This window comes from Pipistrellus kuhlii, unplaced genomic scaffold (assembly GCF_014108245.1).
Source record: "Pipistrellus kuhlii isolate mPipKuh1 unplaced genomic scaffold, mPipKuh1.p scaffold_m20_p_32, whole genome shotgun sequence".
NCBI classification, from domain to species: Eukaryota; Metazoa; Chordata; class Mammalia; order Chiroptera; family Vespertilionidae; genus Pipistrellus; species Pipistrellus kuhlii.
This window is the reverse complement of record NW_023425532.1, coordinates 3,409,158-3,553,336: the sequence shown is the minus strand read 5'-3', so window position 1 is coordinate 3,553,336 and position 144,179 is coordinate 3,409,158. Positions and strand designations below refer to the sequence as shown.

The following is a 144,179-nucleotide window of genomic DNA, read 5'->3' as shown; positions in this document are numbered from 1 at the left end:
TTCTTTCATTCACTCACACAACAAACACTTGTTGAGTGCCTGCAATGGACTGCTTTTCCAAAATCCTAAAGCAATATGATTCTGGAAAACAAATATGAGAATGTGTAATGTAAATTGATTAGTTCTGTCTCCTTTCCTATCTCCATACCATCCATATTTCACAATTCAGGGTTCTTTCTGAGATATTGTTCTTGCCTTTTCCTAGTTTTGTGCCCCAGTATCTCTTCAGGAATGTTTTATCTTTTATTTTTCCTCTCTGATTACCTGCTCTTTCTCCTTTACCATGCAGCTCATGACCTTCATGCTTTATGGCCTTACAACTGCAGGTCCCCTTTGGTTCTCACTCTAAAGAAATAACCAGCTTCATGCTGAATCTTATATTTTTAACTTTGCATTCGTTTTTCTTAAGAAGGGCACCCACATTCCATAAGCTTCAGGCCCTTTGAAACCTGGCTCTGTCCATGGTTGCTGCTATTAATTTGGTGTTCTCCATTTCTTGCAAAGGAGTAAAGGGCATTTCTTGCGCAGAGTCCCTGTTCCAGAAGCCAAGTCTCAGTGCATCACTGACAATGGAAAAGGCACTGGGCTTCCTCTCATTTTAGCTCTATCCGTCAGATTGGAGTGATTTTTTAATGCAAAACTGACTAGAAACATTGCCTTATGGCTGTTGTGTCTCCCCAGAGAGTTCACAGCTGCAAGTCTGGCTCTTGATAAACTTTGCACACAGACTGGTGTTTCATAAGCAGATGGGAGAGGCATTCCTTCCCAGGGGTTCCTGAGAGTCAGACACATCATCTTTGTGTGTGCTTAGCAGGATTTCACGAGTGCTTTAATAGTCCCTAAGTCAGTTGTAAATGCTTTTGGATATTTTGTGTAACTTTTGTCAAGATTTGTACATTTTTTTTAATCCATACCTGAGGATATTTTTTTCCATTGAATTATTATTATTTTTTTTAGAGAGTGTGGAGAGGAGGGAGGAGGGAGGGATGGAGGGAGGAAGGGGGAGAGAGAGAGAGAGAGAGAGAGAGAGAGAGAGAGAGAGAGAGAGAGAGAGAGAAACATTGATAAGAGAGAAACACATCAATTGGTTGCCTCCACATGTGCCCCAACGGGACCCAGGGGTTGAGTCTGCAACCAAGGTACGTGCCCTTGAACCCTCAACCTTTGGCCTTCAAGCCGATGCTCTAACCACTGAAAAACTGGTGAGGACAGGAGATATGTATATATATATATATATATATATATATATATATATATATATATATATTATTGATTTTTTACAGAGAGGAAGGGAGAGGGATAGAAAGCTAGAAACATCAATGAGAGAGAAACATCGACCAGCTGCCTCCTGCACACCCCCTACTGTGGATGTGCCCGCAACCAAGATACATGCCCTTGACCGGAATTGAACCTGGGACCTTTCAGTCCACAGACTGACGCTCTATCCACTGATGTTTGAGTATATTTTTTATTGTCCTCAGAGTATTCGGCCCAAGAATCCAAATATGTAGTTATGTAAGAATTCTGTTGACCAGAGACCATTTCACTGAATAATAGAACATTAACTTAAAAAAATTAATATGATGCATATTATACACATTTCAGAGTGGTAACAAATGTCAAAGTTAAAGAAACATGTTACCTTTAAGAATAAACAGACAGAACTAGGAAAGTGAGCAGAGCATAAGCCACGAGCTACATTAAAACTTTGTGACAATACTCTTAGTTTGTGCTCTAGGCATTGTTCATCTGAAAACCTGCTCAGGGGACTTCATTACTGTAAATATGTGAACAACGTTTCACAATATGAATTCAGCTTTTGAAAAGTTTGTTCTGAGGTATAGTTTTTTGTTTTTAATTTTATTTTTTTAAAGGCAGAGGGTAGAAAAATGCTGTTAAACAGGTGTCTTCACTGTAGGACTTACCAGGGCCTTTAATATGCCAGTGCACACCACACATTTCTCAGAGAAACAGCATGAGATATTCCAACCTCCATGAATATTGATACTTTCCCTTGAGCATCTTGAGGACTAGCGTTCCGTAAAACATTTGGAATCTACTGCTTTAAACCCCAGTGCATCTTAGTGTGCAGATTCTAAGGAGAGCAGTGTGGAGCGCCCTTGGTGTATTTTAAGTTTCAATGAAAAACTAGAGCAAATAATGAATTAAACGGTAATTGCATTCCCTAACTTGGGTGAGATCTATTTATGTAAAGTGAAGATGAATGCTGAACAATAATTAAATAGATTAGGGCTGTCTAGACAGTCTGTCCAATTCAGTACAAATTGAAGTTAATTGTTAGTTTTTATCTATTTATCATTTGAGACAACACTGTCTTTGAGCTTATTAAAGGGATTAGAAGATTTGGTGTTTTCAAAAGCAGTGATTATTTCTGAAAGGAAGTAGAAAATATAGATTGATCTAGATGTGTGTATGTATGTGTGAATGTATGTATGCGTGGGTAGATAGATAGGAAAGGTTGTATGTACCAAATAAATGTGTGTGCACACGATATTCTCTTGTATTTTGCTAAAAAATTCAATACTAGTCCAAAGACCAGAAAATGTACTAGTAGCATTTAGACTCTGCTGACTTCTAACATTTATAATGTGCCAGGTGGCAATGTATGCTAAGAAGAAAAATATAACAGGGATGGTGTGACCGATGATTATATCACTTATCTATATTAATAGTAGGGTCACTGGACATTTTTTTTCCGTGAGGAATAGGCTGCTTTTCAAGGTTTGTTCTGGTGAGGAGGTGGAGGCACTAGATCATCTGTTGTGGAAGGAAATCCAGAAATTTAACTGGAAAGGGTGGCATGACTGAAATGGGCCAATTTCTTTTTCTTTTATTTTTTTTCCTGAAAGAGAGCATTGTGAACATGCTTAAAGATGCAAGGTAAAGGAAAAACCTGGGTGAGGTAAAGAAGGCAGGCGTGTCAAATAGGTTTCACAGTGACAAGACAATTGAGATTTATATCTCAGGAAGCAAAGAACCTTTTCCTTGAAAGTTTAATTACAGATGTAAGCCAGCAGGCAGACATCCCCTGAGGGGTCCCAGACTGCAAGAGGGCGCAGCTGGGCTGAGGGACCCGCGCCTCCCAGTGCATGAATGTCATGCACTGGGCCTCTAGTTGGATTATAACCCAAAGTATAAAACATTCATGAGTCCATACTAATATAAATAAATAAATAAATAAATAAATAAATATCTCTTGAGCAGAGAATTCTAAATAATTCATGTCCATATTTCACCCTCAAGGAAGTAGGACATAACTCCAAATTCTTTTTTTATTTAATTTTTCAATTACAGTTTTTATTCAATATTAATTTGTATTAGTTTCACGTATACAGCATAGTGGTTAGAAAATCAAAGTGATTCCTTCTCACCCCAATATTTCCAGTACCCACCTTGCACTAAAATCCTCTTAAGTGTGATTTGATTATCATCAAAAACCAAAAAATATATACTTTAAAAATTATAGTATACTTTTTTAACCAACCTTATGATAGATAATAAAAGTATGATAGATAATATATATGACAGATTTTTAAAATTGGTGGTCCAATTAATCACGGTGGTCAGAATTTATTAGAAAGCAAAATCAATTAGAAAGCAAAATCAATGTATTATGCCCTGCATTAGTTTTATGTGTAGACCTGGTTAAATTTTGTATGTTTCATCTTTATATGTTAATATGTTCTTTGATTTTGTTTTTCTTCTTTTCCCCTTTTAGGATTATCTGCTGCTAAACTGTTAGCTGAACATGAAGTTAATGTTTTGGTTTTAGAAGCTCGGGGCAGAGTTGGAGGTAGAACGTACACTATACGAGTAAGTGGCTTCAATACTTTATGTATAACTAGAGACCCGATGCGTGCAAGAATGGGTCTTCCTTCTGGCTGCCTGCACTGAGTGCCTGTGTATGCAAATTAACCACCATCTTTGCTGGGTTAATTTGCATACTCCTAATTGGCTGGAGGGCATCATGAAGGTATGGTCAGTTAGCATGTTTCTCTTTTATTAGTGTAGACATCTCACACAAACTAGAAGTGGGGTCATTGAACACACAGAACTAAAAGAGATCTCAGTAGTTCACAAAATGAAGCCATTTGTCCTCCTATTCCTAAAGTACTCCATCAAATAAGTGTCCCTTCTCTACTTTTTTAAAAATATATTTTATTGATTTTTTACAGAGAGGAAGGGAGAGAGAGAGAGAGCTAGAAACATTGATGAGAGAGAGTCATCGATCAGCTGCCTCTTGCATGGCCCCCACTGGGTATGTGCCCGCCACCAAGGTACATGCCCTTGACTGGAATCGAACCTGGGACCCTTTAGTCCTCAGGCTGATGCTCTATCCCAGGGGTCTGCAGCCTTTAAGACATAAAGAGCCACTTGGACCCGTTTCCGAAGGAAAAAAAACCTGGGAGCCGCAAAACCATTGCTACATTTAAAACAAATATAACACTGCACATATTGTTTCTTACCTTAATGCTATATACCGGATCGTGCAGTTAGCTGTCAATCTGAAGAAAAAAAGGACTTTTTCACTTAACAATGTAAAATATATATTTGCAAATTAACAGCTAATTAGAATATTTAATTTACCTGGTCAGTGGGATTTTTGCTCCTGAACCTCAGTGCACAGTGTCAGCACATCAGGGCTGTAAGACGTTACCTTCATTTTCACACGGGCTCGCACGTTGTCGGAGCCGTGGTAAAGCTTCAAAAGAGCTGCATGCGGCTCTTGAGCCATAGGTTGCCGACACCTGCTCTATCCACTGAGCCAAACCGGTTTCGGCGAAGTGTCCCTTCTTTTCAACAAGCACTCAGTAATAGCCTCTGACGTTCAGGAGCTTACATTTTAATGAAGAACACAAGGACAAATAACTTTAGTACAAATAACTTTATTTCCATACTAAAGATTTAAACAGTTTGTAGTGTCTTAGGGGCGGGTTATGGTTTGACTGGACTCAAAGCAAACACACATGCCCATGTGTGTGCACACACACACACTTAGTATAGGTTCCTTATTTATTTATCCAAGGATTCACAACTTAAAAGAAATGTAGCTACAGTAAGGACAAACGAATACAACATATTTTTGCGCAACTTTTTCCATGGTCCTTGTTCCCTTAGAGGTGTGCTGCTGCCAGAGACACTTTTTGCTCAGGTGGGGTCAGCTAGACTTGAGAAGAAACCCAGTTTTCATTGCATCACTGCTTTTTATATGGGCACACTGTGTTTTATTGCACATTGATTTATGGTCCTTTGTAGACATTGCATATCTTACAAGTTGAAGGTAGAACTCTCTACCAGGAAAAGGATTATGACTTGCTGAAGGCTCAGATGATGGTTAGCATTTTTTTAGCAATATTTTTTTTTTAAAACTTAAGGTGTAGCCAAAATCGGTTTGGCTCAGTGGATAGAGCTTCAGACTGCAGACTGGAAGGTCCCAGGTTCGATTCTGGTCAAGGGCATGTACCTTGGTTGTGGGCACATCCCCAGCAGGGGGTGCGCAAGAGTCAGCTGATCGATGATTCTCATCGATGTTTCTAACTCTTTATCCTTCTCTCTTCCTCTCTGTAAAAAAATCAATGAAATATATTTTTTAAAAAATTAAGGTGTTTACATTGTTTTTTAGACATAATGCTGTTATACACTAAGTAGACCGCAGTATAGTATAAACATAACTTTTATATGCACTGAGATATCAAAAAAAAATGATGTGACTCCTTTTATTGGATATTTGTTTTATTTCTGTGGTCTGGAGCCAAATGCACAATCTCTCCAAGGTATGTTTGTACTCGGGCTTATAGCACCATTCTGGAAAAGTGAACACTAACTACTGTTTGGTACTAATTCAGTGAAATGGTTGCAGGTGTTTGACTCGGTGGTAGCTGATGGAAGTACACAGAGGGGGGACATAGGGTGGGAAGGAAATAGGGCCAAACATGGAAGTGTGGGGAGCATTCAGGCTTAAGCGGGGTCAGAGGCAGAGGTTAGAGGAAAGCAGTAGAGGCAGAGGAAGAGGACCAGACTAGAGCAGTGCCATGCAAATCAGTAGAGGAAAGAGGAATGGATGATAGAGTCCAATACCATGAGCATTTGATGTACAATGAAGACTGAAAAGACCCTCGTGTTTGTCAGTTAGAAAAGCATTTATGAGACTCTTTGTTAGAGCACACAGAGTGTTAAAGGCTGGGGCTTGGCTGTCAGGACAAAACTGAACTGGTGAAATGACTGGAAGGAGAGAAGAAGCATCCTTCTAATTAGAATATGTATCTGACTTATAAAAGGATATATACACAGTGATAATAAGAATGGCTTAAGCAATACAAACCTTCAGTTAATTTACATAAGAAGTCTGGTGGTAGGTAGTCCAGGCTAGGGCAGGGATTCAGCTTTGTCATCAAGACTATGCTCTTTCAGTCTTTCAACTCAGCCATTCTTTATATGTCGGCTTCTTGCCTCGTGGTAACCAGATGGGTGCTGCCTCTCTAAGCATCACATTCTCTTTTAAGGCAGAAAAGAGCATGAAGAGGTGGCCCACGTCTTACCTGCAACTAAGTTTTTTCTTTACTGGAAGACCCCAGCAGACATTTGCCTGAGTCCCATCAGCCAGAGTTGGGGCACATAGCTATCCTTGGCTGCTAGGGTGTCTGGGAAAGTAACTTTTTCAAGATGTATACTAAAAGCAGCATGGGAAAAGGAATATGTATGGGTATGGAATAGCCAACAAAGAACATCTAAACCCGGATATTATACCAGCTGTTTGCCACACCATGCTATGCTCCCCTCAGTCATTCACTTCCTACATATTTGGGTGTACAGGGCTGTATGATGGGCCCATTTCCATTTTGCTCAGCTCCAAGAGTGCTCTATAGCCTTGCTACTCAAAGTGTCCTGTAGACCAGCAGTTTCAGAAGCACCTGAGAGCTTGATAGAAATGCAGAACCTCAGGCCCTGCCCCAGACCTGCTAAAGCTGAATCTGCATTTTGCCAAGAAATACTACAGAAGTGCTGCTCTATGATACTTGTCTGCTTGTTTGCTTTAAGTTACTATAAATCCAGATTAATTGTATCTGGAGAATTTCTGAGTACTTCCTCAGGTGTAGCCCGCTGGGAGGCTATTGGTCTCGGAGTTAGGAGCCTGGGGTTCTGGCCCCTGTACTGGCTTGATACACTGATTTACCCCTGGTAAGTCCTATTAGCGCCTTCTACCCAAGTTTTCTCATTTGAGCACTGAGATATAATTTATATGGAGTTCCCTTCCAACTCAAATTCTAATTGAAGGCAAGTGTTTGTAGTTCAAAAGAAGATTTGCATATTCTGCCTGTACGACCTTATTAGATATGATTCTAGTGTCATTTTCTGGAAACTTCCTTCATTTTAGAGCTAGTTATTAAGTTGTCCCTTAGCCCAACTTTTCTTATCTCTCAAACCTTTTGGTTATTAAATAGGAGCATCAGTCATGCTGGAGATTTTCAGTTAAGAACAAATTTATTTGCATGAAGGAAATGAGAATTCTAACTTGTTATTGCCCAGGCTGCTTTTTCATGCTGCATAATTTATATATGTCAATACTGTACAGGAACTATTGTGTATTGATCATGATATTATAGCTCCCTTTAGGTTTATGGGAAAGTAACTCTGAAATGCTTGGAAACTAATATTTAACATTTATAATATTTCAAATGAATAAGAGAAAAAAAGGGTTTTAGGAAATAGGGACGGAAATGGCATGCAATAAGATACTGATTTGAATATTATTATAATTGTCTCTAATAGTATAATCAATTAGGATTACTTGGTGAGGAGGTGTCATAAAAATTACTCTGGATCTTTAAGTACTGAAATGTCAAATTTTATATTGTCACTTGGCAGCTGGGTTAAGATAGATTTTCTATTATATTTGTTCAGAGCTTCCCAATTTTTTTTCTGGTGTGACACCTGTATAATTTTTCAGAATAAAGTTAATGAAGTGAAATGCCTATAGGGCTACCACAAGCATAGTACATTTGTTTTCTAATAGGGTTACATGTCCGTGTCCGCTTCAAAGACTGAGTAATGAGATTGAAGTCAAAACCCTAAAGACTGAAGTACAACATGGCAGAATGTGGTATTATAATATTAGTATCTACAGACTGAATCTGGGGCAACTCCTTTAGAATGTTTCAACTTTATAAAGAAACATTCTGTTCCTGTTCCATATTTTCTTTTACTGCTTCATGTTTCAAAGTTCTCTTGCAGTGTTTGTGGAAGCCTAGAAATTTATGGGAGCACTAATGCCAGTTTCCTTCTTCATAGCTTAAAAAAGATGTGGAGACTAGAGAGAGTTTGGAGGAAAGCACAAATAGTAAACGGGACAGAAGGGTTATATGAGGGACATAATGAAAGGTCAAAGGAACACTTTATTTCTAGTATTATGGCAGAATGCAAACCCCGGTTACCTCTTCCCATTGAAGTAAGTAAAATGCTGAATAAAATATGCATGCTGCTCTGTCAGGAAAGTTATTAATTTGCAGATCTCCTAGACCTTGAACAGATATCTCAAATTTAACATATCTAAATTAAATTTTGATCTTCTTCATCAACATCTCTATTCCAGCAGCCTTCCTCATATCAGAGGATGACAACTTTTAAAAAAATGTGGAGTCATGCTCAACATTCATTCCATCAGAAAATTCTTTTAGCTCTGCCTTCAGAATAGATCCAGAATATATCCAGAATCCATCTCTAGGGCAAATTACTGCAATAGCCTTCTAACTGATTTCCCTGTTTTCACAATGTCGTCTTATAACCAAGTCTTATTGCAGCATTTAGAATGAGCCTTCCTAATCTAAATCAGACCTTGGTACTTTTCTGGTGCAAACCTTTCAATGGCTCTCCTACTCAGAGTAAAGCCAGTGCTAAGTGAAATAAGCCAGTCAGAAAAAGACAAACGCCATATGATTTTGCTTACATTTGGAAGCTAATGAACAAAATAAACTAACAAACAAAAAGAGCTATAGACTTATAGATAGAGAACAGACTATAACTGTCAGAGGGACAAAGTTGCAGGGGGAGGAAGTTGCAGGGTTAGGTGAAATATGTGAAGTGATTAAGCAAAATAAAATAAAATAAAATTATAAATGCCCTATAGACGAGATTTTAAGCATACATTTCTAAATAATAGAGTAAGCAAACAAAAAAGGCTGAGCACAATTAAATCTTATTCTAATGGATATATATAGAATATGCATAAAGCTTATAGACTGTATGTTGTTTACAAGTGGGAAAATCTTTGAAAATTTACCATGTGATATGTCATAAAGTGAGCCTCAAGGATTGTTATAATATAAACCACATTCTTTGACCATAATACAGTTATGACAGAAACATAACTAAAAACCACTCTTTCTATGGAAATTAAAATACAGACTTTTAGAAACATGGATTTAGGGAGAAAGTGTAATGGAAATTTGAAAATACTTAGAACTGCACAATAAGGGAAATAATAGAATAAATTTGTGGATATAACTAAAACGATACTTAGAGGAAAATTTATAGCCTAAATAGAAATGGGAAAAAAGATCAGTATAAATAAGCTAAGCATGCAAGTAGTTAGAAAATTAAATCAATAAGAAAATAAACACCTATTAAAGATGATCAGTGAAACAAAGGTTGATTCTTTGGAGAGATTTATGGAAAATAGATAACTGTCATAATATTTTTAAAGAAAAAAAGAGACATCCAATAAATGAAAAGATGTCATGAACTTTAAATCAATAGTTTTGAGGCATACACAAAATGCATATACCACAAGAAAAATATAATTTATCAAAATTAACACTGAGTTAAGGAGATATAGAAAGTATGAGTAGTGCTTTTGCTTCAAAATAAATTGAATTTTTAGTTTATTTTCCCACAATGAAAACACTAAGCCCAGATAGCTCTATAGGTGTGTCCTACCTAATGTTCAAAGAGATCATTTAATTAATTTTGTATATTAATTATGATTGTGAAAGTATGATTCATGAGATTAGCTATACTCTAATGTACAAAATAAACAAGGGCTGTAGAAGAAAGGAGAATCATGGGATGATCTCAATCTCATTTGTGAACATAAACAAAAAGCTTGAAAAAAAGGTAGCAAAGTATTTTCTGCAATAAGATAATATGAGGTTGGGTTACTCTAGGAAATCAAGGTTGAATAATACTTGACAATATTATGGAAATAAGAGATTAGGTAAATTGTCCCAACCCTTTTACATCCAGAAGGAAAATACTGACCTACTTATCCCCCTACCAGTGTGGTGGGGAGGGAGGAGTTTGCTGAGCAAGTGGGAAGTTGAGTAGTACTTTCAAAAGTCTTAAAAAGCTAGGGCAACTGAAGGTCAAGTCCAGAGTTCAGAAAAGTATGTGTGTGAGTTTAGGGAGGTATTGGTAAATTCCTTGGGCTTTGAGCTGGACTGTGTCCTAGGACTAAGGGCAAATTGCAAAAGGATTAGTCCATGTGTGCATTTCAGCCCAGTTTCAAACCATTCATGCACAGAAAATGCACTGCAGTTCTTTGGTATTGTTAACGAACCTCAGAGTTGGGCAGAAGCAGACATGAGTCGTTTCTAGGAAAGATATCATCCTCCTAGGATTAAAATTATTTCCATGTTTTTCAAATTCAATGAGTGGCATGCAATAAAATACAATTAGGCAAACCAGGAGAAGAGGCAACAGAAATAAGAACTGATATAAACAACAAAGTAGTAAGACACATATGGACTCATGACAAACACATGAAGGACTTATAACTCGCCAATATTTAATTTACTGATTAAATCATTGGGGAATGTGTTAAATAAAGAAGCTGGGAAAAAGTAGAACTGGATTTAAGAGGAGTAAAGTAAAATTCAGTTTAAGAAAGAATGCTTTGTTAGGCATATGAATCTCTAATACCTTTTTGTACTCTTTTTCCTATGATTCATTCTTCCCTGCAAGTGTTTTAATTTTATTTTTTTCATAGAAATGTAGGTTTATTTATTAATTAAATAAATCTTTATTGTTCAGATTGTTACAGGTGTTCCTCTCCCCCCCATACCTCCCCTCTACCTGATTCCCCACCCCACCCCATGCCTTTACCTGCCCCCACGCCACTGTCTTCATCCATAAGTGTAAGATTTTTGTCCAATCTCTTCCCACACCCCTCACACTCCCTTCCCCCCGAGAATTGTCAGTCCACTCCCTTTCTATGTCCCTGATTCTATTATATTCATCAGTCCATTCTGTTCGTCAATTTTTTATTCACTTGATTTTTAGATGCCTGCAAGTGTTTAAAATCAGCTGAAGAAACCAGTGGTGTAGGCTGATTTAAGATTTCATCTTTGGAAATCAGAGAATTAGGCCTAATAAACCCTTGGGTGACTCCTCCAGTAACACTTTACAGAGGTTCTAGATTGGCAGGATGCACTGCAGTGTTCTTTGTTCTTTATGTATGTCCTTGTTGAATTGGCCTCACCAATAACTATGCAAATGGCATTGATTGGTGATAAATATCATACAGGATTTATGAGTGGAGAGAAAGGATTACTATTTTTGAGTTGCAATTTATTAGATGTAAGGCACATTTCAGTTATAAAAAATAAATGCTTTATTGCTATAAGACAAACTTTTTTTTTCAAGTTTTAACTAAAGTTTTCTGAACACTTTTTTCTCTTTGCAGAACAAACATGTTGGTTATGTGGATGTTGGTGGGGCTTATGTGGGACCCACCCAGAACAGGATCCTAAGGTTATCTAAGGAGCTGGGCTTAAGAACCTACAAAGTGAACGTAAGCGAATGTGTTGTTCAGCATGTCAAGGTAAGCCTGACATTTTACTCAAGGGCCCAGTGGGGGAGTATGTGTTTGGGAAAATGTGTGGTTGGGTTTTTGACTTTTTTCCTCAAAGCAATCATAAAGATAGGTTCTCGGCTTTCAAGTAGCATTCTACCTTTCTTTTCTTTTTTCTTTACTTTAAAAAAGTGTCTGTGAACTCCTGGAGGTACTTACTGTAAGAGGTCCTGTCTCAGCCTGGCTCTCTTCCATATCACCCAATGTGGTCCTTGAAGTCTTTACCCCTATCCCAGTCCCACCAGAGTAGGGTGGGAGGCTCTCAGTTTCCTTTCCTCCCTCTCTGGAGTATGGGGTGCCTATGATAGACACACACACACACACACACACACACACACACACACACACACACGGCCCCTGGAAGCCCTTGAGGCTTCTATGATGCAATTCTAAGGCCCCAAGTTGTACAATAGTTTGAGGGCCACTTTTAAAACAATATGTTTTTAATAGTTTTTTAGAAAGGGGAAGGGAGATATATATAGAGAGAAACATTGATGAGAGAGAAATGTCATTCGGCTGCCTCCTGCATGCCCCTACCTATTGGGAGGTTTGAGATTGCAACCCTGGCATGTGTCCTAACTGGGAATTGAACCAGTGACCTCTTGGTGTATGGGATGATACTCAATCCATTGAGCCACACTGGCCTGGCAGAGGCCACTTTTTAAGACTCTGACTAGGTTATTCATTCTTCTTTTTAAAAACATACTTTTTATTGATTTCAGAGAGGAAGGGAAAGGGAGAGACATAAAAACATCAATGACAAGAGAGAATCATGATTGGCTGCCTCCTGCACGATCTGGGTGTCTTTTAGGCTGCAACCTAGGCATATGCCCTTGACCAGAATTGAACCTATGATCCTTTGGTGTGCAGGCCAACGCTCTATCCCCTGCGCCAAACCAGCTAGGCTAGGGCTTCATTTTTCTTATCTAGCATTTCTTTGCACACCTTGGTGATTTTCTCTGTACCTAGCCTTGACGCTGGCAAAGTCTAGCTTGGTTGTACAGTCTCCTACTGTAAGCAAATGATTGTTTAAATTCTAAATGCTGATATCCACTCAAGAAGCAGCAGCTGTTGCCAGTGTTAGTGTCTTTGTGAAGCCAAACAGAGCAGCTGGAGTCTGGAACTGTGTCTTAAGAAGGCAGGTTTCCAATCTGACATTGCAGCTCACATCCCGGAACTAGCATTGCTTACTCATTCTAAAATCAGGATTCCCCGAAACTGGTTTGGCTCAATGGTAGAGCGTTGGTCTGCGAACTGAAAGGTCCCAGGTTCGATTCTGGTCAGGGGCATGTACTTTGGTTGCGGGCACATCCCCGGTAGGGGGTGTGCAAGGGGCAGCTGGTCGATGTTTCTCTCTCGTCGACATTTCTAGCTCTCTATCCCTCTCTCCTCCTCTCTGTAAAAAATCAATAAAATATATTAAAATAAATAAATAAATAAACAAACAAATAAATAAATAAATAAAATCAGGATTCCTATGCCATTATCCACATCACTTCTCAATATACCCAGCTACCCCCCACTAAACTCCAGGCAATTAGGTGAGTCTGGTGTCTCCCAGGCCTTTTGGAGCTAGGAGTTAAGGATGCTCGTGATGTATGCACACCAATGTCCAATCAGGTAGGTCGGGAATCTTGGGAAACTGATAGCCACATGGTTTGGGATGTTTGGGAGAGTCTTGGCAGTGACATAAGAGAAAAAAACAAACCAGTAGCTTTTAGAAAGACTGTGGGTTCAGAGGTCAACAAAGGAATGAAAAAAAGTACAAAAAATGTTTAGGAATACTGGCCTCAATAGGCCACAGTCAAGAAGGAAAAAATCCTGTTGCTTTCCCACTTCCTCTTTTCTGCAGGGCCTGGCTTTTCTCTGGACTGGTAAGTAATAACAATGGTAAGAGCCGAAACCGGTTTGGCTCAATGGATAGAGCGTTGGCTTGGGGACTGAAGGGTCCCGGGTTCGATTCCGGTCAAGGGCATGTACCTTGGTTGCGGGCATATCCCCAGTAGGGGGTGTGCAAGAGCCAGCTGATCGATGACTCTCTCTCAACGATGTTTCTAACTCTATCTCTCTCCCTTCCTCTCTGTACAAAATCAATAAAATATATTTTAAAAAAATAACAATGGTAAGAATAAGAGCAGCTAACATATTGAGTACTTTTATGTGTATTAGTACATTTAATATAGGGAGAGAGACCAAATCTTTTGCACTTAACTACTAGTTAAGTAGTCATGTAAATTTACTCTCCAGTCCAATTGGGAAGCAAATGAAGCTAATGGTTATCCTAGAACACATGTGTCAAACACAAGGCCCGCGGGCCAAATCCGTCCCGCCAGGCCTTGCAATGTGGCCCTCACCGTGCTGTCATCACTGCACTCCGCTGCGTTTCCATCACAGTGACAGTTTATGACTGTTCAGTAAACCATTCGGCCCGCGATTTAGGCTGTATTTTAGATTTTGGCCCCTTCTCTGATTGAGTTCGACACCCCTATCCTAGAACCTGAGCAGATTCATGCTCATAATCTCTTCCTCCCTAACTTTCAGGTGCTGAGAATTTTTTTTTTTCTTCTGGGAGCCTCACAATGAACACTTAAGTGTTTTTAATACATCAACTCATTAAACACTTGCATCCACCCTGTGGGGCAGGCATGGTTATCTCATTTTTACACAGGAGAAAACAGAGGCTCAGACAGGTAAAGTGACTTGACAGGCCATATAATTAGTAGCAGTCTGCCTACTGCCTGACTGCATGCTCTTTGTGATTCCAATACACAGAGAGGCCAGATTATTATGATCTTTGAATGCATAATAATATGGCCACTCAGTGTGTGTGTGTGTGTGTGTGTGTGTGTGTGTGTGGCTCAGTGCATGAATTTGTGCATGGGTGGGGTCCAGCCAGCCTTGCCAGGGGGATGGGGCATGGGTGGTTGCCAGCCTGCCTGCTGGTCGAACTCCTGGTTGAGGGGACAATTTGCATATTAGCCTTTTATAGGATATACACTGAGTGGCCATATTATTATGTGTTCAGAGAACATAATTATCTGGCCACTCAGTGTATATGGCTTAGGAAATGAGACTGAGGGTCCTTAATAAAGTGTACTGGCCCTCCAATAGTTTTTGGCTGAACACAAGTCCATTTGAAGGTATCTCACTATCTAGCTTTCTGAAGCAGTCTACTCTGGACCAGATATCCTTCTAGGCTGGAACCACAGTGGTGTGCACATGAGCTAAGTTGCTGCTCACATGGAGCTGGCCATCTAAAAGTCAACAAAAACATATCCCCAGGTGAGGGTTAAAAAATTATATCTAGCATTTCTGTCTTTGTCCTTCATGGATCTTATGTGAAGAGAGTCCATATTCTAATTTTGGTTTAGTAGAATCTTATCCTATATAATAAAAGCCTAATATGCTAAGTGTCTGGTCATCCAGTATGCTAAGTGGCCATTCAACCAATCAAAACATAACATGCTAATGATATGCTAAGGCCACTCAACCACTTGCTATGATGTGCACTGACCACCAGGGAGCAGATGCTCTGACTGGTAGGTTAGCTTGCTGCTGGGGTCTAACTGATAGGACTGAGCAAGAGGGGTCAGACATACCCTAGGGCCCACTTGCGGTCCCTCCCTGGCTGGCCAAGCTCCCGTGTCTCTCCCTGGCCCTGATCATGCACTGGTGGGGTCCCTCAGCCTGGCCTGCACCCTCTTGCAATTCAGGACCCCTCGGGGGATGTTGGAGAGCCAATTTCGGCCTGATCCCTCAGGCCAGGCCAAGGAACTCCCAGTGGTGCACGAATTTGTGCACCAGGCTTCTAGTTATTATATAATAGGTTCTTGACTGGTATTTACAGTGAACAGGTTTTATGAATATTGTGAATTGGATATGGCTTTATTTGGGAGATTAGCTCTGATTTGTGAAATTATTATAAATTAATCATGTATGTTTAACCTAAAATGTGGATTTGAAGTAGCATCAGCTAGATAGGTTTAAAATGTCCTCTATAATGATTCTTTTTCTTTGGATGTTGTAAGGGAAGCAGATGGACTTGAATACCACTTGGATTGGTTCATTCATTAAGTATTAGTAAATAAAATGCACATTATTGTGATTGTTTCACGAGTGAGTTTCATTGGGTTGTGGAAGCTTTTTATTAAATTTTGCACTGCCAGGTCTTGGGGAGAAAGGAGGAAATGCTTGATGTTTTGCCCATCAGCTCCTTCAGATCATTATAATGCAGGCAGGGGGGGAGAGCAAGAACACTACCAGAGAAGGAGCAACACAGTTTTTTCAGGAGCCGCTTTGAAGGATAAATTAGCATTTTCATTTATTCTGACTTTCTCCTTTTCACATCCTCTCAAAGTAAAATTAGAGACTATAAATATATACTACACAGACTTTTTAAGAGAATGGTGTGATAAAGATTCATTTGAAACAACGTACGCTTTCCTAATAGTAACAGCTCAGCAAGCATTTTTTTCCTTGCACTTATTCTCTTTCCATATCTATTTACTCCAGGTTTCTATGCCAACGACTGTAATCAAAGCCTTTTCAGAATGTGGAATGCTAAGTAATTTCTTGTAGTTATTGCTAAAGGGTGAACTTTGGTTTAGCCAGTGGGCTGTGTTGAAAGCAGAAGATGTATTTTTTGTTTGTTTTAATGTCTGCCACATATGTGTTGGATCCCTTGCTTACAATAGTGTTTCTTTTGGAGTAGGGACATTTAGTTATTTATCTATTTACTTATTATTCTTTTAATCCTCACCTGAGAACAGATAGAAAGAGAGAGGGAGAGGGAGAGGGAGAGAGAACACACCAATTGGTTGCCTCCCATACACACCCTCACCAGGATCAAACCTGCAACCTAGGTATGAGCCCTGACCATGAATCAAAGCCACAACCTTTTCGTGTATGGGACAACACTCTACCCAACTGAGCCACAAGGCCAGGACTAGGGACATTTATATTAGAGGTGCTTTTAACACCTTTCCATATCAGTTCACAGAAGGTGTTTGTTTTGTCTTTAAAGAAAGTTATACTTTTACTTTCAATCCCTTTCAGTAGGAAAGTAATTTAAAGGTGTTTAGGTACTTGAAGAGATGCTACTTATCATGTCTTTGTCTCCTTTTTATTCATCCCCCAAATTCATCTCTTCTGAGTTATCTCATTTGAGCTTCCCAAGTAATAAGCATTACCTCCCCGCCCCCCCCCCCCCCCCCCCCGATATTAAAGATGAAAAAACAGAGGCTCAGGGAATTTAGAAGCCAAAATGAGGCTTTCCAGCACTCAAGCTCAGGGTTCTGTGGGCTAAACCACTTTTTCCCTTATTCAATGGAAAGAAAGTCAACTTGTTTATTAAAGAGTTCTCTAATAAACTGTTTTAAGACACAACAAAAAGGACCTGCCATTTTGGCAGTAGGGGCTCCTGAGGCATGAGCTGTGCCTGCGGGACTTATGTGTTCCATTCGCCTGGGAGGCTTTCTCTCTTTTCTTGCGAAGTCCGTGAGTCCCACATCTGGAGCCCCTACAGGGAGCAGCTACACTTAGCAGGCTGAAGACTACAGATGGCTTTTATTATTGTGCTAACTATTAAGTCCAGAGGTCTAGCACCTGGTTTGGAATTATTGGTTATACTTTGTGATAAATGATTTATATAAATTCATTAGTGAAATTATATTCAAGGTAATAGTGCTTTATTGTATGCCAATATATTTTGCCTTATTTTTAAAAAGGAAAGAGAAAGAGGATTTAAAGTAATTTTTATAAATTAGGGTTAAAGATGGAAAAAAGACAATAGGTAAGGCTAGGCAAATAATAATGGGCCTGTGCTCATGATATGAAATTTAGTTTTGATTGTAGAAATGAGGTAATGCCAGAAGGATTATTTGTTTTCTCTCTAAATTACAGTTATAAGTATGTTTTTAAAAGCAGAGAGACTAAAAAATTATTTTTAAAAACATATTCTATTGATTTTTTACAGAGAGGAAGGGAGAGGGATAGTAAGTTAGAAATATCGATGAGAGAGGAACATCGATCAGCTGCCTCCTGCACACCCCCAACTGGGGATGTGCCTGCAACCAAGGTACATGCCCTTGACCGGAATTGAACTCGGGACCCTTGAGTCCACAAGCCGACGCTCTATCTACTGAGCCAAACCAGTTTCGGCTAAAAATGTTTACATATTTTCATCATGTATTCACTATAAAGGTATATTGATGTAGCTGGTAAAAAAATAGTTTTTTTTAATAACTTCCTTTGTTTTTCACATCCATTTTTAGAAGATTTCATCTACTTCTCGTAGTCATAGGAAAGCTTAGTGACAGAAATTACTTTTAAAGCCTTGTTTAGAAAGCTAGGTCAGCATTAGCCATTTTCTCTCAAAGGCTTCTTTTATTCCCCTATAAACTTTTAGGGATGAGCCTCTGCTTTAGTTTCCAAGAGAATAAAGTTTCTATTCAGTTGAAGTGACAGCCCAATATGTAGCAAACTCAGCTTAATTATTAAATATTTTCCTTCATTAATGTTTAAACAATTGTGGCACATAATACACATGAAAGTTACCATCTGAACCATGTTTAGGTGTATATTTCGGTGATGTTAAGTACATCCACACTGTTATACTACCATAATCCACAGAACTCTTTCATCTTCCATTCATTTTTAATAGGGAGTTAATTACTACAGAAACTGAACAGTACTTTAGAAATCCCCCTCCTGCCTTTTTGTAAATCAGACAAAGGATTTCTCTCACTAGGCTGTGGACCTTTGCAATGAACTCCTCAACTGGGGCTTCAACATTTTGGCTAATGGCAAAAAGAACCTTATAAACAGAATGAAACATTACATAAGCAGATTCCTCAAGAGAAATGACTCTAGTTTCCATGATAACCCAACTTCTGGAGGTTTTGACCTCTCAGGTTGGCATGTAGTTGCCAGATCGAATTTAACATCTCCTCCTTCCTCCCCACTTCTTGCTTTCTACTTCCTCCCTACTCTGAAGTCACTACCCCTATTGGAGTATGCACCCACTACCCCAACCAAAAGGCTTAATCATTGGTCCAGAATTTTCAAACTTTTGCAGAATAGCCTTCTAACTGTTAAAACCTTAAAATAACTTATTATGTCCCATGAATTCCATACCATGCTGGGCACTTCCAGAAGAAGGGAAGTTCCCTTGTCCTATGGGCTCGCTCTGATACAACCAGAACATCTTTTTTATCATTGTCCTGTCCTGCCACTTAACAGGATTGACTCTGCTATATAGCCTTCTCTCTCAGCTGTGGACTCCAAGGTTTTCACTACTGTGTCAAACTCAATGAACAAATAACTTGAAAATCTAGTGGACCTCAGAGTTTCAGTAAGTGACAGTTATCCTTACTTTAGAGACGGGAGAAAGTTGTTAGAGTACAAGTATTTGATTTAAGGTCCTACAGAAATATATGCGAGAAAGACAGACAGATAGATAATTTAGTTGATAACTAATCTTAGCAAACAGAAAAAACTGGAGAGACAAATAATGATAATAATGTTGATACCTTATATTTGAACAGTCAGTACTTTTTCAAAGCATTTCATTTTTTTTCTTTTTTTTCTATATTGATTAAGGTATTATATATGTGTCCTTGTCCCCCCATTGCCCCTATCCACCACCACTCATGTCCTCACTCTCCTGGTGTCTGTGTTCATTGGTTAGGCTCATATGCATGCATTCAGGTCCTTTGGTTGATCTCTCCCCTTACCCCACCCTCTCCTGCCTTCCCTCTGAGGTTTGAGCACCTGATCGATGCTTCTCTTTCTCTAGATCTGTTTTTGTTCATCAGTTTATGTTGTTCATTATATTCCACAAATGAGTGAGATCATGTGGTATTTATATCTTTCTCTGACTGGCTTATTTCGCTTAGTTAGCATAATGCTCTCCAGTTCTATCCATGCTGTTGCAAATGATGATTTCCTTCCTTCTTTTTTTACCACAGAGTACTATTCCATTGTGTAGAAGTACCACAGTTTTTTAATTCACTGATCTGTTGATGGGCACTTAGGCTGTTTCCAAATCTTAGCTATGGTAAATTGTGCTGCTACGAACCTAGGGGTGCATATATACTTTCTGATTGGTGTTTCTAGTTTCTTGGGATATATTCCTAGAAATGGGATCACTGGGTCAAATGGGAGTTCCATTTTTAGATTTTTGAGGAAACTTCATACTGTTCTCCACAGTGGCTGCACAGTCTGCATTCCCACTAGCAGTGCACAATGGAGTCAAGATAGTCTCTTCAATAAATGGTGTTGAGAAAATTGGACAGATACATGCAAAAAAAATGAAACTAGACCACCATCTTACATCATACACAAAAATAAACTCAAAATGGATAAAGAACTTAAATATATGATGGGAAACCATAAAAAAAATTAGAGAAATCCACAGGCAGCAAAATCTCAGACATATGCAAAAGCAATATCTTCACTGATACAGCTCCTAGGGCAATGGAAACTAAAGAGAAAATAAACAAATGTAACTACATCAAATAAAAAGCATCTGTATAGCAAAAGAAACCATCAACAAAACAACAAGAAAGCCCACTGCATGGGAGAACATACACTTAGTGGTCAGATTATTATGATTGAAAGTATAATAATCTGGCCACTCAGTGTGTGTGTGTGTGTGTGTGTGTGTGTGTGTGTGTGTGTGTATTAGAGGAGGCCCGGTGCATGAATTTGTGCATGGGTGGGGTCTGGCCAAGAGGAGGGGATATGGGCGGTTGGCTGGCCTGCCTGCTGGTCGAACTCCTGGTGGAAGGGACAATTTGCATATTAGCCTTTTATTATATAGTATATACACTGAGTGGCAAGATTATTATGCATTCAGAGATCATAATAATCTAACCACTCAGTGTATTTTCTAATGTTATCATCGATACCGGTTTAATCTATAACATCTATAAGGTACTCATACAACTTAACAAAAGGAAGATAAAAAACCCAATAAAAAAATGGGCAATGGATCTAAATAGATACTTTTTGAAAGAGGACATAAGGAAGGCCAGAGACATATGAAAACATACTGAAAGTCACTAATCATCCAAGAGATGCAAATCAAAACAACAGTGTTGTGCCCTCTTACACCTGTCAGAATAGCTGTCATCAACAAATCAACAAATGACAAGTGCTGGCGAGGATGCGGAGAAAAAGGAACCCTTGTGCACTGCTGGTTGGACTGCAGACTGGTGCAGTCATTTTGTTTTTTTTTTGCTTTGTGTTTGAGTTTAATGCAACCAGAAGAAAATAATTCTAGATGGGATCACAGAAAATGTTAGTGTAAATTATACTTAAATGTAATGAACACTTTGATCCTGAAAGCTGTGGAACTGAATCCTTTTCCTTTAAAAGACCACCTTTGTTAGATTTTTCAAACAGAACAATTACTGTACTCCTAGTACATTTCATCTCATTCCCGTAGCTCTCATGTAATTTGTCAGGCTCAAATTATACACAGTAAACGTCAGGCTGAGATTTAATTTTGTGTGTTTGCCAAAGTACCCCATGGCCTAGTTTCCACTCCGTATTCATCAGGCTTCAGAGACGATGGGAAAACATCACTATTGGCTCACACTTGCTGACCAGCAGCGGCTGATAAAAATAGCACAGATTTGGGCGAAGTTGCTAATCTACATAATTGGGCAACCACCAAAGAACTCATGAGTATCTGTGACTTTTCCCAATATATAGATTTAAAAATAAATATTTTTCTGATGGTATAAATGTTGGAAAGACTGTGCTAGGAATCTTATGGCTCCTGGTCCACCCTCCTGGTCCACCCTCCCTCCCACTGAAAATCCTCATCTTGTCTTCGCCATCGTGATCACAGGAGCCATGTCTGAGGTAACTCCATCCAGTAGAGGGTCAGGGCTGCATCTGCCCAGTCACCAGGATGCACAAGGCGAAGGCACTCAGTTAACACCCCTTGACCATCTTAACCTGCTCTGACGTACTTACTCTGTCCTGCCCAGTTCTAGTTGCAGGGGGCAGGAGTCCAAGCCAGAGACTCAGCACAGAGCACTTTCAGTTTGAGGCAAATGTACACATTATTTCATTGCATGCCTCTTATTCAACTCCTTGTTGTGGGATGATGTGCTCTTGTCCAGGAGAGATGTACATGAGAATTCATTTCCATTTATAGCATTTAGAAAATGAGTCTTCTGGTTATAGCAGCTCCTCTTTCTAGCCTGTGTTTTCCCATGTTCTCCCAGGCTGCAGCCAGTGCCAGCCAGAATAGGAAGAAAGAATGCTTAAGGGAATATTTTTCTTAGGAACATTAATCCCAAAAGTTGTTTGCCAAAGAAGGGTTTTGTTGGTCACATAAATTTTGGAAGTGCTCCATATTCTATCTTTGAGGGCCAAGATGTTCATTAGCAAATTAGGAGTTCTATGAGGATTGGCAGTTAAAATTTTTGTTTAAGCTAGTTAACTATAAGCCAGGATTTCCAAATTTCTGACCATGGAACCCGTTTTCATATACTCTCCATAAAGATCAGAGTCAGAAATGCTAACATAGGAAATGTTTTCAGAGTTTAGGCTCCCTAGGGAACTGGGTCTTCCATCTTTTACTTTTTCCCTTCAGCATCTTGTATATAGTGAATTCTACTAAATTTTGGTAATATTGAGTATGGCTGTTGTAGAAAAGGTATGTGTGTGGTACTGATATAAAAATCAGTGTTAAATTGGCATTCATTAGAAGGTCTTTTGTGAGTTGGGAAAAGAGAAAGTCATTTGTGTAGAAAAAAATAGGATTGGACTGTACAACTCAGTGCCCACTGTGTTAGCTGATAGCTGTGCGAGACTTGAGAAGAGGGGCTGAGAATAACATCCAGGAACGTGCACACATCCAGGAATGTGCTCCCAGCCCTTGAAGTATGCAAAAGGTTGTAGGTAACAATTTGGTAGAACTTATAAATGCGAGAGCTAAACGTGGTATGAGATGGACTATAAAAGCAAGGACTCCATACTCCGTTTTATTTCTTCATTTAAGGTGCATTTATTGGAACCTTGCTATTTACAAGACACTGTAGGAGATAAACATGTGTGAGGCATAGTCCTTCTCGGGCACATTGAGACTAGTCAGGAAAGTAAGACATGTACATAAATCAGTTTAATACATGTATAAAATGGCGAGGCGCCATAGGCACCTTGTGCGATGAGATGAGATAAGCAGTAATGGGTGTGAACTACAAAATGAATGCTGCTTCACTTTTGTTCTCTAAATCTCAGATAAGCATCTATCTTGTGACCTGCCCTAACCATAAATATATAGGAAATAAAATTCTGGGAAATCCATTGCAGCCTGAACAAGTTGACACAGTATAGATAGAGCCATCACACCATCGCTTTCCACTCTCACTTTTTTTCTTTTTTTTCTATTTTTTTATTTATTAAATTATTATCTGTGTACATATTTTAACATTGCCCCCCCTCCCATACATACCCTCCCTCCCCAGAGTCTCACTTTCTCAGTGGGCCCACACCAAAGTGTCATGGCAACAAGGATGGGCTCAGCAACCTGATGTTCCACTCGTCAAGCCCAATTTAGCATTGGCCATCACCAGTCATTAGGGAAATGCAAGTCAAAACGAAGATACTGCTTTGCACCCACCAGGATGACTCTAATAGAAAAGATAGACCGTAACCAGTGTTATAAGGATTAGGAGAAATCAGAACCCTCACACACTGCTGGTGGTAATGGAAAATGGTGCGGCTGCTTTGGAAAATAGTATGGCAGTTCTTCAAATGTAGTGGGGGAGAATGGAGAGCGACTGTTAATGAGTAAGGACTTCTGCCTATGACAAATGCTGTAAAATCAAATGTGATGGTCACACAACTCTGAATATACCCCAAACCATTGCATTGTGCAGTTTAAATGGATGACCTATATAGTGTGTGAGTGATATCTTAAAGCTGTTAAAATGCTCTGTCAATTATTTTTACCTACCTAACAGCTTCCAGAGGAACTCATATTATTTACATTGCAATTGCTTTGTTTGTAATTTCTCTATATAATTAGATAAAGGGTTTTGGGAAAGATGGCATAACTTTTTACTTGAAACCTTTCATTCTTGATGATGTATCATCATTTATACCTGAGCATAATGGTTATCTTTTGCCAAAGATGGGACTGCACAACTCAAGTGCCCACTGTGTTAGCTGATAGCTGTGCAAGTCTTGAGAAGAAGGGCTGAGAATAAGATGAAATGCCAGGCCATGAACAAACTTCCAGGGACACGCTCCCAGCCCTTGAAGTATGTATGAGGTTGTAGATAACAGTTTGGTAGTACTCATAAACATAGAGGGAGCAGAGGCATGAAAATGCAAACCGTAACAGTTGTGCAAATATAACAACAACAAACCCAGATGGTGGGTGAGTTTCTGTGGAAACAGCTGGGCAGAGGAAAAGGAACAGGCTGGGGACTGGGCCCTGGGGGAGTCAGCGGATGGGAGTCAGTCAGGGTATGGCAAAGAATGGGAACTAGGTAAAGACTGGGGAGAACATCCCAATGGGATAGATTTCTTCCTTGTCTATTATGCTGGCTTTTTCAAGTGGAGTAGAACTATGTATGTTTGAAGAGAGCTTGGCTACCTGCATTAATTATTAATACAGCACAGTACTGTCATCCTATTTAATGCATCTCTTTAGATTATTTCTTTATTTAAAGCATTATTGTGAACTATAGAAGAGAAGCCACTAAAAGATTTCCCTTATAGTGTTGTCACAAGACAATGGGCCTAGAAGGGAGCCAAGTAACTCAAATGGGTTGGACACACATGTTCCTAAACCAATCCAGAATATATCTGTTTATTTTCAAAATGATTAAAGAAAAATAGTTGGCAGCTTTCCTCAGTGGCCTATGATACTCTCTAATAACACTCACTTCCTTTTGTTTAAAATATAAAAATAAAGAGAGACGAAACTCTAACATGCCAATCAGTAAATGTTACCTTCTTACTATAAACTTGGCTTATCTTATATGAACAACAATCAAAAATAACGTGGGAGCCATAAACTGCCGTCATCTGGCAGCAGTCTCCTGTTCTTAGGAACATTGGTGGATTGAGGTTGTGGTTCTCAAAGGGACTTAGTATTTTGGGCAAAATTTCCAGGACACTGTGTTCTACTGGACATCAACAACCTCTGTCCAATCAAAGATATCCTTTAAAGATTAGAGGCCACTCTGGAAGGGTCTGAACGTTTCCGTGTTCAGTACAGGCACAAAATGAACTTGACCTTTGTTCAAGACTTTTTTCTTTTATTTTTAAAGAGCGCTAGACATATGGGAGTATTCCTGAAGTTCTGCCTCACTCTTTTAGGTTGTAAAGGCATTTCTGCTGATAAGATTTAGGATTTAAGATTCTGTGGTTTAGGATTGAGAAACTACTGATACCTTTGTGAGAAAACTACGCATTACATTTAAGAGGCTGAGAAAATCTGATTAGCAGGCAGTTCTCAGCGAACAGACATCTCAGGGCCCTCCCACTGCACTACTTTGGAGATTCAAACATGCAAAAAGTAGTCTCAAGAGTTATCTTGTGTAGAAGTAGGCCATAGAGGAACTAAGTCTTCCAGGGGCTTCTGAGAAAGTCAGAGGTGATATGTATGTGATAGTTTCTACATATATGCATTTGTTTAGTAGATTTTGGTTTTCTGTGGAATAAGAGCAGAGAAGCTAGGAAATGATGAGTGAAATTAATAAAATCCCTTTATCAACTTGGTGCCTCTGTCAGCAGGATAAAAATTAATGTAACAGTGGGTCTTTATTAACTTTTTAGAATATTCCATGGCACCCATTCCTACCCGTGTTTCCCCGAAAATAAGACATCCTCCGAAAATAAGACCTAGCGTGTGGAAAGATAAGACATCCCCTGAAAATAAGACCTAGCGCAACTTTGGGAGAAAAAATTAATATAAGACACTGTCTTATTTTGAGGGAAACAGGGTAACAAAGATTGCCAGGCTAGGCTCTTCTCTCTCACGGAACTCTTCATTTCTGCCATTTCTGTTCAACAAGGCTAAGCTCATGGGGGCTTTAGGAGCTTGCATGAAACCATACTGTGTTTGGCGCTGCCCTGAGAAGAACTTCCATTAGGAATGTGGGGCATGTTTTGTTGAATTATATTTATAATACTTTTCTTTTTAAAAATATATTTTATTGACTTTTTACAGAGAGGAAGGGAGAGGGATAGAGAGTTAGAAACATCGATGAGAGAGAAACATCGATTAGCTGCCTCCTGCACACCCTTACTGGGAATGTGCCTGCGATCAACGTACATGCCCTTGACCAGAATCGAACCTGGGACCCTTCAGTCCACAGGCCGATGCTCTATCCACTGAGTCAAACCAGTTATGGCTGTAATACTTTTCTTAATGTTCTCAGACGATCGAGCATATTTAATTTTTTTTAAAAAATGTTACAAAGCAAAGATAAGTTTTTGTGAGGCTATTAACTTGAGTATAAATTCATCTTATAGAGGAAAATGTAAAATTTTCCAATTTTAATTAAGGGAAGAATTATAACAAGAACCAGCTGTTGTGAGGACTGCTGGTGAGCTTACCTAATCTCATTCTCCTCCCTCTCCATAGCTATTTCTGTGTTCTGGGTAAAATGTCTCTGCCCGTTTCTCTCAGAATATAGTCCGGCATTTTCCAAAGATGACCTTGTTTCCTCAACACCATCATATGCCCCAGAGCTTTTTAGTCTCTGTTTTTACTCTTTAGAATTATAAAAAATATGAGGGGAAGGTTTATAAGTGTCACATTTCAAAGTTCTCACTGGGGAAGTTTAAGATGTCTCTAGAACAAGCCTATCTCAACATTTCATCAACCATATGGGAAGCCGGAAAACAATGTTTATTAGCAAATGCTTTGGGAACAGAGAATTTCCTTTCTACTAGTTTCTAGCTAATGTCCCAGGGATTTCATTTCCTCATATATAAAATTGGGATATTCATAGTGCTTGCCTCTTCAGGATTGGGGTAAGCATTACATAAGATAATGCATATGAAGAGCTTAGGCCACTGCCAGGCATGGAGAAAGATCTTAATAAATGTTAGTAATGATGATAAAGAATTTGGAGGCTTGAAAAGTATTACAGCAGAACAACATGGTATTTTCAGATAAGAAATCAGATCATGTAATCTGCCAAGGTTATTTGAATTTGTTACTGTGGAGGAGAAAATCATTTCTTTTTCGCTTACTGGCTGCATATATTTTTACTCAGTTGGAGTGTGTGTGCACACATGAATGCAGATGCTGTTATGTTTTATGTCCCTGCCTTGATGGTCAAGAGTTTTGTGTTAGCCCTTTCTAAAGCATCCAACACAGCTATTAATGTTGTAAAGCGCATACAATAGGCCTTCTACAAATATCTAATGTTTTTATTTGATAAAAATCAATATCTCATGCAAAATTAGTAGATATTGCTACCTTACAAAGATTTACAAGATGTTTATTTTTAAAGAAAAAAAAAAGAATTGAATTAAGAAATAAGGCCTTAAAAACTACCTAGACCTGTTATTTTTGAGGATCCTGTTACTTTGAAAATGGCTCTTAGGTTCGCTGGTTTTGAGTTTTTAACCTGTTAACCGAGCGGGACCTATAAATAAGTCAAACGTAAACACTATCGGGAACAGGTAGGACATATGAATACGTCCTTGAAATATATGTTGCGCCCTAAGAGGGACGGTATATATTTTTTGTAATCTTTATAATTGTTTGTAAAATTTATAATTTTTTAATTCGATGTTTCCATTTTTTTGTTGGTATTCTTTTCTATTTGTTTGTAATTTTGTATTTTTCTTTGTGCTTTATATATAAATAAATGAAAAAATATATATTTCATTTATTTTAATTAAGAATAAATAAAAAATAATATAAAATTATGTCCGCTGGGCGTGACGTACTGACACGTCCTAGTGAAAGAGTATGCGCCCATTGTACGTTGCTTAATTAAAAAGGGAACTCCCCGGTTTATAGGTTAAAATGCTGACCTCACTCAACGCATTATCCTTTTGTTTTTATGTTACAGGGGAAATCTTACCCATTTCGCGGTGCCTTCCCTCCAGTCTGGAACCCCATTGCATATCTGGATTACAACAATCTGTGGCGGACAATGGATAACATGGGAAAGGAGGTAAACAGTGTGCTCAGCTAGCACATGACCTGTTTCTAAAACAACAATAGCAGCTCTTTAATATCCTTCCACAGCACAGGGAACATTGCTCTGGATTATGTCACAAATCACACCCATAGCTCTGCAAAGTTGGTTGTATTTCCACTTTATAAACGAGGGAAATTAGTTCCAACGGGTTATGTAATTTCCCAAGACCACACAGCAAGGTAGCCAGTATTCAAACCTACATCCATCTAATACTAATGCCTGTGTGCTTTCCGCTCTGTGCCACTGAGAACCTAGTGATTTATGTTCACCAGGTATCCTACTTAGAGTTGTCTTACCCCTATGTGATGCCACTTCAGTAGTAAAGGAGAGAAATATTTGCGTCCCTAAAGCTTTTTGTCTTAGTCTCAGGCTTTGTAACATCACTCTCTCAAGCTTAAATTGGGGACTTAAAAATTGGGGACTTAAATTGGGGACTTAACTTCAGATAATAATTATCATCAAAATTTATTAATTTTATATATGTATTACATATTAACACAAGTATGTATATGCTGCTATTATTGTTGTTGTTATTATTGCAACAGCATTAGGGCATAGAGTCCAAAGGGGTATCCATCCCAAACTTACCAGTTTTCAGAGGTTTTTTTCTTAGGACATCTTGGCAGAGCAGTGGGCAGTAACCATCACACCTGCATATGAGCCCTTCTTTCTCTGTAGATTCCAGCTGATGCACCATGGGATGCCCCGCATGCCGAAGAATGGGACAGAATTACGATGAAAGAACTCTTTGATAAAATCTGCTGGACAGAGTAATTTTGATTATTTAAAATTTACTTTTATATTCCATCCTGATTCTTTCTATCTCATCTTGAACTGCAGCATTTTTCTTTAAAAGTCACTGGGAAAGAGTTAAGAGGAAACCTAATGATTCTCCAGTCAGTGGCAACATTGAGGGCACTTAGAGATTTCAGAGCAGGTTTGAACATAAAATGAACCTAAAACATAAGTAGGTGAATGAAGTAGAACTTTTTTAAATAAAAAGGTTCTGTGATTTGCAATAAAACAAGTACTAATGTTTTCAGATTATATAGCAGTCCGCTACAGAAGCAATTTGGAAAGATATTAAAGTAATTCCATGTAGATATAAAAATGTGAAACTAGAAGGACACTAGTATATTTAACAAAAATATAAACTATATACTCTTTTCAATGAAAATCTGCGTTATTACCCGAGTTACAGATTATTCAGTCATCATGTGGGGCTGCTATGTGATGGCACTGTACCAAGCATTGAGGAAGGGTGGTGAATTTGTCAAACAAGGCCCCAACCTTTTAGCAGGAGACTGGCAGTATGGGAAAAGTTACATAGTGCTAGGAGAGTGTAAGAATGAACTTGAAATGTCAGAGAATAAAGGTGGTATTCTGTTTAAAGATTGGAGTGACTGTGTAGGGAGACAGGAAGGATATATTATGTATAAGGATGGTACCTTCCAGCTATAAACCACATTTTATGGGGGTATTCAAGATGGAGGGATTCTGTGGGGGATGGTATCTTCCAGGAATGAGCTGCAGTGCATGAGGGAGGCACGAAGAATGGTGTAGAGGGGTGATATCTTCCAAGTATTAGTCAGTAGATTAAGGGGAGACATAAAAGATGGATGGTACTTGTTGATGGTATCTTCCAGGAATAAACCATAGTAGTTGGGGTATGATGGGGGAAACATGGATGGTTTAAGGGGATGGTATTTATATACTGTGTATGGGTCCAGACCTGAAAGGATGCATGGTATATTCCAGGAATGAGCCACCGTGAGTGGTGGGAATTATGAAGGGTAGATGACTTGGAGAAGTTATTTTCCAGGTGCAGAGAATAGCAAACAGTTTTTCTAATGGCTGTGCAACCCTTTGGTGCATAGGACAATGCCCACACTGACCAGGGCACATGCCTGGGTTTTGAGAAGCAGCCGATTGATGGTCCACTCTCTCATCAAAGTTCCTCTCTCCCTCTTCCATCCCCTCACTCTCTCTCTAAAAAAATTCATTGGCTATAATTTAGAGAGGCATAAAGAGGGAATATAAGAGAACCATTAAGGGATAACCATGAGCAGCCACCATTGTAACCCAGTTGATAGTCATTGGTGGCCTAGACCAAGGTGGGGGCTGTGGAGGTGGAGAGTAGAGGATGGTTATTCAAATATGTGAGAACAGGTATCTTTAATTATCCTTGAGAAGCATATTGATCCTTTAGACTCCACTGGGGTTAGCATATTTAGAGTGACCCATAATTCCTAAAAATAAGGGGAAAGTTTATTTTTCCAAAGAGTTAAAATATGCATTCATTCATATATGGAATTCATGAGTGTTTTTTAATAGTCGTAGAAATGTCTTGTAACCATACTAAGTTGTGTTTTAAAACCATGATATCCTGTGAAGTATATCTGTATTAACCTCTGATATCTGCTCTTGTTCTGTGACCAGGACAGCTAGGCGGTTTGCTTCTCTCTTTGTGAACATCAATGTGACCTCTGAGCCTCACGAGGTGTCTGCCCTGTGGTTCCTGTGGTATGTGAAGCAGTGTGGTGGCACTACCCGGATTTTCTCGGTTACCAATGGGGGCCAGGTATGGAGCGTCCTTTTGCAAATATACCTTCATTTGAGAGTTTTGCCCTCATCCAGATCAATCTATAATAATAAGAGCATCTTATGCTAATTAGACTGGATGTCCTTCCAGATGGCCTTCCAGACGAAGCTGGGGCTGCGAGGGAAGCTCGGGTCCTAGTTGCTGGAGGGAAGCCAGTGCCGGCAGCCGGAGCAAGGAAGGCCTACTCTTGCACGAATTTTGTGCATCTGGCCTATAGTATCTTAAAAATTGCTTCTACATTTTGAATACAAACAATGAGCAGCTTGAAATGATCCCAAAAATATTTTCTGAAAACAAAATTTCTTACTTCTTTTTCTTATTTCTGAAAATAAATTTACAGCTTAAGAATTTTTATTTTGAATTAATTACGTCTTGGGAATTAACTTCTTCCCTTTTGGAGGTAGGTAAAATTAGGCTAGCTATGTAAGGGGGAGCTAAATTACTATAATAACTAACTTCCAAAAATTTATAGGACAGCTGTTCTCCCCCTCTCCCATCCACGGTTTTTCTCTTACTGATTTCAGTTAGCTGCAGTTAATTACAGACTGAAAATATTATATGAAAAATTCCAGAAATAACCAACTAATACATTTAAATTGTGCAGTGTTTTAAGAAGCAAGGTGCAATGTCACATCCTCCTATTGTATCTTGCCTGGGACTTGAACTGTCCCTTTGTCTAGTGCAAAGTACTGATGCTGGCAATTCATATATGCCAAAGAGAAGTCACAAAGTGTGTGTGTGTGTGTGTGTGTGTGTGTGTGTGTGTGTGTATGAAAAACAGTGTGTGTATATATATATATATATATATATATATATATATATATATATATATATATGCTTTGGTTCTAAGGTTTCAGGCATCTTTGTGTCTTAGAACATATCGCATCAGACAAGGAGGGGATTACTGTACTTGTAAAATTATTGTACTTAAAGTAATTTCTGCTCCAGACATAAAGCTTTTCTTTTTTTCCCCATGGTGAGTATAGCAGATTGCAGTGAGGCAGAGCACTTAGAGAGCTGCTCAAGGGAATTTCTTAACAATCTCTGGAGGAACAGACAGGTGCTTAGCTTTCACCTTGCTGGCCCTGCATTGAAACTTCCACACATTTTTTCAAGAAGTTACTCAATGTCTGAAATTCAGATGCTTAGAACGTCATTGGGTGATGAGCAGATATTTATTTACAAGGGCATTCTGAGCCTGTTCTCTTGGAGAACACTTTAATTTTCCTGTACAACCCTTGGCTAGCGCTTTGAGAAACCAAAGGGAGTTAGAAACTGAATCCCCATTTCAATGAACCTAGAAAAAATACTATTTTTTAAATAAAAGAAACCATATCCCTTGGGAGGAAGCACAGCCCCTTCCAAGGTTTCCCCCATGCACTGCACCCCTGGGCATTGGAAGCCCTCAGACTTGCTGATATTTGCATTCAGTCAAGGGAACATGGTGTAAGGGGACATTTCTTTTGATTCTGTGACTTTATAAACTAGGACCTGCTTTTCATTGCCAGAAACTGCAGAGCATGATAATAGAGGTCTCTTGATAGACTTTGCCTCTGACCTAATGAATTCTTCCAATGTTTAAGTGTACAGAGGATGAAGGTTTGGCTTCTGGCTTACTAGAAGTTTTCTCATCAGTGGCAAACAGGATATTTCTTCCTTGGGCTTTTATAACGTTTCCTGCCTGCCTGCTCCCGCAGGAACGGAAGTTTGTAGGTGGCTCTGGTCAAGTGAGCGAACTGATAATGGAGCGTCTCGGGGACAGAGTGAAGCTATGTCAGCCTGTCACCTGTGTTGACCAGTCAGGTGACAACATCATCGTACATACGTTGAATGGTGAAGTTTATCAGGTAATGCAGTCTAGTCAAAAGGAGCATATATTAAATAGGCCTTATGTCTTCCGTAACTTCTAATCAAATATAATCCCAGCAGTGGCACAATTAAAGCTGGCATGTTTCCTACTCAGACTCTTTCAAATGACCAGCCTTGGTTGACCTGTCTTGTTGTTTTTTCTCTTATAGCGACCTCATTTTGTATGCTGTTTCTGCTCAGTATCATTCAAAATGATACATATGTTTCACGCTCTCTGCAAATATTCTGACTTACATTTGAGGTGGTATTTTGTGTTTGTGTCTTTTAGTGCAAATATGTAATCAGTGCCATCCCGCCCACTCTGACGACCAAGATTCACTTTATTCCAGAGCTGCCAACTGAGAGAAACCAGTTAGTGCAACGCCTTCCAATGGGAGCTATCATTAAGTGTATGATGTATTATAAGGAAGCCTTTTGGAGGAAGAAGGGTAGGCTGCATTCATTCATGTTTAAATTGTACTAACTGAAGAAACTATTTTTTTTAAGTAGCGTTATACTAAACACTGAATAGGAAAAAAAAAACAAAAAAAACCTAAGTGGTTTCAAACTGATAGAAAAAGGAGCAGAAATTCCAGTTTGTTCATTTCCTCATAACACAAAATGCCCCCAAGAATACTTGCTGGCAGTGAAAGAGAAGGAAGAGATCCCTCTAGTTGCATGGCCACCATTACCCTGGCTCCTGGCATATGGCCTCCCACTTATTCTTCATGAGCAGAGTGAGACAAAGGGCCATCATGGAAAAAGCACTGCTCTGAAATCTCACTTTCCTGGGTTTCCCTTGCTTGCTACCCTGTTTCCCCGAAAATAAGACAGTGTCTTATAATAATTTTTTCCCCCAAAGTTGCGCTAGGTCTTATTTTCGTAGGATGTCTTATTCTCGGAGAAACACGGTAGCCGTGTGGCCTATGGTGTGACACTTCACCTCTCTTAGCATCAGTCTCTTTGTGTAAAATGGTAACAATGAGACCTACTGTCAGATTATTGTGAAGATTAAATGAGGCAGGTTCTGGGCAGATATGGTAGCTATTGTTAATAAGCCTTCTGCTCACACTCAGAGGATTCCTTCCTGCCACTTCTTCCATGAGTACATTGGGGTGATTCACTCTAACACACCCCTATCTTTCCCCTATGTATTCCAGGATTCCAAGATCATCTTACAATTTTAGTCATGCATTTATGTAAAGGCCATCAAGATACATCATTTTCTATGTGTCTGGTGAACATACATCTTGTATAATCAAGTGTGTGTATTTGACAGGAAATAGATTATAGGGTTAGGGCAAAGACCAATAGTTTAAGCTTTGCCTTTCCCTTAGCAAAATAGTTTATATGTATACATTTCCCCTTGAATCTCTGATTTGTTGATTCTCAATAGCCTATTGATTTTCTTCTGGTTAAGGCTACTGTGGTTGTATGATCATTGAAGATGAGGAGGCTCCAATTTCAATAACCCTGGATGACACCAAGCCTGATGGATCATACCCTGCTATCATGGGGTAAGTTTGTGCTGGGTGTTCTGCATTTTCCAAATGGTGTTGGTGTATTGTGGACCCTGGCAGAGCATATTGTTTTCGAATTGAGCTCAAGCAATGATAATATAACCCTGCAGAAAAACATAATGTTTCCATGTATTAAAACATTTTAGTAATATTTTGACTTAGCACAAGAACACTGGGAAGCTTTAGCCAAATTGACACCATTTGAATTTGTGCCCATATATTTTTCCTCCATAAAACTTATATATTGGTGGCAGTGAAAGACACAACAAAATAGTTGGTATGGTAAACAGCCCTGCCTAGAGATAGAATGTCCACAACCATTCTGGAATGAGAAGTTTTTATAGTGTAAAATCTTCTGAAGTTACGGTTTCTGGGATTTCTCCATTGCAAGCATTGCTACATGGAAACTGTTAATGTGTTCATTGTTTCCCTGGGATATAAAATGGGTGTCTAATTAGGAAGTGCAGTTTGAAGCAGAGCCAGGCCTCAAGTAGATGGCAATTTTCCTAGTAGGTCACTCCATGGCTGTCCTTCACCAAGGATGGTACAGCAAGTTCAGTGTCTGGAAGAGGAGAGCTCTTCTCTTCTCCTCCCAACCCATACACAACTGCTCTGCCTTTGAGGACTAGGGCTCCAGAGAGGGAAGGGGGTTGCCATAGACTGCTAAGGAGTGCCCCCGTCTCCCAATTGTCATGCCTTTTAGCCCTCTTCAAAGCTCTACAAAGAAGAAGGCTGTTTATCCTACCACATGACAACAAAAGAAAACAGCTCATCTAGCAGTCAGGTGACTTTTAGGGACCAGTGATTTTCCCCTTACCACTGGGAGAGTTGAGCTCATGCATGTGGCATCTTTGAAGGAAAATTACAAAAACGAAAGGAGCCAGACCCATGATCCAAGGGACTTAGAGAACAGGCCGGGCTACCAGGCTGCCAACAACACATTCTGTGGTTCTCTGGCTGTAAAACAGAAGCAGCAGCATCAGCCTCTCTCCAACGGCAGGTGCTCACAACGAAATAACCACACTAACAACACGTCTTCAGATTATCTGTGCAGTTTGGCATCAGCTTCTCGATGACAAAGGAAAGCAGGAGGCAGACATAGAGATTTTGGGAGACTCAATCAAGATGAGTCCACTTGGGGGTGGAAGAACAGCGGTCCTCTTCTTGCCCCGGGAGTTAGACATGGGAGCATCTGCCTGGCTGGGCTTTCTTCAGCTTCATTAACAAGGACCTGATAGCAGAAGCCACAGGTCCCAGATGGTAATGGGGTTATTTAGGCAGTTCCTAAAACGTTTTATCTGGACTACTGCCTCCACCCTGTTCTTGCCTTGAAACTAGATTGCCTCCACCCTGCTCTTTGCTCTGGGCAAGGAAAGCCTTGAAGATAGGAGTACTCATTGCCCAGTATTGTGTTTGTGATTATTAGCGCCTTTTGGAAACTAGAAAGGAACTTGTACTTTAGAACTGTGTAATGTTCCCAACCCAAAGCCAATGTGTTTGATTTCCTCAATAAAGCACCAAAGAAATGTAAAGGATAGTGGTCCATATAGAAGTAAATCAAAGAGGTTATTTCATTCTCAATCTGAGGTTCAACAGAAATAACCACCAACTGCCCTTTAAAAAAGAAACTATATGATCTAAACAGTTTTTTTCCCCCAGCTAAATGACTTAATCTTTCATCAGATATTGGTGGTTTCACTGAAATAATTACATAAGTCTAAAATGATAGATTCTTGCATAGGCTTAACATTTAAAATCATTACTAGCAAGACAGAACATAAAGTGTTAAGTCAGGCAAAATTATGATTATATCCCATAAAGAAAAATAGTTCAAATTTCTTAAACAGACTACAACTTCATCTAAAATACTGTTCTTTGGATTAACACCAATATGTTTTGTATCTTTGCTTCTCAGAATGATCTCAAATAATGGCTCTAAATGATTTGCCAATCAAATTGAGAAACAATTTATTAGGAGGTGAGGGAGAGGACAAAATACTGATTTTTAGCCCTTGCATTTTCATTCCTGATCTATTTGTCTTTTTGGCTAGAACAAAATACAATTTTTAAACCCTTTAAAATGGAGATATAATATCAATGTTCCTTAACTCATTTGCATTTAAAAAAAATTATTTTCTAATAAGAGTATAACTAAGGATTTCTTGTCACAATTCAGTTCTTTAAAATATACATGCTATTAGTAGGATCAGTATAATAAATAGAATCTGTTTGATTAAAGGGAATCCAACAGATTCTAACTGAATTTTACTGTTACTAGATTTGGAGAATGTGCTCGGTGAGTTTCCAGGAAGCTCGCTCAGATAGGAGATCTGGGTGCTGGAGGCTTGCTGGGAAGTGCTCCAGGCTTTCCGCCTGTGGGGAAGGGAAGGAATCTGGATCAGGTGGAGGGAGAGGTTGGTTTCCAATGTTGATCCGGTGGAGGCCTAAGCTATCCCACAGTGAGCTCTGGAGCTGGAGGACCCTTCAGAGTGTCCTGCAGTGAGACAAGGGCTGGGCCTTGGTACCCACTGCACTCCCAAGCTGGTCTTTCTGGGGAGAGGCAGGTAGTTTCCTGATGCAGAATGGAGTCAGCTGTGAGCTGCAGGCAATGGGTGCTTGGTGCTGAAGAGGAATCTGGGTGACCTACCCTGGCATCCAGTACAAAGACTTATTTATATTTACTTTTTCCAGCTTTTATAAAGTATTTAACAGAAGGTAGTAGTCATTGCCAGGATAATAATTTAATGCAACATTAACTTTTCTGTCATTTGATTTCCTACTGTATGCCAAAAACAGTAAAACTTTCAGGGTAAATATTGAATAGGATGCCACCTGTCATTTAGAAGCCCACAGCTTAGCTGGGGTTTTGGATTCAGAGGCAGACTGGCGACAGCATGGCATTTGTTTTAGTAGAGATAAATATTAGGAAGATGTGGGTGGTTTTGTTAATTCTGAGTATATGGAAGCAAGAACACTTCAAAAACAAGAGACATCTCTTAAGATAAACCATTGTCACCTAATCGTTCAAATGTAACCTCTCTTTCCAGCTTCATTCTTGCTCGGAAAGCTATCCACCTCGCTAACCTTCAGAAAGACCAAAGGTAAGATTTTACTTATCAAATATAGGTTAGCTTTATATTGTGTGTTTTTGCACTGACAATATAATATCATTATGAAAAACAAATCACTATTATTCTCAAAATCCTAATAAATCAACCTTTTGTATTTTGCTACAGCCCTTCAACACAGTCCTTACCCATAAGCTTATATTAATTTAGTTTGCATATTTTTCTTGACTTTTATAGTGGTTGAGAAGTCGGTGTTTTCCTGTAAGGTGGATGGAGAAAAATCATAAAGACGTTAGCTGTGAAGAAAGTTTTAGAGGCTCAGTCCCAATCACCTTGCAAGACCATTATCCCTTTACTACAGTTCTCTGACATGCACTTTTTCTGAAAAGCAAAATCCATACATATGTGTTTCTACCTGTTTCAACTCAATAGAGAAAGAATTGTGGGTCCAGTGATCGGGAATGATTTGGCGAAGGCACATCTAGCTTATCACAAAGTCAGGAAGGGCATCTAATGCATACTTTCATTATGTCATACTAAGCTTGACATTTTCTTTTGGATTTCCTGCTTCCCCTCTTTACTAATAGTAAAATAAATATCAGCCTGAGTGTAGACATTGGTTATGATTCCAAATGGTATCTGAACTTCTCAAAAGTTTTTATACGACAAAACCTTTAGAAGCCTGAATATGTCATTGACTGGAGCAACAGTTCAAGAACCCACTGTATCAAAATCTTCTATAGAATGTTTGATGTTGTGTGTATGCCCGCATACACACATGAATGTTACACAGCAATAAAAATGAATGAAATCTTGCCATTTGTGACAACATGGATGGACCTAAAGGCTATTATGCTAAGTAGAATAAGTCACACAGAGAAAGACAAATACTGTGTGGTTTCTCTTACATGTGAAATCTGAAACAAACAAAACCAAACTCATAGAAAAAGAGGCCAAAAGGGATGGTTGCCAGAGGGAAGGGTTGCAGTGGGATGAGCAAAAAGGGGAAGGGGAATATAGTCATTAATGCTGTGATAAGTTTACATGATGACTAGAATTAGTGAGGTGATCTCACTACATTGTATACCTGAAACTAATAGAACCAATATAAGATTGTGTAACAACTATACTTAAATTTTTAAAAATGTTTGGAAAAAATATTTTTCTGAGGATGACAGATTATGATTCGGTAGGTTAGAAGTGGGGCCTGAGTATTTTTTAACAAGTTTTTCAAGTGATTGTGATGAGCAGCCAGGTTTAGAAACCAGTGGGTAAATTCAACTACGAAGTGATTTACAAGTGACCTCTTTTGGCCATCATTAAAATATGTCCTCTCATTTTTAGAGCCCAACTAAACAGTCAGTGTATTGCTCCAGTGTGTTAACTTTTCCAAAATTTTTTAATTTTAATGGGAGCAAGGAATGGGGAAGAGAATTTCCTGATATATTTGTATGAACTTATTCTTGACTCAACTAATAATATTAAATATAGTAAATAATGACATATTTCTATTATAACTGATTTATCACTCATGCATGAAAAATTAGCTGCAATGTAGGTTGATTAGATTTTAGGTTTCACTCCGTTTTAATAAATATTTTTAAAAATATTTTTATTGATTTCAGAGGGGAAGGAAGAGAGAGATCAATGATGAGAGAGAATCATTGATCGGTTGCCTCCTGCATGCCTCCCCACTGAGGATGGGGTCTGCAATCCAAGTATGTTTTCCTTGACCAGAATCAAACCCGTGACCCTTCTGTCTGCAGGGTGATGCTCTACCCACTGAGCAAAACAAGCTAGAGCTGTTTTAATAAAGATTTTATTATATGTCCCCAAAATAAGTTAAACCTCATTAAGTTTTTCAGAATGATGATCAATACTTTTGCTTTCTAATCGACTCAGAATGTTGGCATTATTCCTTGTAACTTCATGTGAAGTATGTAAGTATCAGTCATCTATATCTACATCATAGAGGGTACCATTCTAGGCTGAGGATGGACTTTCTTTTAATAAATGTTTTATTGAGTACTTACTACAGGTGGGACACTCAAGAGTGTTGAACCTCAGCCCTGTCATTAATTAGCTGAGTGATGTGGAACAATTCTCTTCAGTGCACTGAGCCCCAACCTTCTCATCTCTAAAATGAGGGGCTTGGATTAGACAGAGAGAGACAGAGCATAGTAGGTTTTTTAAAAAATACATTTAAAAAAATATATTTTATTGACTTTTCACAGAGAGGAAGAGAGAGGGATAGAGAGTTATAAACATCGATGAGAGAGAACCATTGATCAGCTGCCTCTTGCACACCCCCTACTGGGGATGTGCCCACAACCAAGGCACATGCCCTTGACCGGAATCGAACCCGGGACCTTTCAGTCCACAGGCCGACGCTCTATCCATTGAGCCAAACTGGTCCCGGCCAAAAAACATTTTTATTGATTTCAGAGAGGATGGGAGAAGGAGAGAGAGATAGAACATCAATGATGAGAGAGAATCACTAATCGGCTGCCTCCTGCACACCCCCTACTGGGGATCAAGCCTACAACTCGGGCATATGCCCTGACTGTGATCTCTTGATTCATGGGTAGAAGCTAACCACTGAACCACACCAGGCAAGATGACAGTAGTTTTGAGAGTACTTCCAGTTCTGCCTTTCCTTTACGACTAGTACAAACAGCTCCTTGAAGGGAAAACAAACTCTTCCTGTCTGTACTGGAACTTAAATAGCCACCTAATGTTGTGTGACATCACCTCAGGACCAGCATTTGTCTCTTCCTTAAAAAATTCCATGGTAAAATGTTGGCAAGAGCCCTGGAACTGACAGTGTTTATACTATACTCATAAGCTATTACTTCCTTAACATTTTGGTTCATTTTTTATAGAAAGAAAATAATCTGTGAGTTGTACTCCAAAGTGCTGGGAAGCGAGGAAGCTTTACAGGTAAGAACACCCTAATACCTAGCAGGTTGTTCTCAATTTGCTCCAAATGAATACACAAAGCAGATTCATGTTTTCTGCCAGTCTTATGAAGAGAGTATAAAGGGATATGCTTACTGGGGGAGTAACTTCAGCAATTACAGGTCATTAAAAGCCGCTGTCAGGTGCAAGCAGTTTCTGATGTAGTAATTCCTTGGACTATTTAAAGGTTCACTGAATAATTGGCAACCAGTTGTAGTCAGAGCCTGGAGCTGCAGGTATTATCTCCAGGGTAGATAAGATCAGTTCCCAGAACTGAGGGCTGTCCTTTCCTGTCATTGTCAACTGACTGCTGTGAAATAAAATCCCAGATACTTTATTATTTGGTGGTGAAGGCAAGTAGTTTATGCTTGACAATGTAACTGAATGTAGACTCTGCCCAGGTCAAAGTCATGCTAATTTGTTTTCCCATTTGTAGACTTGATTCACAGCTCACTTAGGAATTTCAGTGCTTTCAATCCACCACTGAAAGCAATCGTGAGCATGAAATTCTTTCTGAAGATCCTACCAGGTAGCTTAGGCCTCTTTTAGGAGATTATCTCTGATCTGTTCAAATAATTAATTTGCAGAATGTGTTAGGAAAATCATAAGAGGTCCGCTTATGTCCCTTGAGAAACATCTTCATCTTTAATTCTCCCCTTTTTATCAGAATTTCTGTCATTCACTTTTCTAGCTTAGAGAAGTGGTTCTGAAAAAGTAAATCTTAGACACTGCTTATTAATTCTTAGACTTCCTTCATCCACTTTTTTTCCCCCAGCAGTAATATGCTGGTGGTTGGGGAAGCTTCCATCTATTCTGTTTAGAGAATCCAGAGCTTTGAGGAGACTTTTCCAAGGCCTGGTTACCGATGGGGTTTCCTGTAGACTTAGGTCTACTAGTAGACTTTACAATCTGCCTGGAGATGTTCAGTGCCCAGATATTGGAATGCTTCACGTCTCCCCTAGTCAGGAGGTTGTGAAAGTCACAGTATACATGGTACCTCACAAAAGACCATTGCTTGGTTTTGCTATGTTTCCCTTATTGTGCTAGAAAAACAGGTCCACCTTTTTAAAAACTGTGAACTTTTTGTTAAAGTAAAATACACAAGAGCCTTCATTGTTGACTGGTAGAATTTCAGCTTTCTCTTTTCTTTGGAATTTTCTTCCCATTGAACTCCAGCCAGTGCATTATGAAGAAAAGAATTGGTGCGAAGAACAGTATTCTGGAGGCTGCTACACCGCCTACTTTCCTCCTGGCATTATGACTAAATATGGAAGGTATTACCCAGACACTATATCGATTAATATAAGACATACCCTAAACTTACAATATGAGCAAAATTCAACAGGAATTTTAGAAATAGTAGTCAGCATTTTTATTTCTAATCTCATAAGTAGTCAGTTTGTATATCTCTAGATGTCCATAGAAAAACAAGTATATGGGTACATAGAACAATAGCTGTCAGCACAGAGGTCAATAGCAGATACTGGTGAGGATTTCAGATATCAGCAGTACGTGTGAGAATTCTGCAAGTTGCAGTGTCTTCCAAGAGGCCTTCTTGAGCTCAATTAGACATTTAATCACACACGACCACTAGGCTCCTGGGCACCAGTCTACATAGAAGGGCATGGGTTAAACATGTCTTGCCAGGAGACATATTCATCTTCAGGGGGAGGCATCCCCATTGCATACAGCTAAGGCGTGAGGAGGTGATAGCCACCCAAGGTGGAGGATTCCTTCTTGGCTTAGAAGCCCCATAGGAGCCATTGTCTTTTGCAACAACCTCATTGGCATGGTGTTTGGGGTCCCTGCAAGGGGCACCACACTCAGTGAAGCTCAACATGATAGCCTCCTGCTAGGTATTTACAATTCATGCTAGTCTTCCCTGCCCAGATGCAATTTATTATTGTGGGGCAGAATTGCCTGATAACATACATGGCATTATACCTTCATCAGGTTTTTAAAGGATAAGAGCTAGAAAGTTAACTGAAGGTCACATTTGTCATGAGGAAGAAGAATTTATTAACCCTTTCCTTACATGAGATTATTTTTTATTATTAATTGAATGAAATACTCGTCGTTAGTGATAGCAGGATTGGGTAACTGGAGTAGTTCTGAAGTCTATAAGATGGGACTAGGATCAGCAATAGATGAAGCAAAAAGAGTCCTAAGTTGGGAAAAGGTATGGCAGTAGGTTGAGGTAGAGGCCTTTGGGTTAGAACTGTGCAGCTTGGGAGATTTTATGAAAGTGGCTGCAGGCATGGTAGGAGTCAAAGCCAGCAATGTCCGAGAGGACAGCTGCCCATTCAACCCAGCCCTTCTGTGGTTCTCTTTGGCAAGAACTCTCTGTTAAAGAAGGTCCTTTACCCTGCCCTCAGCCAGTCTACAGATAAATTCATAGACACCAACTGTACAGAGTATTTTTAAAGGAGACATATATAATCCTTCAGGATTTTTTAAATGTGTTTTTATTGATTTCAGAGAGGAAGGGAGAGGAAGAGAGAATCATTGATCAGCTGCCTCCTGGACACCCCACACTGGGGATCAAGCCTGCAACCCAGGCCTGTGCCCTGACCAGGAATCGAACCCCTGACCCACGCTGGCTGGGCTCCCCTCAAGTCTTCTTTGCCAGAAATCATTTAATCTTCCTGTCTTCCTACTTGCCAGTATAGTTATTCCTGACAACCTGGGAGTGCCTGCATGGCTGGGGTGTGCCATCAGATGTGATCCTTGCAGAATCCACTTTGGAAAGACAGTGTAGAGAACAGAATGGACTTCAGATATAAAACATACAGCAAATAAATCTGACTGGATTTAATGGATGTGCTTATATTCCAATTCTAGATGGCTAGGAAAAGGTCAACATCACCCGTAGTGATTGATGATCTGACAGCCTGATTCTCTCTGGCTTGAAAGTTTGGACCCTTGGGTGCAGGCCCTGGGAATAAGGAAGAGCCTTTCACCTTTGGCTGAGTTACGTGGGCCTTTTTGAAACAATTTGAGTTACCCTGTCTTCTCTGGGATAAAGGAAGGCAGCAATTGGCTCATTAATCCTCAGTGCCTTCTCAGGTAACTGTGTGATCTCTCTGTTCCCTTGAAGGATAATTCGAGAACCAGTAGACAGGGTTCATTTTGCTGGAACGGAGACTGCCACACATTGGAGTGGATACATGGAAGGAGCTGTGGAAGCCGGAGAGCGAGCAGCTAGATCGGTAAGGGATGAAGCCAACTCAACCTCCCTCCTGAGTCTAGCAGTGTTTTTGGTACCTGGCCTTTCTAGATCTTGACGTTGATAAATCTGTATGTCTACTTCTCTGCCCCTTACTCCACCCAGGGGGCTCATTGGTGGCCAGCAGGGCCTCGAATCTGTTAAAATTACAAAACCTCATTTCACAATACTATTGCCACTTTCTTTCAGATCTTGAATGCTCTGGGAAAAGAGACAAAGCAAGACATCGAGGAGCCTGAGTCAGAGGTAAGTTTGTCAGCTTCATCACCATAGACCAGTAACTACGTGAAAAATGCATATTTTCATCTTCTAGCCTCTGGTGTAATTGTAGGTGCCACTCTCCAAAGCGTATTCGTGCACTAGTTTTACAGATATGTTCTGCCCCTCTTTGTTAGTGCAGAAGTCTTCAGCTAATGATCTCTGTTTTTCCATCTAGGAGGTCCCAGCTAAGGAAATCACACACACTTTCTGGGAAAGAAACCTCCCCTCCGTGCCAGGCCTGCTCAAGATCATTGGGTTCTCCACATCAGTGTCCGCCGTGTGTTTTCTGGTGTGCAAGTACAGGCTGCTAGAACGATGCTGAAGCACTCTGTGCTTACTCTTTTCCAGTACCATCAGAAGGAAAACGTTGACAAATTAATGGCTGTGTCTCATTAGACTATTGTTAAGTGCACTGGATGTAACACCTTAGTTTAGTCTGTGTTAAAGTAAAAACAACTTACAGAATCCCACCTAATAACCGGTAAAGAGCATGCTCCATCTTATTTGTCTGTGTAGACTCATATTGTTTGGTAGAGAAAATTCTTGTGATCAGTTTCTTAATTTCAAGTTCAAGTGCTCATCAGAAATGATTTCTGTGACCTGTTTTTCTCCCCTTTAACATAAAATGCCTGGTGATTACAGAAATGAAACCTTTCACTTTATGTAGAGGTTGAATAGGTGAATGCCCAGGGTTAGCTTGTCTATTTTCCCGTTTTTCTTCTTAAAGAGGAGAGTGTTTACCAAGGCATAATGACTAAACTGACTTTCTGTGGCTTCTGTGCAGCTCTCCGGGTGAGCAGAGTGAACTAGTGACAGGGTTGTCCCCATGAGGCCTCGCTGGCTAGCTCTCCATGAAGCATCTTTTCTTCCTGGAAGATGGCTAGACATCACTTCACTCTTTATTGACAACATTTTCTGCCAATTTCAAGAAAGCAGTATTTTCCTTTTGTAACTTTTATTTCAGGTAGACCCTGGCTGTCTGAAAGCCCCTAGTGGCATATATATATATTTTTTCCTATGACCATAATAGCATTACAGAGCTCTTAACTTAAATATGTCTTTAACATAGTTAGCTTAGAGTAAACGTTAGCATGATAATTTCTCTCAAATAATGGAAATAGACATTAAAATTTTCTTATTATTTGTTGAGACTATCAGATACAGAAAGGAAATTAGGGCTCTGTATTATAAATTCACTTGCCTTAGTTATTAAGTTTTCTAAAAGAAATGGAATTGAGTGATTTCACATATGAACACTAAGTTCTCTTAAGGAGTAATGTGGGCCAAGAACAGTGCCTACCTCTTGTCTTTTGCATTTTAAAAACTGTCAGAATTTGAAAGCTGCTTCCAAAGGTTTCAGCCACAAAACACATATTTTCTTAGTATCAATACCTGGGGAAAATATCAACACACATGTGATCAAATAAAGCAGTTGAGAAGGTTCAGTGGACTCAGGTACACAAGTGGTGGGGATACAGTAACACCTTCTCCTGCATCATCAATGAATGATAGCTGAAACTTACTCTTTTATGTGCCAAAAAATTTAAATACAAGTATTGAAGATAATACTTCCACACATTATTAAACAGGCTAGATTCAAAATATTATTTTTTCTCAGGTCAGTTATATGCCTCAGTTGTCTTATGCTTTTATCATAGAGCAGATACCATTGTGTTTGCCCCTTCACTAAGTATCACATTTGTTTTATAGCTGTTGAGTCGACTGCTTCTTCTGTCTTCTGTATTCAGCATTTTTTTCCCCATATCTTTATCTTCTAACACTCCTTAACCTAATCTATTTTTTATTGAATGGGAATTAAAGACTGCCATAGAAAACCAACCCAAGTTTATTGCATAATTAACCTTATCATAAGTCCAAAATTAAGTAATGGCCCTGGTGTGAGGACTTAAGGTATTTGTTTTGCCTATCCTAAGAGCAAAGAGCAGGGTTTTTATGCTGCTCTTTGCCTTTCATTTGAAAAGTGTCTTAGCTAATTTAGGAGTGTTGGCAATGTCTTGCATATGTTCTATTACATAAGGAGGTGCCACATATACCAAACCGCTTGGCGAGGTCACATCCCTGACCTATTTCAGTTGTTTGTTCAGTTAATGGTTAACTCAGTCGTGAACCTTATGGGGGAAAATTAACTGGCAAATTTCACAGTAATTAGGTTGATAGGATATGCAAGTCTTGAATGTTAAAAAACTCCTGAGTATGCAATTACCCTCTTCTCAGAATTTTTAGAAAAGTCCTAAGCTACAGATAATCAAAATGGATGTCAGTCCAAATGTGCATAAACTTGAAATCAGAGCCAAGAGCTCCCACCTTATAAGAGATTGTTCAACACCAGATACCATAGGTCTTTTCAATCCAGAGAAACTAGTTAGTTCATGCAGTTGATAGTGGGTTGCCCTGTTAAGGCGTCTTGTTTCACAGTTCTGAAAACTGAGTTGGCCTTACTCCATTGTAAGATTAAGAACTTCATTTTAAAAGTTATCCTTTTTTTTGTCATAACTGTTAAGTATTTATACTACACTGAAGAGAAATATTATAAGGTCACAAACTACATTTTGTTTGTGAACTTGATGCCTAATGTTCTGTCTGAAATGTGCCCCATTGCTACTTGTGGGACTCTGCATATGTGTGTTTTTGTTTGCAAATGAAATATGCTTCTGTGTGTATGGTACTGTTTCATTTCTTAATAAAGTGCACTGTCACCTGACTCAGACCTGGCTTCCCCATTTAGTGGCTAGTCCCAAGATGAAATGGCTTCTTACGGCAGGAGGTTCCAATGAGGGTAATGGGGGTCCATGGATGATGGGTTTAACAAGCCACTTTGTTTTGACTTCACCTTCTCATAGTTGGTTTTCTCTCATGTTTTACCAAGGTTTCCTGGGGGCTGATTACATTTCAGAGTATTGTCTGCCTGGGCTTTCATCAGTCAGTGTAGATTCTGGTAGAAGCTTTCTCAGCTAATTAACTTAGAACAAATCACTTCAGTTCTCTGCCTAACTTTCCCGTCTGGACTACATGCAAATCACTCGGCCTTTCTGGATCTTGGTTCACTCCTTTGCCTTAGGCTAGGTACCCTGGAAATAGACTCTGAGATGCAGTCAGGGCAAAAAGTTTATGAGGACAGCTCCCAAGTACAGGGATGAGGAAGGCGGAATTAGACCGGAGTTGACCTTCAAAACAGTTGCAACTGAGGCCTCAGCAGATCCTGAGGAGGAGCTGGGAAGGCCCTTCAGAATTACCCCCCACTGAGGCCAGGGGGTCCGGCCTCCACATCCCTTCATTAGCCATCCTCTGGGGGGAGTGCTACTTGGGGTGCGGAACTGCAGCTGTGAACTGACATCAGCTTGTATTCCCAGAACCGGGGGACCCAGGGCGGGCACCCACAGATCCACTTCACTTGCTGTGAAAATGTATGGTGCGCTTGGTCATGTAAAGGATGCTGTGGACTTGAGCTTTGGGTTTTATAGATAGAATGGAGCTATCGCTGTGAAACTGCCCCTGTTAGATAAGGTGATTGCTTTTCTTTTTTAAAAAATTTAAATTCTTTATTGTAGAAAGTATTACATATGTCTCCTTTCCCCTCCCCCACTGACCTCTCCCCTGCTGTTCCCACCCCCCAGCACAGACCCTCACCCCCGCCCTCCTAGTGTCTGTGTCCATTGGTTATGCTTATATGCAAGCATACAAGCCCGTTAGTTGATCTCTTCTCCAACCCCCCCCCCACACACACACACACATAATCCCCTGACTTCCCTCTGAAGTTTGATGCTTCCCTGTCTCTGGATCTGTTTTTGTTCATCAGTTTATGTTGTTCATTATATTCTGCAAATGAGTGAGGTCATGTGATATTTATCTTTCCCTGACTGGCTTATTTTGCTTAGCATAATGCTCTCCAGGTCCATCCACGCTGTTGAAAATAGAGTTCTTTCTTTTTTTACACTAAGGTAATTGTTTTTAAAAGGTTGTATTTCTTGGGCTCTGGGCAGAGAAAGGAGGGAGTGGTGGTGCGGGGCTACTGGGGTCTCTTCACCAGACACCCCTCCTCCCTCCAGCCTTATCCCAGCCCTGAGTGCACACCAGAAGGGGGAGGGGATGTCGTGGGCTGGGACACACCCGGGACAACACAAACTGGAGGAAGGGAGAAATGTCACCAAGGACCCAGGGCCCTTTTCTTTCAGTTCCCCAGCAGGGCAGGCCCCGCTGGACACTCCCTCCTTAGCGCCCGCTCAGTCCCCTGGCAGTCCCAGTGCTGACAGCCTAGCCCTTGCCCTGGACCCTTGCATGTTCCCTCTCCAGGTAGCTGCTTCAGCCTCCACTTTGGGGAAGGTTGCACCTGACTCCTACTTCCCTGGGGCGCCCTCCCCAGCTCTATGGCCGAGTTCAAGTTTGTGCTCCTCCTGGGATCTATTGAGACGACAAACTTTTGAGAGGATAAAAATCAAGAGGAGCCGGTCCAGAGCAGAAAATCCTTCCTCACCTCCAGGTCTGCCCCAGCCCATGGGGGTGGAGTTGCCATTGCTTTCACAGGTTGAGGATCTGCAGGGAGGTGAAGTCAGAGATGCCAGGGACAGCCCTGACTAGCTGGACCCACTGCCATCCACATCTGCTCAGCAAATTAGGGAAGGCTCACTCCAGGCCTTGGTGGAGCAGATGCAGACGGTTGCCCAGAGCTGCGTCCCTCCTTTGCTCCTCCCTGGCCTGGCTGGGAAGGAGGAACCCAGTTCACTTCCAAGGACGTGGAATGTCAGCAGAGCCACAGCTGCAGTTGCCTCCTGGAGGCTGACACTGGAAGCAGCTTCTGCCCACCCGTTCTCCTTGATGGCTTGGCCTCTTTGTTCAGTTTGCTGTTGTGGTTTCTCCCTCATTTGGGGGAGCCCTGGGATGGGGGCCTAAACCGGCAGTCAGACATCCCTCTCACAATCCTGGACCACTGGCTCCTAATCGCTCACCTGCCTGCCTCCCTGGTCACCCCTAACTGCCCCCTGTTGCTGACTAGGTCACCCCCAACTGCTCCCCCTGCTGGCCTGGTCACCTTCAACTGCCCCCCTCTGCCAGCCTGGTCACCCTTCATACCCCCTCACCCCACCCCCGCCAGGCCTGGTTGCCCCTTACAGCCTGCTTATTTAGTCGTTTGGTCGTCTGACCCTCACCTCCTAATCCTTCCCCAATTGCCCCACAAACCTTCAAGCTGCTGATGGCAAGGACTGGCAGCTTCCAGCCCTGCTCAGAAGCAAATTCAAATTCTCTTCTGGGCAAGGAGGAAGGGCAGATGCTCCTTCCCAGGCCTCCCTTGCTCACTGACCCATTTTGAGGGCATTTTCGGGTCAAAGCAGACTAGATTGCTTCAATTGGTGTATAATTTGCATTCTTCATCACACCCAAAACCCAGCCTTCTCACATCAAGGAGTAAGTGGTCTTCACCCCAACCTGCACCTCTTCCCTGGCCCTCAAACCAGTGATGATAAAGGTTTGGAGAGACAGAGGACTAGAAGGGGAACAAGCAATTTGCTCCACAGAGAAATCAGTAGCTTCAGCTGTTCATGCCACCGATGTGTATTTAGCATGTACTATGTGCAAAGCATGGCCTCTGCCTCAGTGTGAGGCTTCCGTGACTGTGGATAAATATATAAGTAAATAAATGGATGGCAAATAAATAAATAAATAAATAAATAAATAAATAAATAAATGGTGATGTTTCTGCACTATTCTTTCTGTGAAAGAAAGAAAAAATCTGATTTGGAAGGAACTCTGGAAATGTTTCAAATTCTGTCTCAATAAAGGAGCCCCCTCTACAATATATCAGTAGAAAGATCAAAGTGGGTGGTGGGGGAGAATATGCATTTCTAAGCACACATCTTCAGGAGTTAGCGAAAAATGAGCAGCAGGCATGATGATTAAGAAGTAGTGGGGACTATGGTTGACCTGGAGAGTATCTGTCCCTGAGAAAATCATTTACATTCCAGTTCCTTTCAAAGATTGCTGACCAATCAAGATATATTTGAAGGTTTTGCTCACATGTCCAAATGGTTCTCAAGTCTCATAAATAAATGCAAGGCTTGTTTTTACATTATGTGAATGATAAAGTCTTTTTGGATGTCTTCGATTTCCTGAGGAACAAGCGGCAAGGCCAGCAATCATTTTGTAAAGCTTCCTGGAGCAGGTAAGAAAGGCCTGATAAAGTGTGGGGTGCGGCCACAGTGTTCCGACAGGTTCAAGCCTCGGACTGACGAGAGGGCACAGTCCCCTCATGGTCATGTGCAAGTCCCAGCATGGAGGGCAGAGCCCTCCCAGCACCATGACAGCCAACAGCTGTGGTTGTCAGCTTGAGCCTGTGGTCCGAACACGTGGCCCCACATGCCTGAGTGATATAGGCTGCAAGTAAACACAGCTTGATCAGGTACATGAGTTGAGTGGGATGGAAACCCGCCAGAATGTTGTAAACATCTTAACCAAGCCCTTCCTTTGCCTCGTGGCATCGGCTATCAAATAAAGATGGGCTTGTAGTCTGTGGCGCTGTCTCTCCATCACAGAAGCAGCGTCTCACCAAGACCCAGCTTTCCTTCTCTTGTCAGTCTTTTATAAGCCTTCACTGCCCCCTCTCAGGGTCACTGACCCTGGCTGAGCTGGCTGGTACATAAGCCGCCCTGGGCTGAGTATGCCATGGCTGTGCCAGCTCCCCACAGTAAAGGATACAAAGAGAAATAGGGGAGAGATAGGAATAAAGCCCTCTTAGATCAGAAATCTCCCACAAGAAGTAACCTGGCGCCCAGACCATCCCAAGGCAATGCTTATCTCCTACAATGTCAATGTCAGAATTGATGAGCAGTGCCAAAGTTAATTGGAAAAACTGCACCCTTACTATGAGGTGGAAATCACAACTCTTTTGTCAGTGTTTAATCTCTGTTGCCTATAATGTAATTCCAATAAGCAGGACATCAACAGGGAATGAATATATTTTTTAAAACTAGACTGACCACTACTCTGAGGTGGTGGTAAAATGCAAAGCGTGTGCCTTAGTGTAGAGTCACTGGAGGAACTGGAAGGAAACAAATGAAGGTACTGGGCAATAGTAACAACCCCCCTTTCCTTTGTCAGCGCCCAGGGCTTGGTTTCCTTCCTTGTCCAAAGCCATGCTCTTCAGAATTCCAATGCAGGTCTCAATACCAGCTGATGTCAACTAGTTGTCTTACCTGGATTCAGGTTTGGAAGGGCAGTTTAAAAATTGGCTCCAGGGAACTTGGGATTCCTTTAAGGTGTATAGCAGGTCACTCAAGCAAGACTCCACTCCATGCATGCATGACTCATACAAGACATTTATTTACACTCCTTTATAGCCACACCTCAGTGGGAACCATGTTTGCCTATTTAATGGGCCTCAAATATTTTCTAAGAACCACAGAGATCCATAGGGAAAACTGGCACAGGGTGGTGGTGTGGGTATATCCTTGGGTGGTGGGATGGGAGCAAGAAAAAGAGAAGGAAAATGGGTGGGGAGGAGGGTTGTTTAGATGTCCGCAGAGCAACACGATGAGACATTGGATGGGTTGCTAGCACCAAAATAAATAGGACACACCTAAACTTGCCCTATAATTGATGGGAAAATTAAGTAATTCGGGTTGTAGCAAACAACAAGCATTAGCTGTTATTCATTGACCTCTTAGAATAGAAGCAGAAAGAAGGCACTTTTGAATTTTTGTGAGCAGTTATTGCCCTGAATTTTTACAATCATTCAACAAATATTGAGCACTTACTATGTGCTGGCAGGTACCACTGAACTTCAGCAGTGAAAAGACAGAATTTACCTCACAGAGCACATAATCTACTGTAGATACCAAGCAAGAAATTTGGTTAGGCTCTGGCCAGTGCTATCATAAATATAAAATACTACGAATGCAGGGGAAGTTTCTAGAAGGACATGAGATTTAAGAGGTGGTCTAGGATCTGTCCTCAGACCTCTGTAACTCACTGTGTAGCAAGTTGGTAAGGACACTGCATAGGGCAGAGGTAGGAAATAAAAAGTGAGATGGTGTCTTGGTCCATGTGGGCTGCTATTAACAAAATGCCATAAACGCCAGCAGGTTTGGTGTCTAGTGAGGGTCTACTTTCTGGTTCATTGGCTTCTAGCTCAGTGGTCAGCAAACTCATTAGTCAACAGAGCCAAATACCAACAGTACAACGATTGAAATTTCTTTGGAGAGCCATATTTTTTTAAACGTAAACTTCTTCTAATGCCACTTCTTCAAAATGGTCTCACCCAGGCCGTGGTATTCTGTGGAAGAGCCACACTTAAGGGGCCAAAGAGCAGCGTGTGGCTAGAGAGCCACTGTTTGCTGAGCAAGGTGATCTTCACAGGATGGAAGGGGCGGGGATCTCTGTGGGGTCTGTTTTATAAGGGCACTGATCCCATTCACAAAGGCTCCACCCTCGTCCCCTAATCACCCCCCAAAGGCCCCACCTCTTATACCATCAACTTTGGGGTTAGAATTTCAACAAATTTGTGGCGGGGGCCACAGACATTTAGATCAGATCAGGTGGCATGGCTGAATGATAAAGCAAATCACAAGCATCATCAGTGTGTTCTGAATGTTAAATGCCATGTGCTCCATTGCCTTTGTTAGCCCCTCTGGTCTTCTATTGTTCCTGATTAGCCCTTCTCTGCAATCTGAGATTTCTCAACTGAGACTGTCTCCCAGCCTCTTGTGCCAAGGAGCCGCCTAAATTTGTTGTAGAAGAGCGCCATCTTGTGGTCAAACATTGTTGTTTCCTTATTGACGGAAATCCTAAAGCATTCGAGTCCCTTATGAGGAAAGGAAACTAAAAGGTATCACCTCCACCCAGAATTTCCTCAAAACACATTTGCCTGTCCTTCTCACTTTCCAGGTGCAACATAAATAAAAACATTAATGTCTCATCTCCACAGCCTTTCCTCTGCCCTAATCTCCCGAGAAGATTTTTGTTGTTCTTGGAACTGCTTGGTTCCTCAGCTTCTGTTGCATCCAGCTGGGTAATGGGGGAGGGGGAAAGTTTGTGGGAACAGAGAGGGGTGGAATTGCTTTGTAGGGCAAGGAACTTATCTGGGCAAAGCAAAAAAAAAAAGGTGAGGAGAAGAGAATTTTTCAGAATATCAACTTGGAGTTATGGAGTGCAGCTGGAGGGAAGAAGGGAGTTTTTCAAAAGCTGCCTTGACAGCCTAGGCCAGTGGTCTGCAAACTCATTAGTCCACAGAGCCAAATATCCACAGGACAACAAATGAAATTTCTTTGGAGAGCCAAATTTTTTAAACTTAAACTTCTTCTAACGCCACTTCTTCAACATAGACCCGCCCAGGCCGTGGTATTTTGTGGAAGAGCCACATTCAAGAGGCCAAAGAGCAAACTGTGGCTCCCAAGCCGCGGTTTGCGGACCACTGGCCTGGGCCCCTAGGGAGACAGAGTTAGGAGGATTTTAGGGAAGTTTGGCTAGGAAGCATGTGGTGCAATAAAGGTGTACACTACCCTCTAGGCTTTCGCCGTCAAAGATGTGTTTGTTTTAGACACTATATTGTAGTGGGACCACCCGAGATGTTCCCCAAACAGCCTGTTATACTGGGCTAAATAAATTTCAAAAATATATAGCTAATAGCTCCTGGCATCTCCAGTGCTGTCTAAGAGTCCTGTAAGATTATTGAAGGGATCTCAGTGGAACGAAGCAGAAAAGATCTTTGCAACTCTGCTCTGGGAAACCGTGTTCCCCAAACCAGATAGACACTACATAGAGCTGGTCGTGAATCTGATTCGTTTTCAGAAAAGGAGCAAAGGAGGTCTGCTTGCCCTGTATGTGTCTTCAGCCAGCTAGCGTTTTATCAGCATCAACCAGTGAACGGGAGATGCAAATGCAGGGCCCTTAACATGGGCACAATGAAGCTGCCAGCATTTGATGGGCCTTGTGTTTAGACTGTACAGAGCTGGCACGTGCATCCTACAGGCAAGTTTCCTGGCAGGTGGAAACCACCCAGGCCAAAGGGAGTGAGGGCAGCTCAACTTCTTCCACAAGCAGCCCAACCATTTGCTATGGAAGCCATTTTAATGTATGGGCTCCGTTAGTTTCCTATTGTTCCTTGTAACACATGATCACAAACGTAGGGGCTTAACACAACACAAACTTGGATATTTTATTTCCGGAGGTCTGAAATGAGTCTTACAGCACTAACAATCAAGGTGGCAACAAACCCAGTTCCTTCTGGATGCTCCAGGGGAGAATCCATTTCTTGCCTCTTCCAGCTTCTAGAAGTTCTGGCATTCATTGGATTGTAGTTATATCACTCCAATCTCTTGATACCACTTTGACCCTTTTGCCTCACTCTGATGATGACACTTGTGATTATGTTAGACCATTTGGATAATACGGGATAATCTCCCTATTTTATATTCCTTAACTTAATCATCCTGCAAAGTCTTGTTTGTCATGTAAAGTAATATGTTCATAGGTTCGGGGGTTAGGGTATGAATGCCTTTGTCAGGACCATTATTCAGCTTATCACACAGGCCTTGATGTTCTTGAAACCCAAGAATTAAATGCCAGTATCGGCCTGTCCAAAACCTTATGGCTCTCCCCTGCTCCCACCAATAAATCCCATCTTCTCTACCACCACACGCCTTGATAGAGACTTTTAAAGTTTTGTCTTCTAGATACAAAAAGATTGAAATCTGATCCCCAGAAGCAAATGTATCTGCCTTGCATAATCAAAAAAAGGAGACTCTAAATTTGCAACTAGAGAACAGAAATTTCTATTCTCTAATCCAAATCCCTTGACACTCTGTACATGAATGTCGTGTTCTTATATGAACCTTCTTAGCCCCCCCTTTAGGAGTCAGAGCCTCAAAGTAAAGTATTCTATCAGATACTGCTTAATCATTGACCTCCCAAAAGATTATCAGAAAACATGATCCAGGAAAGCTAAGTTTGATAGACTTGCTACAATAAAGGGAACCTCACATTGGCAAAGTCTTAACAGTGTCTCAAACATTAGGAGAAATTAGCACAGGATTTATAGGTTTATCGATGAAAGTACTACATATGTGTCCTTATCCCCACATTGCCCCCCCACACCCCCACTTATGCCCTCACCCTCCTGTGTCTGTGTCCATTGGTTAGGTTTATGTGCATGCATATAAGTCCTTTGGATGATCTCTACCCTTTACCCCACCCTACCTTCCCTCTGTGGTTTGATGGTTTGATCGATGCTTCTCTGTCCCTGGATCTGTTTTTGTCCATTAGTTTATGTTGTTCATTATATTCCATAAATGAGTGAGATCATGTGATATTTATCTTTCTCTGACTGGCTTATTTCACTTAGCATAATGCTCTCCAATACTACACTGCGGTAAAAAAGGAGATCTTACCGTTTGCAACAGCGTGGATGGAGCTGGGTTGGGTGTGTTTTTTTTGTTTTTTGTTTGTTTTTTAAAGCTGCCTCATTTATTTGTTTTTTCTATATTTTATTGGTTTATTTTATTTATTTATTTTTTTTTACAGAGAGGAAGGGAGAGGGATAGTTAGAAACATCAATGAGAGAGAAACATCTATCAGCTGCCTCCTGCACGCTCCCTACTGGAGATCTGTCTGTAACTAAGGTATATGTCCTTGACCAGAATTGAACCTGGGACCCTTTAGTCCACAGGCCGACATTCTAGCCACTGAGCCAAACCAACCAGGGCTGGTTGGGTGGTTTTTAAGGTCAGTTTTGCAGGGCAGAAAACTGGTTGAGATTGGCAAAATCTATGACATAATAAATAGCTCAGGGTCTTGAAGTGAATCTTGAGCAAGCAGTTAGTCTTGATAAATAATGAAGTTTTGTCAGTTCAAAGTTTTATATTCCAGGAGCAAGTATTTCCTGGTATCATGTAGCCAAGTTATTTTGACTGGTTCCCATATTGTTCAGCTCAGGGATAGGAAAATATGATGGTTTCCGTTCTTAGGTTTAGCACAGAACTAAAAATACTTATTATTGCTACATCCACATTGACACATCAGTCCTAAGAATTTTCTTTAGAAACAGATGATTCTTTGTTGTCATACTCCTTTCTAAAAGAGCATACATGTTAAGAGCTTGGGTTTCTGAAGTCAGTTAGACCTGGGTTCAAATCTTGGTATTAAACATAAGATTTCTCGACTGTTAAGTGGAGCTCTGCAGTTGTGCTCAGCATTCAAGTAGGAAAATGCAGGCAAAGCTGTTAGTAACAATAAGCTGTTAGTAACAATAAAAAAGATTCAAGATCAGTTTATGGTCTACTATGACTCCTACTTCTAAAATACACCTTGAATTTCTTTTATCCTCTACTAATACTGTATATATTTGTTTAAATAATATTTCATGTCTTCCTAAATGATAAGTACCACCACAAATGGGTTATATGCATGTGGAATTTGGAGGCCATCAGCTCTCTGGATAAAGGTACAGGGTCTTTGGTGGCTACTCACTTCCAGGCATGGAGTAACCCTATCCATTTACCCTTTATGCCATACAAATGAAATCATGTCTTTTATTCTGTGTTATATGATGTGGAGATTTTGGGGAATCATTGCTTTAAGCCAGTATTTTTAGGGCACATGGAAATATTAGCAAACAAGGATCAAGGGTCATTATTAATATTCCAATCTTACTATAAAACATCACTTGTAGGAGACAAATTAAAATCCACTGTCATTTCCCTGAACAACAATTTCATACAGTGTCCAGTATCATAATGGTAATGACATAGCTTCAAAGGTATCCAACCACAAATTCTGGTTTGCTACTCTTTAATTATTTTACTTCCATTGTAACATGTCCTCAAAAGAAGGAATTTAAATGAGCCAATTAGTAACCAGAGGTCAATCTGGAAGAAGCAATTGACAGGACCAGTCCTCAGATCTCACCAGGGCTCCTTGGATTTAAATTGGAATGCAAGAGAGAAGCATTTATTCATTATTTATTTCACTCGATCATTTATGACATGCCTAGTCTCAAGGGGAAGCTGGAGATCAGGGTGAAATACAAAATTAACAAATTAATATTAACAATCACAGAAAGGAATAAATCCAGTCTCACTCTGGCACACTTGAAGGGCTAGGACTGACACTGGTCACACCCAGGAACGACACCCCTGGCTTCTCAAAGTTGGGCTAACTTTCTCCTCCATCTCCCGTACTCCTCCCACTCAGCCACACATATAAATCTGTCCACAGTAGCAATTTCAGGTTAGGTAAAGAGAAGACAGTATTGGGAAAACATGAAGGTTGTTTAGCATTAGATGGGTGATTTCAAGCACTTGGCAGATAACATCCTTCAATGTTTAGGAAAACTGGATCTGTGTGGTCAGTCCCTCTGAAAGTAGGAGCCTATGCTTGGCCCAATTCTGTCTCCTAAGGCATAGGCAGCACAATGTAGTGGGGTAGCCAGGGTAAGCAAAGGGTAACTAAAGCCTAGGTGGTCAGGGAGTGTTCAGGGGGAAAGTTGGGTTAGCCATGCAAGAGTCCAGCCATCCTCCTTCTGGGTTTTTAGGGTGTTTCAGAATATGGCGAAGGATGACAGCAGGTCATCTGGATCCAGGGCACTTTCAAGCTTAGGCAAGAAGGACCCCCAGACAAGGAACATAAACTGGGCCTTTTCTGGAATTCCCAGGAGACTGCTGATGGCTACAGGGCACTGAGCCTTAGTCCTATCCCCCTCAAGCAGACCCATCTTTGTGAGAGGATGAGGTCTGAGATGCAGTCCATGACTATTAGTCTGCACTGGGCCCCTTAACTAACCTGTTCTCACTATATCTCCCTATGCGGTAGGGATATAGTTGGAACCCAAGTGCTGTCAATCTCTTACACTTTGCCCCCACAGCAACTAAATATGATTTTTCACACACCTGCCAAGGTCTACACCCCTGAATACACTGAACTCGTCTCCATAAAACCTTGACTGAATCACCTGCAAACCTAACCTGAGATACTGATGGTTTGGTTCGCTCACCTATCTGGTTTACCCTACCAAGCCATGTATACTGTATGATTGGCACTGTGAGCCTAGATGGATTGTGGTGGGGGAACAGCCTCACTGGAACCAGCTGACTCTCCATTTCTTGGCTTCCTGAAGAAGGAAAATCTGTGGCTGAATGGCTAATGACAAAATGTATGAAGTCTCCAGGCTGGCAAAAGGAGAGTATGCCCAAGGCCAAGGAAATAGTACTGACTGCAGGTACAAATCCCAAAGGAAGGTTAGCAGGCCACAGTCCACCTTGGGCTTAAAAATGAGCTATATTTAGCCAATATTTACCCTTGACCTGTAGACTGGGGGCCTGAGCATTTGGTAACAATGGAGGTAGAGCAGAAGAGAAGAGCAGGTAGAGAACAACAAAGGACCAGAGAAGAGATATGGGTCATGGGGATGAAGGGTTTATGGCTCATGCCAGTACTAACTCCTCTGAAACAGCTGATGGTCTTCTTCCCACTGCTCCCACAGCTGCAGAATTTCCCCCTTGGTTTTCTATAACCTAGGTAAGATTCTTGTATTGAAAAGCTTTTGACAGCAGGTTAGGAAAAAGAAATTATATTACAATAAAATGGCCTAGAGGTAAGATAGATATGCCAAACTAAAGAGCAAAAATTCAGTACTACTCAGCATTTTGCCTTCCAGGGAAATGGATTTTCAAGGAGAATAAACTGAATCAGAATGCTTCTGGAAGAAATGATTCATGCTTGATCTGTAAAGAAAGCTGAAAGAAGAAGTCAAAGAGGTCATAAGTAGAGGCTAGAGTCTAAAATGTCATGGTATATGACTTGTCAGCGGCTCATTGTGTAGTCTCAGCAGAAGTGACAAGAACAATTACATCAGAAAATAGCAGCCAAGTGTAAGTTCAGGGTCTAATTAGATCAATCATTTCTAATACAGGAGCTTAGCTTCTAGAATTCACAGAATAAAATGTCAGTAAGATCACTCTCCAGGAGAATTTTCAACTCAGACGAGTCTTCTTCAGTACCTAAAATCAAACTTACAGGAAATAAACCACAACAAATCCACAACCACATTACACAAAGTTATCTACACAGTCCCCTAGACTTCAGAGCATTCTAGAATATTCTACTGTGTGTGTGTGTGTGTGTGTACCACAACTTTCATACATTAATCCCTTGATGAAAACTTACATTGTTCCCAGGTCTTGGCCATTATAAATAACTAGAGGCCCAGTGCATGAAATTCATGCACGAGTATTGTCCCTAGGTCTGGTCAGCAATCAGGGCTGATCTTGGCCTTCTGACTGCTGGCTGGGGCCTTCCTTCCTCGGCTGCCACTGCCAGCTGGGCCTTCCTTTGTTCCACGCCTCCCCTGGTGGTCAGCGCACATCCTAGTGAGCAATAGAACTACTAGTCTCCCAGTTGAACTCCCGAGGGGACACTGCATATTAGCCTTTTATATATAGATGCTTGTTGAAACCAATCATTGTCTCACTAGCAGAAAGGTGTGGATAAGGAACCCAGAAAGCTGGTTAACCTTGGAAGCTCTGAAAGATCAGAGCTAATCACTCACTGTTTAGTAGAGACACTGGTTGCTGAAGCGGCCTCCACCTGTTAGTCTTATGTAAATTTTTGCTGATTGGCTATTATTGGAATTGCCTGTCTAAAGGCTATGGGAGTATCCCATAATCTTAATAAAAGGGATAGCAAGGCCAGAGCAGGGATATAGTCCTCCCCCTAGAGGTGGGCTCCCGCCTGGTCCCCAATATCATCAAATTAATACTTTTCTAGTCACTTTCATTTGTGTGCAGCCTCCTTCAGAACCCTGAACCTGAACCCTGAACCATGTGGGACGTGAAAGGGGTTCCCACAGATGCTGCCTTGAACATGAGGGTGCAGATATCTTTTCAACATGGTGCTTTTGTTTCTTTTGGATATATTTTCAGGAGTAGAATTGCTTAATCATATGGTGGTTCTATTTTTTGAGGAACTTCCATACTGTTTTTCATAGTGGTTGCACCAATTACGTTTCCCCCAACAATGCACAAAGGTTCCCTTTTCTCCATATCCTCTTTAGCACTCATTCTCTCCCATCTTTTGGATACTACCTTTGAAAGAAAAGAGCCACATGCTAACCTGACAAGCTCAGGGAAGGCCTGCGTGGCAGTCTTGCAAACCCAGAGACCTAAGATAACCACAAAAGATGGTTTGAAAATTAAATATCTAACAGGTTATAGTAGTCATGTCCCAGATATTTTCCCAGACAAAGATCAACTTTGATCTTTTTACTGAGCCCATTTGCCTTTTTGCCTCTAAGATAACATATCTATGAGATGTCTGGGTAACTTGTAACTTCCCCTTTTCCGGAGCCCCTGGGGCACAACCAAATGTGGTGAGCACCAGGACAGGTGCCTCAAATTCCTTCGTTATCATGTTAATTGTTCCTGAACTCACGTGAGTACAAGTCATTTCCCTTTTTATCCATTCCCGGGAGTTTCCCACCGCTTTGCTTTCTCCCGCCTCCTTACTCCATCACCAATGAATTTCATGTAACCCACCTATGTCCCTCCTTTGATTTCAGTGTATAAATAGAGAAATGTAACCCGCCATTCTTCGGAGCATTATCTCAATCCGTTGAGGTTCTGCTTCCCGGCATATGTCGACAGTACGGCTCAAATAAACTCACAAAAAAATTCTTTATAGGTTTCAATGGTTTTTTCATTAACATACCCATTCTCACAGTGCCAATCATACAGTATACATGGCTTGGTAGGGTAAACCAGATAGGTGAGCGAACCAAACCATCAGTTTCCCAGGTTAGGTTGGCAGGTGATTCAATCAAGTTCTATGGAGAATAGTTCAGTGTATTCAGGGGTGTAGACCTTGGCAGGTGTGTGAAAAATCATATTTAGTTGCTGTGGGGGCAAAGGGTAAGAGATTGACAGCACTTGGGTTCCAACTATATCCCTACCACATAGGGAGATATAGTGAGAACAGGTTAGTTAAGGGGCCCAGTGCAGACTAATAGTCATGGACTGCATCTCAGACCTCATCCTCTCACAAAGATGGGTTTGTTTGAGGGAGATAGGACTAAGGCTCAGTGCCCTGTAGCCATTAGCATTCTCCTGGGAATTCCAGAAGAGGCCAAGTCTCTGCTCCTTGTGTGGGGCCTTCTTGCCTAAGCTTGAAGGTTTGATACCTCATTGTGGTTTTCATTTAACGAATGTGTTAAAAGTTAGTAATGTGACTACTTTAGGAAATTACTGTATTATGGAGGGTAGCATGTTCAAGAAGACATCCTTAGGTCAAGTTCATTACATTTAAAAATATTTTTATTGATTTCAGAGAGAGAGAGAGAGAGAGATTGACTGCCTCTAGAATGCCCCTTATTGGGTCACAACCTGGGCATGTGCTCTGATGGGAAATGAAACCATGTCCTCCTGATTCATAGGGCAGTACTCAACCACTGAGTCAGGGCAAGTTAATTATATTTTTAGACAGATTCAAAACACAAAGAAAGTCTTAGTGGGTTCTTTAATTTCCTCATTTTTGTCTCTACAGTTCTTGTAAGTTCATGAATGTAAATGTCACTGTAAAATCAGAAATTCTATACTATGATTGATTAATTCTAGGACATTTCTTAAATTCCATTTATGTTAAGATTACTAAGCTTCATTTTCTAAGGGATAGTGCAAGAATGGTCACTTATGGATTTAAAATACATCCTGATAAAAGCTGACTTTGGGAATCAAGAGATAGGAGTCCTTTGAAATAATATCACTTGAAGAGTAGTTCAAATAGAATCTAATGGACTGTGAAACTATAGTTTTAAATTAATGAGTGTACCTAGTGAAAAGCTTTGCACTGGTAAGCAATATGAAAGGTCAAATGAAATATTCTAATTACCTTAATAGTTAAATCATCTTGCTTATTAATATATCATTTATTTTAACAGTTATTTTTTGGGGGGGTGAAAGCAAGGAACTCTGTTGTTTAGTATTCATGTCATATCATTATAAATCATTAACCAAGTGCTCACACACACACCACCCATGATGGATCTCACCATCAAAATATATCTCATCATTTGGGCTTCAAGACATTTTTGGCTAAATACATTAAAGCCACAATTATATGCTGAATATTATATTATAATTTAATCTGTCAAAATGTCAAAAAAAAGTCATTACTCAAGAAGAAAAAACAACTGACATCTGGTGAATCAACTTTATTGCATAACAATCATAGGAGTAGTACAGTAGTAGTTGTATATAACAAGTTGGTACAAAGTAAACCCATTCAAGAAGGTGTCATCAGCAACCATTGCAGGGAGTAGAGGAGGGTTATTGGGGAATACATCCAAGGGGGTGGGAAAAACAATGGACCTGTGTTCTAGTCTCTAAAACACATGTGTCAAACACAAGGCCCGCGGGCCAAATCCGTCCCGCCAGGCCTTGCAATGTGGCCCGCACCGCGCTGTCATCACTGCACTCCGCTGCGTTTCCATCACAATGACAGTTTATGACTGTTCAGTAAACCATTTGGCCCGCGATTTAGGCTGGATTTTAGATTTTGGCCCCTTCTCTGATTGAGTTCGACACCCCTACTCTAAACCATCAGGGTCTTATTTCAGACCTTGAATAATTATATTCCTCCCTCAGCTTTAGTTGGCTCAACTCTAAAATAGAAAGTGAGGATAGATGTTCTACCACCTATAACAATTCAGGATTCTAAGGATAAATGCAGAGAACTTAAAAGATGAGAATGTTACAGTTTAAGAAGAAGGAGAAGCACAAAGTCATAGAGGTAGGGAAAAGCTAATTTTTTTTTTGTGAGTGGGCAAGGTGTGTTGTGGGATAGCAAGGACCTTAAACAAGACTGGTTAACAACAACAACAAAAAAAGACTGGTTAACTACTGTGACGTTTCTGGGGGCAATAAATTTGTAAAAGGGCAAGACAGAGTGCTAAGCCTAGTAGGGGACAATAAGCAGGGACCAAATAGAGAAAGACATACTGTTTCCTACGGTCAGTAGTCTGACTTCTCTTGCTCCCCGTCTCACACTAGAGTCTGTATGTCTTCATGGATCTTCATTGCAACCCCATCCCCAAACACACACACCAAATAAAGTAAGAAGAAGGCATGGTTACAGATGCCTTCTCTTTAGACGCGCACAAGTAGCCCCCTTTTGTGGATCAGGAAGCAAACAGCAGTTGCTGAAAAGATGGTAGTCAACCCAATCAGCCTCAGCAGGCCTGGCACGGAGGGCAGATGTCTCTCCAAGAAGGTCGTGTTAATGGGCTGTGCAGGAACATCCTGGGTTCGAAGAACATTTGGTGTCAGTACAGGGCTTGTGCACTTCCCTCCAGGAAGTCTGCATTTCCTCCAGTTCTCTGAACATATCTTTACTCTTACCAACCTTTAGACTGTTAAACATAACATCCCCTCTGGTCATAACACTGTCTCCATCGCCACTTGGCCCTTTCCTTAACTATTCAGATTGATCTTCCAAGTCTCAGATTATACCTCACTTCCTCAAGGAGCCCTTACTGTGCCCCCAGGCTAAAATGGTCCTTCTTTTAACATCCTCAGCACGTCATCTTCCTCACAATTGTGTTTTCTGGTTATCACCTGTCCTCTCAACCACTTGTGGCGCTCATGAAAACACTGCTGATCCTTTCCACCACAGCTGGTGCAGAGTTGGTGCACAATAGATATTTGTTGAATTGAATAAATCTATGGTCCACTTGGCCCTCAATCCCATATGTGACAGGCGCTAAGAGAATAACTTGGACTGGTAGGGCTATTCTTTTTTACTTCATACTTAATAGAGGAATACCTATGACATTTCTGATTCTTGTCCTCTACAATGCATTTCATTCTATCTTGTATGTGCCCTTCCTTCCAATTAGGAAGGCTTCCTGGGGTTTTATTATGAAAATAATAATGTATATAAGAAAAAAACTCATTTTTAAAACTAAATCTGCTCCATTTCATTCATCCCTTTGCCCCTGGACAAGGGGATGCTGTTATATCTTCCTTTCATTTTCTACTTCCTGTTGAGAATCACCAGATTAGAGATTTATTCAACAGGCATATGTTTAGTTCTTAATGTCTAGAACTCTCAGACCAAAAGAATTTTTTCCAAATAATCTGTAATGAATGTGACAGCTACAAATTTATAAAAGTTCTAAACCTAGCCTATGCCATTAAACATTCATGCGTTGAAACACTTAGGGAAAGGTATGTGAATACATACAAGTGTATTCTTTTTGAAAATAATTTTATTTTTTAAATATTTATTTTTACTGATTTCAGAGAGGAAGGAAGAGGGAGAGAGAGTTAGAAACATCAATGATGAGAATCATTGATCGGCTGCCTCCTGCATGCCCCCTACTGGGGACCGAGCCCACCACCCTGACATGTGCTCTTGACTGGAATCAAACCTGGGACCCTTCAGTCCACAGGCTGACGCTCTATCCACTGAGCCAAACAGGCTAGGGCTAAAAAAATTGTTTTAAAGGACAAAGATTTGAATTAATGAAATAAAATATAACCTACCACAGACTCTGGTTCAGACTGCCAGATTTCATCCTCTGGAATCTTCCTCATGGCATGCAGGATCTGAAAAGAAATAGTATCCTGGCGAATAACAAAAGTAACACCATCTTTCTCCAAACCTGCTCTTTAAATAAAGAACTGAGTCTTGAGATATTTATAAAAAATACCAGAGTAACTGCTAATATAGTCCACTGAACCTTTAAAAGGTCCCAAAAAGTCTTTCATTGATGGCATAAGAGGTTCTAATCAATAGGCTCATCATAAATTGTATTTGTGAACATGACTTAATAGACATGAGATCACAGGAATTGTTAGGAAATATAAAAATGAATTCTGAGTCCTAGTAGAAACACGTTTGGTGCTATAATATTAGTCCTAGGTTATTTCTCAAAGAGAGCCATAGTGATCTTTTGCTCAATGGATTCCTTTTATCTTGGCTGACATGATAGATATTTCCATTGTTATTTTTGGGTTAAAGTGTTCACTTCAACTGAGACTGCTGTTCAAATTGTGTTTTATATGTCTACTGGAAAGTTGGCCTCCAAGATCTCAGACATCAGGCCCACGAGTTACCTCCTTCCTCAAAGCCCGTGATTCCAGGCCCTACCTCTCGGGCTGCTCTCTCTCCAGCCTCCACTGCCCCTTCCATGTAACCACTCCAGTGTGTAGCAGTCTCTGTGCCTGCAAAATAAATCCTGCCCACCGGCTGGCGGAGCACCCTTGAAAAAAAAGCAAAGAGGTAAAAGTGGTCAGTATCAGAGAACCAAAAAACCTTCTCACAATGACCAAAGCTGGTTGGTATCCTTAGATTCTAAGTATCAGTAAGTATTACATTGTGAATTTTGGCAAAATGCTCACAGGTTCCTCCAGCTCTTGCATGATTCTTGTCCAAGTTCACTCCTGTACCAAGAGCTTACAAGTAAAGGGACTAATATCAATGGAGCATGCATTTGCTTCACCTACATGAAGTCATGAGTAGCTCCTTCTATGGCTCACTAACTCTTTATAAGCTGACATATGCCCCAGTTCTTTACCTGGCTATTTCACCAATGAACTTGGTAAATCACCACTTTGGCTTCCCCATCTCTTTAAGGACGCACTACAATGATTTCCAAGACCTTTTCCATCAGTAATGTAACAAATCCGTGAGTCCAAAACTACCATTCATGAGCACTTACCTCTACCAGTACTTTGGATGCTCTTCTAAATGCATTAGTCCTTATCACAATCCTATGAGGTTGGTCCTATTTTTACCCCCATTTTGCAGATGAGAATGTAGAGGTACAGAGACTGTGGTGGACATTGTGATGCACTACCCAGACCCCCTATCAAGAATGAAAGGCTTATTTTTAGCTGCTGGAAGTATTGCCAGAAGATAACTTTTTGACAGTAGTCCTCTTTGGAGATTGCCTCAGCTGAAGAAAATTGTCTTGCTCAGGGTCATACCTCCTTCCAGCAGCAGTTGCATCCAATGACTGATTATCATGGGGCTATAAAGACTCTTGGAACAACTCTTAAGGGACATCCCTAGCTCCAGAGCTCCCTGTGGGAACAGCTGAGGCCTACATTGGAACTATCACAGCCCAAGGTCTCCCTCTGCCCACTCCTGTTTCCTTCCTCTCTCACAGGTGTTGATACCAAATGCTGTCCCTAGCATATATCCTATATGATCTTTGTGTCAGAGTCTGCTTCCTAACCAGCAACAAAGACAAAGTAATTGGGAGAAGTGGTAACTGACTCTAGAGCACACAGTCTTAACCACTTGTTTATATTCCCTCCCTTACTGAATTATTTAATCATTTCAATCAACTCTATGACATAGTGACTATTATCATTATCCCATTTTACACATGAATTAACTGAATATTGGAGAAATGTGTAGTGACTTGTCAAGAGCCACACTGTTAGCAAATAGCAGAGCTACAATTTTAACCAAGCCTGTCATATATTAAGGTCTTTGTTGTTTAAAAAAATATATTTTTAAATTGATTTTAGAGAGGAAGGGAGAGGGCGAGAGAGATAGAAACATCAATGATGAGAGAGAATCATGGATTGGCTGCCTCCTGCATGGCCCACACTGAGGGGATCAAGCCCACAACACAGGCATGTACCCTGACCGGGAATTGAACTGTGACCTCTTGGTTCATAGGTCAATGATCAACCACTAAGCCATCCTGGCTGGACAAGGTCTCTGTTTTTATCCCCTGTGTTTTACTTAGTATGTCCAAAGCTAACACACATATACTCATACATTATAACACACTGTATACTACCAGGCCTTTTATCAGAAAACTAAACTGTCTGGCTTCATATAATACATTCAGGAATGCACTATCACCCAGAGCCCAGCTATGCAGAACCCCTCCTCCAGACATTCCATGGACTTGTAGGATTTTAAGCATTTGCTCTTACAGTTCCTTCTGCCTAGAGTACATTTCCCAAAAGCCTTTCTCTGCCTTCTACAATCCTCAAATGAGATGGGTATTATGAAGCCTTTTTTTTTATTTTTATTTCTCTACGTAAGGCTAGACTATCACTTCCTAGGCACCCAAGGTATTTGTATACCCCTCTACTAGAGTACTTACCATAGTAATTAGTGTCATTACCATAGCATTAGAGCAATGTTTGATGTTCTTTTAGATCTCCATCCCCACCCCAGCCCACAACACCATCAGCTCCTTCAGAGCAGAAAGGGCTTTTCTTGGTATCAAAGTTTTTAGCACAAGGCTTGGAAAATGGTTAGCACTTAGCCACTAAGTGCTGAATTGAGCTATTGCTATTGACATATTCTACACTCACCATATAAAAAAATTAACTTGTTGAGCCAGTAACTAATCAGGCATTCTCATAGATGGTATTTGTTATCTTCAGAAAGATGATGAAAGTGCTAACCAAAATCATTATATACCTTCTCACAGGTATAGATTTTAATATTTCTTTGGCTGGTTTTCATGAATAGATCGATTAGCCATTTACATTTAATCACACCCTCTTTTAATTATACACTTTCAACAGCTTTTTACTCACTAATCTACATTTCCCATTTTGTTTAGCTTGAGCTTGGCATTAAACTACTGCTTGGTTTAATATTACTCTCATATCCAAAATAATTACTGCTATATCATTAATTCACACCTTGTTGTTATCATCAAAAATAATTAACTAAACACCAATGAATCATGCTTGGATACAAAGCACTGTGAATGCTAAAAATCATTGAATTATACATTTTGTTTGGTTAAATTGTATTGCATATGAATTATATTGCAATAAAGATGCTTAAAAAATACAACTGATTATCAATATACTGATTATTGTCTATTATATGCTATTTATATTTTTTCATATACCCAATAAGAAAAATGATGTTCAAAGAGGTTAGGTGACCTATCCAGGATGAAAAAGTCGGTTATTGGTAGAATTAGGAGTTGGAGCCCAAGTCCCTTCACTTTCAGTCTTGGTCTCATTTTGCTTTTATAATGTACTCATGTTGGCACGTATACAGTTCCATTTGAGGAAATTTTACTGAGCTGTAAACTCAGTATAAAGGTACTTCTTCTTACAATATAAGTGAACCTTCTGATTATCTAAGTTCCCATTATGATGCTACACACTTCTTTGGTTATATTGATTGAGATTGTTTCTTCAAAGGACTTAGAGTGAAAGGCACCCCATGATGCAGAATTATGTCTTCTTTCATGAGCTTCACAATATACAAACAAGAGTATGGATTTTTAACATTCCTAAGAAACAGAAGAGCTACATGAACCTTTTTAGAATGTGGATTAAAATAAGCGCACTTTTACTCTACCTTCCATATTGAGTCATGATCCCCGGGGGGAAGTAGGTTGTGTAGCAGCCTCCTGAGTACTGATCCTCACACCAGTTCTTCTCTTCATAGTGCACCGGCTGCATGGCAGAGTGACAAACACTCAAAGAAAACTCAAGGGAATCCACTCCAGAATAAACCAAACACATTCTAACAAGCTTCATATAGAAGAACCATCATATGTCTGAAGTAGAGCCTTATTATCCTGATGTGTTTTTAGAAATATGTCTTTGGGCAGGTAAATATCCTTGATAATAAAATAAGAAATTTTGACTTCAGAAAGTTTTCTCAGTTGGTTCATTCATGTCTCAGGTACTGCTCACAAGCTGCAACTGTTTAGTTCCATTTAAAAATTGGTCTTAACTATTAATAAGTTTTAGTGCCTAATGGTTTCAAGACAACTTTTAAAAAGGATTTTTGCTTCTGGAATGGTTGGAGTAGAAAAAACAGAAAAACATGTCTTTCAAGGAAAAAAGATGATTGCATTCATGTTTTGAGCTTTGTTGAAAGAAACTAGACAGACAAATTAATGTTTTCATGGAATATAGGCAATCTGTTCATGATACTTGTAAACAACTATTGGTCTAAAATATCTTTTTACCATGAACAGGCAAAACATTAGATGACATTTTTCAAAGCTCGAGCTCTTTATTAAAATAAGTAAGCATTCACATTGTTAAACATGATTTTGAAAAGATAAAATCAACATGGCGTTTTAAGAGGAAAAATGTTCCTTTATAAATAAATTTTGGTAAAATGTTTTATTAAAAAAATTGCAGTCTGGTCAACAATGTTGTAATAACTATGCATGGTGCCAGTTGTGTGTCAAGTGGAGTACTTTGTGAAGTATATGGTTGTCTGGCCACTGTGCTATGTATCTGAACCAAATAAAAACTAATATTGAATGTAGACTATAATAGAAAAAAATTAAAAAAGGTAAAATGGAAAATTCCAGAAATAAAATAAATTGCAGTCACTTAGAGAACTTTGGGTAATCATTTGTAATGCATCCTATTTATAAAGCACTAGGCCCTGACTGAGGGGTATAAGTTGCTCCAGACCTATAGTTTTATTGAGCTTTGTTGAAAGAAGCTAGACAGACAGATTAATGTTTTCATGGGATATAAGCAATTCTGTTGGTGGTACTTGTAAACAACTATTGGTGTAAAAAATGTCTGATGGCCAGCCCTCTGCCCTCTCTTCATCTGAGGGTGACAAGCACCACATCAGCACCCTTCTCTGTCTGTTTCCTGCCAATCAGAAGGAAGGGTGGACTTCATCTTTCACCTTTCCTTGCTCCCAGGACTTGCTTCCTTCTACACAATAGACAACAAAGCAAATGCCCTCCTCTATGCCAAGAGCAAACAAGGATGGGACCAGCTCATTTTTATCAGCAGCAACTAATCATTCACATTCTTTTCCAGATTAAAAATGATCAACTTTTTTGGGGGAATTTGAGAATAATTGCTTTCCTCTCCAACTGATATTCAACAAACAACTACATCACAGGTTGGTGAAATAATTTCAATTAAAATTGTGTCAGCCTAAGAGTGTCTCAGAATGTAATTTCAAAAAAGTTGGGATATTTACCAGGGTAAAATCTCTTGAACAATATTTTTAAACAGAAGAAAACCCAACACAGTAATTTTAACACATGCAAATATCTATATATATTTGGTTTTGTTACTTTACTCATACTACCTTTGTGCCTAGAGTTGATGCTTATATTTAAACTTGCCAGATTGTATAGGAAAGCAGAAAATGAAACAAAACAGATTCCCCACTACTATGTTTCTATCTAAAACCATCAATTAATTATTCTTGTTCATTTGCTGAGAAAGAACTCCAAAAATACTTAAGAGTACATGTTTTACATACCTAAAGTACAGGGGGGGGGGGAACTTGCTTTACAAGAATGAACAAAAATGACAAACTCAAAGGCTACAACAACTGGGCTAGGAGAAAGCAAGTCACTGCAAAGTTGAATAAAATAAGTGTTAGAATAATAAGAACAAGCCATGCAGCTGCTCAACCAGGTCATGGAGTACATTGAAGAAATTTGTACTTAAGAGGCTTAACAAGTTAAACATTCCTCACACTTTTTAACTGCTCATTTGTACATTGGTTTCTATTGCCTTCAAATGCTTCATGGATAACTGGATTTAATAATCACTTTCAAAAAGTTATTTAATCCATGTCAAAACATGGAGAAGCCATCAGTCTGGTAAATGTAATGAGAAGACGGATCCATTCTTTAAATAGTGATGTGGGAAGTGGTTATGGCTACTGATTATGAGTACATGGGACCCTCTGACTGTCAACAAACACCCTTCCACAATGCGTCCCTACCCCACCATATTCCTCCTTTGACCACCTTCAGAGTACTACTAGTTTAACTTCAAGATCAGTTTTCTTAGGCTACTTCCAAAGATATCTAGGAAAGCCAACTGAATGGGCTTGTCTGTCTTTCCCTGCCCCCCTAATGTTCCAGTAGTGCTGCAAGCTTCCTGAGCTACCACCAACACAGCCAGGGCCCATATTATTTGGGACAATTTATGTGTTGATCAGCCCTGTGTAGACCCCTTTGAGAATGCATTAGGGAAATCAAGAGTTCTAGGGCCCTACTGATGAGCCTATCCCTGCTAGCCCTTTGAGGGCAAAGCAAGATACCTCTCTCTCTTATGGAAAGGGTTAAGAAGCAGCCTTACCTTCAAAGCTTCTTGGGATCCCAGAACTTTTGCATAGAGCTCACAAAGTTTGTTCAACCTATGAGAGGAGGAGTGGGGATAAAAGTGAAAATGAAGGAAGTGAAACAAAATATGAAAGCAGCACCTATCCCCTCATTCAAAAAGATGCTGTGAGCCATTGCTTCCATTTGACATTTCGTTTTAATTTTTCAAAACAAGGTACTTTGTTCTATTTCAAATGTTTTAAACCAATGAGGTCAGAAAATAAAGTGAGGCACTGGCTGAATCGCTGGGGGCATACAATAATTTGTTCATTCATTTAAAAAAATGTTGTGTTCCTCTTAAGTGCTAAGCACTGGAGATTCTGGGAGGATGCAGATATGATCCTTGCTCACCCCTTTCCTACTCCACTGCAAAACAATAGGCATAGCGGAAAGAGAAGGGAGCAAGAAAAGCTTTACATTCTGCTTCTGTCTCTTATGAACTTGAGCAGGTTACTTAAGGTCTCAGAATTTAAGTTTTATCAACAAACCCACACGATCTTTTCATTAATAATGTAAAACAATGTGATTCCATCAGCAGCATCACCCAGGAACTTGTTAGAAATGCATTCTACCCAAGTAAATTTTTAGCTCCTGGGCTATATTCATTTTGTATTCTCAGGTGATATGTGTATTATGTATTCTCCATAACTTCTTTCATGGTTTTTTATGTACAACAAACTCAATAAATATTAATTTAAATACTTGATTCTTAAGTTATAAGTACTGTGCCCTTATACAAGACCCTTATAATTAACACAACAGATATGTAACATTGGAAACACGTATTTTTAGGCAGTATTTAAGTTAAAAAGTTAAGTAAAATTGAAAGGCAGTCGAGTAGACAGAAAATAAGGAGGGATGCAAAAGGGAGGGAAGGGGGAGGAAGGAAGAGAGAGGCAAAGGAAGGAAAGAAGGAAGGAAGGAAGGAAGAAAGGAAGGAAGGAAGGAAAGAAGGAAGGAAGGAAAAGAGGAAAAAAATAAGTGCTTTTTTCCCCTTACCTTTCTTCTTTGCTAAGACGTGCCAGTTTTAGGGTTTTGTGGGAAAGGATAAATCTAAAACATACAAACAAGCAAAAAAAAAAAGGGGGGGGGGGGAAATTAATTGCTGCTTTCATTTTGGCCTCATTTCTATAGCTACATATGTGCCTCGTGTACAAGTTAAAAGTAAATCCAAAGAAACAAATTATACAGTAGTTATTTAATGTTTTACTATTTACAGGCTACATTCCAGGCACTGATGTGCACTTTCCAGTTTTGGGGATTCAAGATGCTAAAAATAGATGAGTAGCTATAATTTCTGCCTATGGTAATACTATGACTGACCTACTTCTCTCTACATAGCTGGTAGCTAACAGGAATGTCCAACTAAGTCATGTCTAAGCCTTTCCAATGTCATCCACCCCATTGTCCTTTGGTTCTATGTACACAGTGGTGTCTCTCTAGTAGCCACCCTTCTACTAGTAGAATCTGCCTCCATTTGTAGCTGTTGATCACTTTCCAAGTCACAACTCTTTGATCTCCCTCCTCTGACTCTACACTCTCTGAAATAAACTCATACATATTCTAGGGCTCATATTAATTTTGACTGAGGACTGGGATGGTCTTGGCTCTTCTCTAGTGGGACTTGGAAAACCTCATCATTCCACATAAATAACATTGATGTTCACGTAAGTCTCCATAAAAAGCCCTCTTGATAGAAACCCTAAATCGGGTCTTCATATCATGCTTTCACAAAAGATAGCTTATGGAGATATATCAAATCACAGCATTAAATATGAAACAGAAAATTAATATAGCAAATTTTTAAATGTCACTGGTGTTATAATTTCTTTCTAAATATTCATTGGAAAACATTATTTATAAAAGAATTTTTCTGTTGCTGGATTGGTAGAATAGTGCTATTGGGTAACAATTTATTTTTAAAAGTTTGGGACACATTATTAATAGTATGTGAATACACTGTCAACATCATACACTGTCAAGCATTCATACCACCATAACTGTGCCTTACCCCATTATGGCAGCATAGTTGCCATCAGGTTTGGTATCATCCAATGTGTAGGCAACTGGAGCTTCCTCTCCTTCAATAATCATGGTCCCACAATAATCTTGGAAGGACAGCAAAATGGAAGAAGACATTCGTCACTCTCTCAGGATACCCATAGCAGTTACAATGAGCACACAGAGCTCCAAACCATTTCAAACATGATCTCCAGAACACTTGAGAAACCATTTCAGCTCATTCTGCACAAAGGGCTTGTCTCATTCCCCCTCCTGAACAAAATATAGGCAATTTCAACAAAGACTATGAAATGGTGACAACATCAAAGCAGAATCTAACATGTTATAACAATAACCTACTACAGGGCACCCTACCTCCTGGTCCATCATGTACTTGCAAATTGAGTTTCTTTGAACAAAGTTATAGTGAAAGACTCTGGAACAAATGTACAGAAAATCCAATAAGAGGGTTTCAAAACGAGAAAGAACTCTGAGGGTGTGCACTGCCTTGACCTGCATATGAGCAGACAAACCTGTACAGCCTTTTAGCCTGCACTTAATTCTCTTTCTCTCTCTCACTTCCCACACCCTTCCCACTGTGCATTCCTGAGAATCAATGTCCTAGTCAGCCACTGGGATGAGGAGTATTTGTATTCCACTCAGGTGTGCTGAGGCAGAAGAAACACTGAGAAAACCGGAAAAGTTTAATGAGGTTCTTTATCAGGAGTAACAATGACAAAAGCAATAACAAGCTACAATCAAACAAACAGGAATGAACTCTTAGGGGAAAAAATAGCTGACCTGAATCACAAGAAGCATTTTAACAGCATGCTCTTCAGGGTGGGTCACTAGGGAATTAGGAGGCTACAGTGTGGCTAGAAAAGGATATATACAGGAAGAACCACCTTAAGGTAAAACTGAAAATTTCTCCTTTGCCTCTAGCATGATCGCTACCTTTTTCTGCAGTTTAGTTCCTCATTTCAGTTCATCCTTCTCTTTTCCCTGAGGGCCTTCTCTCAGAAGAGAAATAGATGTAATAAGAGTAAATGTGATAAGACTCTAGCATTGTATTATCCAATACAGTAGCTACTAACTGCATGTGGCCTGTTACATTTTAATTTAAAGCAATTAAAATTAAATTAAATTTAAAAATGTGCCCAACCAGCATGGCTTGCAGGGGTCCTCAAACTTTAAAGTGGGGGCCAGATCACGGTCCCTCAGAGAGCTGGAGGGCCGGACTATATGAACTACTAATTCCTACTGTAACACCTCGGCTGCGCTCACTGCCCAAAAAACCTGGCGGGCCGGATCAGACTCCTCTGCGGGCCGCATGTGGCCCGCGGGCCGTAGTTTGAAGACGCCTGGGTGGTTGAGCGTTGACCCATGAGCCAGGAGGCTACAGTTTGATTCCTGGTCAGAGCACATGCCCCAGTTGTGGGCTCCATTTCCATGCAGGGCGTGTAAGAGGCAGCCAATCAATGATTCTCTCTCATCATTGATGTTTCTATCTCTCTCACTCCCTCTCCCTTCCTCTCTGAAATCAATAAAAAAATATTTTTAAAAAAGAAAAAGAAAAATATGGTTCCTTAGTCTCAGTTACATTTCAGTGTTTAACACCTACATATGGCTAGTGGCTTTCATATTGAACAGAGCAGCTCTAGCACATTTCCATCATTCCAGAATCTAGCTCTTTTAGTGAGTATTCCTGTAATGTTTTGTCATATCATAGCAAACTTGCTGACTATATCTGAAGAAATAAATTGATTTAATTTAATATAGTAGGATCTTGACACAAATGAGAACTTGCCTGGAAATTTTCAGAATCCCCACTTTTATGAATACCTCTATAAATGCATTCTTTTTCTAAATTTTCAATTTCAGTTTACATTCAATATTATTTTGTATTAATTTCAGGCATAGGGCATAGTGGTTAGACTTTATAAAGTTGGTCTTCCCAATATTTCAATTACCCACCTGGCACCGTACATGAAATTCATACTTTAAAAATCTGTATTAGAAAATATTAATAACCTATTTTCACAAGATTTCGTGGGAGGATTAAATACATTTTTATATAGAATTAGAAAAAGTGTTGGTCATATTCTAATGGAAGATAATTTTGAGTTTGTGCCAATATATTTTATCTGATAGAATTGTACTTAGAACCTGGACTAATGCTTTATGCCCAGCATTCTAATAAAAAGTTACACACAAATGTGTCTTTGCACCAAGTTTCTTTGACCTTCTCTCCAAGGTCTTTATTTAAGGAAAGTACTTACTCTTTTTCCTCCAAAAGGGCTCTTTATAATAAACAATACACTTGATGACTGAACCCAAAGGCACACGAGTGATTAGCTGGTTTCTCATCATTGGCAGAGGAGGATTGAAATGAATCTTCATGCCCAGAATAGGAGGAATAGCACTAATCACATACTTAGCCTGGAAGAGGGAAAAGGGAGTGGTTAAACATTGTTGGTGGATTGTGCTTTTTTCCTAATGTTTCTCCTTCAATTAATTCTTCTCTCCACTTCATTCTTTTTAAAAAAATATATTTTATTGATTTTTTTTTTTTTACAGAGAGGAAGGGAGAGATAGTTAGAAACATCGATGAGAAAGAAACATCGATGAGAGGGAAACATCTGCCTCCTGCACACCCCTCATTGGCGATATGCCCGCAATGAAGGTACATGCCCTTGACCGGAATTGAACCTGGGATCCTTCAGTCCACTGGCCAATGCTCTATCCACTGAGCAATACCGACTAGGGCTTCATTCTCTTCTTAACAGAAGAACTAAAAGGATCTTGTTAAAACCAAAATGAGTCTTTATTGTTTCCTACTTCAAAACCTCCAATGACTTTCAATCACACTTAGAGTCAAAACCAAGTTCCTCACAGTCACTTCTAAGACTTCCAAGACCATACAAATCATCTCTGATCTCACCTCCTGTTATTCTTCCCCTCGATTCTCAATTCTTCCATTTTGACCACCTTGCAGTTCCTTTATCATGCCAGGCTTGTTTTTACCTCAGGACTTGTGCTCTGGCTGTACTGTCTACCTGGAATGCTCTTCCCTCAGAAAGTTATATGACTTAATCTATCATCTCTTTTGGTTCTCTACTCAAATGTCACCTCTGAATGAGTCCTTCCTTGATGACTTACTTAAAATTGTGTGACCAGTTGTCCCACCCCCACCTTATGGCAGACTCTCTCCCCCTTCCCTGCTTAATTTTTCCACAGCACTTGTCCTTAACTAAGGACTTTCTCCTTCATGAGAATGTAAGCCACATGAAGGCAAATAATTTTATTTGGTTTTTTCAATGTTCTGCTCCCAACTCCTACAGTATGACCAGACACATAGAAGGCACTTAATATTTATCAAATAAATATTTTATTTGTTTTTATAATTATATAGGAGCCCAATACAGAGGGTTGATAATATACCAGTATGTTTTTATACCCTCCCCCCAATATTCTGGTTCTCTTTTCCTTTCTTTCATATAGAGTTAGTTTTTCCACTTTGGGCAAAGGGATGATCTATAAAGTCTGGAACATTCTTGATTTTATTTAAGCTTTGATTATGTATGGGACTCTGACCTCTTTCCCTTAGTTTAAGGCTCTTGGTTACCTCATACACCTCATGATTTAGGGTCTCCACAAGGATATTTTCTCCTGTCTGGTCAATGTGAGTTACAGCCCTCTCCAGCTTCACTTGATCCCCAAGGAGATTCATTATCCGCTCACACACTTGACCGGATCCACCCACAAATTTTCTCTCCTGGAAAGAAAACAAAGATTAAAAAGATAGGCAGGAAATATAGTAATGGGTATAAATTATTAAATTGGTAGTTTTTCACACACACACACACACACACACACACACACACACACACACACATATATATATATATTTTTTCTTCTCTTTTCTTTTTCATTTTGCTGTTGTGAAGTGTATTTCACCATTGCTGTCTAACTAGTGATAGCTGGATTTTGACAAAATTACAGGTTTTCTAACAGTCAACTTCCAGGCTATGCTTTTGCAGATTTCCAGGCTCCAACCTCAGCTGGACTATCTCACCCTGACCCCATGCCCTATCTGCCTGGTCACTATCCCTGCTCTATGTATCATCTGCATCCTTTTAATGAGTTGCTGGGTCTGGTGAAGCTATACCTACAGCTGGGCCATGACTTGCATGAGTCTGTTTTTTCCCATTCTTATTACTCAGGCTCAGAACTTCCCTGGCCCACTCATCCCCAGACCAACCTATTCCTTGTTTCAAGCTGCTCGTCTCATTCTGGGTCAGGTGCCTGCTGCTTCTGTGGCCACTGCACCATCTTTTCTGAGCCCTGCTAAAGTTTGAAAATGTTCTATACAGTTGAACTGACTGCCTCCTCCCAAATTTTCAGTTCAATTAATTTTTAATTAGTTTTTATTGACTTCAGATAGAGGAAGGGAGAGGGAGAGATAGAAACATCAATGAGAGAGATTAATTGACCAGGTGCCTCATGCACACCCTCCTACTGGGGATCAAGCCCACAATCCAGACATGTGACCTGACTGGGAATTGAAATGTGACCTCCTGGTTTATGGATTGATGCTCAATCACTGAGCCATATCAGTTAATTTTTTAAAAGACTGACTGTTTCAAATAAGCTTAGGAAGAAAAAGAATGAGGAAAGGAGAAAGAAGTGGGGAATGAAGAGGAAGAGGGTGAGGATAAAGAAGGAGAGAAAAGAAATATGACTACCAAGCAGATTATATAAGAACTCCAAACCACTTCTTATTATACCTAACACAGTGCCTTATACAATGCTGGGGCTCAGGAAATAGGCAATGAATGAGTTAATGAATTCCACATGTGTGTGTGTTAAGTTTAAATGCATTTCTGACTTTCCTTGTTGAATTTACCAAGAAGTGCTCATCATGTTCATCAGATGTTCTCCTAGCTAATAAAGAGGGAATATGCTAATTGACCATCACACTCTCACAAAGATGGTGGTGCCCATAGCCAGTAAGGAGGGAATATGCTAATTGACTGCCATACCCTCAAATATGGCAAAGCCCATAGCCATAAGATGGTGGTGCCCAGTCCCCTCAGCCCCACTGGGGCAGCAGGCATGCAGTACAGCCGGGCTTGCTCCCAGGTGGATCTGGCTGTTCCATGCATCTGCCTCCAGAGTCTCCCAGTCCCCTCAGCCCCCCAGCCATCTAGGGCTGCCTGAGGCACAGGCAAGCATTGGATGGTAGCTACCCAGCCACTCAAGGCTACCCAAGGCTCAGGTAACCAGGGCTGGCTGAGGCTTGTGCTGCCGGCAGTGGCAGCAGCAGAGGTGTGATGGGGGCATTGCCTTCACCTGATTGCCTGGGTTGCCTCCCACTCTTGAGTGCTCCTGGATTATGAGAGAGGGCAGGCCGGGCTGAGGGACATCCCCCTCCAGTGCATGAATTTTCATGTACCAGGCCTCTAGTAAGTATGTAAAAGAGAGAAAATTAATCCTTTTAAAATATATTTTATTATTTTCAGAGAAGAAGGGAGAGAGATAGAGAGAGAAAGGAATATCAATGATGAGAGAGAATCATTAATTAGCTGCCTCCTGCATGCCCCATATGGGAGATGGAACCTGCAACCTGGACATGTACTCTGATCAGGAATTGAACTGTGACTTCCTGGCTCAACCACTGAGCCATGCCAGCCAGGCTAAGAAGCTTAATCTTAAAATTACATTGGCTGCTGGTTTCTTACATTGGGTACCTAACAAACAGACTGTCCCTCACAAAAGTCACCTTGAGCTGCTATGATATAGTTCTGAGAGCCACAAGACTGCCTCTTGATTCATCCCATCCCCTCATGACTGAAGGATGATGTCAATCTTTCATTTTAGGCAGTGGTGATTTTCTGTTGGAATGGTGGAGGTATGGATAGGTACCTGCCCTCCATTGGTTGTTGAGATGATTCTGGTTGTGCCTCCACACTGCTTCACATACCATAGGAACCACAGAGCAGAGACCTCATGAGTCTCTGCAGTGACACACAGGTTCACAAAGAGAGTAGCGAACTTCTTTGCAGATCTACTCAGGAAGAAACAAGAGAAAAATTAGCAAATGCAAAAGACCATCAACTTAATTCTCCGGAAATTATTCAAGCAATAAATTTATTTAGGTAAGTTTGGCAAAACTTAGCAAGTCACAGAAAATTGTCACTAGAATCCTGTATTATTAAATACTAGAGGCTCAGTGCTTGGAATTCATACATGGGTAGGGTCTCTAGGCCTGGCCTACAATCAGAGACAATCATCTCCAGCTGGCCCCATGGTAGCTGGCCCCATCCCCCACCAACAATGCCACTAGTAGCCCTCTGTGTGTTGGGTAACCAGCGGGGTGATCAGGGACCTGCTTGCTTGCACCTGCCTTGGCCTGGTGTCACCTGTTTCTGCCACCACCCACCCGTGCTTGCCGGCCTTCCCCCCCCCCCACCCCGTCAGTCACCATCTGTGTGTTGGGTGACTGGTGGGACTATCAGGGCCCTGCTCGCTTGCACCCACCTTGGCCTGGTGCTTCCCACATCTGCTGCCACCCACTCCTGGTTCCCCATTACCCATCAGGTGATTGGAGCCTGCTGGAGGTGGGGGGAGGGGAGGAACCAAGAGGTTGGCCATCAGGCCCCAATCAGGCGATTGGGGCCTGAGAGCTGGGGCCAGCTCCTGCATTGAGCATCTGCAGAGGTGTGATGGGGGTGTCGCCTTCTCCTGATTGTTGGCTCACCTCCCGCCCCTGAGGGCTCCTGGACTATGAGAGGAGGCAGGCCGGGCTGAGGGACCCCCACTCCAGTGCATGAATTTTCATGCACCAGGCCTCTAGTAATACTATAAAATAGTTATTTTAAAATAATTTTTACTATTTCCCTCCAGTTCCTAAGTTCAACACGGTCTCAGAGAGGTTAGTAATATGTAGTAAACAACTCACAAAATGGTACATCAAACCAGATCATACCTGATTCAAACCTCATTATTTCAATACCTCAGAATTCTCTATAATTAGTAAACTATCAAGTTGACTCACCAAGAGGCATCAATCTATTCTAGTGTACCTTTACTTTGGAGGTTTGTAGAATCACACCTAGCACATATACTAGTTACTGACAATGTTTTCAGCCATAATAATCTGATAGAACTTTTGTGAAGTTCCCCATCATGTAGTCAGCAAAGAGTATAATACAGATGTTGAAGTAACTTCGAGTTAGTTTTGTAAGATTCCGCATGATAACTGGAGGAATGGAAATTGCTGACTTGTGCTTTCTTTGCAGAGGTAATTTGTGGCATTTATCTATAGCAAATATCCAAATATTAGTTTAAAAATTTTAAAGTGAAAACATCCTTTGCTATTTCCTGATTCTTTGTTTTATGGGTGAATTGAGGTAGCATAAGATAAAGGGAATAATAAATAACTAAAACAATATTGGCCTAGCTATAGAGTCAATATTAAACAGAAAGACATTGCTATGATTGCAGTTGTTATTGCTGACAATTTCGTAAGAAAAAATAATCCTGGTTTGAAATGGAGAGATCTAAAAGCAATTCTTTCTGGAGGTCCAGACCATTTCTAATACTTTATTTGATTTACTCTGGAAGCTTTAGTGAGAAAAGAAATGAGAAGAACAATATTTGAGGGATAGAAGGTCAAGGAAGCTAGTGCAATAATTTTTGATTCTTTGCCCTGTTGACTTCTTAAAAGATAAATGTTATTATATTTTCTGCATGAAAAATGTATGCACATATAAAATTTGGAAAATTCACAAAATAAAAAATTAGAGAATGAGTATCTCCCACATTTCTGCTTTTGTAAAGACAATCACTAGTCTCAGTCTGATGCATTTTTTCTAGTTATAGGTTTTGAAAAGGATATTTACATAGATGACCATATTGTAAATTTAATATGAGTTTCCAAAAAGCATTTTACAAATAATAACTCAAGGAATGAACATTAGTCTTTGAATATATGATTGTGCTTTTAAAACTAGAAAATATTTATCTTTTATATCTTGATTAGGAAAAGTTAGAAAATTACTTTGTGTTCATATATTCCTAATATCTAGGCATGCTTTATTTTGTCAGCCAGCCAACAACCCAGAATTTCACTAAGGGAAGGACTAGGCCAAGGACTATGATAGAAAAAGTCATATTCCCTATGATCCCAAAGGTACATAATTAATCTGATTTTCAAAAAGGTTTGAAGCTCTATGGGGAGAAAAGACAAATGAATTAAGAGCTTTTCATAACATAAGTTATAAAATGAATGCAGGTAATTAAACACCTGATTTTCTATGTTTAATATTAATATTTTGAAAATCTAGTGTATATAATTTAAAGTAAATTCTGCAATTTCATTACAATCAAAATAAATTATATTACAAATTAAAATCTCAAAAAAGTGGTAAATAGCATTAGCTAAGTGTTTCAAATATTATAATTAATAATAGACATTGACTTCATGACAATAAAAGGCTTTTACTATTCCAGAGTTGGTTGCTTTCAAAGGTTAAAGACATAGGAGAAGCACAGAGATTTTTTTTCCACAGGTAATTATATGTTAATAACAATAATAACTAAAAACTAGAAGTAACCAAAATGCCCAACATGGTGATAATAGATAATTCCAGTCAGTCTAGCCTTTGGTTGTTTTGGAAGTTATGGACCCTGTGTTTTTATATATTAGGATTGCACATACTCAATGACAGCCTGATTTTCTATGTTTAATATTATGATATTTTCATGCCATTAAATATTATTGTACAACATAATTTAAAAAGACTGTAGAGTATTACATTTTTAGATGTCCATAGTTAATTTAAGCAATCTTCTTTTATTAGACATTTACATTTTACCTTTTAAAAAGTAATGATTTGAATTCCTTGTTCCCTCCCTCCCTCCCTGTATGCCTTTCTCTCTGTCTTCTTTTCTCTCCCTTTCTTGAAGCTAAATTCCAAGAAGCATGGGAGGACAGTCTTCTTGAACTTAGCTTCCATTTTTCTTACTTCATTTGCCACAAATTCACCAGGCCTATGAACTCACAACCCTTTCCATTTTCCTTGCTGTTCAAGAGAAGTGAGTGGTGTCTATTTAGATAGACTCCATAGATTATATAGTATAGTCCCCCAGCACTTCCAACTAGAATTTAATGCTTAGCTCATGAATAGTTGCTTTCAACACTACATGCTTTTCATTTAATAAAAGCAGTCAATCCAGTAATACATGTTTCCTCTACAGTTGTAAACTATACAGCCATTCCCTAGAAGTTCTTTTCAAGTCCTTGAAGAATTGCACCCATAAGGTGTTTCAGACACAAGTGTAGAGATGGTCATTAGAGATGTTAATGACCATCTCTACACTTGACCACAGGTGAGAAGCACAAAAGTATTCCTACATCAACAACTTGATAAATATTTAAGCTAATAGTCTTTAAGCTGTTCTAAGCAAAGGAGGTGGCACATTCTGGTCTGATCTGAGTATTTTATGGGATGATACCAGGTTGGTGGTGCAAAGCTCTGACACCTTTAGGGCAGAACCCATTTTCAATATTTTTCAGTATTTCACCTGGCCAAATGGCATGGTTTTAGACACTAAATAGTTACTTTTCCCGTTCCTGTTTAATAGTATTCTAAATTAACCCAAATGACGGTCACAATAAAATCCTGTGTCTAACAGAAAGTCTTACCCAGTCCAGCAGATCTTGTCTATCAGCTCCTTCATGGTCATGTGGTCCCATTCTTCTGCAAGGGGTGCCTTCCATGGGGCATCACTGGGAATCTACATTCAGATGAGGATTCGAGGGGGGAGGGATTTAATTTTATACTTTAACTATTTCAATGGTATTAAAAACTCTAACTTAAAGAAAGAAAATAATAGTTTTTCAAATCCCCCAATTGTGACTTTTGCTACAAATCCAATGCTGTCTGTGTAGCTTTTCCTTCTTTCTTTTTTTAAAAAATATATATTTTATTGATTTTTTTACAGAGAGGAAGAGAGAGAGATAGAGAGTTAGAAACATTGATGAGAGAGGATCATCGATCAGCTGCCTCTTACATATCCCCTATTAGGGATGTGCCCACAACCAAGGTACATGCCCTTGACTGGAATCGAACCTGGGACCTTTCAGTCCACAGGCCAAACCAGTTTCGGCCTGTGTAGCTTTTCTATTATTGATCTATACCACAAGATCCATATTTAATTTATGATAATACTTTCTGCACAGTAAACGAAGGCTATGTTGTAATCGGTTTGTTTCCAAATAGCAATTAGGAGGTTACTTATTTAGGGAAAACATTGATAAATTCATCACCTTAGGAAGGATTAGACAGTCATACCAAATCACATCTAAACTGGAGTTTCAGGTTAAGCTCAGTGTGTATTTTCTTATGGGTTACTGGTTTGAACAGGGTAGTGATTCAAATACCTGGAAATCTTGCTTTGTCATGTCCTGAGGATTTTCTAGATTAGAAACATCATCCCAGGAAGGGAGAGTAATATATGAACTTCTCCCCTTTCACAAGTAATATACAAAATAGCAATCTGTTGGGTATCTCATTCTTTTAGAGGTTAGAAACAAGATCATGTTATTCATCTAAAAAATCTTTATTGAGAGTTACTATGTGCTACACAATGTGCTAGGCATTGATGATATGTTGCATCTCTTTTCTTTTAAGGACTAAACTTATGAAAAGTACAAATGTAATCAAAGAAGCTTTGAAAAGCTTTACCTCTTGTCCCATGTCATCAATTGTCCGCCAAAGGTTGTTATGATCTAGGAAGGTAATTGGATTCCATATAGGTGGGAATGGGCCCTTGAATTTGTATGATTTTCCCTGTGAGATATAAAATATTTTTAAAGGAAACATTTACTACAATATAAAAGTAGTTAAATCTGCCATATAGAATGTCTGCAAACAAAATCATGTTATCAATATGTGATACACACTCCTTGTGGTCTTAGAGCTCTACTTAACATTTTATAAAAGAAATTTCAAACAAAATTCTGTTAACTAAATAAATTTGAGCCAGATGTGAGAGATAGATAAAAATGCAAATCAATGCCACTCACTTGATTTTTTTGTTTTAGAAACATTTTTTCATAAAAATAGTTAAACGTGTAATAGAGTTATTATTATTTTAGTAGAATTAATAGATTTTGTTAAAAATTCAGTTTTGATTCCTAATATAGGAAATATAAATAGAGTCACATGAAGAAAAACTACTTGAGTTTTTCAATAATTTTCAAGGATATAAAAGTTTGAGAAGTGCTGGAATAGAACTGCAGAAGTGCAGGATGACTTTCAAGAGGCCAAAAGAACTGACTCGAATGGGCTTTGAAACTTGATAGCTGTGTGACTATAGGCAAGTTGTTCAACATCTGTTGGTCTCTTACCTTTAGATTTTGAATAATGATACCCACCTCACAGGGATATTGTAGAAATTAACTGAGATTATACAGGGCAAACAGGATGTACTAAATGGATGTTGCTGATGGTTCTGTGATCATGATGAATGTCCTGTCATTTATAGAGTCACAACTTACACATAAATCCGTTTCCACATTTTTTATTTTATTATTTTATTTTTTTTTACTTATTTTTTTAAATCAATCTTTATTGTTCATATTGTTACAAAGGTTCCTCATTTCTTCCCCCCTCCACCAGGTTCCCACCCCACCCTCTGCCCCCTCCCCATCCCCCATTGTCCTCATCCATAGGTGCAGTTTATGTTCAGTCTCTTTCTCCCTCCCTTTCCCCGATAGTAAATCCCTTTTCAGATAGTAAATCTGTTACTTAGCATTTTCTCATATCAATAATACCACCACATGCCCAATGATACATTTCACACAAAAGACATTTCCAAATAGGTCAACCAGCCTCATCCAGGCCCCACCCAAGGCACTCACAGATCAACACCCCAGCCCTATACTAACTCAACACATCCAGATCTAAGCCTTCATCACTTGATTCAGCAGACCCTCAAGTTCCCACAAAAGTTTCCAGCCATGTCTGAGAGGCAGCTGTGGGGCAGGGGCAGGTGAAGAGCGAGCTGTTCCGGGCCTGGATGTTCCGGGCCTGGCCTCTGTTGCTCTGGTTTGTTCCACAACCAGCTGCTCCGGGTCTGGTCACCGCCGCTCCCGACCTAGTTGCTCTGGACCTGGCTGCTGCTGCTCCGGGCCTGGCCGCATCCGACCCAGCTGCTCCGGGCCTGGCCACTCCCAGCCTGGCAGCCGCTGCTCCGGGCCTGGCTGCACCGGACCCGGCTGCTCCGGGCCCGGCTGCCCTGGGCCCGGCCGCTCCAAGTCTGGCCGCTCCCAGCCTGGATGCTCCGGGCTTGGCTACTGCTGTTCTGGACCTGGCTGCTCCCAACCCGGCTGCTCTGGGCCCGGCTTCTTCGGGCCCGGCCACTCCGGGTCTGGGTGTTCTTAGACTGGCCTCCCTGGGCTTGGCTGCCTCCGCCTCAGGCCTGGCTGCCACTGCCCCAGGTCTGGCTGCTCCAGTGCTGGCTGTTGTTGCTCTGGTTCTGGCTGCTGCTGCTCTGGGGCCTGGCCGTTGCTGCTCCGGGCCTGGTTGCCATTGCTTTGTGCCTGGGCACTCTAGGCTGTTCCAACATTCTGTCCTTTTTTTTTTTTTTTTTTTTTTTTAAACGCATTTATGTTGCAATGTTGGCTGGTGAGTTGAGTTCTGACTTAGTCTTCGAATTTTCAAGATCTTCTTTGTATTCTTTCTTAAGTAATTTTACTATCTTTTGCTCTCACTTGATGTCTTCACATTGAGAACTTTAGTTTCTTCCTCCTGTCCTGGGAGCTCAGCAGGTTGGCCTGTGGCACCCCTTTGTTCTCCGCGGGCTCCCGTGCTGCTCCAGCCTGTTGCCGGGGTTGGTGCCGCCCAGGAAGCAGCCCCCGGCCTTGGCTCCGTTGCCCGCGCTCAGAGGTCGATAGCTCAGGGGCACCCCACCCCCCTGGGGGCCCCGTCGCTTGGCTCCCTGCCTGCGCCGGGCTGGCTGGTGTCCAGCAGGGGCTCCTGCTCCCTGTCGCATTCCTCCAGTCTGAAGCTTTTTTTTTTCTCCTTCCTGCTAGGGGAGTCCAGGATCAGAGTCAACAGACTGTCCTCTGTGCGCAGTGTGCGTGACTCTGGGGGCTCCGCTTTTCGCCACTCCCCTGGGATTCCGCCTCACAGCCCTGTCTCCCCCTGCCCGAGCCCGGGTCCCCAGGGTCTGGTCCAGGACTGGGGTTCAGAGCAGTCCGGACTGAGGCTCAGCACCGCCAGAGGCTTTGTTTCTTCACGTTAGGGTAATCCAGCATCAAAGTCAACATTCAGTCCTCTGTGCACAATGTGCGTGCGACTCCGGGGGCCCTGCTTTTCGCTGCTCGCTTGGGATTCCGCCTCACAGCCCCGTCTCCCCCTGCCGGAGCCTGGGTCCCCAGGGTCTGGCTCATAACTGTGGGTCAGCGCTGCCGGTTCGGGGTTTAGCCCAGGCTGGGGGTTTTATTTCCTTCCTGCTAGGGAACGCCAGGCAGGCCCCCAGCCTTCTCCTCCTCTCCGGCTGCATCCTCTCCGCGCGCGCGCGCAGCATGTCTCCGTACCTTAGGCTTTTTTTCAGCTCCTCTGATTTTCCTTCTGGTTTTCTCTTTCCTTCTTGTTGTAGCATTTTCAGTCAGTCGACTACCTGTAGCTCTGGGCGATGTCCACTCTACATTTTAGTTGTATTCCATTGAAATTGTTGTGTGCTGCTGCGGTTAGGTGTCTACCCGAGCAGCCATCTTGGATCCTCCTCCACATTTTTTATTAATTTCATTTGGATACATTCCTAGAATCAGAATTCCTACCATGAAGATTTATGTTTGACTTTTTAAAGCAGACTTGCTGAAAACAGCAACCAACCTGATCATCATATGGTCTTATTTTGTAGCCTGTGAGCTTCGGTGGGCTCAGTAAAAACATCTGAAATTTGCCTTCTGCATCCCCCACCTCACAAGTGGGGGAGCAGCTCTCAGAAACAAAGATTGTGATAGGCAAGCATCATATTTAACCATCACCAACATTACCACTACTACCTCCCCCATCACCATCAATATCATCATCTTCATCATAGCTCACACTTTCTGAACACTTGCTCTGTACCAGGGACTTTTTCAAAGATTTTACAGATTTAATTAATTCATCCTCCTCAACAACTGTATGAGAAAGCTTTACTATTATGTTCATTTTTAATATTAAGAAATAAAGGCACTCCTTGGTTAAGAATTGTTCTTTGAATCACACAGCTAGTAAGTCGTAAGTTTAGAAATTCAAATCAAGCCCCTCTGAGTTCTCAGTCTATAATCCCAATTTCTATATTATTAAAGATGGACTGGTTGTTTTATCTTTTGACTTTCCCCTGTACATACATTTGATAACATATTTTTCAAAGGTATGAGGAGCTTTAATATGATAATGTCAACATGTTTTCCAGTTGCTGTAAGATATTACCAAAATACCATTGGGAAAAAGGCTATTTCTTTCATAGTGAGGGGAGAAAGTCTTTTTTTTTTTTAATATATTTTATTGATTTTGTATAGAGAGGAAGGGAGAAGGAGAGAGAGTTAGAAACATCGATGAAAGAGAGTCATCGATCAGCCGCCTCCTGCACACCCCCTACCGGGGATGTGCCCGCAACCAAGGTACATGCCCTTGACCGGAATCGAACCCGGGACCTTTCAGTCCCCAAGCCGACGCTCTATCCATTGAGCCAAACCAGTCTCGGTGAAAGTCTTTAAGATGTATTGTATAATAATTCATGGCTTCTCTTCAATTTATAAGCATTTACCTCTTTTTCCTTCTTGACATTATATTCAACTGTCTCACCTTTGCCATCTTTGAGTCTATATTTTATGTCCAAGAAATCTGTTACTATACAAGTGTTTTCTTTTTCTTTGATCTGTTTCATTTAGATTCATTTAAAATTAATCTATTGACTTAAAAGGTTCCTAATACACCTCCAATACCATTCTTATTCATCGCTTCAATTTTAAAATTACATTCAAGGATATCATTTCATATGATTGCTTTAAATTCCCAAATGTACATATATATCAGTGTAGATAGAGTACTGAGTTTCAGAGCTGGAGAACAGAGGATACCAAGAATACTGTTATCAACAATTAATAAAATGAAGTTATATAACTATTTGTGATAACAATTTAAGGCTTCATAACACGTGCTACATTTCACTTTTCTGAGAAGCTCTAGGGTTCAATGAACTATATATTCTTAAAAATAATAATTTTTTATTTCAGCAGGTTCTTGATTAGATGCAGGAATGAAGAAAAAATGATTGGCCCTTAATACAAAAAGATATGTATTCTTCTGTATCTGTCCAAAAGAAAGAGCAGAGTGGTGTCTAGGGAGAATTGACATTTATGAAAAAGAAGAAATATATACATACTCATGCATTCATGTATGCATATGCACACAAGTATTTATTTACTCATGAGTAAACTTCTGTAAAATATTACTTTTAAAACAGAAGTCAGATCATGTTACTTCTCTATTAAAACCTTCCAATGGGTTCCCATAACACCCAGAGAAAAAGCCTATAGGACCCTTTGCCATTTAGTACTGGATGCTCCCTCTCTGACCTGCCAGTGTTGTGTTAGGACTTGCACATACTGGCTCACAAGGCCAATCAACTGTCTTCTCAACTCTGTGTTCAGCAATGATAAGTTGAGCCATGGTAAAGTACTTATACCATGCAAATCCTGCAGATGAGAGTTAGTTTCTTGGTAAAATGACACCTCTTTAGTGAGGCCCTACAGAGGTGTCATTTTACCAAGAAACTAATTCTCATCTGCAGGATTTGCATGGTATAAATACTTCACCATGGCTCAACTTATCTGATTACTCAATTTGAATTTGCATCCCACTCTCTCATAACTCCACCCCCTCCCACACACACACCCAATTTTCTATAGCAATCAGGACCTTCTGGTAATTGTTTATTTATTTTTTAAATATGGATGAAAAGATGTTTTATTACACATTGCTTTCATGTATATGGGAGATTAAATAGATCTGGTTCAAACCCTTGGTAGACATGGGAATTGTAACAGATTTTGACAGCCAAAGCTTTTTGCATAATTCATTAACATGGTAGTTAGTGGAATAATAACTCCAAAATATATTTGAAAATCAACTCATATATCCATTAGAATTGAGTGTAAATTAAAAACTAACATTTTTAAATTTCAAGCAAAGTAATATATGAATGCTTGCTACATCCGAATTAACATAATTTTAAGAAAATCCATATTTTATACCATTTTTTTATCTTGCACTTTACCATATTTCTTGATTGTGTCTGTTACTACAAGTGGAGATCAATATAAAATCAAATGCGGTCAATTTCAATTCTATCTTAGGTATATAAATATCTTATTAATAATGTTTTACAAACATCATTGGTAATGTTTTACCAAATGTTCAGATGATAACATTTTAGATATTTTGGATTAAATAAAATATATTATTAAAATCAATCACCTATTTCTTTTTTATTTTTCAATGTGGTTACTAGAAAAATTAAATTACAAAGTGGCATATGTTATATTTCTGGACAGTGCTATTTTAAATTTTAATGGGTATTCACAGATTTTATGTATATGTCAAAAGGGGGGAAATGAATGCATTTTGATTCTCTGAACTTAGGTCATTTTGAGATTAGTAAACTTTGAGACACACACTATCTCCTGACAACTCTATTAGAAAGCCAACACTACCACTTAGTAACTGGGAAGAAATGATCTCAACAAAGCTAAATAACAACACTATTCCATCAGAGTAGAGCTGAAGGAAACTTAGAAGGTAACACAACCAGAAAGGCTATTTTTCTTTTCTCTTTTCTATTATCTGTTTAGCCTGTTTGTCTGGGCATGTGAGTTCAGTTGTAGCCAAAACCTCATATCTTAACCTACTAATAAAATAAGAAAAAATTAAAAGAAAAGACTGGGTGGGTTGAGCATCTACCTGTGAACCAGGAGGAGTTACAGTTCAATGTATAAGAAGCCTATGAAAATGTTTTTATGGTAGTTTATCAACCTGGTTCTCTTTGATAAGAATTTGTAATGTTTTATCTTATCTGATGTCCTGCAATTTAAATTCTTTCTTGGTAGTACGAATCCCAAGAGCCTATTAAAATTATCTTTTCCCCAAAGAAAAAGAAAAGACTAACCTTCCTATAAAAAAATTCTTAGTATCTTCAATGTACCATAGCAGCCTTGTTGGTAAGAATAATTGTTGTGGGCGACCCGTGAATGACTACCACCAGTCAGCCAAATTGGAATTTAGGAAGCCTTTATTACGAACTCGAGTCTGGGCTCCCGTCTCAACTGACACAGCAGCGAGCAACGAGAGCCCCGACCCACTCTAAGCATGTTACTTTTATCCCTGTTTTAGGGATGCCTGGCAGATTATGATTGGCTAGAAGTTTTCAGCTTAAGCAGTCTCTGTGCGACCTGGTTTGGTCTGTTTGTCCTGCCTTGCGGCTACTGGAAACAGGACCTGCCTGCCTGGGGGGTGAGCCTTGCAACAGAACTATCTTATGACTAAAAGTTATGCTACATTCTTTGTTGTGGGTCTGGTTGCTTGTTCCTTCCCTGGCCTGGAGTCCTGCCTCGATAGGGCCTTGCTGGCCATCTGGAGTCCTGCCTTGACCGGGTCTTGCTGGCCACAACAATAATGTTAATTAATGTCTTTCATTATCATTTTTCTCTTTAAAAATTCAAAGCACTAAGCAGGAGAGGTACAAATATCCTTCTTTTGCAAGAAATCAAGGCCCAAAAGCATAAATGACATGGCCAAGGTCGTACAAAAAGTCAAGGATAAAACGCATGCACGTGCGCCAGACGGGAACATTTTTTCCAGCTCAATAATACCAGGATAAGAGCCTTTGAGGTTCTGCATTTGAACAGCTGCTTTGGGATCTAGACTGTCTAAACTCAAAGGGTCGAAGCTCAGTCACTAAGCCTGGCTGGAAGCAGTTTGGTTATCCTTAATAGATCTCTAATCAGGAGTCTGCTGCCCAGACAGGTGAGAATCACAGAGATCTGCTGGAAACACTAGGCCTAATATCTTTTCATAGGTCATAGGGTCTCAAAAGTAAACTCTGTATCTAATTAATTTTTAAAATAAAAATGATAAAAGCTTTCTATAAAAAAAAATTAGAGGAATACTGAAAACTACAAAGAAGGCAACAAATTGCCTCCTATTTCACCGTCCAAGTAAAAAAAAAAAGTTATAACATTTAGTGCATGACATTTCAGACTTGTTTTTTTAAAAATAGATTTTTGTTTATTTCAGAGAGGAAGAGAGAGAGGGGGAGAGAGAGAAACATCAATGATAAGAGAGAATCATGGACCAGCTGCCTTCTGCACACCCCACACTGCAGATCAAGCCCGCAATCTGGGCATGTGCCTTGACTGGGAATCAAACCATGATCTCCTAAGCCACACTGGCCAGGCATTCCAGACCTCTTTATAAGCATCTACAAGATAGAAAGATGGATGGGTGGATGGTTGATATGGATGGACAACTGGACAAATGGATGATTAAAAGAGAGAAAAAGAAAATAGGAATGAAAGAAGGAAGGAACAAAAGAAGGAAGGGAGGGAGGAAGGAAAGAAGAATGGAGGGAAGGAAGGAAGGAAGGAAGGAAGGAAGGAAGGAAGGAAGGAAGGAAGGAAGGAAGGAAGGGGAAAACAAATATCTGAAAATAAAATCACATTATATTTGCTCTTTTCAATGGCCCAGGAATGTCTTAATTTAATGGAAGAGACAAGCTGAAGTGAAGAAGTGCTAAACTTAAAATAAAAAGAGAAATATTTGTTTCTGTAAGAGCCCTGTAGCATAAAGTCAAAAGATCATAAGAAAAAAAAAACTAATATATTTGAGTTTTTGTTTTTTAATTAACTACAAGTTTAACTTTGGTATTGACTGATTCCATGCCATAATGGAATATTTCAGTAGCACTTACTTTTCTTATATTTCTTTCCTTCTCACCTTCCATGCATTCTGATTTTATGGATTATATAATTTTTCAACATAGAAAAAAATTTAAAAATATATTCTGCAGTACATTATGAATTATAATAATTCTTTGAGTTCTTTATGGTTAAATCTTTATTTAAATGCATTTAATGTTTAACATCAATTTCACCAAAGCTTATCTATTTTTTAGTTATTTTGACTCATCATTTGATAATGCCTTGATGTGGAGTGCTGCTATGACAAAATTTTAAATTGTGTGCCATTGGCTAACTTAGTGGACAATGTATAGGTGGCCAGAAAAGAGATGTCACATGATTAAAAGGTAGAGAAATTGGTAAAGTACTGGCAAAACTATTGCCTGGCAGACCAAGTACTTACCAACCTTGAAGCTCTTAAGAGAAATTGTTGGAATGTTAGTGACTGTTGGCTTTTACTTGTACTATGTTTGGGATTGAGCAGCCAGGATCAGAAACCTTAAGTCTTCTTTGCCATCAATTTTTAAGTTTTATTATCTAAGGCTACTATCTTTTTCTGGTTTATCTGTGGCATGGGAATCTTTACTTTTTAAATTTAACTTTATTCAATAATTTCCCTATTTTTGTTCATTTCCTTTCATATTGAGAAGAGAATCTTTGATACTACAGTCCAACACCAAATGTACCCCAAATTGTCTCAAGTTCAATGATCTAGCCCAGTGCTTTGCATAGTAGTAACTTATATTAGATGCTCAATAAATGGCAAGATAGGCTAATACATTTTAGGCCACTTCGTACTTCCTGCCAATCCCTTGCTACCCAAGCTGATGAAGCTCTTTCCCTTATCAGTCACTCTTATTTGGTGACCTGGGCCCCTGTCATCATATCTCCTTTGGACTACCTGGCCACACCCCATGATAATATAGTGTAGACAATGTAATAGTTGCACAAGATTTAAGTTACAGGGCTGTTCCTCTACTGCATTTCACTCTTGTAACTGAATTCTATACATTCTTTACCTTCCACTTCCAGCATAATTTAAAATTATGTCTGTTACCTGGTTTGTTCACCTTTAAGTTTATCCAGATGTGTGTGTTTGTATATAGAGAATATGTTTACTGATTTTATCATATTTTAAGTTCCAAATGGAAACTCTGGAGACCTAGAATAAATTCATCTTATATCCCAAAATATTTCTCCAAATCCAGCAATTGAAGGCATAATTTTCAGTAACTTGTTACATGTCAAAAATCTGCCTATATTTTCTAAATAATACAATGAGCATGTTGGTTTCCAGAATAACTTGGCATAAGCTTCAGAATATTCACTAAACAATGGGATTTCACTTGCTAAAGAGGAAATTATCATTCTCCACATTTTTGGGGGTCGGGGAAATCTCCCATGATAATGACATATTTTTTCCAACAAATAAGAAATGAAATGGGTGGGAGTTCAAGAGAAGGTTCATGAAGTTCATCTCAGCTAGAGCAGACTCTTGGAGCCAGTTAGCTTTGTGTGGCATGTGGGAAGTTCATGTGAAATGGCCAGCTGTTCCTGGGTGAAATACAAGCGTTTGTCTAACCTGTTCCTGGAGACTCTGTAATCATGTGGGAAGCAAGTGCACCCTGTACTTTTTGATCCAGGCTTCGCTGGATTAATGGGATTGGAGAAGGAGATATTAAGAACCTGAAAAATACTGGACGTTCTGGTCTCCTGATTTCTGAGACATATTAAGGTCGTACGTGACAAGACAGTTTTCATTTGTAAAATGTAATACTAATCTGAATATTTTATTTCTCAATATTTGGCTCCAATTTTGTTGCTGTTCCCAAGTACCAGGAAACAGTCTCAGGAAATTTACTGAACTGGTCTTGTCAACAGAGAGCTAGTTCCCACCATTCTCTAAATTTATGTGCTTTTTGTGTACTTGCATTTTCAATGGTATTTCATAGTTCTCAAAAAGCTAAGGAGACATGTCAAATGCTGCCTCCTCCCTCTGATTATTTGAGCAATAGCAGTCATAGCAGCAACAAGTGGGCAATATATTTGAGAGATGTCTCTTCCTTCACTCATTGAGGCTGACTGCATGCAACACAGAAGTGTCTTTGACAATAAGCTTGGCTTCTGTCCACTGGGAAGCACACTAAATCCAGAGCATCTTTTTCTCAGTTTCTCCAGATAGCATAAGTTTAGCAATTATTATCAGTATGAAGTTGAACTCTTAATATTAAGTCATGGTACATCTTTACATTACCAAACTCTTAACAGTTTAGCCTTCATGCCTAAAGCAGTTTTGTGCAAACTTCGATTAGACTTTAGTTCTAAATTTCAGACTGATAAAAGCTTCTGAGACACAGAAACTTTATTTGTCGATAAATAAATTTGCCAAATTGCACCAAACTGCACCAAATTTGCCAAATTTGCGAAACTGCACCAAACTTCAGAATTTTCTCCAACTTCTTTAAAGTAAAAACCCAAAAGTGCAAAAAACAAACAACAAAACAATCACATATATGCACATACACACACACACACACACACACACACACACACACACACACACACAGTAGATGAAAGAGGGAGAAGTGTAAGTCCACATATAATGATGTTTCTTAAGAATTTTTAGTTTTTGTCTTTTTAATTATGATAGAGTGTCTAAACAGGAACAATGTTTTACAAGTCACTTGCAAGGCATTTTAAACAGCTGTCTTCTAAACTATACTAGCAGAAATTATCATGACTATTTGTGAAACAGATTTAAAACTTCAGTAGATGCTTAACAATAACTATTAAGCACAAATGGCTGCACCACTATTTTAGAAGTGGAAAAAAAACCCTTCTAAATTATGCAGTTGATTTGCATATTGCAATTTGAGTTGAAGTGATAATTTTTCCCACTGATAATTCAATCCCAATATAGCTTGGCATTGTATCTTTTATTCACCAACAAGGCTTTGAAAAACCACATTTTAGGAACATAAGGTAGAGCTCAGTAGATATGAAGATTTTTTTTTTAACGAATAAGAAGCAGACAATAAAGACTGCATATAACAGCGCACCAGCAGGTTCCTGTTATGGCTCTGGCATGAACACAAATACCAGGGAACCGGAAATACCAGAGTCATCATTTCTTGAGGTAGACACCCTTTCTTTGTGTAGCTATACTGTGAGCTGCTTGTCTCTATTTTATGGCTAACTTCATTTCATTACTTTCAATTCTGACCAGCATGCCCAAGTTCCTTATCCTAATTTTATTAAGGCTGCACATAAAACTCTGTCTTCCATTTAAAAATCTAAAATATTCTCAGGCTCTGGGTTAAGAAATACATGCAGGTCTGTTGAAAAACATAAGGTATAAATATAATACATATTTGTATATACCATAGTAGTTATTGAAACTTGTTATAGCAATGTCAAAATGTCAAAAGTACTGCGTACATGACAGAGGAGACACATTTCTGAACTACATTCTTTGCCAGGTAGTAGGAGATAGAATGTCATAGTTCTGGTCATAAATGGATGTGGCCATCTGAGATGCTTTTTACAGGCTAAAAATGAGAACAATGAGCCCAGCTGGTGTGGCTCAGTGGTTGAGTGTTGACCTATGAACCAGGAGGTCATGATTTGGTCCCAGGTCAGGGCACATGACTGGGTTGTGGGCTCCATCCCCAGTGTGGGACGGGCAGGAGATCTATGATTCTCTCATCATGGATATTTCTATCTCCCTCTCCCTCGCTGAAATCATTAAAAAATATGTTTTTTGATAAAGAGAGCAATGATAAGTGAGAAAAAAAAGATATGAAGGCAGTGATACTGATGAACAAGTATTTAGTCTGAGGAGGACTTCTTAGCTATAAGGACTTTATCAATACTTATTATCATGTAACTCTTCACTCAAATTACCACCTCTATCAAGATTGGGGGGGAAATCTTTGTTTCATACCTTCATTAATGTTTCAATGATCTCATTAGTAAGAATTCATTACAATAAGTTTTTTTTTATCAAACATGTACATATATGCATGTGTATGTTCATACAATATTTTTAAATATTTTATTGAAGGGAAAGGAGAGATAGAAACATCAATGATGAGAGAGAGTCATTGATTGGTTGCATCCTGCACACTCCCCACTAGGGATGGAGCCCACAACCTGGGCATGTGCCCTTGACTGGAATTGAACCCACGACCCTTAAGTCCACAGGCCCATGCTCTATCCATTGAGCCACACCAGCCAGGGCTGTATACAATATTTTAACTTTATTCTTATTGTTAATATTATTGCATATGTTCAATTCTCCCCCTTTGTCCACTCCACCAAACTCCTGTCCCCCCTCCCCTCTAGTCATCACCACATTATTGTCTGTGTCTATGGGTTATGGACATTTTTAAAGTGCATTGATATTCCTCCATTCCTCCAGCAGAGGTCAGAAAACAGCAACGCAGGAATATGAAACATCTCTGAACCATGAGAATATTTTAGAGTGATTTTCCCTAGGTAAGATTATAGAGGTTTAGTTTTTCCTTACCCACATTTTCTAATTACCTTTTTACAATAAATATGCTTTACTTTTGTTATAATTAAAAAGCAATAACATTTATTTTAAAATAGATAAAGAGCACTGTTGGCATATATATTTACCCTGCTTCAAGTCAGAGATACTGTTCACTTGCTTGTGTTTTTGTAGCTGCACCTACATTATTTGATATAGTCTGAGAAAACAGCCCATTTGGCTATCACTCTGTAAAAGTATTGTGTAATAACATTTTCGCAAGTATTGACTGTAAGTGATCTTTTTCAAACAAGGAAGGTAATATCAGCCATAAGATTACAAAAAAAACAAAACAAAACAAACAAACAAAAAAAAACCCCATCCCGAGCATAGCTCCTGATTGCCAAGAAAACCTGCACAAACAGAGAGAGAAGAGTGAATATGTTCTCTAGTTATCTACGTTGTCTTGAGAGAACAAAAAGAGCTCCCAGTGTTCTGAGAAGTAAGTCTCTAAGTCTTACATATTAGGACAAGGAAGACAGAAGAAATCAGTCAATGAGACCTATCTAAAAGCAAGGAACCCAGTGAAGGATGTTTACTAAGTGCTGCTGATTGATGTTCAAAAAATTGCGGTCACCCTGCTACATTTTAATTTTTAAATGATGTGTCTCTTTTTCTACTAGACACATATACTTGTAGCAACAAAGTGAAAAGGCTTATAAAAAAAATCTGAGTTGGACCAAACATTTAGGTATGAATTAAGAAAATATTTTACCCACATTATGCCAAAATAGATAGACTTTTCTTCCCAGTCTTATTAAATGATTCATAGTGTACAGTTTGTTATCTGTCCTTGCACTCACAAATAATATGTGTCAATTTATCAACATTGTTATATGAATCAAACTGACTTGCTAGTTTCTTCTGTTTCCTAAGGGATAACTTTTACTGGTGAGGAATATGCCTATACTATTTACTTCCATCTGTGGAAGCAAGTGAGGAAGAGAGGAAAGATTGAAATTCAAAACTTCTGCCAGTTCTTCCGTGGGACACCATGGGAGGGTGCCAGAGTAAGTGAATCTCAGCTTGTCAGAGAACATCAGTGACTTTTTGGAGCAAAGTAATGATGCTAGAAAACAAGGATCAGGGAGATGTGAGAAGATCAGGAACATGGGGAGTGACTAGCATCTACAGAGAAATGTGGGCATAAGTCCAAGAGCTAATTAGAGTTAGAGTGTCTAATACTCAATTGTAAGCTATTTGTGTTTCTGCAATTAAACCCCCCAAGGTATTTAATAGCTTATCCACAAGTGCTTTTTCTCTATTAGTTTTGTTAAACTTTTTACCAAATGGGCAATAAGTTACCTTCCTGAACAGGCTGAGAATTCTCACTTACTCCCACTTTGATAACAGTGAAAAATTCTCAGAGTGGTTGAAATACACCCATAAACTACAATACATACTTTTGCATACACTCAAGATTGAAAAAGTCTCTCTGAAAGAATAATCTTAAATTTGTATCAAGAAATAACCATGGAGTAGCTTACCTTTGTGTGGTGGACCAAACACTCCACTTCATTCACTTTGTAGGTCTCTAATCCTAGCTCCTTGGCTAATCTTAAAATACGATTCTGGGTTGGCCCAACATAGGATCCTCCAAGGTCCACGTATTTAACCATTTGGTTCTGTTTTCCCATGGAAAAAAAGATAATTGTGAAAATGTTATACTAAGCCTAAAAAGAGAACCCTGAATTAAGCAAATTAGCATTTCATAGGTTATAGACATATTTTGTATATCCATGAAAAATTGAGTTCTGTTCTCAACTCCATTCATGTAATTTAACAGTTATTAAATCATTTTTTTAAATTTAAGCAAAATTAATTGAACTTTGTATAGGCAACAAATTGCTGAACCCCATCATTCACAATGTTCCATAACATGGTTTGGTTTTTAGTGCCTCAAGTTTATAATCTCTGAATTGTGAATTCTTAATACTTAGTACTTGAGGCTAATTTTGAGGCAGCTAATGCTAGAGGAAAAACAAGAAAGAAAATAATCACTTCTTATGTGGTTTGAAAGAGAGCATCAGGGAATGTTTGGTCAATTTGAATCTTTGAAATTGCTCTTATGTTCAATAGCAAGTTTTCTATGTTGTTTTGAATTAGCTTCACATCCAATGACTAAGGATCAAACTCTGAACAAGAAGTGAATAGAAAAGTTCCCTGTGTTTGAACGTGTCCAATCATAACTGGGTACCTCCTAGTCAGTGACACCAGGGAAGGTCCTTTTTTTTTCTGTTTTTGTTTGTTTTCTATTATTTAGCTTCCTCCTCCCCCCAGAAAAGAATATCTATATATATAAAAGCCTAAGCTACAGGTGGACTAGCTGACCAACTAACTGGCTGACCAGTATCTATGACACGCACTGACCACCAGGGAGCAGATACTCAATGCAGGAGCAGAAACCACAGGTATGGAAACATAGAATAGACTGATGAATCTCAGAGAGAAGGAGGAAGAGGAGGGTGGAAAGATATTAAACAAAGATTTTACACATATACTAGAGGCCTGGTGCATGGATCCATGCTCCAGTGGGATCCCTGAGCCTGGCCTGCACCTTCCTGCAATCCCTCAGGGGATGTTAGAGAGCCAGTTTCAGCCCAATCCCCACAGGCCAGGCCGAGGGAACCTACCACTGCATGAATCTGTGCACTGGGCCTCTAGTATATTTCTTAAGGGCAGGATTCTTTGTTTTAATCACTGATGTATTATTCCAAACATCTATTTATTGGGATAATATTTTACTGGGCAAGTGCCAAGTGTCATGAGGTAAGAAGAGAAAAGTATAGAAGAGTTGAAAAAGAAAAAATAATTCGGAGTGAGGCTGTGGGAAATAGAGTAATTTTTACTCTTTTAGAGAGAGTAAAATGAAAAAAAAAATCAGTTTTGATACCATATTTTTCCATTCCATCCTTAATGTCTTACCCGAATGGTGTAAGTCCTGCCTCCCACACGGTCCCGGGCTTCCAGAACAACTACATTCAGGCCAGAATCATGCAGAAGTTTCGCTGCTGCCATACCTGAGAGAAAGTACAATAAGAAATCAGAATCAAACACTTCATAACAATTCCAGATAAGCTCTTCATGCTAACAGCAAACAAGAAAAGTCCATGTGGCTCACATACAGCATAATGCTATATCTAACTTACAGGTGGCTAAGGTTTCTCAACAGAGACCCAAATTCCAAGTCAGAAAACCAATTGTTATTTGTATGAAAAATAAATAGGGATTTTATTTTTTTGGTAAATGTCTCAGGTTCAATTCCTATTCAGGGCACATACCCAGATTGCAGGTTTGATCACAGGCCTAGATGGGGAGGCAACCAATCAATGTTTCTTTCTCACATCAATGTTTTTTTCTCTCTCTCTCTCACTTCTTTTTTCTCTCAAATCAATGAAAACCATATCTTCAGTTGAGGATTAAAAAACAAAACAGCAAAAACAACAACAACAACAACAACAACACCTCACTTTAGAGAAAAATACACCCTAACAGACTCAGGACCAAATATGGAAGCAACCTAAGTTCCCATCAATAGACAAGTGGATTAAGAAGATGTGGTGCATATATACCAAATATGTTTGACAATGTACAAGTCCATCCAGGATGCAGTATTTTTTTTTAAATCTCAGACAACAGCACTGTGATGCTAAGAATAATGAACTGAATTTGCTCAGTTCCAATTACCTTACTCATTTGCTTTTATGAGAACAAATAGAATCAAGAAAAGATTTAGGCACTGTACCTTACCAATAAATGAAATAGTTTCAATCTTTTCTTTCAGAAATAATAGTTCTGGGACTTTTATACACCACTAATGCTGAGGGAAATAAAGCTTCCTATTGAAATAACCATGTAGTGCTCATCGCATGTGAAAAGCTGTTCTAAAATTTTTAATATATTGATTCAATGGATTCTCACAGGAACCCAATAATTAAAGGCTCTATTTATATTCTCATCTTACTGCTGAGGAAATTGAAGGAAAAAGAGGTGTCCAGTGTCACATAAGGAGCCAGCAGGCAAAGTCAGGCCATCTTCTCTGTAGATTGCATTTCTCTATTTTTGCTTCAGGGATAAATTACATTTCAAAGATACTTTTCACTTTATTTGGATCAACATGCTCTTACAGCACTTGTATCTTGTTTGATAAAAATCTATGAAACAAGATGTGAGCCCACCGTAAAAGCCATAAAGAAAAAATCAAGGTTTCATTCATTGTCTATTGGTTAACCTAAAAGAAAAAAACCTATTTTTTAAAGAGGCAGATTTGACACTTCATTGTTTGAGTTAATCCATCTCTCTCTCTCCCTCTCCCTTTCCCTCTCCTTCCCTCCCTTCCCCCCAACCCCTCCCCCATCTCTTTCCCTCCATTACTCCTTAGGGGCAGGCCCAGAGCTTTTCAGTTGCTGGAAGGATAAGGGTTACAAAGTCCACAGGCCCCATGCAATGTGCAGTGTGCACGAGCATTGCACAACCCTTATTTAGGAATACAGGGTTTGGATTTCTAACTCCAGTTTCCTAATTTCATCTCCATAAGGGGGAAAAAAAGAGAAAACATTTCTATTTAGATTCAACATTACAGAGAATTTAGTGCCATTTCTCTTATCAAGAATCAGTTCAACAAATAAAATATGAAATAAGATGCAACCATGGTAACAGTTGTTATCAGGGAATTCAGAGGGATCTGCTGTGCATGCTGCAGCTTAAACAAAAGGATTAAGAATGAAACATCACTCATATACACAACCATTGTATATTCCACAAAAGGTGCTGTCTTTTAGTAAATGCAGTCACCCAGTAGTATCTGATAGTAAACAAAAACTGTTATTAGAACAGCTGGGGTCCTACCCAGGAGTTGAATAGAGTTCTATATGCTCGTGTGCCTTAAAAAACCATACACAGAAAATGACAAAAATATCTTTAAATACAGCAATTTGGGAATAAGTTGTAAATATCTCACAATTTGTCACACTAATGTTCATAGGGGCCTATTAAAAAGTCTTGCTTGCTATCAATAGGCAAAAGCTGATTGAAAAACTAATTGGCCCAAGTATCAGTGGCTTAGTCATTGCAGTTTAGGAAGAGGGGATTTTAGAACACCCGAGAACCGGAGGAGTTGGGTCTGCTCAGGAAATGATTAACATCATCTAGGGGAAATGATGAACAAGAACATACCCTGAGTCACGGAAGCATCGATTAGACTGTCGGACCTCAGAGGGAGGGTAGGGGATAAGGGGGGGAGATCAACCAAAGGACTTGTGTGCATGCTTATGAGCTTAACCAGTGGTCGTGGACAACATGGGGGGGGGGGCATGTGTGGAGAGTGGTTTGGGATGGGAATGGGGGGATGAGGACAAATATGTGATACCTTAATCAATAAAGAAATAAAAAAAGTAGTTCTCAAGGGATTCCTTGGTAATGGCTGGTGAAAGGGCTAATGCTTTGACTGATGGAAGAATAAGCAAACATAAACTATACAAAGCCATCCTGATTTACAGCAAGATTGTTTCCGAGTTCATTTCTACATCAGTTGTTTTGAACTTTTAACACATGCGCTGTAGAACAAAAATATGAAAGATGGTGCATTCTCTATGAAGTCTGGGAATTTTAAAATGCATTATTATTTTTCTCTGTGAAGGTATTTATTTATTTATTTTTATTTTTTATTGTATAAAGTTTTACATATGTCTCCTTTTTCCCTAATTGACTCTCCCCACCCCCCAGCCATTCCCAAGCCCCCACTGCCCTAGTGTCTGTGTCCATTGGTTATGCTAATATGCATGCATACAAGTCCTTTGGCTGCTCTCTAATTCCTCCCCCTCTCTTACCATTTATCTCTGGATCTATTCTTGTTCATCAAATTATGTTGATCGTTATAATCCATATATGAGTGAGATCATGAGATATTTATCTTTCTTCTACTGGCTTATTTCACTTAGCATAATGCTCTCCAGTTACATCCATGTTGTTATAAACGGTTGGTTAAAAATAGAACTCCCATTTGACCCAGTAGAATGCAATATTATTGCTAAAAAATCATAAAGTAGCAGAAGTATATTTACCCTACAACACTGAACAATGTAATTGGCACTGTTTAAACTCTTAAGCAATCATTTCCTGATTCAATGCAATAACAGTTTTTTTAAAATATCTACAATAATAACAGCCATTGTCAGAAAACATTGAGTACTTGCTTTACTCTGTGTGATGTGTTTTACACACAAAGTGCTTCGGTGTTCACCACAATGCTGAGAGGTATCATTAGCCTTGTTTTAAAAAGAAAAAATGGAGGATTGGAGGCATTCATTAATCAACATAGAGTATACAATTATTGTAGTAAAAGTCAAGGTCAGAGTTCAGCCCCAAAGCTGATCTCTTAGTCACCACCTGGTACCCAAAGAAAGAAAAATACAGTGGAGAGGCAGCCAATATGGAGAGGGGCAGCTGTTATCAGGAGAGGCAGCATCAGGGACAGGACAAGCATCTATCTATGTGGCCATTTCTCTGACAGGTAATAATAATAAGGGAAAGCGCAATATGGTCTTGAATAAAAAAAGCCAACTTTTAAAAATACATTATATTGACTTTTTACAAAGAGGGAGAGGGATAGAGATCTAGAAACATCGATGAGAGAGAAACATCGACCAGCTGCCTCCTGCACACCCCCTACTGAGGATGTGCCTGCAACCAATGTACATGCCCTTGACCAGAATCGAACCTGGGACCTTTCAGTCCACAGGCCGACACTCTATCCATTGAACCAAACCGGTTTCAGCAGGAATTTTCTCTTAAATCAGTGTTTTCCAAACTTTTGACATATATATACCCCTTCTATAATTTTCGTAACGCTGAGTACCCCTCGTACTCATGAGAACATAGAATTAGGCGCAGCTAAGTACGGTGCAGTGCATATCCCCACCAAACTCCAGTGCAACACGTACCCCCACCAAACTCTTCCCGTACCCCTGGGGGTACACGTACCACACTTTGGGAAACACTGTAAATGGATATGTAACTTTTGCAACCAATGTAGGATCAAGCTTTTCATGACTTTGTACTTTTAAAAAGCTAGTTAAACTTAGTTTAACAGGCAGGATCAATTGATACTTTACAAACAAATTAATATTTGCCACTTTCAGAAATAGCCCCTAATGCCCATGATAGGCTTCTGATAAGATTATCTATCTCAGTTGTTGCTTCCAAAAGGTGTAAGGTCCATAGGATTTTAACTCAAGGAGTCTTCATTGGGTGCATAATCATAGCATGGCACACAGGAATAATAGCAGACTAATGCCTACCTCTTCCTGAGTAGTTTACTTGGGAAAAATTTATCAAAGTAATAACTATTTCAATTATTCGGAGACCTAAATTTGGGTTGAACACGCAAATTGTTTGAAAGATTGGAAATCAGTGATGTGCAGCATTCTTAGCCTATTATGCTTCCAGTTTTATGCCATGGAAAACAGTCCAAGCATTAGATGCCATGGAAGACTGAAAAGTACACAGTGCAGGTGACAAAAGTGCCTCTTCAAGGTGTCTTTAGAGCAGTGGACAAGTTACGATTTAGAGGGAAGTGAAAAAAATCAAAATTACCATGTGCCTCATTCTTTGCTTTGTTAATCTGTGGAATGTCCTTCATATCAAAATCTGACATTTAACAAAATGTTTAAAATGCAAAATGAATTGTCTTGAAAATCTTATGAAACATCTGTACTTTGCTACTATATAAATGATTTCGTCCCAATTATTTAAAAAATCATGTTAACATTGACAATGAACCCAGTTCTGTTTCTGTGTCATTATGTGTTTTTCATGACTCACATTATTTTCTATAACATACAAAGATGTACGTTGTTTAAAAAAAAATGTCTTAAAGTGTGCCAAGTTTTAAAATTAGAATGCTTCCTTATTAACATTCTTGACCAAATATATCTATGAAAACTACCCAGAGCCTGTCAGATCTCAAAGCTCTGAGACCATATCTGCAGGAAGATCTTCAGTCATTGGGAACTATTCATCATGAGGTGATTTGGCTGAACAGTTTCTTCCTCCTTAAGTACAGACTGACTCCTCTTTCCTGAGAACATACCAATCATGACATTTTGGAAAATAAAAACAACACATAGCATAAATCAAACATACCAATGTGTACCATCATTTTTATTCTTGAGAATCAAAGTCAAGAATTATGTTATTTGTATTTTGCCCCCAAATATGAAAAAGATGCCATATTTTCCTGGAAGCCCTTTGCTCTGTTTTCCTAAGACGGTCAAAATATGTAACACAAAACTAAATGGCAATAGCTTCTAAAATAAAGACCTTTACTGAACAAAGCCTCAGGCCATGGGATGATTTATGATCTTAAAAAGGATAAGAAATATCACTTTCATGAGTTGCCATAGAAACATTTTTCCAGATGCTGCCACTTTGAGATAGGAGAATGAGATTGCCTTCTAACACCTTTCAGAAAATATCTAAAGCAAAAAAAAAAAAAAAAAAAAGTTTCATCATCATGCTTTATATGCAAACCATTGCATTTCCCAAAGATGTCAGCAATCATAATGAGTCTTGTTCTGTATCCAAGCTTTTTGTCTTTACCCTTTGTTGTGTGAAAAGAGTGGGATATTTTCTGTGTATTGTAATTGTGGTAGACAAAATGTATTTTGCTTTACCTCAATATGGTCTCCCATAAAAGCAGGATGCAAAACCACCAATTACAGTTTGTTTTTTTCATGTTTGTGTGTTATATTCTTCATTTTAAAAACTGTTACACAAGCCCTAGCCAGTTTGGCTTGGTGGATAGAGCATAGGTCTGCGGATTAAAGGGTCCCAGGTTCAGTTCCAGTCAAGGGCATGTACCTTGGTCGCAGGCACATCCCCAGTAAGGGGTGTGCAGGAGGCAGCTGATGGATGTTTCTCCCTCATTGATGTTTCTAACTCTCTATCCCTCTCCCTTCCTCTTTGTAAAAAAATCAATATATATAAAATATAAAAATATATATATAAAATAAAAACTGTTACACGAAACTAAACTTTTAATTCATCTGGTCCAAATCCTTTGGGGAATTTGATGGAATGTATGCAAATAAATAAAAACATACTCTTCTAAGAATACTGTTGTTTAAGCATAGAAGATAACCATATGATGCCATGGTAATTTCCTTGACTATGATCTGAGGATGAAATATCTCATTGTCATGATAGTAGTCCTCCTATGGATTAGCAACATGATTTTTCAGACTCGCAAACACCTTTAAAGTAGAACATAAAATCAGAGAGATACCACACTTTCTTTGGTTCACCCAGTTCCTAGATGCTAGTCTGTACAAGAGCCAGATGTTACAAATGGCCTGAAGGTGGTTAGAGTCTGGCTGTAGAACACTTTGAATTCTTCTCTGTTTAAACATCTTCTTTTACCAAAAATGAAATGATAAATTAGAGATTCAAGAAGGAGAGGATAAAATGTGGACTTTACCAAGGTAGAGTTTGTATTTAAATCCACAAGAATCCTTTGGGAGATCCATAATTTTAAGCTTTTAGCTAAAAATTATTTTTGGAAAGAAGTTTTTCCTGTTATTTCATACCAACAAATTGGAGATAGGTTGAAAGTCACCATGTCTGGCCAAAATCCTACTTGTAGTTTGATAAAAGATTTAACAGATTGCCAAAACAAGCTGACAATGTTTGTAAAGACAATGTCTCAAATGGAATTCAGATGAAATTACTTATATATTTATTAGGTTCAATTCTTTTTAGGGAAAATTATATTTTCTAAAAAGGATCATTTTAAATCTTAGTGAGAGCCTCTGAATTCAGTTGTCATTGAATAGTTGTGAAAGAACTGTGGCAAAATATAAGCTACTGAGCATATTGCCCATTATAAGGTAAATACCCCCCAAAATATCTGTCCCATGAATGAGTCCAATACCTTACGAAGTATTTGGCTTTGAAATTGGAAGAGTTAGGTTCCAATCCCATTTTATCTCTTAGGCACTTTGGATTCCTGGGCAAATAACTTCTGAACTCCTGATTTCAGTTTGTAAAACAGGATACCTTGCAGGCAGAGTTGATGCAAAGATTATGTGTGCAAAATTATTTGCATATATTGGGCCACTGTTGCTATCTGGTGATAGGCAGGCTGGACTTGGAAATTAATCAGGCCTTTGCTTCTCCTTCACTTTCATCTCCCTACAAATACTTATTAACAATGTAAGAATTTTTACAGGATCTGTCACCATCCCTTGAGTCAGCGTAGATGATTTACCTACAGATCATGTCTTGTTCTAGTAGCATAATTTCCTGGGCTTTAATATTTCTTCAAGCTGTGCATCAGACAAATGACTGGGTCTTAAACTACCTTCTTTTTAATCTATAACAAAATAATTGGATAAACTGTATCATGGACTACACAAACACCCACCAACCATATCAGAAAAGGGTAAAGCAATGTTTTTCTCTGTCAATAATTTTTATGGATTTGGAGCAGTGAAACCAGTATCTTTTGATTAATCATCAGAAAGAATACTTTAACATCTCTTTTCAACAATGAAGACCATTATATTTGACAGATACCTTAATGCAATTAAATGACTCTTTGGAACCTTAGTGTGTAATTTCCCATTGTTCAAATGGCTATTTCATATCTCTTTTTCCAAAACTTCCTACATGACAACTCCCCAGACTTCTTGAGCTGATGACTCCCTTTCATTTTTAAATATTTTTATTTATTTCAGAGTGGAAAGGAGAGGGAGAGAGAGATAGAAAGATCAATGATGAGAGAAATAATTGATTGGTTGCCTCCTGCACACCTTTCCAACTGGGGATTGAGCCTGCAACCCAGGCATGTGCCCCTGACCAGAATCGAACCTGGGACCCTTCAGTCTGCAGGCTGACACTCTATCCACTGAGCCAAACTAGCCAGGGCTCCCTTTAATTTTTTTGAGAAATGAAAGAACTCATTTGATCTCCTAAAATAATGCCACTTATATAACCTCACTTATACCTGTATCTCCTATGATGTTACACAAATTGACTTTTTGAACAAAGTCAAACCTCTCCACCTATCTTTGGATCCTATTCCCCCAAGAGCTTGGATGCTCTAATCATATACTTTCTCTCCTGCATCATCAATTTCTCCTTCTCTCCTGGACCACTTCATCAGCACACAAACCTCTACTATCACCCAGCTTCAAAAAACAAAGAAACAAAAAACAAACAAACAAACAAACAAAAAACTAACTATGGTCTAACATCGCCTTTTAGATACAGCCCCTTCCTTCTGTGTCCCTTCAAGTTACTTTTACAAAGTTGTCTAGCCTGGTTGGCATGGCTTAGTGATTGAGCGTCTATCTATGAACCAGGAAAGTCACAGTTCCATTCTGGGTCAAGGACGTGTCTGGGTTTTGGCATGCAGGAAGCAGCCGGTCAATGATTCTCTCTTATCATGATGTTTCTAACTCCCTTCCTCTCCCTCTTCTCTCTGAAATCAATAAAAAAAATTTAAATAAGTTATCTACACATATTGCTTCTATTTCTGTATTTCTATCCAGTCAGGCTTTCATCCCTACCGTTCCACCTAAACTGCTCTTGCTGAGGACACCAGTGATTTTTATATTGCCAAATGCAAATTACTCACAAACATCGTTTTTCATTGCCATTGAAGTCTTCCTCCACTGTATTTGAAAAATGTTGAAAAATGATGCTAACAGTTTATATATAGAACTCATGATTTGAAGGCTGATTTAAATTCTAATTGCTACTATTTTTTAATCCTTATTTTCTAAGAAAAGGTATTAAAATATCTTAACACACATTCATTGGAAATTTAAAGTTCACTAATGCTTTTAATTTTAAAGATTGTTTTAAAACTTATTCTCAAGCAATCTCTTTAAAATTTATTTTTATTGAATGTATTGGGGGACTAGTGGTTAATAAAATTATATAAGCTTCAGGTACACAATTTCACAATACATCATCTATGTACTGTATTATGTGTCCACCACCCCAAGCCAAATATTCTTCCATTATTTGTCCTCTCTACCCTCTACTGCCTCCCCCAGCCCGTTCCCTCCAGCAATCACCACACTGTTGTCTGTGCCCATGAGTCTTTCTTTGCTTATTCCCTTCAGCCTTCTTATCAGCCCCTAACCCTCTCAATCTTTAACCTATAAACTCCTTTCAAAGTAATTCATCTATAGGGAAGGAAGCCAGATTTAAAATATCTTGGTTTACTGAAATATACCTTTAAAAGAACACAATAGAAGGAAAATGATTTCTCATTTTTATCAGCTTCTCATAGTTTTCTGTTCACAAACTAAAACCCAGAAATAAAACAAGCATAAACCCCAAATCATTTTCCTTCCGCACACAGTGTTTTTTGCCTCCCTTAACTTACAGTCATCTCAACCTCTTTGTACTTTTCGCCATTTCTCAGATCTGTCCTCTGGAAGTTCAATATTGCGGACTGGCAGACTGATTTACAGAAAACTCAATTTTTCTTAGGACACATTCTCCTTGAAGTCAGAGGAAAAGGAATAAAGTGAGAAGAGATCACAGGCAGTGTATTTTGGATGTTCTGCCTTTTATCAATTAGGACCAGGTGATTGCCTTTCAGAGTTAACCCCTTTTGCATGCAGCGTGATTTCTGATAACATAAAACGCATCTATAAAATTCTACTTACCCCTTAGAAAGCCACGAATATCACATCATTTATGAGTGAGACTAAAAAAGCTAGATGAGGACACACTTGGAAACCAAAACCAAAATTATTTTAGCATCCATTCTTACTCCAAAGGTGAAGAAACACAAATGTTTCTCCCATTCAAAAAGTACTTTTTTTTTTTTTGTAAATGAGCCAACAATCAATAGGCATAGGAAATTTAATTTAATGTCATTATTTGCATGTGCGTGCATGTGTTAAGTTGGAACTGATTTCTTATTCCTAACACCTAGCACATAGGAGGTCCTCACATCATGTTTTCTAAATGAAAGCAGGAGACACACAGATAGATTGGTATGCTGCCAGCAAAGATTTTGGGTAGGTAATAAATGTAAGAGGCTGAATCACAGGATTAAAAACTAGCCCCCAATTTTCTTTTACAAGCATTTCTATAATTTGTGCTTTGTCTTTTACAGTTAGAGAACAGAATCCTTAAGTGTTAATGTCATCACAATGCTTGTAATTCTAGCTCTACCAGGTTTGGTTTGACAGGCCTGAGGCGGCCAGGGTTTCTCTCTCTTTCTGGAATGAAACAAAGTGTTATCACCATTAGACTTTATATAATTCTGAATTATATATAGTCTTTTTCTATGCTTTGTAATCATCTTCAAGAAAATGAGCCAGTAGGGAAAGTCTGTCTTTGTCTCCTAGCTGCTCTGCACTGCTGGATCCTAAGCACCTGGCTTTGAGTACCCTCCCCATTCTGATGTACATCAATCACCAAGTCAGGAGTTGAGGGGATGGTTATCCCTCCCACTGATGTGCTTACAATTGAACAGAAATGGCTGCTTAGAATCTTCAGGACCCAGAGCACAAGATTCCTGCCTTTCTCAGCAATCCTAAACTTATATTAAATGGATAATTGTCTCCTTTTCCCAACTGTAAAACCAGTAGCAGATTACTGAAGAAAAAAAGAAAAAAAATTGATTTTCTGGCCCTTAAATCATTTGTTGAATTACACAGAGGGTCATATCTCTCCACATGCCAATTCAAGATGTTCTGACTCGGCACATTCCCAGGCCCTTCTGTTTTTTTGTTTGTTTGTTTGTTTGTTTGTTTTGTCTCCTAAAAACCAAACAAAAAACAACACACAAGTATTTTAATGGTCTCCACCTCCAACTGACTGAAGCTTCATGGTTAAAACCCCTTTTGACATGCATGACAAAAATGCTATTCAATTATTGTCTGTTTATATTAGGGTCCCTGGTACGGAGCCTCTGAGAGAAATTTGTGTGTTGAAGTTTTATCAGAGGTAAACACATGGAAAGCAGTAAGGAAAACAGGATTGTGCAGAGGGAGGAGTTGAACTGAATACAGTCACATTGGAGGCCTTGGTCAATCCTACAAGGAGCTTCAGGCAAGAGTGCCAGGCCTCTATACCTACATATCTGTTGCAGAGTACCCCCAAGGTAAGGGAATGCCCTTGGGTGAGTCAGCGCCTCTCAGTGAAGGGCAATTTCCAGAGAGGGACTCACTTGTGAGCCAGCAGCATCCAACACTTTCTGGAGGTGGGGGAGTACCTATCTTGAAGAGGACTGGGTAGCTCACACTGCCACTGTAGGGCCAACATTAAAAAGAGTGAAACTGAAATGTCAATGCTCTGTGTATATTAGAGCACATATTTGAATCTCTGCCACTTAGCTATATTTTAAGGAGGAATATTTAAATTGGCTGATCATCTTTCCAATCATTTCTATCATCAAATCTTCCTTCAGGTCCTTTGATAAAGCTCCCATCCTCCTCTCCTCATGTCATCTGAACCAAATGAGCTTTATTAGGATTCTTTCCCGCCACCCCTCAGCATCTGCTTGTATGTAGCTGTATGTGTCTGCCTCTGCTTGATGTGCCTCTCCCATCTGTATATCCCCACACCTAGCCCAATGTTTGGTAAATATGGCACTTGATAAGGATATACTGAATGAATGAAGCAATCAATCAATCAATCACTCAATCAACAAATCAGCAAACATGATTTCCTTTTCTCCCCTGAAGAAAAAGATAGGAAACATTTGATGAACTAGTGTAACTCATTGAGCATATGCCTTTGTGTGTGCTTATTATCAGTGCTGAACAAGGACTGTTTGATTTTGACTAACTGGCAGAGCATAAAGGGGCTATTCTGAAAGTCAACTGTATCTTACCGGACTTCTAAATAAATTAAAATCTAACATAGGATTTGAATGCAAACTAGAGAGGAAATTGAAATTTAAACAGGACACAGCTGTTTGATCAGCTGTTACAATAGACTGAACAAAGACTATATTCATGTCTAATCTAGATGGGTAAAAATAATTAATCATAGATCATTATTTTTTACAGGGCTATTTTCTATGCTGAAAGACAACAGAATTATCTAATTAGTGATTTTATATATCTAGAAGAGCAAGGTGAATGGCATCCAAAAACTTTTAAAGTAGTATGCAAAAAGATATTTCTAGTAAATAATGGTAGGGATAAAATAGTACTTGCAAAAATCAGTTTGCCAACATATTGTAGAAAGCAAGATTTACTTGTCACAGTGAAATTTTATAAAACTAAAGATTTATAATTTTTAGACCTATAACTTCATTACATTACAACTGCAAACTGGTGGAGAACCATGCTTTTCTCTATATTGTTGTGAAGGGAAAATGTTCGTAATTAAGAAGCCCATTATTAAATTTCCATCATAACGTAAATTAGTAAAACTTTCCTGGGATGACAATTTTGCAACAATTATTAAATGTCTTCAAAGGATTACCAATATTTATTTCTAAGAATTTCCTAAAGAAATAACCAGAGGTGTGCACACTGGTTTAGGTATAAGAATATTCCTAATAGCTTTAAAATCGCAGAAATTTTAAAATACAGATGTTCAGCCAGAGGAGATTGGTTACATAAAATTAAATATAATCATATGAAGTCATATAAAGTTATCAAGATCATATAAAAGAAAAGCATTTAAGATATAACTAAACATTCATAATGTTATTACTTATTTTATTTATTTATTTATTTTTATTTTTATATTTTATTTAAAAAAATATATTTTATTGATTTTGTACAGAGAGGAAGGGAGAAAGATAGAGAGTTAGGAACATCGATGCGAGAGGGTCATCGATTAGCTGCCTCTTGCACACCCCCTACTGGGGATATGCCTGCAACCAAGGTACATGCCCTTGACTGGAATCGAACCCGGGTCCCTTCAGTCCCCAAGCCGACGCTCTATCCATTGAGCCAAACCGGTTTTGGCCTGTTATTACTTATTTTAAAAGGGCTATCAATGATGTAGCAAATATGATAGATGGTTGGCAAAAAGAAAATATACTTGGCAATAGTAACAGTAGTTTTTTGTAAGATCAATTATGGTTAATTTTCATTTTCTCTTTGTACTTTTATTTAATTTACAGATTTTCAAAATAAGTACTGTTGCTATAATTCACGTTATTAAAAAAATACTCCCACCTCTCCAAAAAAATCCTCCATGTACAATTTCATCTAATGCTATCACAGTGCATCCATTCTAATCCTCTGCCATAAAAGTATCCAAAATCTCACCTTAAAGGTGAGGCAGCTGAAGAACAAGAAGGCTATGGAACTTTCAAGGTGATACAATTGTAGTGCAGGAAATGGAATTGACAGCGCATCTGTATGACACCCAAGTATGCTCTTTTAACTTTGCCATATGGCCTCTCTATACTGTTTCCTTGAATGGGACATCCAAATGACCAAGCCCTTGTACACAATGATTGTGTTTTTTTTTTAAAAAAAAAACATTCGCATAGGTTATAGAAGCTCAGGGATGTTCTTCATCTTTCATCATTCAAGATGAGGAGGTGGTTTTGCTATTAACACACAGGTCATATCTATCTACCATGTCCCTCACTCAGCTCCGGATCCTTCATCGACCATTTCTGACACTCCCTCCCAACCAGTCGACCAGTCGTGGAAGCCTGCAGCAGCCTTGCTCTCCTGGGTGCACAGATCACCTGCCAGGTGTTGCTTACAATTCGGAAGGCTGGCTCCAACTCTCAACTGGTTGAATGTCTTCTCTCAAGCTTGGCAGGCACTTCCTTCTTTCTATTTCAACTTTCCTTTTTTAGCAGCTTTTATTTTGAGTACTGAGCAAGAGCCAGTCCAGAATTGCCAAAGATAGTTGCCATGGTTCCACCAGCCCAAACACTACAACTGAGCCTTGAGACAGAAACAATCTGCTATGGTCCGGTTCCTGGAAAATAGGTGCGACTTTGCCAAGACTCAGAGATGACTTGCTTCTTAGATGAAAGACATATCAGTGGGTATGTATCTAGATACTACATAGATTTCTAAAAAAGCTGTTTCACAATTGCCTTCCTGTTTTTCAAACAGGAAAAAAAAGTGTTATATATTAACCAACGATACCCCAGTGCTCTTCTATTTATCTCAATGGGAGTGACTAAAATTTGCTGACAGCTTAAAAAAACTATCAGAGAATTATCAGAATGTACCAAGTTTAATAATTAACAACGTTTAAAATCAGAACCCAATTCAGACACTCTTAAATGTAAATCATTGAGTCAGTTACCTAACTAATTCTAAAATTCTGATTTTTACCATGTTTCCTATTCTTAACACGATTTGGCAGGAAATGCAAAAGGGTTGGTAGTAAATGAATGTGAGTTTCAAGTAAAATCAATTGCTACTTTGATTGGTGTAAAGTTCTTTAATTCAACATATTCATTGGGTGCTAACTGGACCAGGCAGAGCTCTGGGGCTGAGGGTTGGGGGATCTCTGGGAAGGAAAAAAGATACATTTCCAGGATCCAGAGACTTATAGTCTAGTGGAAAATAAACATATTGAATATAAAGACAATCTCAGATATATTGTGGGTTCAGTTCCAGACTACCACAATGAAGTGAATATAACAAGAAAGCAAATCAAACAAATTTTTTGGTTTCTCAGTGCATATAAAATTTCTATTTGCGCTATACAATAGTCTATTAAGTGTGCAATAGCTTTATATCTTTAAAAAGCATTCATACCTTAATTAAAAATACTTTATTGCTAAAAAATGCTAACCTTCATCTGAACCCGTTGATAAATATGTTGCCAATAGACTTGCTTAACATAGGCTTGCTATAAACCTTCCATTTGTAAAAAACACATTATCTGCAAAGCACAATAAAGCCAAATGCAATAAAACAAAATATGCCTGTAATTAGACTAATACATGAACAATTAAAAACTCATGGAAAAGAACAATGTGGAAGTGAGAGTTAAACAGTTTGAGGCATCTATTTCCATCTGGGGGATTTCAGAAGGCCACCCAGGGAAATGACATTTCAGCTAAGATTAACAAAGTGTTTTCCAGTTTCTCAGTTTCTCATCTTTCTCATCAAACTATGGAGAATGACTGAAATATCTTCCTTCCTGTGGTGAAGATAAGCACCCTCTCTGTTGTGTCCTGGTCCTTCTCTTCTCTCTACACCTCGGTTTGGATCACTTCATTTACTTGAATGGCTTCAACTAAAACTTCTCTGCAAATCCAACTTCTTCCCTGCATTTTTACCTGCTAGACATCTCTCCCTGTGTGTCCTTCCAGCACTTCCAACTCCAGATGTCTCATCTTTCCCCTAAACCTGCTCTCCTTGTCCTCCTGTCCCTCTTTTTGCTAACTCTGTCAATTGACAGATGCCACTTGGTGAATGAAAAATCCCGTGTCCATTCACCGTCCACAGAAAGTATTAACCCTTCTGAGGATGACATACAGGACTCTCCACAATTCATGCCAACTGACCTTAGTAGTTTGGACCACTACCAGACCCTCCAACTCTCCACACTGAAGTTCTCAAGGTTTCCTGAGCATGCTACCAAGTTCTTTCACATATTTGTGATTTTGTAAATTAATTAATTTTTAAAAGTCAAAGCTGACATACAATATTATCTTAGTTTCAGGTATATAAGGTAGGGATTGACATTTATATACCTTCCAAAGTAATCACCATGGTAAGTCTAGTAACCATCTGCTACTGTACAAAGTTATTATGGCATTATTGATTATATTACTTATGCTACACATTACATCCCCATGACTTATTTATTTTATAGCTGGAAATGTGTCCTCCTAATCTCATTCACATTTAAAAATTTTTATTTATTGATAAGAGAGAGAAATTGATTTGTTGTTTCACTTATCTATGCATTCATTGGCTGATTCTTATATGCTCCCTGACTGTGGATCAAACCGGCAACCTTGGCATGTCATCAGGATGAGACTCTAACCAGCCATGGCCCATTTACATTTTTGCATATCTCTCCATTCCCCCTCCCCTTTGAAGCTGTTCCTTAGCTTACAATGCTTTTTTCATCTAGTCCTCTGGTAAATTCATATTCATTTTTAATATCTACTTCAACTGTCACCTCCTCTGTGAAGTCTGCCCAGATTTTCTCAGATAGAATCTGACATTCTCTCTAATCATCTTCTCTAGAACTTTTGCATGTGCTACTAAAGCATCTATCACATAGGTCATTAGTATTAATTTTTCATGACTGCCTGCCACATCAGCTTTGAGCACCCTAGGAGCAACAGCCCTGTGTAATTCACCTTTCATTCTCTTGGGGATAAGATGTGGGACAGGAAGTAAATGTTCATCGAATGAATTAATAATGAATGAACCAATGAACGGACTCTTCTTCTGGCACACACTGCTTTCTACTTTATATTGCCTTGTTTGGGTATCTCAAGTCCCTTCCTGGATTGACAAACCTCCATGGCAATAACAATGTAATTCATTTTTGCATCTCTCACCACAGCCTAACCTTATGTCTATCTAAATCAATGAGCAAAACTCTTGTAGAACATTGTGTCATATGTCAAAATTGCAAAGCTATCTTCACACTTATTGCTTCACTTGATTTTCACAAAGACCTTAGCCATGACAAATTGATCTAGCCATGACAAATAGGTGTAATCCTTATGTAGCAGATAGAGCAATTGAGTAAAGCCTTGGAACCCTGCTTTCTTGGTTTTAGAACAATGCTTATTCCATGCAATGTTCTTGAGAAAAGGAAGATCTTCTCAGAAGGGCCTTGTTTTGAGAGGTTGGGGGTGAGTGAAGAAATTCACCACTGCTTGAAAAAAAAATAGCTAAACCCTTATCTATCCTTCCCATATGAGTTTAGCATAACTTCTGCGAGCTTGAAAGTTTGGAATACAAATCAGAAAGGGACAAATAAGGGGGTAGAAGAATCTGAACCCTTTAGATATCCTTTGGGCAAAAAAGACTTTGGGGAAAGAGACCCTCCAGCTTCCATAAGATGGGATGCTTTATAAGGTGGCATCAAGAAGCACTAAGTAATACTTCTAAAACACCTAGATAGATGTACTTTTAAGTCCAAGTTCTTCCAGGACAAAGATATCAAAACTGCTGAGAGAAAATGAAATCTATATAGCCTTGGCTCACCGCAGCATGCTGTTGTGTTTATGCATTTATGTACCTGCAGCTCTGGGCACAAAGTCTGGCATGGGTGAGCCTCAGGAGGGCCTGGCAAACAGCAGTGGTAGCCTGAGGTCCAACTCGAAGCCGAGTAAAGCTGGAATAGAGGAAACTACCCAGTATCAGGAGCAGCACCCAACATCCAATGCCTTGATTTCCTCACCAGGCACAGCAGAGTCAGAGCACTTTTGCCCTGCCAGCCTCCCAGGGAGAAGGCCAATCTCTGCTCCAGAGACCTGGTCAGAGTCTTAACCAATACAGCCCTGGGAGGCCTAGTTATTCCTCAAGCACCAAGAGGCCCTGCTCAGCAGGTTGTTCTGGAAGCATTGCTTATTCCCACTGACTCACTCCACAGAACCCGACTGGCCCTCCTCAGAGGGAGGCTCCCCCACCGACTCCATCTTTCCTCCTGTGAGAACGGTGCCCCCCACCCCATAACCTGTTTCTAAGAAGGTAGTCTCTGTTCCCATTCCTACCAAGCTGGGCCAAAGAGCCAAGTTTTCCACACCAGCGGCCTGAGCTACTCCGGGAGGGGGGCAGGGCAAGAGGGGGTGGAGGGCAAGATGAGGGAGGAAGAGACACTTGCCAAGAAAGCCCTGCAGCCCACAGCAGACCTGTAACAATCATGGAACCACAGGGAATCGGGGTCAGGAAGGTGTTTGGCAATAGTTTGCCCCAGAGTCCAACCCCCGTTTTTTTCTGAATGGGAGCTGCTCAAGGTCGTTTTCCTGGGGGTCAAGATAACAAGACATTGTGGTGCATGCCTGCTCCAAATGTGGGTGTGGAGTGTCCAGGCCAGGTTGGAGCAAATGGCTTATCTTTGCTTGGGGCAAGTGGCAGACCTTTGTGCTAAGAGGTAGGAAGTAGGACTCTCTCCCCTGACCTTCCCCTGCCCCCCCCTCCTTTGCTTCAAAAATTACAGCATGCATAGGCTTGGCAGCCTTCCAAGGGAGAAATTCAAAGCCTTTCCCAGACCTTCCACACTCTTCCAGCCCCAGGCTTCAATCCAGGAGCTCACCATGCCTTACCCAGCAGGGAGGGCTCTATACGCTGCTGCGCTCTGGTCTCCTCAGAGCTCAGAGAACCCAGGGGCTCCTGGGCACAGCCCCCACCCAAGGCCGCCCAACACTGGATGAGGTTTGGAAAGGCGCTCAGTCGCGACTGACCTGAAATGCCGCCCCCTACCACGACCACGTCACATTTGCTGCTCATGGTGCCGGCCCTTGGGTGCCCGCTGCTCTGGTCTCTGGATCTTGGTCCCCGCCCGCTGTGCTGCTGCTGCCCCCGCGCGCTCCAGCCCTGCCTAGCCTTTATATTGCCTGCCCAGGACACCCCGCAGCGGAGCCCCGCCCGCGGTCCGCGCGCTGGCGCTGGCCGGGAGGAGCCCGTGGCCACTGACACCGCCCGCTGCTCTGCTGCTGAAACCAGGGGGGGGGGGGGGGGGCGGGACCGGGGAGGGGCTAATCCTGGGAGAAGAGGTTGCCTGGGGTCTGCAAAAGTCCTTCCCTGCAGCTACCACCCCTTTGCCTTCTGCACAGCATTCCCCATCAGCTTCCCTAGTGCACATAGGGCTTGGGTGTTAGGAGGATGGAGGATTGGGGTGCCTTCCGTCAGCACCCCAGTTACTTTCTGAATGGAGCAGCAGGGATCATAGCAAATGCTAATCCAGCTCTTTCCAGGCACCAGGCACCTTACTAAGTGCTTTACATTGCAGGATTCCAGTTAGTCCTCCCATTTTATAGATAAGGAAAGAGAAATAAAATAGTGAGTGAGGAGTGAAGGCTAGATAAAAAGCTAGAAAGAAAAAAAAAACAAAAACAAGATTATGACCCACCACACAGCATTGTCATTAACTTGGGTGGGATTCTCAGATCTCCTATCTTCATATCAAATAGACACTTATCTCTCCCTCCCCCCCCCCCTTATGCCCACAAATAACCCAGGAAGGCTCCTTCTTAGTATTGAAAATGCAGAACTCAAAGACAATCTTAAATTGCCTCACTTTTACAACGATCTAATAGTGAACTGTTCCTTGAGTAAATCAGTATGTCAGTTCTGGTAACTGTTGTGTCAGGAACCCAGATAAAGTGCTGGTGGTAGGGGCAAGAATTTGGATGGGCAGGGTGGATCTTAGAGCCCCACGCTTAGACAGCAAGGGGAGCTATTTATGGCCCTGGAATATGGTTCTGGGGATCTCGGCATTGCCAAACATGGGGGTCATTCAACAGCCAAGCTGTGGACACAGCCCCAGTGCCCATCAGTAGGTGAGTGGATAAGGAAGTGATGGTACATTTACATTCAGGCAGTTGTCCAGGCCTGTTCAGGTTTCTATGTTTCCTACGTGGAGTAGCTCCCAAGATCCATCTTCTCCCTCGGCGTCATGTGGTCAGATGAGACCTCTAAAAGCAGTGCTTCTCAAACTTGAATGTGTGTCACCCAGGTCTGGGGGTCTGTTAAGCTGCATTTCTTTTTTCTTTCTTTTTTTCTTTATTGATTAAGGTATTGCTCCCCCAACCCCAATGCATGCCCTCACCCCCCTGGTGTCTGTGTCCATTGGTTAGGCTTATATGCATGCATACAAGTCCTTTGGTTGATCTCTCCCCTTACACCCAACCTCCCCTGCCTTCCCTCTGAGGTTTGATGGTCTGATCAATGTTTCTCTGTCTCTGGATCTGTTTTTGTTCATCAGTTTATATTCCACAAATGAGATCATGTGATATTTATCTTTCTCTGACTGGCTTATTTCACTTAGCATAATGCTCTCCAGTTCCATCCACGCTGTTGCAAATGGTAAGAATTCATTTTTTTTACCACAGTGTACTATTCCATTGTGTAGATGTACCACAGTTTTTAAATCCATTCTTCTGCATTTATTTTTTTCTTCTTTTTATTGATTTCAGAGAGGAAGGGAGAGGGAGAGAGAGATAGAAACATTAATGATGAAAGAGAATCATGGATCGGCTGCCTCCTGCATGTCCCACACTGAGTTTTGAGCCCTCAACTCAGGCATGTGCTCTGACCTGGAACCGAACTGTGACCTCCTGGTTCATAGGTTGAAGTTCAACCACTGAGCCACACTGAAGCTGCATTTCTAACAAGTCCCAGGTCATGCTAGTGTTGCTGATCCATGAACCACAGACCTTGAGCACATTCTCTTCTGTTGCAGTTTTCTGCTCCCCATCAGATCCAGAGCTATTAGCTCCATTCTCCAGAACCTCTTACCTGCCTCAAGATGATCCTAATGGCATGGTATTTGTTCATTATGCAAGCATTTGTGGAACACCTGCTATGCTGGGCCCCGTAGAAGAAGTGAACAAAATGGAGGCTGCACACCTTTAGGACTTAGCACAGACATCACAAAACTAATAGTGATAAAAAAATAATAATAGCGAAATTTTTAACAATACATAAAATATTAAGAAGCATAATTTATTTTTGTGCATGGTTTGTGTCTTTTCTTCCCAAGTAGATAATGAAATCCTTCAGGAAGAGATCATGTATTATCTCTTATTCATCCACTCAAGAACATTTTATTGAACACCAAGCCCTGTGCTTGTTGTTGGAAATAAGCTCTTATAAATAAGAGATTTTGGTAATCCTGGGAAAACAAATATTGAAAAGACAATTACAATAAACCTAATTCATGTTCCAATGGAGCAATGCTCAACAACTCTTACCAAAAAGCACGGAGGAACGCTCTTTGCCCCAAACTGTTTATTTGTCTTTCCAACTTGATGAAATCCATGTTTCTTTCATCAATTAAAATGAACTTGCTTTCCTTTCATTTTATTTTATTAAAAGACTGCCAAGAGATAAAAATCTTGTTATTATTTCTTTCTTGCTATCCAGCTTTTCATTAGCAGATATTTCAGTGAGTTTCTCATGAAGCCACATGATGTTGCAATAAAGAGGCAAGCTGTGTAGAACAGAGTTCACCTGATATTATCTAAGTTGTACATTTTATTTTTTTTCTTTTCGTTTTAGTACTGGAAACTTGACAGGGAATGGGATTTTGAAAAAATATATTATATTCTTTAGAGCTTACCAGTTTATTTCCCCCAACTTCTCTGTTTTAAACATACACTTGGGGATCAAATGATGAAAGGGTCAGCCATTGCAGCCAGGACAGCTCTTTAACAATGTCGAATCAGAATTTTAACCATTTAACAATTGCAAATTGTAAATTGTAGAGTTTTTGATTCTGTCCAGTGAAGTATCCATCACCAGCTGGATCCTAATATGAGACTGTCCAAATTCCCAGGAAGACAGCTGGGGAACCTTCAGTGGCCATGGACTTGCTTTTGCCTCAAGGACTTGCTTGAAGGCAATCATGTCCTTAAACAGCCCAAGAGTTGAGTTAAAGCCCGTCATGGGACATTAGACTAAAGGTTGAACATCCAACTCAAAAGTTTCTAAGCTGGTTTAAGAAGCCAAAGGAAAGACCTACCCCAGGGAGTGAAACCGGATGAAAGTTGAGTTGACAGGAAACAAGCTGAAGTGGCTGACAGCTATGCGAACGCACTAAGCTGACTTATAAACACATAGTTGAGACGGAAGAGAAATGACTCTTCCTGGTCAAAGAACCAGAGCATAGCTTTTTCTTCTATGACTTAATTGCCACAGAATGAGCAAGACAGGGACAAAGGGTACAACACAGAGGAGTGGGCATTACAACATATGAGTCAGGCAAAGACACTAAGCTATAAAGCCTCAGAAAGGTAGAGGTCAAACCTAGATATGTTATAGAGCATGTTGAAGAAAAACAAACTGCATTTGAAACATAAGTGCTAAACAAACTGTCCAAGGTGATTTTTATTACAATGACTGAGGTCAAGACTAAGAATATTTCCACAAGTCACATCAAGACTGGCAAAATAGATGATAGATGCTGAAGCTGGGCAATAGGTGCATGAGGAAATATGTTATACTATGCTGACTGTGTGCATTTATAAAAATTTTCAGAATTACAGATTTTTAAATCTGTTGAATATCATTTTATTAAGCACATCTTATGTTCAAACGGTTTGATAATTAATAATTGGTTCATAAATTTGTTTTAATTTAAAAATATTATACAACTAGATTGGGTGATAAAGAATTTGCTGTATTCTAAAGAAATAAAGTTTTTCCAGCTTTCTTGTTGCCTATTTTAGTAAATCATTCTGTTTCTTAGTTCTCCACCTGGAATTACCTAGAAGAATACAAAAATAACAACAACAACAACAACACAAAAATCAAAACACCTTTCTGTTTCCTAAAGGCAGGTGAAAAGTTATTACCTTACAACCTTAAGATGACAGATAATGTGAACCATGGAGTTGAATAGACCTTTGGAGTTATTTGGTCTCTATCTCTGCAGTCACCTCCCTATAGCAACCCACCTAAAACTTTGGGAACAAGGAGCAAGGTCAGCATCAGGCAGGCCCTAACAATGAGACATGGAACAGCCAGACATTTCTAAATAGGAACAGGGAGTAATCTCATCTCTGATACCCCTAACTGCTGAAAACAACAGCAACCATTTCACAGTCAAGATTAGAACACATGATTCTTGGCTATGAAATACAAGTATAATAAAACCTAAGTGTTGTGAAGTTGTCATGACCTTTTGTGTAATTGTATGATACTCTGCTGTATGTGTGACATTTACCAATAAATTCCAGATAGCCAGGTATGCTCAGCCTCCAACAAAAAGCAATAGTTGTCGTTGGTGATATAAATGGAAACTTTGACCTGCTGGGCTGAGAAAGGATTTATTTGGCAATGGCTGTATATGCTTTCTGGCACTGAAGTCAAGTCATTCAATCACTGCTGAGATTCAGGAGCAGCTTTGGGTATTTTCAGTCACAATGTTCATTATAGAAGTGGCATTATGTTCATTGATAGCAAAGTGCTAGGTAGAACAAATACTTTTGGTGTTAAATTTCCATGATTAATTATTCAAATAATTGAGAATGAAACCAGTTGTTTCCCTACATTATCAGTATACAAAGTCCCTCTGTGTAACTCAGGTTTGGGTTGTACAGGACTATAAAAGACACTCTCACCACTGTATCCTCCTGGGGGAAAAAATTCCTAGGGCTTAAATGATCTCCTCTTCCTTTTAACATTTCAGAAGTTACATCTTGAGCTCCATCATTTCTTAATACCACAACTAATTTAACTAAGGAGGTGATTCTGAGCTAGAACACGTAGTTCACTTTCCCTAACTTTGGAGGAAGACTATTTTAACTTTCTGTCTACCTCAAAGGAATAAGACAACTGTTTTGTTGAGTGCTTGAGTACTCAGTTCACAGCAAGACCTTTCTCATATGTCCTTGGAAATGAAGGGAAAATATTAGAGAATCCTTGCCCTAAACAATATTTCAAGATTTAGCTAATAAAAATACAGGATGCTCAGTTACATTTGAATTTCAATGAATGATATTTTGTAATATCAATGTGTTTCATGCAACAGTTTCAATATATTCATACAAAAGCCTATTCATTGTTTATCTTAAATTTAACCAAATCTTCTATACTTTATCTGGCGATCTTTGTCCAAATATATTTTGTTCTGGTTCAGCTGGAGAAATCAACACAAAGAAGACAGTTTGAGAATAATAAGTAGCAGGTTATGTTCAAATACTAAATTGTGAGGCTCAGGTTAAGGGAAGTGTTAACATATATCAAAATCCCTCCAACAATGAGCTATTCAAAGAACTCTATCTTTGCAGGTTTCTCCTATGTCCCCAGCTGTTAGCATAGTAGTAATAATGTTCAGTAAAGTCTCATGTGTAATGAATGAACAAAGAAATGAATACATCTATCAGTGCATGAGCCCTGACCAGGGCCTGGGCCAGGGAGGAGCCTGCAACGGAGGTATATGCCTTTGACAAGAATCAAACCCGGGACTCTTAAGTCCACAGACTGATGCTCTATCCACTGAACCAAACCAGCTAAGGCTTAAATGCTTTTTTTAAAAGTCAAAATCATCTGACACCAAGAAGGAATAAGATTGAATTTTAGAATTGCTTTGGGCTGGGTCAGGGTTTCTCAACTTCTGCACAATTGACATTTTGTACAGGAAACATCTTTGTTATGGGGGCTACTTTCTGCATTGAAGGACATTTAGCAGCACTCCCAGTGTGATGGTCAACTTTATGTGTGAACACGACTGCCCATAATTTCTGGATATATGTGTCTGTGAGATTAGCATTTGAATTAGTGCACTTACTAAAGCAGATTGCCCCCCCCCACAATGTAAGTGGACATCAGCCAACTTTGAGGGCCTAATAGAGCAAAAGGTGGAGGAAGGAGGAATTTGCCCCCTTTTACTTCTTGACTGCTTGCTTGACTTGGCACATCTCATGTTCTCCAGCCCCCAGACTCAAATTTAGGCCATTGGCCCCCCTGCTTCTTGGATTTTCTGATTTGGACTGAATTATACCACTGGCTTTTCTGGGTTTCCATCTTGCAGATGGCAGATTATTGAACTTCTCAGCTTCCATAGTCGTGTGAGCCATGTAAGGGAGGGGGGGCAATGGTAAGATATGTACACAGATAATAATTTAATAAGAAGAAATAAAATAAAATAAATAAATAGTGTTCTGTCTGTCCAAACACCATATATATAATGTACGTATTAGATATCCTGAATTGTGAGAGGGCAGTTCTCTGGTGATGCACCGTGGAATTGGGCTCTCTTCTCTCTGGTTCTGGTTGAATCATCTGAGAACTGCCACTGCCAAGTGACCACAGCTCTGCAGCTCCTGTGTTGAGTATCTGCCCCCTGGTGGTTGCATCATAGCTACTGGCTGGTTAGATAATTGCTTAGGTTTATATATAGTATATAGTTATGCATAGCCCATCAACACAGACAATAGACTGGTGAAGGCCTGGGAGGGACAAATGAAGGGTGGAGGGGGGGGGGGAAAGGAGTGCATCTGTAATACTTTCAACAATAAAGATAAATTAAAAATTAAAATTAAAAAAAGAAACACCAAGTGATGAATACTTTTTAAATAATGTAAATATATATCCAATCACTATGAGAAAAAATAACAACTCTGAGAACAGCAGAGTGGGTGAGAATTTCTAAGGGAGAGTGACCTCACCTCCAGGACTGAGCCTGAGCAAAAGTCATCAATATGAGAGAGGCAAGAGTGGGAAAGTCCTAATTCCAGAGGTTACAACCCTATCCTTTGGCTATTTACAAGAAGACTTGAAACCCAAGTCACCACCTCTATAAACACACACATACACACATACACACACACACACACACACACACACACACACATATGCACATACGCAGGCAAGGACACTATGACTCAGGGATGGGAGCTTTTTCAACATCACACAACTGACAAATGTCAGAGTTATCTGATCTTTACCACTGGTCTTCTGATACCAATACATATATTTCTATCATTTCAATGAATGTTCATCTTAAAAAACAACAGTGAAACAATTAAGCACAAAATACCTTTGTTGTTGTTCTCTTTTTATTTTGCACTTATTTTGTTGGATTTGAAATTTCATAAATGTTGTGTGTACTTAGGAGAAAGAATTGAATGAGACAGATGTGGATTCTTTTGCACATAGTGAAGGGAACAGAGCTGGGTGACAGTGCTGTGAGGCAGTGGAATGGGGGGGACACAGGAGCTAAAGAGTGTGAGAGAAGAACAGCAGAGTGCACAGAGAATCCCAGAGGGAACAGGTGATGCCTGTGCTGACCAAGTATTATCAACTTTTCTCAAAATGAAAAGGCAAAGAACACGGCAATGAAATATTCAGCAAGCTAAGATTATGCTAATTTAGAGACCATCACCTAGTCTGAGATTATATCATTTTGGCTTTTTTGGTATTAACATGACCTGTATTTTATAAAATAATGACAAAAGTGGGATAATCTGTAGCATATCTTTATCTGGCACAATTAAAATTTGACAAGTACACTAATCAATTTATTATGATTATTACAATTAAGAAAATCATATCAATCTGTGAAATCACCAAGTTTTAGTATTCTGCATTTTTGAGACAAAAATAGCAGATCTTAATAAAAGAATACAGGCAGCTGTAGTGTGTATGTGTGAGTGTGTGTGAAAGAGAAAGATACACAAAAAGAAAAAGATAGAAACAGGAAACAAGGTAGAACATGGAAGTTTTAGAGAGGAAGTTTGGGAACAAGGAAGGGAGAGACTAAGACGGATGAGTCTGGAGAGAATCGATGTCTTGTCTCAGTTTTGCATAAATATGGTGGTTTCCTTAGCTTGGGTTGCCATGAAAAACAGAGTATTGGACAAGGGTGTTCAAGCAGTTAGTTTATCTGCTTAAGTGTTTCCAGGGAATGGTAATATGGACTGTGAAGAGGAAATAAGAAAGCAGGGACACAACATGAGCACCTGGAATTCAGGTGGACCTTTTGAGGAGCTGTATAAAATTTGGTTCACAATTGTCTGCCATTGGTACAGAAGGGGGGATGTATTTATCTACTGACTTTCATTCCTTATTGACCAAGGGTTGCCTATGGACTAAGTCTCCCACACTTTCAGTTTATGCATATACTAGAAGACCAGCGTGCAAAATCACGCAGCTCCCACCCACCCACATGCACGCACCTCGCCCACCTGCCCACTCTGCTGCTCTCAGAGCCCTGCCCACCCTTGCATGCCTTGCCACACCCACCTGCCCACAACCCCACCCACCCACTGGCCTCCTGCCTTGCTGTGATCAGAGCCTTCAGAGCCTCTGGAACACACTGCATGAGCCACAAGCCCCACCCCACCGCTGTGAGCAGCTCCTGGGCCAGGAGGGAGGGACCAAGAGGTGCTCCATGCATCTCCTGATGACCTGGGCTGCTGGGCTCTGGCCACCACCACCACTCACTTGGTTCCCCATAGTTCCTGTCCAGTTGTTGGTCATTACCATGTTATAGCCATGGGATTTTTATATATATATAGATGATTGCCAACAGGGTTTCTGCTCCATACAGTGGTATTAGAGGAATCCTGGGGCAGAAAGTGAGAATTAAAGGATGCATTTCAGAGGAGGAGCTATGAGCTTATACCTCTGCAAAGCTGATTGCCACTTCAATGGCTGGGGCAAAAGATCTGCTATGGTGATTGTGAGGCAAGATGCCTGAAATGTCTGATACAATGCTTTTGTCAAATAAAAGAATCCAGAAGCATTTGCCTTGTCATAAAAAAAAAAGCTGTCATATGAAACTTCAGTTGGATCTGATGTTATCCCCATTAGCTTATAGTGATTCTGGCTTCATCCAAGTGATAGCCAGGATGAATAGGCAGGTGTTCTTTTAACACACCATGTACCCAAGCCCAGCTGAAATTATAGCTGATGTTTTAGGATTTCTCCCTTCCCAAGGTCCCTAATCTGCTCTAACAGTTATACAGTAGCTGCAGTGACCTCCTTTTTGCATGATTACTTAATAATTCAGTTTTGAGTGTTACTGCTATAGGGATCCTTAAATTCTTCATGACCTAAACTGACTCAGTCCCAGCCTGGGTCAGATATAAACTGGTATAATTGTACAGCCTTGGTAAAGTTATAGGACATTTTCACATTTAAAAAATATTTAAATGTGAAATATTGATTTCAGAGAGGAAGGGAGAGGGAAAGAGAGATAGAAACATGCCCCGGTTGCAGGCTCAATTCCCAGTGTGGAACATGCAGTAGGCAGCCAATCAATAATTCTCTCTCATCCCTGATGTTTCTATCTTATCAAAGCCAGTCAGTTGCTCTGAGCTCACGTATTCATAACCAGCCATGCCCACCCCCCCCACCCCCCGAACACTGAGCGGCCACTAGGCTTTGGAAACGGAGACTCTCCACAATGATGTGCAAAAGCACCAGCTGCAGCTAGGCAGGGATGGGGTTTGATTAAAGTTTCTTAAGATCATGGAATAATCCATTCAAATGTTTATTAGATTTTTAAATAATAAAAATTTAAATAATAAAAATTTCCTTTATTTTGTCTAAGTTCTTTATTCTGTTTAGCTCTTCCCTTTGGTTTTTCTTTCAATCAAAGGGGAAAGGAAGTCTCACTCTCATCAACCTGGGCTTTGTATTTTTAAAGCACTGTCAAGTTAACCCCTAGGTCATTTCATTCTCAGACAGAAATGAAAACAGTTTTTTATGAGGTTTGTTATCCTCTGCAAAGTGACTCTTCTTTGAACTATTGCCTGGGTTTGGGGATCCTTTCTACAGTAGAGCTCATAGAATGGATATAGCATTTTAGTATGGATCTTCCCAGTTTGAAAATAAAGGAAGAACTACTTCTATCTGTACATTTTCATACATCCCTATTTGCTTTATAATTACATCTCTATTAAATAAAAACAGGTGGATAAAAATGGCTTTTAATTAATGATTCATGATAATGCCATTCACTTCAAATATTGATGTAGTTTTACTACTATCATTAATAAGCTCAATGAGATCCCAAGACCTCTGTTCTGTCATAAGGCATTAATACCTCATGTTCCTTAACACCTTACAGAGCTTCCTTTGCCAAAGATTGGGCTTAAACTCATTCTTTTTGCTATCCTTGTGATCTGCCTTAGATGTATTTTACTAAGATTGCAAAACCACACCACATGGGCCATAAAGCTTATCCAGGGCAAGGTATATTAAATGTCAAGAACTTAAATATAAAGTTCCTTCTTGGCCGATTCTCATTGAATTTCCAATATCCATTTTACTTAATCTCTCTCCCAGCTCTTTACTGTGTATTGTCCTTATTTTTAATCTACAACGTCTCTAATTTCCCTATAATAACCCAAGCTTTTTTTTCTTAGAGACATTTCCTTATAGTTAATAAGCTTGAAAGGTAAATGATGCCTATAATACTTTTAACTTTAAAAGGGTAAGCATGAATATCTATCTACTTATAAGCTGTAATATTGGAGAATAATAAATATTATACTCATTCTGTTTATAATCTAACATAAGAATCTTCTCTTCTGATAACCTTTGTTTCAACCTTCCCCACTTGCCTAAGAACATTTGCCCCTTCTCTGATTATCCAAATCTTCCCTGTTAATGGTTTAGATGAAAATCTCTCCTATGATGACTTGCTGACCAAAGCATGGTTCCTATACTTTTATTATTTAAATGATTTTACACCTGCTTTTCTTTCTTGCAGCATCTGTACTTTTGCTTCATTGTACTAATACAATTTGCAACTGGTACTTGTTAGTTTATTTGTAATTATATGTCTCCCTTCCTTTTTCAAGTATGTCTTTCTCTGTTTCCACTCCCTTCTATAGTGTACCTTCAGCATTTTGCACAATACTTGGTGAAACCTCATCATAACAAACCTGTAGGTTAGCATTATTATCCCCATTTCAACAATGAGGAAATAGTGTCAGTGTTGTCTGATAGAGCTGGATTTCTCTGGGGAAGGTTTTCTGACTCACTAGCTATAAGGTTTTGTACAAATTTCTTACCCTTGTTATGTATGCTTCCATTTCTTATTGTAAAAAATTAAATTTGCTCATTTAATCCCCACAGCAACCCTGTAAAATAGATTTAAAAATAGATTTAGATTTAAATTATAAAAGGATGGGAATAATGCTTTTGTCAGCAAGTCATCATAGGAGAGAGATTTTAAGTCAAATTTTTAAGAACTGGGATGATTTGGAGAGTTAAGGCAGATATTCTTAGGCAAGGGAGAAAGGTTCAGACAAAAGTATCAGAAGAAAAGGTATTTATGCTAGATTATGAACAAAAATTTTAATATTCATTCTGTTATGCAATATTATAGCTTATGAGCAATGAGTAAAGCTATCTATTTTAAAGATTTTTTGGGGATTAAATGAGCAATGATAACTTAAGTACAGTGTCCTTGAGGTCACTGTTGGACACCCCTGATTGACATCGATTCATCGTCCTTTAGATAAAACTCTTCACATAGTTACTAATGCAACAATTTTTTCCCATAAGGATGCAATGGAAAGCCTTGTCAAACACCTTGTTTAAGATTCACTAAGCCTATGAAATCCCTTATCTACCAGTTTCATAACTCCATTAACAAAGCAAGCAAGAATTGACTTGTTTGTTGGTGAGCTCATTCCAACAATGTCCATGATGTTCGTGCATGTTTCAAACCATCCCTCTGATATCTGTTTCAGAATTTTGCTGAGCAATTCCATCAAGCACATTCTTCTCTAGTTTCTAGAAACCACTTGGCTTCTCTTTTGGAAAATAGAGATTTTTCCAATCCCAAAATAGAATGATTTCATTTTATATTTTGTTCCCAAAGTCTGGTAAAATGTATTGTTAATTTTGCTTTTGTGGATTGCTTAATTCAGTACTGAATTCTTATGTGTCTTTGGAATTGATTAGAATGTATCCAGAACCTTAGTGTGCTAATGATCCATTTCTCTAATAATATACATTTATTGAGTTCCAAGGAATGAGCAAAGCCCTTTACAAGCATCATTTCCTTTAGAGTTTACAGCATTGCTTTGAGTTAACTACTATCACTACCCCATTTTACAGCTGAGAAATTGAGAATTAGAGATTATATTTCATGCTTCATATTGACCAAAAATACAAAAAGAGTAATTGGAAAAGAGAAGTAGGATACATACACAAAAAGAACTGAGGAAATGTCTGGACTCCCAGAGGTTTTAATGACTTCCTAGGTCTTATTTCTCCAGTCCCTTTTTGAACTCCCTTAACCTAGCTCTAACTGGTATTTGTTACTTGAAGATTAAGTCCTAACTAGGGCAGCTTTAGGACAGAAAATTAAGTCTTAACTGGGAAGGCTTTCTGGAGGATGTTATAGACAAAAATTCACTTTTGAAGAAATGGGAGTTCAAGAGGCAAATAAATAGTGTTTTCATAATACTCAGTATAGTGTAAGGCCTAGTAGGTATCTCGACAGATACAGCACAACATTTGGATGTCTCAATGTTCCCACCCCTCTAAAACAGAGAACCTGAAGGGTGTGGTAAAGGGTAAGGCAGAGAAACAGATAGGAGCATAATTTTGTTGTACTGTGCATATCAAGGATAAATAATTTGAAATGTATCTGGAAAAGTAAGGAAAGCCACTAAATCGTTTTAAGCTGTATTTCAGACTGATCACCCTGACTTCAGCAACCAAAAAGCATTTGGGGGACTTTCTAATGTCAAGAGACTGTAGATTTTAATCATTCAGGAAAAGAGTAGAGTGGTCTGAACCAAAGCAGACACAATCACACTGTTAACTGACTTAAAAGAGGGAGAATAAATACCAATTCATTTATCCAACTAAAACTTAATTTTTGAAACTTAGGATAGTCCAGAAAAAAAACAAACATTCTGCATAATTGCAAACAAAAGAAATATAAGTTCCCTGGAATGCCGAGAATTTGGAGGTATTTTGAATGATGGTTCGAATCTCTCAAAGTGTAGCTTTTAACTGTATATTTTTGGTGAAAAGTACTCTTTGGAGTCACTTGCATGCATCTTCTTTCTGCACTTGGGCATAAAGATAAACCTAAATGTCCCACAATGAAGTAAGTGTATGTATTTCTGAAGTTCACTAATGCTCACAATCCAGACACATTGGAATTTTATTTTAGAGACAAATTCACAAATTAATATTTTGAGTTGTAAATCCCACATGTTTATATGTCACAGGCAAGTTATCCACTGTAGTATGCTCAGTTGGCTGAGCATTATCCCATGCCTCAAAAGGTTGCCAGTTCAATTCCTAGTCAGGGCACATGCCCAGGTTTTGGACTTGATACCCAGTAGAAGCCAGGCAGAAGATAGCCTATAGAAGTTTCCTTCTCAGATCAATGTTTCTCTCTTTCCCTCTCCCTTCCTCTCTCAAAATATTAAAACAAACAAAAACTACTTGTTGCTAAGACTCAAATAATGTATGTTAGTTTCAAATAGCAACAGGTTTCCCAGGTTGTTAGATTTTTTAAACAGCGTTTTTCAACCGCTGTTCCGCGGCACACTAGTGTGCCGCGAGATGTTGCCTGGTGTGCCGTAGGTGCAGACAAGACAAGAATTTTATAATTTTTCACTATTTTGTTTACTTAATATTTCATAATAAAGTAATTATAAAATACTTTCTTTGTGTTTATTTGATTCCTATTCAAGAAAATTACTTTATATATAGTCAATATAGGCACAGAGTTAAATTTTTTAACATTTTCTAATGGTGGTGTGCCTCGTGATTTTTTTCATGAAACAAGTGTGCCTTTGCCCAAAAAAGGTTGAAAAACACTGTTTTTAAAAATGCATAAAATATATATTTACCTTTCTTGGCCACATTCTCCTCTCATTTACACATGAAAAACAATGGCAAATAATTCTTCCATATCTTTGAACACCCTCAGATAATCTCACTTTCTCTAAAGAAGACTTCTGGTTTTATTAGTTTATTTGTTTTCTTTATTTTTAGGAATAAGAAGCAGCAGCTACTATATTGTTCTGTTTACTTCAGACTTAAATATTCCTATATTTTTCTTGTGCGACTGAGCCAGTCCATTGATTCAAGACACCACTTTTCCTTTACCTAGTGCCCTGTAAGTCATCCTGAATTACATTGGTGCCTAAGGTGCTTCCTATCTAGGATCTCTTTAAGTAAATAGTATATAACAGGGCTTGATGCAACTATCCTGAGAAAAGCAGGTGTCATTTAAACTCCAGAGTGGGAAACAGCCTATTTATTTGATTTTTCAAGGTAATTGCTCAGACCTATACTGTCCACAGCAATGAAAAACATAATCTGGGGCAAAATTCATTATATTGTCTCCAAGTTAACTCAGTAACAACCATGGAATATCTAATGCTGATCATAACAACAACAAGCATTTTTAATTGTTGTTCAGATGTCAATGCCTGAGACAAGGCAATGGAGGGGTGTGTGTGTATGTGGACATAACACAAGGATGGATTTCATTGATCGAGGTTCTGATATTTTCTTGGCAATAAAATCGGGTTATGAACTACATGATCCTGAAATCCTTCCTAGAAGAAAACAATGCTTCCTTTATTTAGCTCAAGTCTCTCAAAACAAAAGACATCTGTAAGAGTCAACTTCAAATCCCAAAGGTGTTTTATGTATGAATATAAATTCTGTTATTTATAACATTTGTTTTAAAATGTTTTTTCAGATTTTATATGAATTCATATGATTTTAATATGCATTTATTTTCATAATGCAAACTTTTTGTTCCCCTTTCCATATTTGCTTGGCTTCTTTTTTTTATATTTATTTTATTGATTTTGTACAGAGAGGAAGGGAGAGAGATAGAGAGTTAGAAACATCGATGAGAGAAAGTCATCGATCAGCTGCCTCTTGCACACCCCCTACTGGGGGTATGCCTGCAACCAAGGTACATGCCCTTGACCGGAATCGAACCCGGGACCCTTCAGTCCCCAAGCCGACACTCTTTCCATTGAGCCAAACCGGTCCGGGCATTTGCTTGGCTTCTTAATCCACCTTCTCACTCAACTCTCACTACAATACTTCTCCGTCATGCACACACACATACATATTACACACACATAAATGCACATACTAGTGTGTTCAGACACAGCAAGTTGACTGCATAGTGTGTATCCTTCCATACTTAATGGTGTCTTCTGATTAATAGAAGTTTTAATTTTATAAATTAAATTTATAAACTTTATTTATAAATTTTATCTTTTATGGTTAACATTTTTATGTCCTTATTAAGAAATCTTTGATTAATCTAAGGTTGTGAAATATGCTCTCACATTTACTTATAGAAACTGTATAGCTTTAGCTTTTATGTTTAAATCTATGAACATCTCTAATTTTTATGCATGGTATGAAGTAGAATATGTCGTTCATTTTATTTGATACAGATATCCAGTTATTCATCCACAATTTATTAAAAATACTTTATTTTCCCCATTATAAACTTTGTGCTTCTTGAATATCATTTAAATGTGTAGGTATGAGTCTATTTCTAAATTGTATTATATTCCATTTATCTATCTTTATTTTAATTTCACACTGTATAAGCTATATAGTAAGTCTTGAAATCAAACTTTCTTTTATATTTAAAAAATAATTTTGGCTATTCTAGGTTCTTTGCATTTCTATACAAATTTTAGAATTTTTACCTGAAACAAAAATTATGATTGAGATTGCATTAACTTTATAAATCAATTGAGCAGCAAGCTGATGCAGTCATAGGGCTCAATTCATTTGTCTACCCACTCTCAGTGAGCATTGTATAATGCCCAATGTCTGAAAACTTTTGTTTCATATATTTTTGTTAAAAACTTGTTTCCAGACCTTGTTATTCCATTTTTGAATGAAAGTAGAAATCCAAAATAAACATTTTAAAAATTATATTTTATTGATTTTTTACAGAGAGGAAGGGAGAGGGATAGAGAGTTAGAAACATCGATGAGAGAGAAACATCGATCAGCTGCCTCCTGTACACCCCCCACTGGGGATGTGCCAGCAACCAAGGTACATGCCCTTGACCGGAATCGAACCCCGGACCCTTCAGTCCGCAGGCTGGCACTCTAGCCACTGAGCCAAACCAGTTTCGGCCCAAAATAAATATTTTTAATATATATCATAAAAATGGGGGCTGGGCGGAGGTGGTCAAAGGGGGGTAAATGGGGAATATATGCAATAGTTTAAACAATAAAAACAAAGTTATAAAAATTCAGTGGCCAAAAAGAGAAATTAATCAGTAAAATAAGCTGGAAAACTACTTAGCTATCTTAGAACAAAATTAATTTATGTCTTCCCCATACAAAATTCTTGTAATTAACGCAAAAATGAGTATGACCAAAAAATGTGAGTCCATGTTAGTATATACTATTTGTCAAAATTCTAAATTCAATTATTAATTAAGCTTGTTACTAACTTCTAAAAATAGTAGAAATAAAATAAATCCCAACTAAAAGTAGAAATAAGAATTTTTTTTTTTTTTTACCAATTTATTCTATTGAAGAAAATTTTTTTTAAAAAGATGAAACCCAACATTGGCAAAGCAAGGGAAATAAAATAGGTATTCTTGTTGTGAAGGCAATTTTGCAATATTTATCAGCAATCTTAAAGTGTTCCTCACTTCTGACTGTAATTCCACTTCTGGGGACCTTTCTTAAGCAATAATAATTCTAAATGCAAATATTTCTACATTAAAAGGTTCACAGTATAAGAAACTGGATTCAGTTTAATTTTTATTAAAAAGATGTTAAATCTAAATTGGTGTACATCATTACTAAGGTTCACAAAGAATTTAAAGACAAAATATAGTTATTAAGTTTTAAAAACAAGAACAAAATAAAATACATAGTAAGTACTAAAATTTAATAGAACTAATGACTAGGATGATATTCACAAATACATGATTAATTATTATCACTTGAAATGGGAATAGATATTATTGCATTTTCTTCCTCATACTTCTCTTTATTTTCTAAATTTTCAACAATGAACATACACAGGTGGACAAAAGTAGGTTTACACTTGTGCGTATGTGAAACACTTTATTCTTATAATATTTACTAATTATTGTATTATTTTTCATACAACCAATTGTAAGTCTACTTTTACCCATGCCTGTGTATTATTTTTATAATCAGCAAAATTTTAACCCCTAAAACATGATAGGATTTAAGATTTCTTATAAGGTCTACTTTTTTAATAATTTATTTTTATTGATTTCAGAGAAGAAGAGAGAGATAGAAGCACAATGATGAGAGTCATTGATTGGCAGCCTCTTGCACACCCCACACTGGGGATCGAGCCCACAGCTGAGACATTTGTCCTGACCGGGAATCGAACCATGATCTTCTTGTTCATGGGTTGATGCTCAATCACTGAGCATTACTGGCCGGGCTGCAGATGGGGATTTTTACGAACAAAGTCAGATAGGTGGTTTCCAAACTAGATTTTAAGGTGAATGAAATGGTTCTAAAATGCTAACTCGACGACAGGCTGCAGTGCAGTGTGAGGACAGAGGTGTCCCACCCAAGGTCAAGGCAGGATTCCTGCAGAGAGATGGAGTCCCATGAAGCGGGTCAGGCCAGGGGTTTCTATAAGGGGTGGGTGGGGTGGGGCAGGTGCCTCATTACAGTGCGGATTCAGAGGTTTCTGCCCAGGGCAGGCAGAGGTGCCTGTGCTGTGGTGGCAGGACAGGGCGCCTCCTATATAACATGAGGACCGGTGATCCTGTTCAGGGTCAGGGTGGGTTTCCTGCTTATTAGAGAAAGGATGCCCTTAGAGCTCCTGCATCAGAGAGGTTCCTGAACCAGGCTAAGGCTGCTGTTCTTACAGGGGTTGAGGATCCGGGGCTCCTGAACACAGCGAGTCCAGGGGCCTTTCCAGCACAGGTTCCAAAAGAGGTTTCTGTTCTAGACGAGGATGGGGCTCCCACAGGATGAGGAGGCTGGGGTTCTATGGAGTGGCCAGGGAAGGTCTGGACAATCCCTGTAATGAGCAGGGACTACTGCGATTCTGCAGTGGGCCAGTGTGCTGACTAATGAAGGGATGATGTTCTGTTGATGCTCAACGACAGAGAGCCACACTGGCAGGACTAGATTGTTTTTTCAGGTGTTCATGGGCTAAAGCAGCTGAGCCTTCCAGCCAATGTCGAGCACAGTGAGCACTCAGGAGACGATGCTGCTTGGGGTCAGAAGCCTCTGGGCAGTGTGGAGGCCAAGCCACGGAGCCTGGCTCAGCCCTGTGCCACCAGCTGTGTGGCCCTGGGAGAGCCACTTACCCTGTCTAGGTTAGGATGTCTCCTGACTCCGTGCATGCTCCGATGTGGGGGTTTGTTCCATGGAAGAACAGACCCCACTTTAGGGGGAGCAGTTCACTCAGGTCAGTGGTGTGTTGGGAGGGAGTTGGCACTGTGGGGAGCTCCCCACCTGTGGGCTCTAAATATCCCCCCTAGAAATTATTTTGTCTCCAAATCTCCCCCCTCCTTCTCTACCATTTCCCAGAGGGCTGCATCAGGGTTCTTCTCTCTCTCTGGGCTGAGAGAGAGAAGAGATGAGTGACAGGAGGGCCCATGGACAACCCCTGGGTCTCAGGCTGGCCTTCTGCCCTTCTTGCTGGCTGCCATTCCAGCCCCACTCCTTCCTCCCATTCCTGCCCTGAACATGTCTTCTGTCCCTGGAGGTGGGTCCTTAGCTTACAGACTGAAACTATATATATTGATGCCTCCACAAGCACGTGCACAGAGCTGCTCACCCTGTCAGCCACTCAGAGGCACAGTGACAGGGCACATGACACGGGATACGCTCACACACACATGCTGGCACACAAGCACTGCCCTTACCAGACCCTCAGAGGCCCCCTGACATGCTGCTAGGTCTCCACATTCCGTCCCACACAGTCCTTGCTCAGCATTCCAGAAATGCTTGTTTACCAGATGCTGAGCCTGGTACACATGCTGTGCCTGGTACACCGTCTCAGACCCACCCTGCGTGCCCAGTCACATGAGCACTACCTCACATGCTGCCTTAGCACATCCGTTTACACACATACCCCCACTTCCTCTCATACAGTCACGTGGGCCCCGTTTCTCACAGTCGCCTGGTGTCAGGCACGCCATCTCTCACCCCCTCACCCCATGGTCACCACCGCACAGAGCACTCGGCCACCACACAGTCTCCGCCCATGACGTGTGCATGTACAGGCCATTTCATACACCCTGGTTGCTGTCACATGCGGTTTCACATACACATCATGTTATACTTGCACATCACAACCCGCTATCATGAAGGGGCACGGGTGCAGTCTCTCACAGCCTCACACCACCACCAGAGAACCACAGGCCCATTGCACTGCTCTTTATTTAGTCCCACTCAGACTCACACCTCCAATTTTAGGACACGGGTGCTTTATTTCACAAATCTTTGACAATCCAGACCAAGGGGTGTGGGGGGCCCAGAGGGTTGGGCTGTAGAGGGACTGTGGAGAGGGACCCCAACCCTGCTCTGGGGACATGCTCTGTGTCCTCATGGGCTGAGTGGCGCCTCCACAGTGCTGCTTGTGGTGGGAAGCATGGGGCCTGTGGGGAAGGACCCTGTGGGTGAGCCCAACAGGGGCCCGGGGAAAGGCATGAGGTGGCTGACAGGCCCTGACAGCACCACAGGGCCCAGGCCTTGGTAGAGATGGGCAGTGCCTGGTGGGCCCAATGTCAAGCCTGAGGCCACCTCCCCACTATTCCCCCCATCACTGCCCCCGGCCATGAAGCCACCCGCTGGCCCATCAGCTGGTCCTGGGCCTCCCAGACTTGACTCTGGCTTCTTCTTTTTCTGTGATGCCATGTTCTTTCTAGTCTTTACAGCATCCTTCTGCATGATCGCTGGTCGGTTCGCCTGACAAAAGGGAGGCCATGAGTGTTCCCCAATCTCAGACTTTGGCCTCTGTGTCTCCACCTTTCCACCCCACTCCTTAAGAATAGGGAACTGGGCCAAGGGCTAGGGGAGCAGGCCCTATCTGTGGCACAGATAATGCCTAAGGAATCATGAGCTTGTGAGGAAAGGCTGGGGGAAGCCTCTAGCCATAGGACTAGCTGATGGCTGGAGGGGAGGCAGAAGGAGATGAGAAATGGAGGAGAGAGAAGGGAGCAGCAGGGATTAGGAAGTCAGGGAGGAGATGGAAGTGCAGAGAAGAGAGAGATGGGGGGAGAGGAGGAGGAGGGAGAATAACAGGAAGAGAGGGAAGGGAGATAGGAAGATTACAGGCAAGGAAAAGGAGAAGGTAGGCAGAGTTAGTGGGATGGGGGAGGGTGCAGGTTCCAAGAGGCAGGGCACACCTGGTGTCGCTTGTAATAGAGTCCGCAGGCATTGCACAGAGGTTCTCCACTGGCATTCATCCGCCACACTGCCGTGGTGGTTGTCTGGCAGTTGGTGCACTGGGTACCTGCCCGCTTGCTGACCTTCTGGAGGCAGCAAGAATGTGAGGGTCAGTGCACTGGGTGGGTGGAGGACACAGGAGGTGAGGGTCAGGGTGAAGGCAGGGCTTCCTGGACAAGAACCACAGGCACCGTTGGGGACAAGGAGTAGACTGAGGGTTCTCTAAGGGGCGAGGACATGGCCTCCTGTCCCGGGGCTTTCCAAATGGGGTGGGGGCTGCATCAGTGGCTCTCAACATTGCAGGACACTGGACGCACTTGGGGAGTCGGAAATAATCCTGATGCCCAGGCAGTGCTCCAGACCAAGTAAATCAGCCCATCTAGGGAGGGCCCCACTGTGATACCAGTGTACAGCCAAGTATAAAAAAGGCTGTGCAGGGAGTGGACACGTGCCTGCTTGCAGCCTGAGTGTGGGCTGAGGGTAGACACTCTTGTACAGAGCTGGGTCCCTGAGTGGATGGGGCAGGGAGAGTGGTCGGGGTTCTCATCGCATGTGAGGACAGAGATCCTGCAGGGAGTGGGAACAGCAGTGCCTGGGAGAGGGTATCGGGCCTGGGGTCTTACCGGGCGCTTTTTGAGCTGGTTCTGCCTATTCATCATCTGACTATCTGTATCGCTCTGGTACCATAGCGAAGTGGCCGTTGCTTCACAATTTTCACACTCCTTGGCCTCTGGTGTGGTGGACCGGGGGAAAGAGGGATCCAGGCTCAGCACAACTTTTTCTTCAACCCGCCCCCTACCTCAACCTCCCTGTCCTTTTTGGGGGACCTCACCACAGGTGGTCATGGGCAGGGTTCCAAGAAGGTTGGTGGGCGAATAGGCCAATGGATTCGGGGAGCTTTCGGTGGGAGGAAAGAAGCCCCTTGGAAAGTCAGGGGCCCCGGAGGCACTGGTCGGGACAGGAATGGAGGAAGGCACTGCCGGTGCCATGGTCAGCAGGTCCAAACTGAGTTGCTGTGTTGTTACGGTCTCTAGGATGGTGCCTCTCGCATAGGAATCTTCTGAGACCTGGGGGTCATCGCTGGTGGGGCACACAGTGGAGGACAGGTAGACCCCAGTGTTGCTATAGGCCCAGCTGGTATATTGTGAGCCCCCTGGGGTCTCCTCCATACAGTTGAGCACCTGGTAGCCTGTTGAGGGGGTGGGTATGGGAAGGAAGAAAGAAGGGGACAGAAGGTCTGACGCCATCTGCTTTTAGTGTGCAGTGGTACCTAACAGCCCCAGCATGGTGGCCAACCTCCCCACCTTCCCATAGGTTGCCAGAACAGCTGCTGGCCCTGAGGGACTCCTGGACCTGAGCCCCACTGGTCACCCTGGCAGCTGCAGTCACCTGAAGCCACTTCCCAATGGACTTTGAGCAAAACTGTGTGGAGCCCCATGGGCCACTCAACAATGAGGGCCACCCCCACCTACTTACTGCATTCTTTCCTGATGAGGCCTTCTGGGGATATACATTCCCAGGCCTGCACATACGTAGACAAATTGGTCCACATAGCCATGTGAAGGCTTCTGGCCTTTTTCAAAATGGCTTCTTTGTTGGGTTCTACCCTAGCTAAGGGTCTCCCTGGCAACCCCAACAGCATGGAACCCTGCAAGGAAAGCCAGTGCAGCAGCAGCCTGCGTGTGCTCCAACTAGGGCCAGGGGTCAATCCTATAACCCAGGTATGTGCTGTTGACTAGGAATTGAACCAGAGACCCTTTGGTGCACAGGCCCATGCTCTAACCACTGATCACACCAGCCAGGGCCCATGAGAGATTCCTATGGGCCAGGCCTGGAAATTGTGTATGTCACTCTGCTCGCTCCATTGATCAGAACTGTCACATGTCCACCTGTCCTTGTAAGGGGGACTGGGAAAGTGAGTGAATCAGGAAGAAAGGGGAACAGGGTTGACAAGCCTATAGCAGTGTCTGCTTCAGGATTCCGTAGGCTCCCCAAAGCTATGCTGTTTCATGTGGGAGCCACTGGCCACAGTCAGAACAGTGACTCTTGTACAAGGTGAGAGTAAGGCTTCCAGAACAAAGCTGTCAGAGAGAGAGAGTCTCATCAGGGCTCCTGTACAGGGTCAGGAGAGTGTTTCCAGAGGGCAAGTTTCAGGGCTCCTACAAAAGATCAGGTCAGAGATTCCTGAAGTGAGTCAAGTTATGGATTCCTGTTGGAAGTCAGAGAAAGGTTTTCTGCAGAATCCGGTTATAGGCTCCAGCACTGTTATAGACAAGGCTTCCTGTAGGGGGTCAGGCCATGGAGCCAGGACAGGGATATGTCAGCACGCCCTGCACAGTGTCTGGGCAGGGGGTCCTGTGTCAGGTGAGGTTGTAAGCGCCTATATAGGATGAGATCTGGACTTAAAGCAGGGGTTCAGGACAGGAGCCCCACCACAGGCTCAGGAAAGGTTTTCCATGTAAGTTCAAGACTGAGGTTCGTGTTGAGAGTTGGATCACGGGTTCCTGTGGACTCTGTGGGGTGGGGCGTGAGGTAGGGATTGTGTGCAGAGTGACGTCAGGGCTCATTGTCAACAATGGAAGCAAGGCTCCTGAACTCAATCAGGGTTCCCAAAGAGTTTGCAGATTTGGATTTCTTTTATACTATATATATATATATATATATATATATATATATATATATATATATATATATATTTCAGAGAGGAAGGAAGATGAAGTGATAGATAGAAATATAAATGATGAGAGTGTATCATGAATCAGCTGCCTCTTACTCATCCCTCACTTGAAATAGAGTCCACAGCCTGGTTCATACGTTGATGGTCTACCAGTAAGCTTCACGAAGCCAGGCTATAAGGTCTATTTTAAAATAGATCTCATGCTTGGTGGCCTCTGTGTAATCTTATGCATAAAGTACAATACAAAGATCTTTAAATGTACTCGTCTAAGAATTATCAGTATTGTTAATGATGCTTTCATCATCTTCTGGAGCTGATGACAAAACACCATTAATCATCCAATGTTTGGGCAGTAGAGGGTAATCTACAGAAGGGCTCCTGATGCCCTACTTCATTTCTATTTTTGTAGCTCACTTACTAGTCTGCAAGATCCTTGAGAGTAAGGTCTTTGTCCGAATCAGTTCTGAAATAATGCAGTGTTAGAGAGGGATGATGTGCTGTCAAGAAGAAGAGGATTTAAATTTACTAGTTGTGTACATCTGGAAAAGCTAAGAAATTTTTCTGAGTTTCAGAATTTTTACCTGTGAAATGGAGATAATAAACCTACTTTCTATCATTGCTAAGTGTTAGAAATGATAGATAAAAATACCCACTTAGTACCTATTCAATAAATTATAGCTCTTATTATAATTATTAGAGGCCCAGTGCATGAATTCGTGCACCAGTGGGGTCTCGCTGCCTGGCCAGACTGGGCCCAAGTTGGCTCTCTGACATCCCAAGGGGTCCCTGATTGTGAGAGGGTGCATACCAGGCTGAGGGACCCCACCAGTGCATGATAGGCCTGGGGAGGGTCATGGGAGGTTGGTCTGCCAGGGAGGGACTGCAGGAGGGCTCCAGGGCATGTCCAGCCCATCTCATTCAGTCCCAATTGGCTAGACCTTAGCAGCAATCTTACCTACCAGTTGGAGCATCTGCCCCCTGGTGGTCAGTGCATGTCATAATGACTGATCGACCTGTCAACTATCTGTCCCCACTGGTGGTCAGTGCACATCATTGCAAGAAGTTGAGCAGCCTTAGCATATCATTAGTATATTATATGCTTTGATTGGCTGAATGGCCCACCAGTTGATCTGACACTTAGAATATTAGGCTTTTATTATATAGGATTAGTAGTAATATATTGTAGAATAAGGGCTAAATAGAAACTCCCTGTTGGCTAATAGAAGGTATACACACTTAAGTTATGCTATTAGTTATATTCTTTGCAAAAATAGCAAACGAATCTAGAGATGTATTGTTGTACATTATTATTTACATAATTGCTCCTCCCAAATGTAATATCTTTAACAAGGTATTTAGAGGGTCAAGGTATTCACCCAATGAAGGCACCATTTTAAAAAATCACTTTACTCAAGTACGGTTAACATACAAAAAGCTGTAGCTATTTAATGTGTGCAACTTGATGTGCTTGGAAAGAAGTACATACCTGTGAAATCATCATCACTATTAATGTCACAAATTTATTCATCACCTCCGAAAGTTTTTTCTTAGTACACCCTTTTTTTTTCTTTCTTTTTTTAATGGTAAGAGCACTTAATATAAAATCTAACCTCTTAGCAAAGTATACAATTCAGTATTGTTGATAATAGGTTGCATGTTGCACAATAAACCTACAGAACTTATTTAATTTGTGCAACTGAAACTCTGTACCCTTTGACCAACACCACCCCATTTTCTCCTCTATCCAGTTCTGGCATCTAACATTCTATTCTCTGCTTCTATAATACATGTTTGACTATGTTAAATTCCATATATAAATGAGATCATGCAGACTTTGTCTGGCTTATTTCACTTAGTAAGAAGGAATTTCTAAGAGTATAATTTAATAGTGTAACAAGGGAGCTAAAGATTGTTTTGAGAACAACAGGAATTGTATTGGAATAACCTCCAATATTCCTTACTTTGCCTATGGGTAAGGTCATAAATATAATGATGGAATTGTGAAATTCATGATAGACAAAATCTTTAATATCTTTCTTCCTGTCAATACTTCTTAGAGAAACCAAGACCCAATGAGCTGAAATAATGTCCCCAAGTACAGTGTCAGAGGCAGGACTCGAAGCCAGATCAGGCTTCATGGCTCCCACTCTAACTTTCCCTGATACTTGCTATATTTAATGACAAATAGGTGGGAAAGAAGAAAAAGAGAATAAAGATGGTGACAGTTGTGATGGTGGTTGTGGTGGTGGTGCTAAAGAAGAAGAAATACCACTTGCATAGAGTCTTCTCTTCATGTTGTTCTACAGAGGGACACTAATTTAGAGCAGCATGATGTAATAGGCTGAATTATGTACCCCAAATTCATTTGTCAAAGTCCTAACCTAAAGTACCTCTGAATGCAACATTATTTGTAAATGAGGTCTTTAAAAAAGTAATTAAGTTAAAATGCGGTCACTAATTTGATATGACTGATATACTTATAAGAAGAGTTAGGACACAGACAGAAGGACAACCATATTTGCACTGAATCTTTTTGTTGATCAGAACAGGTTGTGGCCACTTAGGCCCATCTCATGGGGAAATTTTTTTTTATAGGAAAAGGAATGTGAGCCCTCGCCAGTTTGGCTCAATGGATAGAGCGTTAGTCTGTGGACTGAAGGGTCCCAGGTTTGATTCTGGTCAAGGGCACATGCTGGGGTTGCGGTCTCCATCCCCAGCATGGGGACTGCAGGAAGCAACTTATCAATTTCTTTAATCATTGATGTTTCTTATCTTTTTCTCCCTCTCCCTCCCTCTCTGAAATCAATAAAAATTTTATAAAAAAAAGAAAAAGAAAATGAACGGGAGAAAGGAAATAAATTGAAAGAAAGATGACTCAACAAACAGCTTAAACCCTAAAAAACTAGAAAAGAATACAGAATGGTGTGTTTTTGTTTGTTTGTTTGTTTGTTTGTTTTTTAAAGACAAAGAACATAGAGAAAAATATCACCATTGTGGGTGAACTTTTTCTTGAGTGTTCCCAGAGATTTCAATGCTAGCCTAAAGGGTTTCTCTCCCTCTAAACATTCCTATCACCCATATCTTCTTAATCATTGCATTTAATTACAAAGCAACTATATATTTTATGCCAATTTTGCAAGTGGAAGAATAAGACTGTCATGATTCAATGAGTATGATATTGCCAAATCCTCGCCATACTTTCACATAATAAATCATATTAACTGAAATATTTTGATGTACATGACATGTCACATCTAGAAAAAGGAAGTCTGTGCCACCTTTGTACATAAAAACAGCTTTAACCTA

General features: G+C 39.9%; 3 protein-coding genes across 5 annotated transcripts in view; 1 reads left to right on the top strand and 2 right to left on the bottom strand.

The window, feature by feature from the left end:
• MAOA (monoamine oxidase A) overlaps positions 1-46,268 on the top strand; it is a 48,039-nt gene extending 1,771 nt beyond the window's left edge. The window contains exons 2-16 of one of the 2 annotated variants that reach the window (XR_006739536.1): positions 3,740-3,834; positions 11,699-11,836; positions 27,928-28,032; positions 28,738-28,829; positions 30,499-30,640; positions 32,359-32,508; positions 32,799-32,958; positions 33,930-34,026; positions 37,077-37,130; positions 39,980-40,037; positions 41,232-41,329; positions 43,153-43,264; positions 43,471-43,527; positions 43,718-45,543; positions 45,902-46,268. Coding sequence is in view for 1 of the 2 variants with exons in the window: in XM_036460506.2 (XP_036316399.2) it covers positions 3,740-3,834; positions 11,699-11,836; positions 27,928-28,032; positions 28,738-28,829; positions 30,499-30,640; positions 32,359-32,508; positions 32,799-32,958; positions 33,930-34,026; positions 37,077-37,130; positions 39,980-40,037; positions 41,232-41,329; positions 43,153-43,264; positions 43,471-43,527; positions 43,718-43,864 (1,505 nt within the window). In the remaining variant the exon portion in view is untranslated. Of the gene's footprint in view, positions 1-3,739; positions 3,835-11,698; positions 11,837-27,927; positions 28,033-28,737; positions 28,830-30,498; positions 30,641-32,358; positions 32,509-32,798; positions 32,959-33,929; positions 34,027-37,076; positions 37,131-39,979; positions 40,038-41,231; positions 41,330-43,152; positions 43,265-43,470; positions 43,528-43,717 lie in introns of both variants that reach the window. The other variant, XM_036460506.2, reaches the window with a different exon arrangement.
• Positions 46,269-62,595: 16,327 nt separating this feature from the next.
• MAOB (monoamine oxidase B) lies at positions 62,596-117,704 on the bottom strand. Of its 2 annotated transcripts, none has more exons than XM_036460521.2 (15): positions 117,554-117,704; positions 99,139-99,233; positions 97,701-97,838; positions 83,392-83,496; positions 82,350-82,441; positions 78,566-78,707; positions 76,266-76,415; positions 74,920-75,079; positions 72,651-72,747; positions 71,639-71,692; positions 70,617-70,674; positions 67,891-67,988; positions 64,687-64,798; positions 64,080-64,142; positions 62,596-62,834 (listed from the first exon to the last, which is right to left on the bottom strand). In XM_036460521.2, exons 1-15 carry the CDS (start codon positions 117,597-117,599, stop codon positions 62,682-62,684), a joined length of 1,563 nt encoding a protein of 520 aa, XP_036316414.1. In that variant the 5' UTR covers positions 117,600-117,704; the 3' UTR covers positions 62,596-62,681. The 2 variants fall into 2 exon arrangements, with proteins under 2 accessions (XP_036316414.1, XP_036316416.1); XM_036460523.2 differs by lacking the exon at positions 117,554-117,704 and adding an exon at positions 108,894-108,918.
• Positions 117,705-137,353: 19,649 nt separating this feature from the next.
• Positions 137,354-139,443, bottom strand: LOC118731707 (erythroid transcription factor). Its single transcript, XM_045570361.1, has 3 exons — positions 139,029-139,443; positions 138,820-138,926; positions 137,354-137,716 (listed from the first exon to the last, which is right to left on the bottom strand). The coding sequence occupies exons 1-3, from the start codon at positions 139,441-139,443 to the stop codon at positions 137,354-137,356; spliced, it is 885 nt and encodes a 294-aa protein (XP_045426317.1).
• Between the last annotated feature and the right edge of the window lie 4,736 nt (positions 139,444-144,179).

Excerpts from the sequence above, each read along its gene's own strand:
- MAOB (XM_036460521.2), bottom strand. The coding sequence starts at position 117,599 with ATGAGCAGCAAATGTGACGTGGTCGTGGTAGGGGGCGGCATTTCAG. Across the intron at positions 76,416-78,565 it reads CAACAACCAATGGAGGGCAG|GAGAGAAAATTTGTGGGTGG; the intron begins GTACCTATCCAT and ends TTTTCTTTCCAG. Across the intron at positions 75,080-76,265 it reads TAAATCATGAGGTGTATGAG|GCTAAGTATGTGATTAGTGC; the intron begins GTAACCAAGAGC and ends TCCCTCTTCCAG.
- LOC118731707 (XM_045570361.1), bottom strand. The coding sequence starts at position 139,443 with ATGGCGTCAGACCTTCTGTCCCCTTCTTTCTTCCTTCCCATACCCACC. Across the intron at positions 138,927-139,028 it reads CCTGCCCATGACCACCTGTG|AGGCCAAGGAGTGTGAAAAT; the intron begins GTGAGGTCCCCC and ends CCACCACACCAG. Across the intron at positions 137,717-138,819 it reads ACCAGCTCAAAAAGCGCCCG|GCGAACCGACCAGCGATCAT; the intron begins GTAAGACCCCAG and ends CCCTTTTGTCAG.